Source organism: Triticum urartu, chromosome 2A (assembly GCF_056163025.1).
Source record: "Triticum urartu cultivar PI428250 chromosome 2A, HENAU_Tu73, whole genome shotgun sequence".
Lineage (NCBI taxonomy): Eukaryota > Viridiplantae > Streptophyta > Magnoliopsida > Poales > Poaceae > Triticum > Triticum urartu.
Genome location: NC_141874.1, coordinates 345999547 through 346143725, shown reverse-complemented (window position 1 = coordinate 346143725; position 144179 = coordinate 345999547).

Here is a 144179-nt window from a genome sequence, read left to right as displayed (position 1 = left end):
GTTATCTTTGCAAGTCTCTTCGAATTATCAGGTTGGTTTGGCCTACTAGATTGATCTTTCTTGCAATGGGAGAAGTGCTTAGCTTTGGGTTTAATCTTGCGGTGTCCTCTCCTAGTGACAGTAGGGGCAGCAAGGCACGTATTGTGTTGTTGCCATCGAGGATAACAAGATGGGGTTTTCTTCATATTGCATGAGTGTATCCCTCTACATCATGTCATCTTGCTTAAGGCGTTACTCTGTTTTTAACTTAATACTCTAGATGCATGCTGGATAGCGGTTGATGAGTGGAGTAACAGTAGTAGATGTAGGCAGGAGTCAGTCTACTTGTCTCGAACATGATGCCTATATACATGATCATACCTAGATATTCTCATAACTATGCTCAATTCTGTCAATTGCTCAATAGTAATTTGTTGACCCACCGTTGAATACTTATGCTCTCGAGAGAAGCCACTAGTGAAACCTATGGCCCCCGGGTCTATCTTTATCATATTGATCTCCTACTACTTAGTTATTTCCTTTGCTATTTCCTTTTCCTTTATTTTACTTTGCATCTTTATCATAAAAATACCAAAAATATTATCTTATCATATCTATCAGATCTCACTCTCGTAAGTGGCCTTATAGGGATTGACAACCCCTATTTGTGTTGGTTGCGAGGATTTATTTGTTTTGTGTAGGTACGAGGGACTCGCGCGTAGCCTCCTACTAGATTGATACCTTGGTTCTCAAAAACTGAGGGAAATACTTACGCTACTTTGCTGCATCATCCCTTCCTCTTCGGGGAAAACCAACGCAGTGCTCAAGAGGTTGCATAGCCCTTCACTTCACCCCCATTTGCACTAAGACTATAAATAGACCTCTCCCTCCTCCTTTCTAAGGTTAGCATTGGTTTAGCTCATATTTAGAGATAGAGCATTGCTCATCCACATCGGATCTACTCCACGAGAGAGACCGCGGCCTCTACGGAGAAGATACCTTTGGATTCAAGACCTCCTTGCAGAGAAGAACTTCAAGACCTCCTCACGGAGAAGACCGGTTACCCCCTCTATTGTTCATTGTTGACTTTGGATCTTGTATCTTCCTTTGTGTTCATGGATCTAGCGCATGTGTGATCATTCTTGTTGGTTCGAGTGTTCTCTTGTGTTCCCCTTGTGATTTCCCCTCGTTTCCCTCCTCATGTTCTTCGTGTTCATCACGGGAACCGCTCCTTTCGTGAAAGATCGACCCATAGGGTTCCTACCCTACATCAATGAGGTTGATCAAAATCAGAACTAGGTGCAACCACCAGCACCACAACCACCAGGTCGTCCACATGCAAATAATGGTAATGGTAGGGCTCCCCCTCAGGTACGAGATCATGACCATCTCCCTAAACTGAAATTGAATATTCCACCATTTGAGGGGAGATATATTCTTGATATATATATATTACTTGGGAGTTAGAAACTGAACAACGTTTTACATGGTTACAATATGCCGAGGAGAGACGTGTCCCTGCTGCTGTTTGTGCTTTCACTAGTTTTGCATGTGTTTGGTGGTCTGAACATTGTATATTATATCCTATTCCAGCTACTTGGGATGCTTTGAAAACCTCTATGCGTACTCGTTGGGTTCCACCATATTATCAATGTCAATTACTTCAAAAATTGCAGCGTTTAAGACAAGGAAAAAATTCTATAGAAGAATATTATCAGGAATTACAAACTGGCATGATTAGATGTGGTATTGTTGAGGAGAATGAAGCTATGCTTGCACGTTTTATGGGTGGATTAAATAGAGAGATTCAAACCATTCTAGAGTATAAGGAGTATACTAATATCACTTGTTTATTCCATCTTGCTTGTAAAGCTGAACGTGAAGTGCAGGATCGACAGGCATTGGCGCGAACTAACTTTTCTGCAGGTCGATATTCATCATGGACACCACGTGCATCCTCTACTTCCACTGCACCAGCACCTCCATCAGGTGCCACCTCCAGCCATGATACAACAAAGCAAGCACAACCACCACTATCTGCCAAGAGCACACCTGCTGGGCCTGCACATAGTTCTTCTTCTTCCATGGCATCAACAGGGCACACAAGTGATATTATTTGTTGTCATTGTAAGGGAAGAGGACATTTTGCGAGAGAATGCTAATCTCAGCGTGTGATGATTGTTACTGTGGATGGTGGTTATGAGTCCGCTAGTGACTACGATGAGGAAAACTTTGGCTCTTATTACACATGAAGAACACGGTGGAGATGATTCTGATCATGAGACGCAATAAATGGCTACGGAAGATGCTGACAGGTATGAATGTTTAGTTGCTCAACGTGTTTTGAGTGTGCAGGTTACACAAGCTGAGCAAAATCAGAGGCATAATTTGTTCCATACAAAGGGAGTTGTGAAGGAACGTTCTATTCGCGTCATCATAGATGGAGGGAGCTGCAATAATTTGGCTAGCATGGAGATGGTGGAGAAGCTATCTCTCACCACAAGACCACATCCACATCCTTACTACATCCAATGGTTCAACAACAGCGGCAAGGTTAAGGTAACATGTACTGTTCGTGTGCATTTTAGTATCTCTACATATGCTGATTATGTTGATTGTGATGTGGTACCTATGCAAGCATGTTCCTTATTACTTGGTAGACCATGGCAATTTGATAAAAATTTTGTACACCATGGTAGAAACAATCAATATACTCTTCTTCATAAGGATAAAAATATTACGTTGCTTCCTATGACTCCTGATTCCATTTTGAAATATGATATTAATAGAGCTAATAAAGCAAAACAGGAGAAAAATAAGAGTGAAAATCAGATTGTGGCAAAAGAATTTGAGAAACAAATGAAGCCTAATAATAAACCATCTTGTGTTGCTTCTGAAATTAAATTGAAAAGTGCATGTTTACTTGCCACCAAATCTGATATTGATGATCTAGATTTTAGCAAATCTGTTTGCTATATATGCTTTTGTGTGCAAAGAGGCATTATTTTCATTTGAGGACGTGCCTTCCTCTTTGTCTCCTGTTGTCACTAACATTTTGCAGGTGTTTGCTGACGTCTTTCCACAAGACCTGCCATCGGGATTACCACCTATTCAAGGGATAGAGCATCAAATTGACTTAATTCCCGGTGCATCATTACCCAACCGTGCACCATACCGTACCAATCTAGAGGAGACGAAAGAGATTATGCGTCAAGTACAAGAACTGCTCGACAAAGGTTATATGCGCGAATCCCTTAGTCCTTGTATTGTTCATATCATTTTAGTGCCAAAAAAGGATGGTATGTCACGTATTGCATTGATTGTAGAGGCATTAATAATAGTACTATTCGTTATTGATGCGGACATCCCAAGGCCATCCCCATGGACCCAACTACATCTTCTACAACACCTCTTGGACCCATGACACGAGCACATGCAAGAGCTCTTGAAACCGAGGTGACATATCTCCTCTGACATTTCCACTTTGATGCACATGAGACATGGCTACTACCTCATACAGACACTTTGTGCATTCTCAGGTATCATGGAGAAGCAAAGGAGTAAGGAGAAGAGGAAGAGGAAGATGGGCGTGAAGATGGAGACAACGGAGAAGAAGAAATGATGAAGAAGAAGCTACAGGCTCCGGACGACCGGTCAGGACCGGACGTCCGACAATCTCCAGGCTCCGAACGTCCGACCCAGAGCGGACGTCCGATGCCACCGCACCCAAGCCAAATCTACGGATTTCCGGAACCCAGCGGACGACCGACGCCCGGACGTCCGACCCCGACCGGACGTTCGACAAAACACCACCCGAGCCGAATCTACGGACGTCCGACAGGCACCGGATGCCCGGTCCCTCGCGAGCCTCCGGACGACCGGTGACTCCCAGACGTCCGACGCGTGTGTGTTGTTTTTGAGCTGGGCCGCAGCCCATGTACCCCTTAGCCCCCTCTTTTGCACTAATACTATATATAGACCTCCTATTCCTTCTAGCTAGGGTTAGCAAAGGATTAGCTCATATTTCGTGTGAGAGCTTTGCTCATCCACTTGGTTACCTTCTCCTCGGAGATTCAAGCCTCCTACAGAGAAGATCCCCCAAGCGGATTCAAGACCCCTCTTTAGGGAAGAACATCAAGACCTCCTCACGGAGAAGACCGTTACCCTTGTATCGTCCTTGATTTACCATGTACCGTGTGAACCCTATGTATTCGAGGATCTAGCACATGTGTAACTTATTCTTGTTGGTTTAGTGTTTCTCTTGCGTTTCCCCCGTGATTTCCCTCATTTCCCTCCTCGTGTTCTTCGTGTTCATCGCGGGATCCGCTCCTCTCGTGAAAGATCGGGCTATAGGGTTCCTACCCTACATCATGGAGGGGAGTATATATAGTCTAAGGGGCGAAGGGGTACATGGGCCTCGTCCCGGATGCACTGCAAGCAGGCAGGGATGGCCGGACGTCCGGGCGACGGGCCGGACGTCCGGGCGACGGGCCGGATGTCTGGGCGTTCGTGGAGGGCCGAATGTCCGGGCTGGAGGGGCCGGTTGTCTGGGCTGGTGGGGTTGGACTTGTTGCTCTCGGGTTCGGCGGTGTCCGGATTTCCGGGGCCGAGGCCGGATGTCCGGGACTTGGCAAGGCACCGGATGTCTGGGGTAGACGCCAGATGTCCGGGGCCTGTAGCACTTGGTGGCTGGGAGGCTGTTGTTGTAGGGGTTGTCTCCAGCGGCCGGATGTCCGGGTCCTGGAGCTGTCTCCTTCTTCCATCGTCACTTCCGCGCATTCTTGGCCTTGGTCCTTGGGTTCTCCATGGTCTCCTCGGGTGTACCTGAGTATGCACAAGGTCCGCGCTTGAAGTAGCATCCATGTCTTACATGCGGAAAGGGAAGATTCAGAAAGGAGCGAGTTCACCTTAGGTCTAAAGGCGTATGCTTGAGTGTACATGGGGATGATCGTAGGATGCTCCGCATCATCTCCCCTCCCTTGGGAAAGATCCAACCTCGGATCATGATCCTCATCACCATGGAAACGGTTGTTGTGGACGGAGTTGAAGACATTGCGCAATCCAAGGACTCCAAGGTGTCGCTGGAGTGGTATACATGTAAAAGGAGCAAACACAAACGACACTCAGAAATACAATGTATAGTGCACACAAAGTGTCTATCAAGGAAATATGAGTCCGTGCGGCAAGAATGTTCGTGACAAAACACATGAAGCTTAGCAAGATGATATGGAATGAGATGTAAAGCATTCATGGGAGCAAAATCATTCATTATGCACACAAATGTATTGTGAATGTGATCAATGCAACCACGGTGCAAAATGATGTCATAGAGAGATGGTTTATCAATAGCATGAATATGGCAATGGATGCTCAATATGAGTATGTGATCATGCAATTGATGATGGCAATATGATTATAATGTATATATGTGCCATCAAGGAAGATCACAACAAATTTGCTAAGAAAGTGCACAAGCTCATATATCATGGATGAAATGGAAATAGATGCAACACGACAATCATAATGTGAGTCAATCCATGCATAAGATGCAAATTTGTCATGTGTATGATATGTCCATCGAGCATGACATGTGTGAGAACAATCAACAAATAAGGAGGTGTTGTTGTACCAATGCTCGATGTCGTGGCATGAGTGGAGGTTCGAAGGTGCTTCCAATAAGTCCGAGCGCTCCTCAACTTGAAGGTCCATGGGTTCCATCTCCAATGTCGGTCCTCCATCCAATAGATATAACATGTAGACAAGAAGGAGGAAACAAGAATGAAAGAATGGCCCGTCCAATATGCTTATTGGAAGATGGCTCAAAGTGATGAGGACATGACTACTGTCGGTGTCAAAACCGGCGGATCTCGGGTAGGGGGTCCCGAACTATGCGTCCAGGCAGATGGTAACAGGAGGCAGGGGACACGATGTTTTACCCAGGTTCAGGCCCTCTTGATGGAGGTAAAACCCTACGTCCTGCTTGACTAATATTGATGATATGGGTAGTACAAGAGTAGATCTACCACGAGATCAGAGAGGCTAAACCATAGAAGCTAGCCTATGGTATGATTGTTGTTCGTCCTACGAACTAAAACCCTCCGGTTTATATAGACACCGGAGAGGGCTAGGGTTACACAGAGTCGGTTACAATTGTAGGAGATCTACATATCTGTATCGCCAAGCTTGCCTTCCACGCCAAGGAAAGTCCCTTCCGGACACGGGACGAAGTCTTCAATCTTGTATCTTCATAGTCCAGGAGTCCGGCCGAAGGTATAGTCCGGCTATCCGGACACCCCCTAATCCAGGACTCCCCTAGTAGCCCCCGAACCAGGCTTCAATGACGACGAGTCCGGCGCGCAAATTGTCTTCGGCATTGCAAGGCGGGTTCTCCTCCAAATTCTGTGTACCTATTGAATAATGTCCGGTTTCTTGTAAATGTAGCGCTCCTTGGCTTCTACGCCCAATAATGGCCGTCTTCCACGTGTCAAACGAATACGAAAAGTCAGGGTGTTTTTATATTTACACCCCTAGCCTTGTGAATGAGCCACCTATTTAAGGGGACGAGGATTTAGATCCAAACCACACCTTCTCCCCTCCGTGAGTATTCATCAGAGCGTATCCGACAGAGGTCCATTCTATCATGGTCGGCCGCCGTAGCTCCTCCTCTCGCCCTTCTAGCCCTCAGCCTGGAGATTGGGAGAGATGCTCCATCCCGCACAGCGAGATAGTGACGCTCCAGACCAAGGGATTTCTCCCCCCGGCCTATATGGTCCCGGTTCGAGCCGGACTTGCCACCTATAATGGCGGAGAGCAAGCGGAGAGCGCCCCCAATCCCTCCAAAAGAGAGCAGGTATGCCTTGTCCCTTACTTAATAAGAGGGCTCGGATTTCCAATTCATCCATTTCTCCGGGGGCACCTGGAGTTCTATGGCCTCCAGGTGCACAACCTCACGCCTGGCTCCATATTGCATATTGCGGGCTTCGTAGCCCTTTGCGAGCTGTTTTTGGGCTGCGAGGCTCATTTCACGCTGTGGAAAATGCTATTCTGTGTTGTGCCCCATTCTAATAAGGGGTCAATATATCAAGTGGGCAGAGCCGAAGGGTGGCGCCTCGCCGGGACCGGATATCTATCCGAAACCCCAAAGAAGGCGTCCGAGGACTGGCCTTCGGAATGGTTTTATATAGAGGACGTCCCGCTGCCGGATCCTGTCCGGATCGGCCTCCCTGAGTTCGACAGTGCTCCCCTAAAGAAGTGCCTAAGATGGCGTCCACGGAGCCCTCAGAGGGAAAGTGACAGGGATGTTCTTTACCTGATGGGCCGGATAAGATTGTTAGCTCATTCCGGACTAACCATGATCGGGGTCATGGCCGTATGCATCATGCGAGGGGTGCAGCCGCTTTAGTATAGAGGCCTCCCCATGTGGGACTTCAACGGGGAGGACGACGCCACCCGCCATGGCCGAAAGGGGCCAGATTCGGCTGCCGCTCTAATAAAGACCTTGTCCGCTTTGTACAAGGGAGAAGAGGAGGAATTTCTCCGCGTCAACCCACAGGGTGGATTTTCTATGTACAATCCCCCAAGTTGGGTAAGTGGACACTTTTACTTGCCCATCCGTTTTATATTCCCATCGCTAAATATTCAGTCTAACGAATTCAACGCAGGAACTGCGCTAGGCTATTAAGGAAATAAACTGCCCTCCTCCACAACCCGAGGATCTGGGACGATCCCTCGACCCGGCCTCTCAAGAGGATCCGGACTTATCTGTGGAGCTGATTGATGGGGTGTTTCATCAATTGAGCAAGGACAATGCCTTGGTGGCCATTACGGCCGATTACCCAGGGCTACTCCCAGCCTCACAGGTAACTGAGACCGAAGTCCCAGCACTTTGAGAAGGGATCTATCCTCGCGTGTTTTCAATTGCTGTATGACAACCGTGTTTTGCAGGGGAGGTCCTTGAGACGGGAGGCCGAGCGTGCGGCGACTAGCCAACGAGGGGTGGCAAGGCCCCGCGGGCTGAAAAGAAGTGCGGTCCGGACTGAGACGCCGACGCAAAGGTATAGCGCGCCATCTTATTCCCACGTGTTATTCCTTCGAGGCATATTAACGCTCGTGCTCTCTTCAGGACGAAGAAACCTCACCGGACTATATCCGGAGAGGTTGCCAATCGCGCCTCCACCAGCCAGGCTCCAAAGCCTGGTCCAGAAGCAGAGGCAAACACAGGGCACACACCGGACGCTCCTCCGACAGAGGATGCGGACAGGATGTCTGCCACCAATTCCAAGGTGGAGAGTGCCATGAACCACAGGCGTCACCGGACAGTTCTTCATGACGCTTGTTTCTCCCAAGAGGCATTGGATGCCTTCAATTCGGGAGATGTGTACCTCCGTGCCGCTCAAAATGGTCTAGCCAAAGCCACGGAGCAATATGTAAAAGACATACGGGTAAGAAAATTTTGGTAATCATATATATACCAGTAGCCCCCGAGACTTGAAACAGTTAGAATAACTGATTTAAGGATCATTTGTTATGCAGGTTCTTACAGAAAAGAATACCCTACCGTCCCAGGAGCTGGAAGAGTGCAAAGCCCAACTTGAGGCCGCACTAGCCGCGGCAGGGGAGCCCAAGGAGACTCCCTCTGGTAATATACGCTTCGAAAGATAAGTATTTTGCGAAGTGCGGCGTAGGTGCAAATCTGACAAATGAAATTGCAGATGGCGTCGGATTAAATCCGGAAAAGCAACAACTCCTACGCCAGCTGAAGGCTGGTGAGAGTGTGCTGACAAAGGTGAGGCAGGAGAAGAACGATCTCCAAGATGCCAACACCAAGCTGGGCGTTGAACCGAAGGATGTTCGTGCCCAGCTGTTGGACTCCATTAAGGAGAATCAGCGGCTTCGACGCGGCATATTTAGTAAGTGCTTAAACAAACTTTTGAAAAAAGAGTTCGGCGAGGAAGTCGACTAATAGAGTAATGTCTGTAGGTATGCTAACAGGTCGTCCTGCAGAGGAAATGCCCGGTTCTATAGGTGACCTTCTTCCCGAGCTCTCACAACTGCACGAGCGAGTTCGGGAGGTGATGCAAGGCGTCGCCCAGGCCTTGTGGCCATCCGTCTCCATGCCCGAAGGCCTTGGAGAGCTTGTGGAGAAGCTGAAGGGAGCGTGGCGGCGCTTCCGATTGTGGAAGATGTCGGCCTGCCATCAAGGCGCCAGAGAGGCCTGGGCCATGATGAAGACGTGGTACACGAAGGCTGACCCAAACCACATGGCCGAGGTCGGACCCGTGGGGCTCGATGGGAAGGAGACCCTGTGAGCTTAGTATACGGCCAAGTAGAATTGGCCGCAAAGTATTCCCAACAGGACTGTAAGCTAGACAGCCTGTTGGATGGTATCGAAGAGGAATACAATCAGTCAGATTGACTATGTAATTTTAATTGACATGTGTAATACCTTCTAGCCAGATTGTAGATCGTTTGTCATGGCCGACCTTTTCGCTTCAACCTCGGGACCTGACGGTCCGGAGTGTGTCCGAATACCCTTGCGGTTATATAAGAACCGGGGTATGCATGGAAACCAGGCGTAGGGGTCATTAGTGCTTGAACAGACAAGTGCCCAACTAGTTATGTTATATTACATGGTTAGTAAGAAACATCTTCCAGGGAGAATAGTTCTGTTAGGGGTTCCTTTCCCCGGGAGGCATGCCCTAAAGTGCATGTCCATTCTGCAAAAAGAGACGCAAGAAAAACATCTGGGGGCGTGTAGATAAATAAGTGAAAGAAAAGATCATCTTTAGTTCACCGACCGAATATTCCCTTAAGAACGCTATCTTTCGGCTTCACCCAGTCTGAGGTGCACATCCGGCTGACCCGGCAGTAACAATCGCAGAGGTGCTCCCTTTACCACCTAGCCAAACAATCAGGAACGTCGGGGTAAGCACAGGAGCCAGGCAACCCAGCTTGGCCAAAACTTAAGTCATATCGATGCATATAATGGTGAATAAAAGGTACATGCGGAAGTGTGACACATGTGTTGGGCATGAAGCCCGTATAAATAAGCTTCTATTTAAAGAAGCCCCCAGGTTTAATGAGCGCGGATAGCACATCACTTTATGAGCCTTTGAAGGCTATAAGAGAAAGAGAGGAGGAGGAGAGAAATGTAAGACAGAAAGTATATAAAAAATGGACAGAGGAAGGAGACGAACACAGAGTCCGGCGCTAGGCATAGAATCTTCGGAGAGGGGCTGCGTTCCATGGGTTCGGCTCGAGTCGGTTATCCGATGCATCTCGCAGGCGGTACGCTCCACCAGTCAGGACTTGGTCAATTATGAAGGGACCTCCCCACTTGGGCTTGAGTTTGTCCTTTTTCTTGTCCGGTAGGCGTAGAACTAATTCGCCAACGTTGTAATTTTTGGCCCGTACTTCTCTTCTTTGGTATCTTCAAGCCTGCTGCTGATAGAATGCAGAACGGGCTTTTGCCATGTCTCGCTCTTCCTCCAAGGCTACCAAACTGTCCTGCCGATCGAGCTCGGCTTCTCTTTCTTCATACATGCGCACTTGAGGTGAGTCATGAATTATGTCGCAGGGCAAAACTGCCTTTGCGCCGTACACCATGAAGAATGGTGTGTATCCGGCGGTGCGATTCGGCGTGGTCCGCAGCCCCTAGAGTACAGAGTCGAGCTCCTCTACCCAGTGCATATTAGATTCCTTAAGGGACTGCACTAATCGGGGTTTGATACCGCTCATGATAAGACCATTTGCACGTTCGACCTAGCCGTTAGTTTGTGGGTGATAGACGGAAGCATAATTGAGCTTGATGCCCATGTTTTTGCACCAGAGTTTTACCTCATCGGCCGTAAAGTTCGTGTCGTTATCACTGATGATGCTGTGGGGGACGCCGTAACGGTGTACAACCCCGGATATAAAGTCTATCACCGGTCCGGATTCGGCCGTCTTAACAGGCTTGGCTTCTATCCATTTGGTGAACTTATCCAACATGACCAGTAAGTATTTTTTTCTTGTGGGTTCCGCCTTTAAGGGGTCCAGCCATGTCAAGCCCCCAGACCGTCAAGGGCCAAGTGATGGGGATAGTTTAGAGGGCGGTGGGTGGCATATGGCTTTGGTTTGCAAAAAGCTGGCAACCGACGGATCGTTGACTAAGTCCTGGGCGTCTGCCCGGGCCGTCGGCCAATAAAAACCTGTACGGAAGGCCTTGCTTACAAGGGACCGAGCTGCAACGTGATGACCGCCGAGTCCGGCATGAATTTCAGCCAGGAGGTTCCGCCCTTCCTCTTCGGAGATGCACCTTTGAAGAACTCCGGTAGTGCTTTTCTTATAAATCTCTCCCTCATGGACTTTATAGGCTTTAGATCGCCGCACTATGCAGCATGCCTCATTTTGGTCCTCGGGGAGTTCCTGCCTAGTAAGGTAGGCGAGGAATGGTTCTGTCCACGGGGCGATGACGGCCATTATTGCGTGGGCTGAAGGTGTTATTTCATTGGCAGAGCCTCAAATTATGTCAGAGTGTTCGGTGTCGGGCAGTGCGGTTGGGTCCGGGCTGTTATTGTCGGGTTCCCCTTCCCGTACTATGGATGGCTTGAGCAGCTTTTCCAAGAAGATGTTGGTGGGGACTACATCGCGTTTTGCGCCGATGCGTGCCAGGACATCTGCCGCCTGATTATTTTCCCGGGCTATATGGTGAAATTCTAGCCCTTCGAACCGAGCTGACATTTTTAGGACAGCGTTGCGATAAGCTGCCATTTATGGATCGTTGGCATCAAAATCTCCATTTATTTGGGATATTGCGAGGTTCGAGTCCCTGCGCACCTCTAGGCGTTGAATGCCCATGGATACTGCCATCCGGAGACCATGTAAAAGGGCCTCATATTCGGCTGCATTGTTGGAGTCTGTGTACATTATCTGGGGTACATATTGAACTGTGTTTCCTGTGGGGGACGTCAAAACGACACCAGCCCCTAGACCGGCCAACATTTTGGAGCCGTCGAAGTGCATGACCCAGTTTGAATATGTGCCGTACTCTTTAGGGAGTTCGGCCTCCGTCCATTCTGCGAGGAAGTCGGCCAAAACTTGCGACTTGATAGCTCGCCGTGGCTTGTAAGTTATGTCGAACGGGAGGATCTCGATGGCCCATTTTGCAATCCGGCCCATCGCGTCGCGGTTGTTTATAATATCGTTAAGTGGCATTTCCGAGGCTACCGTTATTGAACACTCTTGAAAGTAGTGTCGCAGCTTTCGGGATGCCATAAATACCGCGTACGCAATCTATTGATAATGCGGGTACCGTGACTTGCACGGAGTAAGGACAGTGGACACGTAGTAGACTGGCTTTTGGAGGAGGAATTTGTGTCCATCCGTTTCTCGTTCGACGACGAGCACTGCGCTTACGACCTGATGGGTTGCTGCAATGTATAATAGCATTGGTTCGCCAATGTTTGGCGCAGCCAGGACTGGGTTTGTAGCCAAGATGGCTTTTATTTCGTCGAGTCCGGCCGTGGCTACATCCGTCCACTCGAAGTGTTCGGTGCACCGAAGGAGGCGGTAAAGGGGTAGGGCCTTTTAGCCCAAGCGGGAGATAAAAGCGGCTTAGAGCCGCCACGCATCCGGTTAATTTTTGTATTTTTTTGAGGTCCTTCGGGATATCCAATTGTGACAGAGCTCGGATCTTGGCTGGATTTTCTTCAATTCCTCTACCGGATACAATGAAGCCCAAGAGCTTTCTGCCTGGAACGCCGAAAACGCATTTTTCCCGGTTGAGCTTGATGTCGTATGTTCGGAGGTTATCGAATGTTAGCCTCAAGTCGTCTACTAGAGATTCGACATGTCTTGTTTTAATGACCACATCATCTACGTATGCCTCCACTGTTTTGCCGATCTGGTTTCCCAGACATGTCTGAATCATGCGCTGATATGTTGCGCCGGCGTTTTTGAGCCCAAAGGGCATTGTGTTGAAGCAAAATGGGCCGTATGGTGTAATGAATGCCGTTGCGGCTTGGTCTGACTCTGCCATCTTTATTTGATGGTAGTCGAAGTATGCATCGAGGAAACACAACGAATCGTGTCCTGCGGTAGCGTCGATAATTTGATCGATGCGGGGGAGAGGGAAGGGATCCTTTGGGCAAGCCTTGTTAAGGTCTTTAAAATCAACGCACAGGCGCCATGATTTGTCCTTCTTTGGTACCATCACCAGGTTTGCTAGCCAGTCTGGGTATTTTATATCTTTGATGAATCCGGCCTCCAATAGCTTGGCTAGTTCCTCTCCCATGGCCTATCTCTTAGGTTCGGAAAAACGCCGAAGAGCCTGTTTGACTGGCTTGAATCCTTTTAGGATATTTAAGCTGTGTTCGGCCAGCCTGCGTGGGATTCCTGGCATGTCTGAAGGGTGCCAGGCGAAAATGTCCCAGTTCTCTCGTAGGAACTCTCGCAGTGCGGCGTCTACATCAGGGTTTAACTGTGCCCCGATGGAAGCTGTTTTATTGGGGTCCGTTGGCTGGACCTGGAATTTGACTATTTCGTCCGCCGGTTTAAAGGAGGTGGACTTGGATCTTTTGTCGAGTATCACATCGTCCCTATTCACCGTGGAGCACAGCGCAGTCAGTTCCTCAGCCGCTAGAGCTTCGGATAGCGCCTCGAGGGCCAGTGCGGCTGTCTTGTTTTCGGCGTGGAGTGCTATGTCCAGATCACTAGCGAGAGTGATGATTCCGTTAGGCCCGAGCATCTTGGGCTTCATGTACCCTTAATGGGGTATTGCTTGGAAGACTGTAAACGCTTCCCGCCCTAGCAGAGCGTGATATCCGCTACTGAACGGGGCCACCTGGAATGTGACCTCTTCGGACCTGTAATTATCCGGCGTGCCGAACACCATATCTAGTGTGATTTTTCCTATACAGCGCGCTTCCCGATTGGGGATTATTCCTCTAAAGGTTGTGCTACTTCGCTCAATGCGGTTCCAGTCTATTTCCATTTTTTGAAGGGTTTCCTCATAAATGAGGTTCAATCTGCTGCCGCCATCCATGAGTACCGTGGTAAGACGAAAGCCGTCCACTATTGGACTGAGGACCAATGCGGCTGTTGCTCGGGCTATTCGGAATTTAGGTTCATCACTGGCGTTAAAAGTAATAGCCGTGTCACTCCATGGCTTTATTGTTGCTACTTGGTAGACTTCGGCAAGGCTGCGGAGTGTTCTTTTTCGCATATTATTTGATGCGAAAGTCTCGAAGACTGTTAATATCGTACTGGTGTCTCTGGGGTGGCTTTCTGTGGCTTCTAGAATTAGAAGATCTTCGCCAATTTTTGCCACCTGCCGGAGTATCCAACATGCTCTAAGGCTGTGGGTTGGTGTGGCGCTCTCTGCACTGTGAATTTTACAGGGTCGATTAAGCCGTCCTTCCAATACGGTTCCGTGCCCTGTAGAGGGCTTTTGCTTTTTGGTATTGAACCCCAGGTGTCTGGCGATGATGCACCCTTTTATTTCGGACTGGGTTTGTATTCAGGGCCGGATTGTCCCAAAATTTTATTTCGGTTTTCTAGGCGCTTTCCATCTCACAGTACTTTCGTACTATGGACGCCAAGTCAGCGAAGCGTGTAATATCACGGCGACTTATGACGTTGAGGATTCCCTTGTCCGTGCAATTATTGCAGAAGAATGAAATTGCGTCTTCCTCGCGGCAGTCCTTTATCATGTTCATAACCAGGAGGAATCTGGCCCAGTAATGATGTACTGCTTCTTCGGGCTCTTGCCTAATTTAGGATAGATCGCTTATGTACCGGTGGGTGGGTGGAATCAAATTCGAAACCTCACCCAATCTGAGACCCAGGGGCCAAGGAGTTTCCGAACTCAGAAGTTTGGATTCTTGGATGCTGTCCAATGAATCTAGCCCGTCGCCTAATTTTAAGTTCAGGTCTTGAGTGATGTCCTCCCCTCCGTAGGTATCCGACTTGGAGGGATAGGGAATCCGGACATAGCTAGTCCTTAAGATAGATGAAGGGTCGCCGCACTGTCCCTCTACCACGGCAACGTGATGGGTGACCTGGGGAGAGTTAATCTCTCTTAGATCAGGTTTAGGCCCAATCTGGTCGTAATCCGTAGCGACTCCCAGGGCGGCGATGTGATCCCAGAGCTCGTTTAGGGAAGAGATCTCCATGGGATCTAGATGCTCGGCTAATTCCGAGCTAACGCGAAGATTGCTTTCGATGACCCGAGAGGTCATCATCGGCGCAACAGCCGAACAGGCGGTCATAAGGAAACCACCTAGCCAGAGAGTTTGGCTGACAGGCAAAGCTCCCTTAGCAATGGTGCCGTCTTTAAAGACGGGATGAGGCATCCTTCTTGATGGCGACAGCACAGAGGAACTCTCAATGAAAGCACCAATGTCGGTGTCAAAACCGGAAGATCTAGGGTAGGGGGTCCCGAACTATGCGTCTAGGCGGATGGTAACAGGAGGCAGGGGACACGATGTTTTACCTAGGTTCGGGCCCTCTAGATGGAGGTAAAACCGTACGTCCTGCTTGATTAATATTGATGATATGGGTAGTACAAGAGTAGATCTACCACGAGATCAGAGAGGCTAAACCCTAGAAGCTAGCCTATGGTATGATTGTTGTTCGTCCTACGGACTAAAACCCTCCAGTTTATATAGACACCGGAGAGGGCTAGTGTTACAAAGAGTCGGTTACAATGGTAGGAGATCTACATATCCGTATCGCCAAGCTTGCCTTCCACGCCAAGGAAAGTCCATTCCGGACACGGGACGAAGTCTTCAATCTTGTATCTTCATAGTCCAGGAGCACGGCCGAAGGTATAGTCCGGCTATCCGGACACCCCCTAATCCAGGACTCCCTCAACTACCTTGGATACGACCAAAAATATTGCATACATGCATATTTGTCAGGTGATTTCTAGTGAAAACTATTCTATAATCTATTTATGTTATCCAGAACAAAAATACTTCACACACTTTTGTGTTTTGTCTAATTGCATGTCTATGGGACATTTGTACAATCCACATATGAAGATAAGGGAAAAGGAGAAGTTTAGGTTCTGTTCAAAAAGTCCTCTCATGTCACTTTTGGGCCAAGAGAAGATAGAGTCCAAGTCTCTCACGTTTTGGATTCAGATTCGGACCGCACAGACATACCTGACTCTATACCTAGCCATACCTTGGGCCGGGCCTAGCCATGCCCGACGCAAAAAACCCAGGCCCGAGCCCGGCCTGGCCCGGTCGTCGGTCCTGTTTTCTAGGCCCGAGCCCGGCCCAAACACATAAAAGCCCGTCGGGCTTCGGGCCGGCCCGGCCCGTCCTTCAAGAAAACACGAAAACGATGGGCCCGGGCCTGGCCCGGCCTTCAGGCTCAAAATCTAGGCCCGAGCCTGGCCCGGGAGCAGCGTCGGCCGGGCCAGGTCGGGCTTTTTCGGGCCGGGCTGCCCATGGCCAGGACTACCTGACTCAAAATGCCAACAACTTTTTCACACGGACTCCGAATTGGGTCATTCTTTTTTTATTGGAAAGTAGATTTCGTGCTCTTTCCAATTCAATTGGATTCACCTTCAAATTCGTCCGGAGCATTGAGGTATCGACGAAACAATCTGACGATGCAGCAGAATCCGAGTCAAACAAGAAGTCCAAAGGTGTTGCATCACCTCCACTTGGGCCCATGAGCCTTGTACAACCTAGGGTTGGTTTTAGGATTCCTCGGGATGTCCTCCCACCTCCTTGGCCACCACCCCTTGCTCCTATATAAGTAGATCCATCTAGTAGCTTTTTCCTTGGGATTTGTTTAGTTAAAAGTTAGCCATTGCAACTTCGTGTACTTCGTTTGTGTCCAACGACCAGACCAAGACCGCTTATAGATCCCCACCATTATTAATACTTCATATATATTTGCAATATTCAGATTGCTTTATCATATTCTTGCTCGTTCTTCGATTGCTTGCAGGAATAGACCTTCGTGGTCAGGCTGACCGTGCTTTCGGCATCATCAGTAACCTCATGAGATTAGTTTAGCGATTGCTAAGGCGCAACGTCTTGCACGTTTGTAGTCGGATCATCAAAGTCGACTCCATCAAATCGATAGTTATCATCTCATCGAAAGATCGGGACACCCTCGCCTCTATCAAGTGGTATCAGTTTTCAGGTTGCTCGGTGAGAATTTCCAGTTTTCATAGATTAGATTTATTTTCTTACCCCTATTGTCCAAGAAAAAGCCACAAAAAAGTTAGATCTATTCATCCTTTGTCCAAGCCAGTCTGAGCCTTTGCAATTTTATTTTCATTTCTTGCATAGTTGAATTATCGGTTGCATCGTCGTGTCGACTTGCTGGTCTTAGTGTCTAGTTCATTTAGAGTTTCGAGTTCTGTTGACATTAGTCACGTCGCCGCTGCATTGTTATCCCTTCCGCTGTCCACCACTTATCCATCAATTTCCACCACATGCTACCCATCGTTCACTGTCACAATCATAATTGAGATCGTTCACATCTTTGCTTGATCCAATCTGCATCTTATCTTGTTTGTTTTGGAAAGAGGGAGAGAGATAAAAAATGAGAGAAAAAAGTCAGAGAAAAAAGAGAAATAAAAAGAAAAAAGTGTGAGAAAAAAAGAGTAAAAAAACAAAATTTGGATCTATCTAAACTCAATCTCGTAGTTGAATTCGGATTGGAATCTGTTTTGTGCACTGTTCAGTAAAACAGGCATAACTCTCTCATACGAAGTCCATTTTGGCTCCGCAAGTACTCAAATGAAAGCTAGCGACGAGTCGCATCTAAATAGTTGTAGAATCTAGTTCAATATTTGGCACCTCCAAATCGGCTTTTAAATAGGTCTTTTTGCCCACGTACACATCTTATTCCAGTTTTTCAGGCCAGTTAGAGAATTTTTTGACTCCTCATATCAACTCGGAATTGAGTGATTCATTTTGCGTTTGAAAGCTTGAGTCAATACCATTCTTGAAAAAATTATCAAAAAATTGGCACAAACTTCTCCAGAGAAAAGTTGGAGAGGAAGTTGTTGATATATCCTGCTTGGCTGTTATTTGACATCATTATCTTTACGGCTATTGTGGTCTTCATTTATATTTTGCTGTCCAGAGCTACTTCATATCCTTTATTGATGCTAGTTGTGCTACGGCGTGACCTCATTAGTGTTCTAGGCTCGCGTCTCTAGTCCGGTTTAGCCTAGGACCAGCACAGTACCGTCGTTGAGCGTTTCTTCAACATTGCATCTCTGAATTGATTATTGCTAATCTTTTGCTACCATATACTTAAGCCTTCCAAGCTCCACATATTTCTACACCGTGTTTACGCACTTTCCCCTGGCAATCGCTTTACTCAATCTTCAGAGTTATTTGACACCTCTGGTTGCCGATCACCACCTGCTGCATGGTAAGAACTTGTAAGATATTGAGATTTGCTATACTGTGAGCGTTTTATCACCACTTCCAAGTAGTTCATAGGAACATTTTTTTGGATTCTGTTTCTTGTTTCTACTAATCATGACAGGATCCAGAGTCAATTCATGGGCTTTGTCGATCGTGGGAAACATGCCGCCACCTTTGCAAATACCACAATCGTCATAAGAGGTGCACAAACATCCAAATGCACATGACTAGGTTAATGTATCTATACCACCATTTAGTGGCCATTTTAGACCTGCTTTATATATTTGCTTCCCATAAATTTAATGAACATAAAAAGGTTAAGGTTGCGGTTGGTTCTTTCACTGGTTATGCTTTGGTTTGATGGAGTGAATATGTTCGGTTACACCCTGATTATATACCTACTACTTGGGATGATTTGAAACTTGCCATGCGACATAATTTCGTTCCCGCTTATTATACTCGCGACATGATTAAGAAGTTGCAACATTTAAAACAAGGTAGTGACACTATAACAAAATATTATGATGATTTACAAACTACCTTGTTGCATTCCTCTTTAGAAGAAAGTGTAGGTGATTTTATGGATAGATTTTGGGGAGAATTAAACCGTGATATTCAAGAGATATTCATTCATGAAGAGTGTTATCCTATGGACCATTTGTTTCGTCTTGCTTGCAAAGCTGAACAGGAATTAAAACGACGTGTTGCCCATGAGGAGAACAAGCGCACGGTGCACATTTGATGCGGAGCATCCTATGGACATTACCTTGCCAAGAGTCCGTTCGGCGAGTGACACGTGCGACATCTACTTCACATACACAAAGGTGAATCACATCATTTACACGTGCTCACTTGACCCCTTCGAGGATGGTATACTACTTGACACTTCTCCCGTGTGCATGCATAGGTATTGTCGGAATGCTACGGACAACGTGGAGGAGTGCAAGCGCCAAGGAACACCTAGACCATCCGCGAGGGAAGCATGAAAGCGAAGACGGAAGAAGAAGGAGATGCGGAGTCTACAGCGACCAGACGACCGGAAGCCACCGAACGTCCGACACTCTATAGCGCTCGGACGATCGACGTCCACCGGACGTCTGACGCGACCACGCCAGGACTAGCCAGGAGATCTACAGCAGTCGGATGACCGACAACCTCTGGACGTCCGATGAGACCCAGCACCCGGACGACCGGTGCCACAACACCCGAGAAGAATCAACGGACATCCGACGTGCGCCGGACGTCCGGACTGTCCTGAGCCTCCGGACTTCCGACCCCCACCGGTCGTCCAGTACCTGCCTGTGTGCAGCCACGGGCCTTTGGCCTTGTACCCCTCTCCCACTTACCCCTTTGTGGCTAAGACTATAAATAGACCACCTCCACCTCCTTTCTAAGGTTAGCAAAGGATTAGCTCATATTTCGTGTGAGAGCTTTGCTCATCCACTTGGTTACCTTCTCCTCGGAGATTCAAGCCTCCTACGGTGAAGATCCCCCAAGCGGATTCAAGACCCCTCTTTAGGGAAGAACATCAAGACCTCCTCACGGAGAAGACCGGTTACCGTGTATCGTCCATTTTGACTTCTGATCATGTATTTTCACCTTTGTACTCGAGGATCTAGCATATGTGTGACTTGTTGTTGTTAATTTGAGTTTTCCTCTTGTGTTTCCCTTGTGTTTTCCCTTGTTTCCCTCCTCGTGTTCTTCATGTTCGTCGCGGGATCCGCTCCTTTCATGAAAGATCGACCTATAGGGTTCCTACCCTACATCATCTTGGTATCGTGAGCCAAGTTGATCACGATTTCGGAGCCTGCCCTCTTCGTTTTCTAGCTTGATTTTGTTGTGTTCTTCCCCAATTTTGACAATCCCCACCAAAAATAGCCCCAATTTTTTTTGTGATTTGTTGGTTTGATGAAGTTTTGTTGGATTTGATCCGTAGATTTGCTTGGTTTCAAGAGGATCTAGCATCTCCCCAAGTTTCCCCATCTTTCATCCACTAAATCTCCTCATTTTTTACCCCAAAATCCCCAAATTCCGCCTAAAATCGCGTTCTGAAACTCGCATGTCGCGTTGACCCCGACCCCCGGACGACCGACGCTTTCCGGACGTCCGGAGCCCCTGGAACGACCGGATGTCCGACCTTTTTCGGACGACCGGAACCCCTAACCCGAGCCGAATTTACAGATTTTTGAGCCCGCCCGGACGTCCGGCCCCCGGACATCCGACCTTGTCCGGACCTCCATAACCTGTAGTTTTAGATTTTGCTGAAATTTTGTTTCGGCATAACTAATTCATCCGGAGTCCGATTTTCACATTCTTTAGCTCGTTGGAAAGCTCTTGACATCCTCCTTCCCACAAAAATACCACCAACATCTTTTGACTCCATCAAATTTTGTGAATTTTGGCATCTTTGCCTAGGGCTTCCACCACATCATGCGCTATACCACCACCGACTTCCGCAACCTAACCAATTTTGTTCCCCATCGCATTAGTGGTTGCTTGAGGAGTGATTTGAGTCTCCTAAGGTGTCTACGCTACTTAGGGACGGTTGCTTCTTCATCAATCACCACCACCACAATAACTTCCGCATAGTTTTGCCCACCTCACACTCCCGCCACCTTGATTTAACCCAATTTTGTTTGTGTTGTGAGTTGTGTCTCCTGAGGTGTTTCGGTTACTTAGGGACCGTGCTTCCAACTCCGACACCATGTATAGTCCACCACCTTACCCTCCATTTCCGCATTGCGTACTCCACAACCCATCATTGCATTTCTGCAATCCCTTTGAGCTTCTGCAACCACCACCGCATTCCCTCTACCACCATTTGACATTTGAGATTTTGAGTTTGCGGTTTTTCCGTTTCCTAAGGTGTTTCGGCTACTTAGGGACGAGTCTCCATCATCTTGGTATCTCCATCAAGATAACCGCCACTCATCATCGCCAAGGACGGTAACCTCCATATCATCTTGGTATTGTGGTATCCCTCCATTGTATATTCCCTTGCCATTGCATTGATAACCCCCTAGCCCATTTTGCAATCACTTGCCTATCGAGACTAGCCATATGAGTATTGCCGGCAACGTTACTTGTGCACATTAGTGATCTGCACCATACATTGCATACATACCATATCATATTGGTATCATATCATCCCTTGTGTCACAAGATTGTTCCCGTATATTCCCAATTGCTACCTTGGTTTGTCATTTCGCATCGTGGCCATATCGAAAAAAAGAATAAAGCTTTTAAGCAAAAGAAAAAGAGAGCAAAGAGCTTGTAAGCAATAGCCATAGCATCATACCACATTGTCATATCTGATCATCTTGGATCACACCACCAGAACATACATACATAGCATACTTGGGATAGAAAGATCATACATTTTGCATCTTATAGGTTGTGCACAAGTGTCATATCCGCCTATAGAGCAATCGTGCTGGCGTCTCTCTTGAGTTGTGCAACACGAGCATTTTCCATGGATTTCACATTTTGTGCTCATTCCTTAGTTGCACGACCCCATTTATCTATCCATGTGTGTGTTTCCGTGTACCACATATTGCTATTGGTCTACTTGTTACACTTGCGAATTTGTGAATCTCTTTCAACATTATTGACTCTTGCTAACATTTTGCATTAAATTTTTTGTGCCACTATCCTCACTGAGGTCCACCATAAGCCTTATTTGTGTAGGTGTGAGAAACCGACAAGAATGGTACAAATTGTGCTATTTCCTTGTTACATCATGGAGTGATCATTGATCCATCTTCAACTTCGGTCAAGGTACATTTGGTATCGTTCTTCTCTTTCTCACACTCATATTTGCTCGAGTCTTGTGATGGATAGGCAAGGCATTTCATCTTCGATCCACAACAACAACGACGAGTTCGATGCCACGAACAACTCCAACGATGCCAAGATGCAAGCTCAAATGGAGGAGATCAAAGCCCTCATCAAGTCGTACAAGCGATCTTCCTCATCTTCGAGAAGACGCTCAAGAGCACATGCCACCGAGCTACCATCTCCTGCAAGATCACATCGGCATCGACACCATCACCAACAAAGACGTGAAGGTCAAGAGCTCAACACCACCAACCGCTCAACGACTTCACCATCTCCCTTGGCATCTTCGCCAAGCGACTTCAAGGCATCTTCGCCTATGGACATACGACATCTTCGCCCACAAGCACATCAAGAGAAGCTCCCCAAGCTCAAGTCCGCGACTTCCACGAGCTACCACGACCTCGACATCCACCATGAGATTCCTTTCTATGGAACTCTAGAACCCGAGGAGTATCTCGAGTGGGAGCGTTTGATGGACGAATACCTCAAGCTGCATCAAGTTCCTCCCGAAGATCAAGTGAAGTGCGCCATAAGGAACTTCCATGACTACGCGTCCACATGGTGGCTTCACGCACCTTCGGAGACCCACAACATGAGTTGGCCCAATATGAAGAGAGCTTTGCGGGGAGAGTACGTGCCTCCAACCTACATGGAACAACTTCAACGCCAATTGGAGAACACCATCCAAGGATCCAAGTCCATCGACGAGTACTTCAAGGAGATGAAGATTGCCTTGCGACGAGCCGGCGTGGATGACCCCATTTCGATGAAGTTCCACTTTATGATGGGATTGCACAACAACATCTCCAAGACGATCTTCCTCGAGAACTACAAGTCCCTCGACGACAACTACATTGGCGCTCTCAAGGCGGAACAAGAACTCATGAAGGCCAAAGTTTCTCCACCCCAAGCTCACTTCGCGATGACCAAGCTCCATGAGAACAAGCATGAGGCTAGTACCACCACGATGTCCAAGCCCGACGAGCTCCAAGACGATGCTCCCAAGTTTGACTTCACCGCCATCCCTCTTTGTGGCATCGACAATGCCGAGTCTACCATGACTCTTTTTCAAGATGGTGCGGCGACGAGTACGACTACGGAGACCCTCAAGGACCAAGCTTTGGAGGCGACCGACAAGGTGGCGAGCAAGGATGATGCTTCCATCTTAGGAGGCAAGAGTGATGATGTGCCATCTTCGGCCTTCATCCACGATGACGACAATGAGATGGTTGAGCATGGGATTTTCCCTTCGACCACGGCGACATATGATGACTTGAGTGACCTGTGCCACCATATTGAGAGTGAGAGTGACTTCACCACTAGCCCCATATATGTGTTACCACAATTCCCATGTGAGGAGAGCCACAACCCCCACCACTTGAGTGAGATGGGTGACTCCACCGTATGTGAGTTTGAGCGCACCTATTTTGAGGGAGTGAGTGAACCACCACATAGAGAGAGTGACATAGTTGATAGGTCATGTGAGGCCACTTTCAACACTAACAACTTGACCTCTACCTCTATTGTGTCTTCTCATTTGGTGCTAGGTCACATCTATGATGATGCGCAGATGCGCGACGAGTTCGTCCTCCAAAGACGATGGCCATGGTGGAATATGATACACCCCCACATGGTTCCATCAAGATGATGATATTGACCACCATTTGGTCTTTCCCACCTCACCTACACCACTTGAGTTGAATGAAGAAGGTAACATAGGTGGACATTCTTGACATTGATTGCTTGCATGATGTTGATCAACCTATTACCATGCTTCATGCTAGTGCGATTTCCCCATGTGATGATTTACCCATTTATGATGAGTATGATGATTGCCATGTGGAGTCTATTAGTTTTGATGCAATGTTACATAGGATTTCTTGTGCTAATTCTCTCGGTCACATCATGTTTGCCAATCCGCTTGACTTGTCATATGCTATGCATGAGATCAATCATATGTCATATTTGCAATCTCTTCATAGTGACTATGCATATGCTATTAAAATAAACCCAATTTGCACATATGACATAGATGACAAGCCTATGGTTATTGGCATTCGTTTCTATTGTGATGATATTGACATGATACCTTTGCATCATTTATCTCATATGCCATGCCATAACCACCTAGCTTCGGATATGCATTCTTTTGGATGTTGTCCATTTTCCCCATATGATGTTTCCAATATTGCTCATGAGGAGACCCCCATAGTTTCCTCATACATTTTAGGAGATTTTGATCACTCTCATCCATTGCATGATCCTCATACTTATGTGCACAATATGCTCCCCATGAATAAACGTGCTATTGATGTGCCATATACTTGCATTCTCAATTTGTGTCCCCATCGTGTTATACACAATAACTATTCTTTGATGATGGATGACATGTTCTTATACCATGCATCAAATTTATTTGAGCGATGCTTATCTTGTACTAACTCACACGTGCACATACACATCATGATGGATGATGTGTACATTTACCACGCGCACAATTTCTTTGGTTGGTGTCTCTTTTGTGTAGGTACCCATGAATATATGTCAACCTCGCAATCCCACGAGTTGACAAAAGGAGCTCTAGAGAGAAATGATGACTTGGGATCCCACAGAGTGTCTTTCCCACCGCTCTCTTCGCGCAAAGACTTCGCACATTTCTTCTACATGGCCCTCACTTGGCTATGGGTTGTTGTCCATTATATATCCTTTGCCCATCTTGCCATGTTCACTTTGCATGATATGCTCATTCCTATGCTTTTGCCATGCATTTGTGACCCATGCTTTGCATTACAAATGATGATTGATTCTCATACTTGTATGTGTATTTGCAAGCTTGGTGGAGATATTGCTTGTTATTGCCATGTTTGCTTTGTGCCCCATGCCTATGATGATACTTTCATCTTGCTTTGTGTTCGTGCTTGCGATATGTCTTGTGCATTGCCTATGCCTATTATTTGCTCTCATGACATGATTGCCATGATTTACTCTGGAATGTTGCATCTTCGCACTACTACCTTGCACGACTTGACTACCATGATTGCTTGGCTTGTTGCATCACCGATGACTCAAATTTGCTCGCTTCATGCGGTTGATGACAACCATCCACACGCTTTGCACATGATTATTATTGCTTCTTGTCATATCTCTCCATATGTTTCCTCTCTCATGCTAGATGATTTTCCATGTATTGAGCGCAACCATGATTTTAATCTTGCTAATGATATTTCCCCCATAGCATTCTCACATATGTTTGGAGATTTTGACATATTCCTTGTGAAGCATGCTTGTCCTACCTCTTTGCACCATATACCTCGTGCCATGAATATTTCCATTGTTGCATCATATTATTCATACACTTGTGCTTCTAATGGTTATGTGCAAGAGAAGAGAACCATCATGATGGATGATGTGTTTATCTACCATGCGCATACATTCTTTGCTTTCTTTTGTGCATGTGTAGGATACCTGGACCTTGTGTCGACTTCCGCTTCACATGAGTTGACCATTCAAGCTCTTGAGAGTGAGCCTCATACATTCGACCATGACTCACTTCTCCAACACCTTTCCTACCACTTCGGCATTGTGAAGAATGCACAAGGACACGCCTTCAAGGTGACATCTTTCTTGAGCATGGATATTGCGGATCATACTACTTGTGTTGCTTGCACCATGAGGCTTATTGTTCATCTTGCACCACTTGATTGCACACATGTTAGAGACCTTGCTTCGATTTTTCATTTTCACTGCTCCATGCATCATGATATATATGCCTTGTGTGTTGCATCCAATTCTTGACTACTTGCTCCTCTCATATGTTTGGTTGCAACAATGTCATCGCTTCACATATGCCATGTGCCATCGATTGCTACATGCTTGCCTTGATTGCCTCACGCACGATGAACACTTGCTCTTTCTATTGTGTTGAGTGCCACACTATATTCACTACACCTTATGCACATTATGCTTGGATTGTCTTGCACTTGACCCATGTGTTTAGACACTTCATTTTATTTGGTGTTGTGAATGATTCTTATGCCTACCATAGACCTTTCATTGAGCAATTTGTGAATGTTTGCTATGAGCTTGAGGTAGATGCTTGTTCACTTGTCCAACATATTTGCATCACTACCTCACATTTACATGCTTGTCCCCATGATATCCTTGATTATGCTCAATTTATGTGCTGAGATGCCATGTCACAATCCTTTGTCAAACCATATGCTTTGCATGATGACGAGACTTGTTTGGTGAATCGCCTCTTGAATGCTTGGTTTTGCACTAATGCTAACCACATTTGTTTTTCCAAGTGTTTGTTGTCTTTGCTCATTTTGAAGGAATCATTAGATGGTGCGGCATTGGAGACTGACCACTTCAAGCTTGAAGATGATGACTACTTGGTGAACGTCCTGTTCTACACAGTGAAGCCATCTCTTTCCCATGATGATTTGGTTTTCGATCCGAGGTCGGATCTTTCCCAAGGGAGGGGAGATGATGCGGAGCATCCTATGGACATCACCATGCCAAGAGTCCATTCGGCGAGTGACGTGTGCGACATCTACTTCACATACACAAAGGTGAATCATCTCCTTTACACGTGCTCACTTGACCCCTTCGAGGATGGTATACTACTTGACACTTCTCCCGTGTGCATGCATAGGTATTGTCGGAATGCTACAGACAACATGGAGGAGTGCAAGCGCCAAGGAACACCTACACCATCCGCGAGGGAAGCGTGGAAGTGAAGACGGAAGAAGAAGGAGATGCGGAGTCTACAACGATCGGACGACCGGAAGCCACCCGACGTCTGACACTCTACAACGCCCGGACGTCCGACACGACCACGCCAGGACCAGCCAAGAGATCTACAGCGGCGGGACGACCGACAACCTCCGGACGTCCGACGAGTCCCACCACCCGGACGACCGGTGCCACAACACCTGAGAAGAATCAATGGACATCCGACGCGCGCCGGACGTCCGGACCGTCCTGAGCCACCGGACGTCCGACCCCCACCGGTCATCCAGTACCTGCCTGTGTGCAGCCACGGGCCTTTGGCCTTGTACCCCTCTCCCACTTACCCCTTCGTGGCAAAGACTATAAATAGACCACCTCCACCTCCTTTCTAAGGTTAGTAAAGGATTAGCTCATATTTCGTGTGAGAGCTTTGCTCATCAACTTGGTTACCTTCTCCTTGGAGATTTGAGCCTCCTATAGAGAAGATCCCCCAAGTGGATTCAAGACCCCTCTTTAGGGAAGAACATCAAGACCTCCTCACGGAGAAGATCGGTTACCGTGTATCGTCCGTTGTTGACTTTGGATCGTGTATTTTCCCCTTTGTAGTCGAGGATCTAGCACATGTGTCACTTGTGCTTGTTAGTTTGAGTGTTCCTCTTGTGTTTCCCTTGTGTTTTCCCTCGTGTTCTTCGTTTTCATCGCAGGATCCGCTCCTTTCGTGAAAGATCGGCCTATAGGGTTCCTACCCTACATCAACATTCCAAGAGTTGATATGATTGTTCCTTCAACTACTCGGCATACTATGACAACCACATCCATTGTTGTGAGGACTACATCACCTCCACCATGTGACACATCGCCCCCGAGAGTCGCTACATCATCTGAGTTGATCATAAGAGGTAATGAAAGAGGTACTGATCTTCCATCTCTACATGAGAATGATGAATGCCTTGTCAATTTGAATGCACCATCTGATGAGCTACCCACTACTTTGATCGTACCGCCTATTTTAGAGGACTATGTTGATAATTTGACTTTGCCATGTGATCAAACAACTGAAATACCAACAATTTTGAGTACACCCATTGAATTAACTGTTGATGCAAAAGAACCAATGTATAATCATTTTGATATGATCTCAAATCTTGGTGATGATTCTGTGTCCAATGACTTATTGCCTGTTTTCTTACTTAAGAATGTTGTCGCATGTAAATTTGATGCAAGAAAGATTTATTCATCAATGTTGGGATGGTTTAATGATGAATATTGTCAATCTTTTGATATGAATAAGAGCTTCACTTTTATGTCAAACTGAGTTGCAATATTTTCATGCCTTCTACTTATGATAATATTTTGACTTCATATTTTATGATCTATGAAAGTTACTCATGTATACATGTGTCATATGTGCAAAAATAAAGGGAAGAAAAAATGGATGACATATACATATACAACATGTACACCTTGTCTCTTTTGTTAGCCACATTTCAGATTAAGCAACGCCGAGGACGGCTTTGTTTCAAGAAGGGGAGGATGATGAGGACATGACTACCTTGGATACGACCAAAAATATTGCATACATGCATATTTGTCAGGTGATTTCTAGTGCAAACTATTCTATAATCTATTTATGTTATCCAGAACAAAAATACTTCACACACTTTTGTGTTTTGTCTAATTGCAGGTGTATGGGACATTTCTACAATAGACATATGAAGGTAAGGGAAAAGGGGAAGTTTAGGTTCTGTTCAAAAAGTCCTCTCACGTCACTTTTGGGCCAAGAGAAGATAGAGTCCAAGTCTCTCACGTTTTGGATTCAGATTTGGACTGCACAGACATGCCAGACTCAAAACGCAACAACATTTTCATACAGACTCTGAATTGGATGATTCTTTTTTTGTTGGAAAGTAGATTTCATGCTATTTCCAATCCAATTGGATTCACCTTCAAATTTTTCCGGATCATTGACATATCAACGAAACAATCTGACGCTGCAGCAGAATCTGAGACAAACAACAAGTCCAAAGGTGTTGCATCACCTCCACTTGGGCCCATGAGCCTTGTACGACCTAGGGTTGGTTTTAGGATGCCTTGGGATGTCCTCCCACCTCCTTGGCCACCACCCCTTGCTCCTATATAAGTAGATCCATCTAGTACCTTTTTCCTTGGGATTTGTTTAGTTAAAAGTTAGCCATTGCAACTTCGTGTACTTCGTTTGTGTCCAACGACCAGACCAAGACCGCTTACGGATCCCAACCATTATCAATTCTTCATATATATTCGCAATATTCAGATTGCTTTATCATATTCTTGCTCGTTCTTCGATTCTTGCAGGAATAGACCTTCGTGGTCAGGCTGACCGTGCTTCCGGCATCGTCAGTAACCTCAGGAGATTGGTTTAGCGATTGCTAAGGTGCAACGTCTTGCACGTTTGTAGTCGGATCCTCAAAGTCGACTCCATAAAATCGATAGTTATCATCTCATCGAAAGATCAGGACAGCCTCGCCTCTATCACAAAGGGAAGGAGGTCACCTTTAGAAATGTCTCAAGGATGTTGGAGTTGCGCATCTTGTATGACTTCACATAACCAATATGTCTCGTGATGGTACCACCTTGTTAATCCTTCAAAAGGAAAGAACATGAAAAACACTTGCAAAAACAAATGAGGTTAGCGGAAGTGCAAAACCTATCATTCAGGTGGAAAGGTACCCAACAAGTGTATGCATCATGTTCATCATAAGAAAGGACAAGGGGGCATTTCATAGTATGGAGGCATATGATGCGAGAACAACCAAATACAATAGGCTCAAGTAAACAAGCATGCATCACAAGTAATATGTCCAAGTCTTCGAGATCGATAAGCATAGATGCAACAATTGGAGGCAAGCGACAACGAACAAGCTGTATCATGTCAGAGGCATGAACATATATGTCATCAACCCAAGAAAGCGAGTAAGAATGGAACATGGGTGATGCGACAAAGCAATCAATCATAGTGATCAAGTCAAGCAAGCTAGTAGTGCAAAGATGCAACGTACTAGGAGTAATCATGGCAAGCATGTCATGTGTGCAAATGGTGGGCATACATAATGTACATGACATATCGCAAGTATGAAGGCAAGATATGAGAAAAATAGCATCAATAGCATGAGGCACATGATAAAAATGGCAATAGTAACAATGATCTCCACCAAGCATGCAAGTACACAGAGGAGTAGCATAATGGTGAATCATGGGTATATGCAAGCAAGGGTCATAATTGCATGGCAAAGACATAGAACCAAGCATAGCATGCAAAGTGAACACGATAAAATGGGCATAACGTAACAAGTGATATATAGCACAAAGCCATGTGAGAGACAAGTAGAATAGATGCGCGTAGTCGTTGCGCAAAGAGAATGGTGGGAAGGATAGTTCACGGGATCCCAAGTCATCTTTGCTCTTAAGAGCTCGTTTCGTCAACTCTTGGGATTGAGAGGTTGACGAGTATACCTGAGTATGTACACAAAACAAACCCAAAGGGAAAATTGTCTGTGCGTGGTAGATGTACACATCATCCATCATGATGCGCACGTGCAAGTGTTAGTTAGCACAAAATTGCCAATGCTCAAATAAATGAGATGCGTGATATAGAAACATGTCATCCATCATGATAGGTTTGTTGTTATGTATAGCATAATGGAGACTCAAATTGTGTAATGCATCATGGGAAATATGTAGAGCATTGTTATTCATGGAATGCATACGGTGCAAACAATTATGAGAACCATGCAAAGTATGGAATGCATCAAAATCTCCTAATATGTATGAGGAAACTATGGGGGTCTCCTCATGAGCATTAATGGAAACATCACATGGAGAATATTGACAACATCCAAAACAAAGCATATTTGGAACAATGTGACCATGGCATGGCATAATACATGAATTGCACAAATCATGTAAAGGAAGCATGGCAATATCATCACATGAAAAGCAAAAAGCCAATGACCATCATCTCGTCATCTATGCCATAAGTGCAAATGGGATTTATTTTAATGGGGCATGCATAGCTACTATGTTGAGATTGAAATGATGCAATATGGGAGATCTCACTCATAGCATATGACAAATTCAAAGGATTGTCAAACATGATGTAACCAAAAGAATTTTCACATGATACCCTATGGAGCATAGCATCACAGCTAGGCAAATCAACATGCTCATCATCATGTTCATCATAAATAGGCAAGTCATGACATGAAGAAATCGCACTAGCATGAAGCATGGGAATAGGTGGATCAACATCATGCAAGCAATCATTGGTGAGATAGTCCACTAGTGGGACAAGAGAAGCACCATCACCTATTTTACCTTTAGAGCATCGCTTGTTGTAGGTGAGGTGTCGAAGACCAAGTCGTGGTCATCTTCATCTTGATGGAACCATGTGGGGGTGCATCTTCTTCCACCATGGCCATCGTTGTCTCCATTGGAGGTATGGACTCGTCGAGGATAGGCGTGTCGTCATGTAGGAGACCTAGCACCAAGAATAAAACACACTAGGAGTAGAGGTTAACTCATTAGAAATCAATGTGGCCTCACATGCCATCTCAACTACCTCACTCACTAAGTGTTGTGGCTCACTCACTCCCTCTTGGATGATCACTCATATGGTTGGTGGAGTCACTCAAATGGCTCTCAACCTCACATAGGATGTGTGGCATGCTCTCAAGTGTGGGGCTACTGGTGGTCACACTCACCCTCTCATAGGAAATGCACTCAATGTCACATATGGTGGAGTCACTCATCTCACTCATGGGGTGGTGGCTCTCCTTACATGGCAATTGGGACATCTCATCATATGTGGGTGTCGGAGAGATGTAGGTGCAAATGTCTCCATGCTCAATCATGTTGTAGTCGTAGCCGTGGATGAAGGCCGAAGATGGCACATCATCACTCTCCTCTAAGACCAAAGGTAAGGTCTCATTTGCGGTCTCATAGCTTGACTCGGAGAATGAGTCCAATATGGGCGCCGTCTTCATGTTGTTGAAGAGGTTCATGCTCGTCGCCGTGGTTGAAGGGGATGGCCCTTGCTCGACCTTCTTGTTGTCGTCTTGTATGAGGCCCATATGATGTGGTACCTCATAGCTTGTATCCATGACCGAAGCGAAATTCCCATGCTCGGCCATCTTCCTTGAGGGGCTTACGAAGATGTAAGTGTCACCCTCGCTTTTAGGTGGTCGCCTTGGACTTGATGAAGTCAATGTAGGCATAGTCGAGGAAGTAGGCCAAGATGCCGTACGTCCAAAGGCGAAGATGCCTTGATAGCACTTGGTGAAGATGCCGAAGTGGTGGTGGCAGTAGTTGTAGCGTCCTCTTGGTGGTGCTTGTCTCACGGTCTTCTCTTGTGCTCATGAGGCTTGACCTTGGCATGAAGTAGGACTTATTGGGACTTGTGCATTTGCGCTTGGCGAGCATCTTCATGATGATGGTGTCATTGTCATGCTTGAGCACAATGGCGTTCGTCGTCGTCATGCACATGATGCTTGGAGGAGACTTGCCCTTCATGACGATGTGGATCACGAACGTGATGGTGGTCGCCATGGAGATGGACGTGGACGACTTGCGCTTGCATCATTTTTGCGCTCTGAAGACTTGTGTAGCGACCAGACCTCAAATGGTCCAATCTCTGTGCTCAGGTGTCATCCCTGGATCAGTAATGCTGAGACCACACGGTACTTGAAGGATTTATAACAGAGTAGCAATCACACACTTATTACATCGAGTGTCTCGAAAGAGAGCTTCTTACAATAAATATGGCTTAAGGCCATCTAATAACGATAACAACGGAAGGCTTGGAAGATAAGTGAGTCCATCAACTCCAACGGCATCACTGAGTATAGAACCACGACCTAAAGACACCTTAATCATCGTCTGAAAAGTCTGCAACATTAATGTTGCAGCCCTAAACGGGTCAGCACATAGAATATGCTGGCAAAGTAACACATAGAGAGTGATGAAAGAATAAGGCTATACCATATGCATATTTGGCTGGTGGAAAGCTCTATGGTTACAGTTTTGCGTAAAGCCAATTTTTCCCTACTGCAAAGGAATAAATTTTATTTAACTATCATGGTAGTTGTTAAACATTGAGAATGGTTGACAGCATTCTCAATCCCAATTAAGCATCATCATTAAACAAAACCCAACAAAATTAATTTTAGAATAACATGATGAGATTCACATGATAATCCAGGTGCTAGATACTCAAGATGTCCATAACCGGGGACACGGCTAACCATGATTAGTTTATACACTGTGGAGAGGTTTGCGCACTTTTCCCCACAAGACTCGATCGCCTCTGCTTGATTTCTCGCACTACATGGTGTTTGAGAAACGGATGACCGAGACATAGTCTTCTAGAAGCGCTAGCACCTTACGAATGGGTAGACCGTACCAACCTACATCCCCTACATCTGCTAGTCTACCACTGTAAGAGTTCGCACGACGTAGTCAACTATGCTAGAGCCCATAGTAGCTTGTGGCTGCACACGGAAGTTTCTAGCATGAATAATCTCATGATCCCTTTGAGCCTGGGTGGGGGTCCAAAAGAAAACAGGCAATCGCTGGAATACCCAGGTGCCTCAATCCACCCAGATGTGTATTTAAGTTGCCACCTTAGATAAACCAATAATTTAACAAATCTCACATCTGTCATGGATACACTCACCCAATCCACGTCTACGAGCATAGCATGGCGTAAAAAGCAACGTAGAAGTAACTCCCAAAGGTTTGATAATAAACAGGTAATAGGTTCTACCTCAAATATTTCCCAAACCCACAATTTAATTAGATCCTAATCATGCAATGTGTGAGGATTGATCTAATGCAATAAAACTGGGTAGTAGGAGGTATGATCAAAGTGTTACTTGCCTTGCTGATGATCCGCAAAACCTAGCGATTCAAAGTAGCAAGCGGCGCACTCCGGGTACTCTATCACAAACAAACAAGCATACAATAAGTACTCAACTAATGCACAGGTAAAACCCAAATAAGAGAACTAACCAGAAATTTCAACTTAAGAACTCCGGTTGGCAAAAAGAATCAAATCGAACGAAGCAGCGAAAGACAAACGGCAAAAGAAACAAGCTTCGTTTATTATTCTAGATCTAGGGCAATTTCTACAGTGGAAAAACTTGTTTGAGTTTTTTAAACGGAAAGAGGGTTTCGAGACGAAACTCCAGGTGCTTGAATCGTCTGATTCTGATAAACGAGTGAAAAGTTATACTAAAATGAACATCGGATCAGAGATCGTGATCAGAAAAAACGCGGATTTAATCCGAGAAAAAGAAAAACGACGAACGTTCGTTAAAACGAACGAACGGGAGAACGCTCGCTAAATAAATAAACCAGAAAAACCGATCTATTTTAAAAAAACAAACCTAAAAAAACCAAAAAAAACCGACAGAAAACCGATCGGTTTTCTAAAAAAACGGCGGCGGAAAAAAAAAATACCTCCGGCGGCGGTGCGGCGGCGGCGGGGCGGCGCGGCAGCGGCGGCGGGCTGTGGGGCGGCACGGCGAGGCAGCGGCGGCGGGTGGCGGTGGCGCGGGCTAGGGGCGGCGGCGGGCTAGGGTTTCGGTGGGGGGCGGTGGCGGCTGGGCCTCCCGGCTATATAAAGCCAGCCGGGCCGGGAGTCCAGGTCGGACACGGCCCGGTAAGTTGGTTGCGTTTTTTAGTTACGCTCGGAAAAAAACAAAAGGAATACTAAACGGACTCCAAAAATCCCGAAATAAATTTTCCCCGGCTTCTAAAATGAAGCCGCACAGGATGAACATTTATTTGGGGCCAAATGCAATTTTGAAAAACGCGCATTTTTCCTAAATTCAAATAAAATAGCAAATAAAACCAAAATAAAATCTTATTTGATTTTTTTATTAAATCCTCAATATTTCTTTATTTTGGGAAAGTCATTTTATTCCCTCTCTCATATTTTTGTAATAGAAATAATTGAAGATAAAATAAATAAAATCAAATGATCCTATTTTCAAAATTTGAGAAAAACTCAAATATGAAAATAACGAAATCCCCAACTCTCTCCGAGGGTCCTTGAGTTGCGTAAAATTTCTAGGATCAACCAAAATGCAATAAAATATGATATGGAATGATGATCTAGTGTATAACATTCCAAATTGAAATTTTGGGATGTTACAAACCTACCCCTCTTAAGATGAATCTCGCCCTCGAGATTCAGGTTGGCTAGAAAATAGGTGAGGGTGGTCCTTCAGCAAATCATCCTCTCGCTCCCAGGTGACTTCATCCTCTGTGTGGTGGCTCCACTGAACTTTGCAAAACTTGATAACCTTGCTGCGGGTGACTCGACTGGCATACTCTAAAATCTTAACTGGTTTCTCCTCATAGGTCAAATCACTGTCCAACTGAATTGCTTCGAGTGGCACTGTATCTCTCAGTGGTATGTCAGCCATTTCTGCGTGGAACTTCTTGAACTGGGAAACATGGAATACATCATGGACTCCTGACAATCCTTCGGGCAATTCCAACTTCTAGGCTACTTCTCCCATACGCTCCATAACTTTGCATGGGCCTACAAAACGTGGCGCTAATTTTCCCTTAACTCCAAAGCGCTTAACTCCTCGAAGTGGTGATACTCGAAGATATACTCGGTCTCCGACTTCGTAAACTGTCTCCTTGTGTTTTGAATCTGCATAACTCTTCTGCCTGGACTGGGCTACCTTGAGCCTATCGCAAATCAATTTTACTTTCTGTTCAGACTCCTTAATCAGATCCGGTCCAAACAACTGTCAGTCTCCAACTTCATCCCACGACAATGGGGTCATGCACCTCCTTCCGTACAAGGCTTCGAAAGGGGCCATCTTCAAACTGGATTGATAACTATTGTTGTAAGAGAACTCTGCATATGGCAAATTCTCATCCCAACTAGATCCATAATCTAGCGCACAAGCTCTTAGCATATCCTCCAAAATCTGATTGACTCTCTCGGTCTGTCCGTCTGTTTGCAGATGGAAAGCTGTACTAAACTCCAGTCTGGTACCCAAAGTTTCATGCAACTGATTCCAGAACTTTGAGGTGAATTGGGTTCCTCTGTCTGATACAATGCTCCTTGGAACTCCATGCAGACATACGATTCTGGTCATGTATATCTTTGCCAACTTTGCACTGGTATAGGTAGTCTTTACTGGAATGAAATGAGCTACCTTTGTCAAACGATTGACTACAACCCATATTGAGTCATAGCCTGAAAGAGTTCTGGATAAACCCGTAATAAAATCCATGCCTAACTTATCCCACTTCCATTCGGGTATCGGCAATGGCTGTAGCAATCTCGCTGGCTTCTGATGCTCTGCCTTTACTCTCTGGCATACATCACAAACTGCTACATATTCCGCAATATCCTTCTTCATTCCGGTCTAGCAGAAAGTATCGTTCAAATCCAAGTACATCTTGGTATTTCCTGGGTGAATCGAATATGGTGAATCATGGGCCTCTTGCAGAATTAACTTCCTGATTTCCGAATCATTAGGCACATAAACACGGTCTTCAAACCATAAGGTATCGTGCTCATCCTCACGAAATCCCTTAGTTTTTCCTTTGCTCATTTTCTCCTTAATAGAGGCAATCTCCTTGTCAGTCTTTTGAGCTTCTCTGATCTTATCCATCAATGTAGACTGAATCTCCAATGCTGCTACATAGCCTCTCGGAACTATCTCCAACCATAGCTCACGAAGATTCTCGGCTAACTCCCTTGGTAAATCTCCCGTCATTAAGGTGTTGACATGACTTTTACGGTCAACGCGTCAGCTACTACGTTAGACTTTCCGGGGTGATAATGCAATCTCATATCATAATATTTGATGAGCTCCAACCATCTCCTTTGCCTGAGGTTCAACTCCTTCTGCGTGAAAATATACTTCAAACTCTTGTGATCCGTGTACACCTCACAATGGTTTCCAATGAGAAAATGTCTCCATGTCTTCAATGCATGCACTACAGCTGCTAACTCCAAATCATGTGTAGCATAATTCAACTCATGAGGTTTGAGCTATCGTGAGGCATATGAAACAACTCTTCCTTCATGCATAAGCACTGCTCCAAGTCGTCGACGTGAAGCGTCGCAATACACCTCATAATCCTTGGTCTAATCTGGCAAAATCAACATAGGTGATGTAACCAAACATTTCTTCAACTCTTGGAAACTAGCCTCACATTCCTCAGTCCATATGAACTTGGTATCTTTCTTCAACAACTCCATCATAGGCTTCGCATTCTTTGAGAAATTCTCAATGAATCTCAGTAGTATCCTGCAAGTCCAAGAAAACTCAGGATCTCTCCAACTGTTGTTGGGGCTTCCCAATTTGTCACAGTGTCAACCTTAGTGGGATCTACTGCTATACCTTCTCCAGATATAACGTGTCCGAGAAATCCAACTTCCTTCAACCAAAACTCACATTTGCTAAATTTGGCATATAACTGATGTTCTCTGAGCTTTCCAAGAACCAAACACAAATGCTCCTTATGCTCCTCTTCATTCTTCGAGTAAACCAGGATATCATCAATGAACACTACGACGAACTTATCCAAAAACTCCATAAACACTTTGTTCATCATGTTCATAAAATATGCAGGTGCGTTAGTCAGACCAAATGACATAACGGTATACTCGTACAGCCCATACCTGGTGGTAAAAGTCATCTTAGGTATATCTTGTTCTCGAATCTTCAACTGGTGGTATCCTGATCGTAGATCGATCTTGGAAAATACCTTAGCTCCTTGCAATCGATCAAACAGATCATTGATCATCGGTAGTGGGTACTTTTTCTTGATGGTTACTTCATTCAATCCTCGATAATCAACAACCATCCTTAACGATCTATCCTTCTTCTCCACTAGAAGTACTGGCGATCCCTAAGGTGAAGAACTTGGGCGAATATATCCCTTATCCAGTAACTCCTTAATCTGCTTCTTAATCTCCACCAAATCCTTGGCGGGCATCCTATACAGTCTCTTTGATATTGGCCCTGTGCCTGGCAAAAGCTCAATCAAAAACTCAATATCTCTATCCGGTGGCATGCCTGGCAATTCTTCTGGAAATACATCCGGGAAATATTTCACCACTGGTACTTCCTCCTGCACAACTCCTGTTAAACAATTTACTTGAGTCCTCTTTGGCACATGCCGGGATACATACTTGATCCTTCTTCCTTCTGGGGTGGTGAGCAGAATTGACTTACTGGCACATTCAATATTTCCTTCATACTTTGTTAACCAATCCATGCCTAATATCACATCCAATCATTGAGATTCCAACACTATTAGGTCTGAGGGAAATACGTAGTTACCAATCCTTAATGGTAACCGATCACACCATAGTCTAGCCATATACTCTGCTCCAGGCGAGGTTACTAACATGGGTGATCTAAGGGCTTGGGTTGGTAGTTTATACTTATCCACAAATCCCCTTGATATTTATGAATGCGATGCACCAGTATCAAAAAGAACGAGTGCAGTAAATGACTTAACCAAAAACTTACCTATTACTGCATCCGGCTGCTCTTCAACCTCCTCCACGTTAACGTGGTTCACCTGTCCCCTGTTGAAAGGGTTCGGCTTCTTCCTAGAGCTTCCATTGCCATTTCCACTCTGGGATTCAGGACATTCATTGGCATAATATCCGATCTTCTGGCACATAAAGCAAGTGACTTGGCTCAGGTCTCTCTTGGCTGGGGTTGATGGGTTGGTGCGGTTCTGGCCGTTGCTTCCTCCATTCCCATTACCATTCTTGGTGCCATTGTGATTGTGCGAGCTACCTCCTCCATGGGTATGCTGAAAATGTCCTCCCGGTCTAGGGGTAAAACGTGGCTTCTGCTGAGGTCCTGAGTTGTACTTTCCTTGTCCATACTTCCTCTTGCGATTTCAATCTGCTGCGGCTTTCCTTCAATCATGAGAGCACGATCTACCAACTCCTGTTAGTTGTTGAAGGTTGCTACCATCAACTACATGCTCAACTCATCATTCAGTCCTTCCAGAAACTTCTCCTGCATAGCTGCATCCGTAGTAACGTCATCTGGGGCATAACATGGTAACTTACTAAAGTCCTGCACATACTGGCCAACTTTCCGTCCTCCTTGGCGCAAATTGTGAAACTCTCGCTTCTTCATGGCCATAGCTCCTGCTGAAACATGGGCAGTACGAAAAGCTTGCTGAAACTGGTCCCACGTGAAAGTGTCGACAGGGAAAGTGGCTGTGAAATTCTCCCACCATGATGCTGCAGGTCCTTCAAGATGATGTGCGGCAAACTTCACCTTTTTCGCATCTGTGCATCCTGCCGTGGTCAACTCTCTAGCTGTCTTACGGAGCCAATCATCTGCTACTATCGGCTCGGTGCTACTGGAAAACACTAGCGGATTCAGCCTAAGAAAACGGGCTAAGTGATCAACAGGTGGTGGTGGTGGTGGGTTGTTGTTGTTGTTGTTCCCCTGATTCTAATTCTGGACTAGCAACTGCATCAATGTGTTCTGCTGCTGGATCAACTGGGTGAGCTCCGGTGGGAAGGTAAATCCGGGGTCACGTCTCGGAGGCATCTGAGGGTTTAGGAAAAGATGAGATTTAAGAATAGAGGGGGTCTAAAGAGAAAACACTACCCATATGCACATGAGGCAAAAGCAAACCATTCACTTCATTCAATCAAACGAGGGCATACAATCGATCTAACTATCGCAAAAGTGCTTGGACTACTATATTTTACATGGTGGACTACTACTACTGTTGTGGTGGTCTACTAGAAATATTCTTCAGTTGCAGAATCCATGGTATCTCCTCCATCATCATCAACATAGTCATCATCGCTATCATCTGGATCTGAGTCGGCGTCGTCGATGATGATGTAGTCTTCTGGGCGAATCTCCTTGGGTTCTTCTTCTTCTTCTACTGGTGTAGGGCCTCCCATAAATATTCCGATCTTCTTGATCAGATCATCATTCTTCTCCACTAATACTTCGATTTCCTCTTCATAATCTTCACGTGTAGCCTTGAGTTCTTCCTCCAGTTCCTTGATTCTTGTCCTCGCCTTCTTCAGATCTATCATGTCGGTGCACATCTGGTTCTCCTGACGTCGAATGTGTTGGTTTAACTCCTGGATAAAAGCTGCAACTGATCTATCCTTCCTGGTGCGGATCATCTCCTAGTGCTCATCTTGGCGCCCACAAATCTGGTAGATAGTATCCTTGAGACCATTACGGTAAACTTCTCCAATGCGTCCCATGGCGATGTGAGCTGCCATGCTCTTTCCAAGACTCCAAGTTGGTGCATCAAAAGAAAACTCTATGGGCTCAGTGACTGGCATGAACGTCCTTCCTGGAACTTGAACTTGAATCATCCAGCGCTCTTCTTCAGGTAGAGTGGCATTGAAGGTCCCAGTGAAGCTTGGTACTCCTATGTTCGGGTATCTAGTGACTTCCTGCAAGTGACGTCCAAAGGGTGTATCTTCATCCGGTTGCGTGAACTTGTTCCTTGCATCCGCCATCCTAAAAGACTAGAAAAGATGAGAGGTCAGAATGAGAAGAGAGTGAGTAGTGATCTAGGTCTTTAGCTTAGTGGTCGTGTCCTACAGTCAGCGTGTGCTCTGATACCATCTTGTAGCAACCAGACCTCAAACAGTCCAATCTCTGTGCTCAGGTGTCATCCCTAGACCAGTAATGCTGACACCACACAGTACTTGAAGGATTTATAACAGAGTAGCAATCACACACTTATTACATTGAGTGTCTCGAAAGAGAGCTTATTACAATAAATATGGCTGAAGGCCATCTAATAACGATAACAACGGAAGGCTTGGAAGATAAGTGAGTCCATCAACTCCAACGGCATCACTGAGTATAGAACCATGACCTAAAGACACCTTAATCGTCGTCTGAAAAGTCTGCAACATTAACGTTGCAGCCCGAAACGGGTCAGCACATGGAATATGCTGGCAAAGTAACACATAGAGAGTGATGAAAGAATAAGGCTATACTATATGCATATTTGGCTGGTGGAAAGCTCTATGGTTACAGTTTTGTGTAAAGCCAATATTTCCCTACTGCAAAGGAATAAATTTTATTTTACTATCATGGTAGTTGTTAAACATTGAGAATGGTTGACAGCATTCTCAATCCCAATTAAGTATCATCATTAAACAAAACCCAACAAAATTAATTTTAGAGTAACATGATGTGATTCACATGATAATCCAGGTACTAGATACTCAAGATGTCCATAACCAGGGACACGGCTAACCATGATTAGTTTATACACTCTGCAGAGGTTTGCGCACTTTTCCCCACAAGACATGATCACCTCCGTTTGATTTCTCGCACTACATGGTGTTTGAGAAACGGATGACCGAGACATAGTCTTTAAGAAGCGCGAGCACCTTACGAACGGGTAGACCGTACCAACCTACATCCCCTACATCTGCTAGTCTGCCACTGTAAGAGTTCGCGCGACGTAGTCAACTCTGCTAGAGCACATAGTAGCTTGTGGCTGAAAACAGAGGTTTCTAGCATGAATAATGCCATGATCACTTTGAGCCTGGGTGGCGCCCAAAATAAAATAGGCAATCGCTGGAATACCCAGGTGCCTCAATCAACCCAGATGTGTATTTAAGTTGCCACCTTAGATAAACCAACAATTTAACAAATCTCACATCTGTCATGGATACACTCACCCAATCCACGTCTACGAGCATAGCATGGCGTAAAAAGCAACGTAGAAGTAACTCCCAAAGGTTTGATAATAAACAGGTAATAGGTTCTACCTCAAATATTTCCCAAACCCACAATTTAATTAGATCCTAATCATGCAATGTGTGAGGATTGATCTAATGCAATAAAACTGGGTAGTAGGAGGTATGATCAAAGTGTTACTTGCCTTGCTGATGATCCGCAAAACCTAGACATTCGAAGTAGCAAGCGGCGCACTCCAGGTACTCTATCACAAACAAACAAGCATACGATAAGTACTCAACTAATGCACAGGTAAAACCCAAATAAGAGAACTAACCAGAAAGTTCAACTTAAGAACTCCAGTTGGCAAAAAGAATCAAATCGAACGAAGCAGCGAAAGACAAACGGCAAAAGAAACAAGCTTCTTTTATTATTCTGGATCTAGGGCAATTTTTACAGTGGCAAAACTTGTTTGAGTTGGTTAAACGGAAAGAGGGTTTCGAGACGAAACTCCAGGCGCTTGAATCGCCTGATTTCGATAAACGAGCGAAAAGTTATACTAAAATGAACATCGGATCAGAGATCGCGATCAGAAAAATCACGGATTTAATCCGAGAAAAAGAAAAACGACGAACGTTCGTTTGTCGGCAACGTTACTTATGCACATTAGTGATCTACACCATACATTGCATACATACCATATCATATTGGTATCATATCATCCCTTGTGTCACAAGATTGTTCCCGTATATACCCAATTGCTATCTTGGTTTGTGCATTTCGCAATGTGGCCATATAAGAAAAAAGAAAAAAAGAATAAGCCTTTTAAGCAAAGAAAAAGAGTGAACAAACAGCTTGTAAGCAAGTGCCATAGCATCATACCACATTGCATAAGATTGTCATATCCGATCATCTTCGATCATACCACCGGAACATCATATACATAGCATACTTGGGATAGAAGTCGTTGCATTTTTTGTCTCCTATAGGTTGTGCACAAGTGTCGTATCCGCCTATTGAGCAATCGTGCTAGCATCTCTCTAGAGTTGTGCAACAAGAGCATTTTCCGTGGATTCTACATTCTGAGCTCATTCCTTGGTTGCACGACCCCATTTATCTATCTGTGTGTGTTTCTGTGTGCCACCCATATTGCTATTGGTCTACTTGTTTCACTTGCAAATTTGTGAATCTCTTTCAACATTATTGACTCTTGCTAACATTTTGCATCAAATTTTTGTGCCACTATCCTCACCGAGCTCCACCATAAGCCTTATTTGTGTAGGTTTGAGAAACCGACAAGAATTGGTACCAATTGTGTTATTTCCTTGTCCACATTGGAGTGATCATTGATCCACTTTCAACATAGGTCAAGGTACATTTGGTATAGTTCTTCTCCTTTCTCCACTCATATTTGCTCGAGTATTGTGACGGATAGGCAAGGCATTTCATCTCCGCTCTTCCACAACAACGACGGCATGAACAACTACATCACCAAAGCGTCAATCTTCGATCTACAACGGCAAATGCAAGGCGCACAATCAAGATTTCGAGAGCGCATTGAGAACCTCTCCATCGACATTCGTCACTCCGAAGCAAGGAAAGGGGACTACATTGACAACATGCTTTCCGCACAAAAGGAGGAGCAAGATGCAAGGATGGAGGATATTCGGACCTTGTTGATCAACCGTTCTTCCCCTTCATCATCCTCAAGGTGGCGATGTTCAAGTCACAAGTTGTAACATCCCAAATTTTTAATTTGGAATGTTATACACTAAATCATCATTGCATATCATATTTTATTGCATTCTGGTTGATCCTAAAAAATTTACGCAACTCAAGGACCCTCGGAGAGAGTTGGGGATTTCGTTATTTTCATATTTGAGTTTTTCTCAAATTTTGAAAATAGGATCATTTGATTTTATTTATTTTATCTTCAATTATTTCTATTACAAAAATATGATAGAGGGAATAAAATGACTTTCCAAAAATAAAGAAATATTGAGGATTTAATAAAAAAATCAAATAAGATTTTATTTTCGTTTTATTTGCTATTTTATTTGAACTTAGGAAAAATGCGCGTTTTTCAGAATTGCATTTAGGCCCCAAATAAATGTTCATCCTATGCGGCTTGATTTTAGAAGCCGGGGAAAATTTATTTCGGGATTTTTGGAGTCCGTTTAGTATTCCTTTTGTTTTTTTTCTGAGCGTAACTAAAAAAACGCAACCGACTTACCGGGCCGTGTCCGACCTGGACTACCGGCCCGGCCGGCTTGATATAGCCGGGAGGCCTAGCCGCCACCCCCCCCCACCGAAACCCTAGCCCACCGCCGCTGCCTCGCCGCCCCACCGACCGCTGCCGCCGCCGCGCCGCCTCGCCGCCGCCGCTGGACCGCCGCCGCCACTGCCGGATCCGCTGCCGGAGGTAGTGTTTTTTCCACTGCCGTTTTTTTAGAAAACCGATCGGTTTTCCGTCGGCTTTGTTCACTTTTTTAGGTTCGTTTTTTAAAATAGATCAGTTTTCCGGTTTATTTATTTAGCGAGCGTTCGCCCGTTCGTTCGTTTTAACGAACGTTCGTCGTTTTTCTTTTTCTCGGATTAAATCCGTGATTTTTCTGATCACGATCTCTGATCTGATGTTCGTTTTAGTATAACTTTTCGCTCGTTTATCGGAATGAGGCGATTCAAGCGCCTGGAGTTTTGTCTCGAAACCCTCTTTCCGTTTAACCAACTCAAACAAGTTTTTCCACTGTAAAAATTGCCCTAGATCCAAAATAATAAACGAAGCTTGTTTCTTTTGCCGTTTGTCTTTCGCTGCTTCGTTCGATTTGATTCTTTTTGCCAACCGGAGTTCTTAAGTTGAACTTTCTGGTTAGTTCTCTTATTTGGGTTTTACCTATGCATTAGTTTAGTACTTATTGCATGCTTGTTTGTTTGCGATAGAGTACCCGGAGTGCGCCGCTTGCTACTTCGAATCGCTAGGTTTTGCGGATCATCAGCAAGGCAAGTAACACTTTGATCATACCTCCTACTACCCAGCTTTATTGCATTAGATCAATCCTCACACATTGCATGATTAGGATCTAATTAAATTGTGGGTTTGGGAAGTATTTGAGGTAGAACAATTGGTACCAATTCTTGTCAGTTTCTCACACCTACACAAATAAGGCTTATGGTGGAGCTCGGTGAGGATAGTGGCACAAAAATTTGATGCAAAATGTTAGCAAATTCAATAATGTTGAAAGAGATTCACAAATTCGCAAGTGAAACAAGTAGACCAATAGCAATATGGGTGGCACACGGAAACACACACATATAGATAAATGGGGTCGTGCAACCAAGGAATGAGCTCAAAATGTAGAATCCACGGAAAATGCTCTTGTTGCACAACTCTAGAGAGATGCTAGCACGATTGCTCAATAGGCGGATATGACACTTGTGCACAACCTATAGGAGACAAAAAATGCAACGACTTCTATCCCAAGTATGCTATGTATATGATGTTCCGGTGGTATTATCGAAGATGATCGGATATGACAATCTTATGCAATGTGGTATGATGCTATGGCACTTGCTTACAAGCTCTTTGTTCACTCTTTTTCTTTGCTTAAAAGGCTTTTTCTTTTTTTTCGTATATGGCCACATTGCGAAATGCACAAACCAAGATAGCAATTGGGTATGTACGGGAACAATCTTGTGACACAAGGGATGATATGATACCAATATGATACGGTATGTATGCAATGTATGGTGTAGATCACTAATGTGCATAAGTAACGTTGCCGACAATACTCAAATGGCTAGTCTTGAGGGGCAAGTGACGCAAAATGGGCTAGGGGTTAACAATGCCATGGCTAGGGAATATACAATGGAGGGATACCACGATACCAAGATGGTATGGAGCTTACCGTCCTTGGCGATGATGAGTGGCGGTGATCTTGATGGAGATACCAAGATGATGGAGACTCGTTCTGATGTAGGGTAGGAACCCTAGTGGCCGATCTTTCATGAAAGGATCGGATCCCGCAAAGATCACGAGGAGGGAAACAAGGGGAAAATCACGAGGGGAACACAAGAGAACTCTCAAACCAACAAGAATGATCACACATGCGCTAGATCCATGAACACAAATGGAGATACAATATCGAAAGTCAACAACGGACGATACAAGAGGTAACCGGTCTTCTCCATGAGGAGGTCTTGAAGTTCTTCTCTGCAAGGAGGTCTTGAATCCAAAGGTATCTTCTCCGTAGAGGCCGCGGTCTCTCTCGTGGAGTAGATCCGATGTGGATGAGCAATGCTCTATCTCTAAATATGAGCCAAACCAATGCTGACCCTAACTAGGAGGTAGTGGAGGAGTATATATAGTCTAGGGAAACGAAGGAGTAAGTGAGGGGTACATGGGCTTTGTCCCACAACATTGGACACAACCAGGGGCCGGTCGTCCGACAGGTACCGGACGTCCGGTGGCTCGCGAGGGTGTGGTTGTCCGGTACTTGTCGGACGTCCGGCGTTTTGGCTCAGATGAGGTGGCGCCGGATTTCCGGGGGCGGTCGAACGTCCGGACGCTGGAGTGTGTCGGACGTTCGCTCATTTTGGCTCGGGTGTGGGATCGCCGGTCGTCCGGTCCGGGCCGGTCGTCCGGTGGGTCTTCAAGCGTCGGACGTCCGGTCCCGACCGGTCGTCCGATGGATGGAGCTTCTTCCGTGACCCTTCTTCTTGTTCCTCGTGCTTGGTGTCCTCGCCTTCTTATCCATGGGCTTCCTCTTGGTTGCTGTTCATGCATAGCACACATGTTTGAGGTAGTAGCCATGTCTCACTGATGGAAAGTGGTGGTTCGAAGAGGAGCGAGCTCACCTTGTGTCCAATGGTGCCTAGTTGAGCTCTCGTCTTATGTATCCTTGGGGCTTGGAGAGTAGTCAAAGTGTACATGGGGATGAACGTGGGATGCTCCGCATCATCTGCCCCCCCCTTGGGAAAGATCCGACCTCGAATCGTGATCCTCATCACCATGGAAACGGTTGTCGTGGATGGACTTGTAGTTGGATGGAGTTTACGGCATGGCGCAATCCAAGTACTCCAAGGTGTCTCCGATATGTGGTACATGCAAAATGAGAAAACATGAAGTACACTTGGAAATACAATGGTTAGCGCACACAAAGTGTCCATCAAGTAAACATGTGTCCGTGCGACAATATTGATCATGACAAGGTGCATGAAGCTTATTCAAAAGAGATGGAATGGTACGCAAAGCATTCATGGGAGCAAAAGCATTCATTGTGCACGCAAATGTGTTGTGAATACGATCAATGGAACCACGATGCAAAATGATGTCATAATGAGACGGTTTATCAATAGCATGAATATGGTAATGGATGCTCAATGTGATGTGATCATGCAATTGATGGTAGGGAATAAGATCATGATGTATGAATATGCCATCAAGGTATATCACAACAAATTTGCTAAGTAAATGCACAAGCTCATATATCATGGATGACATGGGAATACAAGATGCAACAAGGCAATCATAATGGGAGTCAATCCATGCATAAGATGCAAATTTGTCATGTGTGTAAGATGTCCAATGAGCATGACAAGTGTGAGCACAATCAACAAATATGGAGGTGTTGGTGTACCAATGCTCGATGTTGTGGAATGACTGGAGGTTCGAAGGTGCATCCAATAAGTCCGAGCACTCCGCAATGTGAAGGTCCATAGAGCCAATCTTCAATGTCGGTCCAACGTTTGCGAGATGTATCATGTAGACAACAAGAAGGAGACAATAATGAAAGAGTGACCCATCCAATATGCATATTTGAGGATGGCTCAAAGGGAAGGAGTTCACCATTGTGAGAATGTCAAAAATGTTGGTGTCGCATATCGTGTACTCCTTCACATGACCAAGTTGTCTCGTGATGGTACCACCTTGTGTGTGATGTCCCGAGACCGATGTCCCAGGTGTCTTCCCGTTATTCGCCGATGTTGCCATGTCATTCGCTTGCATGTTACATATTGTTATGTCATCATGTGCATTGCATCATCATGTTTTCAAAACTTGCATCCGTCCAGGTCTCCCCATTCTCTTCGTTGTCCGTTCTGAGCCCAACCACACTTGCACGCGCCTGCGGCATGTCCGAAATATTATTTTATAAGTGGCCGGAAAATGTTCTCGGAATGGGATGAAAGTTGGCATGCATTGTTGTTATAGTGTAGATAGGCCTCCTGCCAAGTTTCATCGCTTTCGGAGTCCGTTTGATGCCCCAACGGACAACTATAGCGGCAATAGTAGTCGGTCTTTCGTTGGATGTTTCGGTCGCCGAAACTATTGTCGGGCATCTCTCTTCTCTCTCTTTTCTGAGCCCATCGAACCCCTCACCTACGTGGACCGTTCCGAGACCAACCGGGTTATCGTTTCCCTCTTGTCAAACCACCTACTCGCTCTTTGCACAGTGCATCGACCCCTCGCCCATGTCCGAAACTGTCCCGAACCCGACCCGCTGTGTCGTTACCAACGGGTCCGGATCATCCCCAAACATCTACAAAACATCACCATGTTCTTATTCGGACTCCCGAGCCTATTTTTACTGGCCGTCCGATTTTGATTGGAGGGACGAGATAACCCCTAATCCAACCCACACCCACCTACTATAAATAACAGTGCAATCATCGGACCAATCCCTAATATCTAGGGATCCTCCTAGCCTCCACCACCATCTTCCTCGGGATCCATCCCGAGCTAACCACCCCTCCACCTGCTCGATCCAATCCATTGATCCACTTCCCATTTTCCCCATCCAACAACCTGCCCGAGTTCCAACCGTTTGCTCTCACCCCCTGGCGTCGTCGCTGCCGATGCTCCCAGCCACCTGGACCGCGCCCCATCTTCCTCGTTGGCCAGGACCAGCCTCGACCCTCTCTCTCTCTTTGTTCTCCTACTCACGTCGTTCCTCTCTCTCAATCTGAAGCCCTCTTTTGAACAGAGGACGTGTGTCGCCTCCACCAGCTCCGTCGGTCGCGCCACCGCACCGGAGAACGCCGCCACGCGTTCGGATCCGCTCGTCTCCGCCGCCTCCCATACTTCCGTCGCTACCGTTCCAGCGTCGTCCCGCCTCCGTGTGCTTCCTCGCGCTGGACCTCGCTCCCCTGCCATCCATCGCGCGGCCGACAACCAGCTCGCCGGAGCAGAGCTCCTCCTGCCGACGCCCACTGCCGTCTTCCCGGCGACCACCACGGCAAGCTCCGCCGCCTCCCTCGCTCCAGCTCCGCCGCGGCCTGTGTCTTCGCTAAGACTTGTCGCCGCCGCACCAAGTTCCTCTGCCTCCCCTGCACGAGCATGGGAGCGCGCCCGCTTCCTCCGACCACCAGAGCCTCTGACCAGCCTCGCCGCATGGACCTCCTCCCCCACCTGGCAGATCCGGCCTCTCCTGCCCGGTCGCCGCGCCGTTCGTCTTTGTCTAGCGCCGCCGCGCCATGGCGTCCTCTGCTCGATCACTTGCCTCGACTGTGTTGACTAGTTGCCTCGCCTCGTCCCGATGTCAAGCCCAGCGCCTCCCCAGCCCACTTGCGCAGCCTCCCCAGGCCCATGCCAGATCCGGCCTCCCGATCCGGCCCACTCCTACACTGAACCGGCCAAAGCCCATGGGTGAAGCCACCCCCAGCGCCCCCTTTTTCTGTTCATGTTGGACCTCTGCTTAGATTTGGCCCATATAGTGTTTTTTCCCTGTCTGATTTTTAGATATTATCCAGTGTTTTTCCTCTTTTGCACAAAACCCCCCAAGCTTCATGCATTTAATAACTCACAAACTGTGCATCGGATTAAAAAGATCTATACATGTAAAATGCTTAGTTTTTCATCTAGTTTCATAATATGTCTTTTTCATCCATGTTACAAATGTTTATACCGCTGTTTGCATATAATTTTCCTATTGCCATGTTAAAATGCTTTAATTCATAACTAATCAACCGTAGCTCGGATTTAAATAATCTTTATATGTAAATGGGGTAGAAAAATGCCTAGTTTAACATGGTGTACTTGCTTTGCATGTTTAACAACTTTAAAATATGCCTTAGGACAGAACAGTACCAAACCTGAAATATGCACATGAGGAGTTTCCGGACTTGTTGTTTGTTGCTTCCGGCCTCATTTAAACTTGCCTAGATAGATAGTTTTCTTATGCTTCACCCCTTGCAATGTGTAACAACATTTAATATTGATGAGTACATAACTAAGAGCGAACTAAATAAAAGGATGTGGTGTTTTGTCAATATGCATCTCGTTGCATATTGAGCTCCACTTAACTTGTAGTTTTGTTTGTGCACTTTGCCATGTCTAATTAAACCGGACATGCATCATACTTGGTTGTGCATCATGCCATGTTTATGCTTGATAGTTTTTTCATAGCCCTAGCTTAGCCTTTGCTTGCCCTTGCATGATCATCATGTCTTCATGTTTAAATTCAAATGAAATTTGAATTGGGGAATTTTCAAAGCCTCGGAATCCTTTTAAAAATGATCAAGATAAAATTGCTTCAAATAAGTCCAAGAAAATGTTCTTGTTATCCTCTGGAAATATTGGCAAGAGGTAAAATCCAAACCAATATTTTTGGTGTCTCAGAAACATTTATTTTGGGCATTTGAATTAAATCAATAACTATTTGAATTGGATTTATATCTACTATTAAATAAATATAGGTCCAATAATTCTGAAATATTTTATGGAGCTTTGGTTTAATTCTTTTAGCTTCTAAAAATATTTCCAGAAGCAACAAAATTGAATTGGTTTCAAAACCAAATTCAAAACAAACCTGCAAAATAGAAAACAGAACAGAATTAGAAAAAAACAAAGAGAGAGAGAGAGGAAAAACCCACCTGGCCTTACCTGCCAGCCCACCAGGGGCAGAGCCGTCTTCCACCTCGCGCCAGTCGGACGCCGAGCGTGTGCCCGACGCGCGCGCCCCCGTAGCTCGCCACCTCCTGCTTCCCGCCGACCGCCTGGAGATGGTCCCGAGCGCCACGCACTCCCCCTCGACCGCCTGCACCTCTCCTCTCTCCCCCTCCTCTGCTCTCTCCCGCAGCACCACCGAACGGAGCTCGCCGCCGCGCTCACTGCCACCACGGCCACAGCCATCCTTGAACCTCTCCGACACAACCCCGAGCTCCGAAACGATGTCGTAGTCCTCCCCGACGAGCCACACGACGCCGGACGCCCTGGAGCGCCCTCACCGACACCATTTTCGTCCTCTGCACCGACGGCTACCGTCGACCGATTCGTCGTCACCAAGTAGTCCCCGAGCCCGCTGGGATCACCGACGACCTCGCCGTGAGCTCCTCTACCAAACCCCCCCTTCCCCGTGCTCGATAACCTAGCATAGCCCCCATCTCTGTCGATGCTGAGACCTCACCGGCGCTGGTCATGTCACTGCCGTTGTTTTAGCTTGCCTCCGTCCAAGATGAGCACGTCACCGCGCTCAGGAAGCGACCAGGAGCCTAACGCACACGCTAACTTGCCCTCCCGTGCCCCACAGCGCCAACCCTGCACTCACCCAAACTCTGGCGCCGCCGCGAGCTCACTTCTGGCGAGCTCCGACCACCCCGCGATCTCCTACCTGCTCCGTTGGATGCGCGGGCGCACGGGCTACCTCCTGGTGCCTTTCTCCGCCGCTCCCGTGGCCTCCCGGTGTGTTTCCGCCGTGGCCAGAGGTCACCGACGACTAACTCCGGCGGGCTGACGTGTCCGGCTTATTTAGCCACTAACCACCCTGTTCAGTTTAACACTAGACACTGACATGTGGGCACTGCCACTGACAGAATTAGTTTAGGATTAATTTAATATCAAATAACCCTGTTTAACCTCCTGTGTCACTGACGTGCGGGTCCCAGCCGTCAGGTTTGACCTCGCTGGCGCCGTTGACCTCCTGACGACACTTTGACGTCAGGTTGACGCAATAAATCAGTTCTGGATTATTTCTATTTCCGAAATGATTTAGAAATTCCAGAAAATAGTATAAACTTCAAAAAATCATACAAATTAATCTATAACTCCAAATAAAATAATTTATATGTGAAAAATGATCAGAAAAATCCAATCTATCCATCTGTACTGGTTTCATGCATGTTAGAGCAACTTAACATTGCTGTTTAGATACATCTAGATAATTCACTTATATGAGTTCATATTTTGAGTTTGCATTTAAATCTTTGATTCAAATGAACTCAAAACACCCTGTTTATAGCTGCATTAGCCAAAACACACTCATCTTGCCATGTCACATTATGCATCATATTGTTGCATTGCATTGATGGTGTTTCCTCTCTATTGCCGGTGATGTTCCCCCTCGGTAGACATTGTTTTGATGTTGTTATCGTTGACACTGATGAACACTCAATGCTATCTTCAGAAGTTCCAGGCAAGCAAAACCCCCTTGTTCATTCCGATACAATCCCACTCTCTCGCTCCTGCTCTCTTTACTGCATTAGGACAACAATGATTCAACTGTTACATGCTGCGGTAGTTGAACCCCTTTCCTCTGCATGACCTGTCATTGCCACAGTAAATAGATGAAACCCACTAGCATGAGTAGGAGTTGTTTGAGCCCTGATGTGCCTACTCATTCATGTTTATTTGTCATGCCTGCTACTGCTTAGAGTTGAGTCAGGTCTGATTCATCGGGGATGAATCAGAGGTGTGTAAGCATGTCCTATTGTTGAGAGCTAAGTGTGTGAACACGATTTGGTAAAGGTAGCGGTGAGAGGCCATGTAGGAGTACATGGTGGGTTGTCTCATTGAAGCCGTCCTCAGGAACTGAGTTCTGTGTTTGTGATCCATGAAACAATTACTACCACGCATTGGGCCCGAAACCAATGGACCCTCTCGGCTTCTTGATCACCCTTGTCCTCTGTCCAGGAGTTGCAACTAGTTTTTGGTGTTTATAGGATATGTGTTGGCAGCCGTGCGTAGCGCTGACCCTAGGGGTGGGCTATGATGTGGTAGATACACCGTGGCCGGGCATGCCGGGCGCCCGTTTGCTGTCTCGGAACCGTGCACACATCGTCCGGGGCCGTATGTGGAAACCTCGGCCGGACTCCCTGTGGATGGAACCTGGATAGGCGATAAACCTGGACTAGAGACTTGAGTTTTTAGGTAGGCCGTGGCCGACACCCTCGTTGGGCTTCCGCTTGAAGGTTGCCGAGTACATGTCGTGTAAACGGCGGTAAGTGCTGAGAGCGTGTGTGAAGAAGTACACCACTACCGGGTTAGCATCATCTATTTGAATAGCCGTGTCCGCGGTAATGGACTTCTGGGTTGCCTATAACAGTTCATAGACAAGTGAAAGTGGATACTCTAAAACTCGCAAGATAAGTGTGAGTGCTATGGATGGCCTTCTCGTAGGGAGACGGGAGCGGATCCATAGTGGTGTATTGATATGGTGAGTATGTGGACTTGTGTGCGCCACCTCAAAAGAGTTGCTTGCAGTCGTAGTTCAGGTTAGCCACTGAGTCAAAGCTGGCTTGCTACAGTTAAACTCCACCACCCCCCCTTGTTGATACCGATGCATATGTAGTTAGCTCTGATGTAAGTCTTGCTGGGTACATTTGTACTCACGTTTGCCTATTTTATGTTTTGTAGAGAGACGTCAGTCTTGCTAGTAGTTCCGTGTGGACTTCAACATTTAGCTTGATACCTCAGCTATGATCTTGTGCCCTCGGTAGGATCTGGTAGATAGTTAGGCTCCTTATCCTTTTTCATTTGTAGATGTCTGTACTCAGACATGTTAAGCTTCCGCATGTGCTTGAATTGTATGCTATGATTGTTGGGTCATGAGACCCATGTTTGTAATATCTCGCTCCTCGGAGCCTAATGAATAAATACTTGAGTCCGGGAGTTATGTTGTGATGCCATGTTGTATTTACACACATCGAGCATATTGTGTGTATGATTGAAATGCTTGGTATGTGTGGGATCCGACAATCTAGTTGTTTATCCTTGGCAGCCTCTCTTATGGGGAAATCTAGTCTAGTGCTTCCATGAGCCATAGTAGTCCGCTACATCCCGGTTCACCGGAGTCCTGCTAGCTCAGCACTACTGCTCAGGACACTTGACTAGCCGGCATGTGTTTCACTTCGTTCCTGTGTCTGTCCCTTCGGGGGAATGTCACGCGGTGACATCCGGAGTCCTGCCTAGCCTGCTACAGCCCGAGTTCCCGGAGTCCTGTTAGCCCAGTGCTACAGCCCGGATTCACACGCTGCTGACCGACATGCTCGATGTGATTCATGTATGCCTGTCCCCATAGGTTAGTGCCGCTTGGGTTCACGACTAGCCATGTCGGCCCGGGTTCTCTGTCATATGGATGCTAGCGACACTATCATATACGTGAGCCAAAAGGCGCAAATGGTCCCCGGACATGGTAAGGCGACACCCGTGGGAATACCGTGCATGAGGCCGCAAAGTGATATGTTGGGATATCACAATATCTCTTATTTAATTAATGCATCTATATACTTGGTAAAGGGTGGAACGCTCGGTCGGGTGTTTTGTTCCACTCTTGCCACCCTAGTTTCCGTCATATCGGTGTTATGTTCCTTGATTTTGCGTTCCTTACACGGTTGGGTGTTATGGGGACCCCTTGATAGTTCGCTTGGAATAAGACTCCTCTAGCAAGGCCCAACCTTGCTTTTACATTTCCCTAACAACCTAAGCCTTTTACCCTTGGGTTTCCAGAGCCCGAGGGTCATATTTATTTTAACCCCCCTGGGCCAGTGCTCCTCTGAGTGTTGGTCCAACCTGTCAGCCGCCGGTGACCACCAGGGGCAACTTTGGGCTGGCCTACCGGAAGTTTGGACAATCCGGTGTGCCCTGAGAACGAGATATGTGCAGCTCCTATCGGGATTTGTCCGCACATCTGGGCGGCTTTGCTGGTCTTGTTTTACCATTGTCGAAATGTCTTATAACCGGGATTCCGAGACTGGTCGGGTCTTCCCGGGAGAAGGAATATCCTTCGTTGACCGTGAGAGCTTGTGATGGGATAAGTTGGGACACCCCTGTAGGGTTTTGAACTTTCGAAAGCCGTGCCCGCGGTTATGGGCAGATGGGAATTTGTTAATATCCGGTTGTAGAGAACTTGACACTTAACTTAAATAAAATGAATCAACCGCGTGTGTAACCGTGATGGTCTCTTTTCGGCGGAGTCCGGGAAGAGAACACGGTCTCGTGTCATGCTTGAACATAAGTAGCTTCAGGATCACTTATTGGTCATCATTAGCTTCTTGACCGTGCTTTGCTTCTCTTCTCGCTCTCATTTGCGTAAGTTAGCCACCATATATGCTTAGTGCTTGCCGCAGCTCCACCTCATTACCTTACCCTACCGATAAGCTTTAAGTCTTAATCTTGCAGGTGTGAGATTGCTGAGTCCTCATGACTCACAGATACTTCCAAACAGTTGCAGGTGCCGATGATACCAGTGTAGATGACGCATTTGAGCTCAAGTGGGAGCTCGATGAAGATCGTGTTCGTTGTGTTGTTTCGTTTCCAGTTGATCAGTAGTGGAGCCCAGTCGGGATGATCGGGGATCTAGCAATTGGGGTTGTCTTCTTTTATTTTGGTTCCGTAGTCGGACCTTGATTGTATTCTGGATGATGTATGTTTTACTTTTATTTGTGTTAAGTAGCGATTGTAAGCCAGCTCTTTATCCCTTTCTTATTCTGTACATGGGATTGTTTGAAGATTACCCCTCTTGCGACAAACCTACCATGCAGCTGTGCCTCTAAGTCATGCCCCGACACGTGGGAGATATAGACGCATTGTGGGTGTTACATTGTGAATCCTTCAAAACAAAACAACATGACAAACACTCGAAAAACAAATTAGGTTAGCGGTAGTGCAAAACCTATCATTCGTGTGGTAAGATACCCAACAAGTGTATGCATCATGCTCATCATAAGAAAGGACAAGGGAGAATTTCATAGTACGGAGACATATGATGTGAGAACAACCAAATAGAATAGGCGTAATCAAGCAAACTTGCATCACAAGTAAGGTGTCCAAGTCTCCACGATCAATAAGCATAGATGCAACAATTGGAGGCAAGCGACAATGAACAAAATATATCATGTGAGAGGCATTAACATATGCGTCATCAACCAAAGAAAGCAAGTAATAATAGAACATGGGTGATGCGACAAAGCAAGCAATCATAGCAATCAAGTGGTGTGAGCTAGTAGTGCCAAGATGCAACATACTAGAGGGAAACATAGCAAGCATGTCATGGGTGCAAATAATGTGCATGAATAATTCACATGACATAGCACAAGCATGAAAGGAGGATACGAGCAAAATAGCATCAATAGAATGGGGCACATGATAAACATGGCAAAAGAAACAAGGATCTCCACCGAGCATGCAAATACACATAGAAGTAGCATAATGGTGAATCATGGGTAGATGCAAGCAAGGGTCACAATTGCATGGCAAAGGCAGCATAGCATGCAAAGTGAACACGGGAAAATGAGCATGAAGCAACAAGCGGTATATAGCCCATAGCCGTGTGAGAGCCAAGTGAGAGATGCGCGTAGTCGTTGCGCGAAGAGAGCGGTGCGAAGGATAGTTCATGGGATCCCAAGTCATCTTTGCTCTCAAGAGCTCATTTCATCAACTCTTGGGATTGAGAGGTTGACAAGTATATGTGAGTACCTACACAAAACAAAGAGAAAGGGAAAATTGTGTGTGCGTGGTAGATGTACACATCATCCATCATGATGCGCACGTGCTTGTGTTGGTTAGCACAAAATATCTAATGCTCGAATAAATGAGATGCGTGATATAGAAACAAGTCATCCATCATGATAGGTTTGTTGTTATGTATAGCATAATGGAGACTCAAATTGTGTAATGTATCACAAGTGTCGGATGTGGGGCTCCGGCTAACCCTTAAGGTTCGAACACTGGGGTGCGTGCGAAGTCTTTCCCTCCTAACGATCTACGCTCTAGCTCGCTAAGATCTTGCGGACGAACTCGACGAACTCGCAACACAGAAAGACACAGGGTTTATACTGGTTCGGGCCACCGTTGTGGTGTAATGCCCTACTCCAGTGTGGTGGTGGTGGATTGCATCTTGGGCTGATGATGAACAATACAAGGGAAGAACAACCTCCGGAGGTTGAGGTATTCTTGTGCTTTCGGACTTGTGTGTCTCTCTGGACCTGATGATCCCTCTCCCACCCACTGTGATGGCTAGTCCTATTTATATAGGCCTTGGTCCTCTTCCCAAATATCGAGCGGGAAGGGAGCCAACAATGGCGGGCTAATTTGACGGGGAACAGCTAGTACGAGCCACCCTAACAAAAGTAGTCTTCGCCTGCACAAAGCTCTGGTGGTGACGCTGTCTTGGGCTCCACGATGACCTCCGTCTTGCAGTCCATGGTCTTGGTCTTGTTGCACCAAAATGGCAACCTTTTCCTAATGCCTCGGTACTCCGCGGCTACGCTAGCCTCCTTTGCACCAAAGGGGAAACAAGGACGATGCGCGCGCTGGCGTCCGCCTGGCGCCCGCCTGGTGTCGATCGTCATGGCTCACGTCACGAGAGCCTCATGAGGTTCTCTTCGCCTTGATATCTCCATTCCTCGTGAGCCTACCTAGCTAGGCCACTCCAGAGGAGGTCTTGCATCATCCGCCTCGCGAGGGTCTTCGATGCTTTGTTAGTGAAGATGGGTCGTACGGCCTGCTGGCTCAGCCATGCCGTGGGACGCAGGCATGCAAGTCTGGGAACCCCCGTTTCTAGAATGCCTACAGTAGCCCCCGGGCCCAAGGTGCGTGCGGGCTTGGCTTCGCGGCGAAGCCAAGGGTCAAGTTCAGAGCACCACGTGCCCCAAAAGCCTGCGGCTTCGGTTGACGCGTGGCAGTTGATCGGACGTGGGCGTCTCCGCTTCCCCATATTGCCTTGGCAACTGCTTGACCTGAAAAAAGGCTGGCGCGGGTGTCACTTGCCTTCATTACTCCTTCCTTGCCTCGCTCCAGATCCCCTTTCTTACTCTTCGCTGCTGCTACCTACAGATCTTCTCCGGCCTCGCTCTGCATCTGCCACCCATGGCGCCGCGCAAGGTTAAGACTTCCTCGGCCCCGGCTTGGTACGAGCCCGCTCTGGGATGCCCACTGTCACGGAGAAGAGCCTTGCCTCCGTGCGCCTGTTGACGGAGGGAGAGAGCAACGAGTGGGGAAGAGGGAGCTCCGGCTTGCCTCCGACGAGCCGGAGCCTGAAGGGAAAACCTTCTTTCTTCTTTTTGAGCAGCGTTGCCATCGGGTTGGTTCCTCCCTTCGCTGATTTCTTCTATGAAGTCCTCGACCACTATGGGCTGCAAGCGTTGCATCTCCATCCCAACTCTGTCCTCCTCCTGTCCATCTTTGCCTACTACTGTGAGCCGTACCTAGGCGTGATGCCGTCCGTGGCATTCTGGCGCCATTTCTTCTTCCTCCGCGTCAGTGAGGGTCACATCTCTGGGTGCGCCCACTTCGTTGCGTCCGGCAAGGCCAACTCGATCTCGAGCACCGGGAAGAGGGCCGACAACATTCGATCCAAATGGGTCATGGTAGACGGCAAGCTCGCCCATCCGCGCCTGGTGTTGCCGACGGAGGCACCCCGGCAAGGCAAGGAGTGGCCCAGGGCGGAGCTTGTCGACGAGCGAGCATCGTCAGTATTGGGGCAGATGATAACTGACCTGAAGCCGGGCAATGCGAGGGCGGCCAAGATAACTGGAGCGATGCTCCTGAGGGAGTTCTTGACGCTGCGGATTGCCCCACTCCAGGCACACGCGCGCCCCTTCTGGGAGCTTGAAGAAGGGGAAAACAAGGCCCGCCTGAGGCCGGGGGACCTGCCTGACGACGAACTAGACGCCGTGCTGCGTCTCATAGTCGGAGACAACCAGGAGTACCCGCCTAGCACCTTCATTCCCCTGTTCCAACATAGGGACCGGGAGGAATTCGTTGCATCCAGGCCGACTTTTGTTGTGCGCGGGCTGGTGCCGCCGGTGTTTTCGGGAGCTCCTTCGACATAGAAACCGGTGGAGGTGTCTTCTGGCGAGTCCCGCGGAGAGGGGGAAGAGAAGGCGGACTCGGAGGAGACCCCGGAAGAGGTGGAGGAGACCTCCTCTCCGAGCAAGGCCGAGATTCTCAGCGCCCTTCCTGATGATGCCGAGGCCGATGCCTACCAAGGAGGGAAGGAGCAACCCCTCGTCTCGACGAAGGGTAGGTCGTCGTTGGTGGACCGTGGTGCTGCCTCCACCCCAACACCTCCTGGGGCTGGATCCGGTTTTGCCTCCGCACCGCATGGCGCCACCGGGGCCCGAGCGCCTGCCCCTCAGGTCTCGATGCAGTCAGGTCTCAAGCTTCACAAGCGGAGGGTGGAGTACCTCGCGATGGACCAGTAGGTTTCTCGAGCTTCGCTTTATCCCTGCTAGTACTTGTTATTTCCTGACGCTTGCCTTTGGTTGATCAGGCCGATATCTTCAGCGAAGAGGAATAAGGAGGGTACGGCGGCTGTGCCTCCCTCCGCAGAGCAAGGAGGCAACATCGCCCATGTCTCCCCAGCCCGGTCGCCCTTGCGGGGCCAAGGGGGAACATCGCCGCGTGGAATCAGCCACCATAGCCCCGATGGATCCGGAAGTGCCGGTGCTTGGCGCGTCTCATGAGGTCCTAGCTGCTCCGGGCCTGCGGTCTCCCAAGCCCTGGTGATGGCGCCGCTTCCTCCTATTGTTGCACCTCCACTCCTTGGTTCTTCTGCTCTTGCTGCTGTATTGGAGCGTGCCCTTTCAGAGATGACCCAACTGCAGGCGGATCTCCTGAGCGCTAACCCGTGCCTGGTTGCCGGGCGTCTAGAGTTAACCTCCGGCTGGCTTCATTTTGACCTGGCGGTGCATGCGACGCTGGGCCAGGCTATTGCGGCTTCCGAGAGGGAGAAGCAAGGAGCCGTCTGTGCTGCAGCCGATCGTGAGGCGGCGCTGAAAAACGCCAAGGCCACCCGTGACCGCTCCCAGGTGCTGGAGGGCGAGTTGCAGAGCATGTGCGACAAGCACGCCGAAGAGGCACGCCGCCGCCAAGAAGAGGAGAAGGAGATGAAGGCCCGGGAGGAAGCCGTCAAGAACCGTGATGCTGAGCTGGCGGAGCTGGGAAGGAGCAGGCTATCGAGCGCAACCGGTTGGAAGAGCTGGAGCAGAAGATGGGGGTGAGGGAGGCCGATCTTGCCGGCAAGGCGTGAGTCCTGGCCGAAGACCGTGTGGCTTTCACCGATCTCGAGAAGAGATCTCGCAAGGTGCTGAGGACGCTCTACGAGCATGGCCCGGAGAAGCCGTTGAACACTGAAAAGGATGGCCCCGCCCAGCTGCTTCCTCTCGTGGTGAAGGTGCTTGAGGAGGTCGTCGAGGGCCTCGATCCCATGGCGGAGGGAGAAGCTCGCGTTCTGTCTTCAGCCGCATTGACTCGCGTCCTCAGCCATCTGCACCTCCGCGACCCCGACGCCCGCCTTGACGAGCTGCTAGAGCCTGTAGCTGAAGACCTCTGCGAAGCCGCCGCCGTAGCTGTTCAAGGTTAAGTGGAGGGTTTGCTGGGGAAGTTCCGCGGCTTTGTCTCCGATCCTCTGTCTAGTGATGCCGAGGATCCTACGGCTAGTGGTGAAGGTGAGAGCATCGTCGCCCACGGGCGAGCACCTTCCGCAGGCGATGGCGACATCCAGGGGTGACCCATTCTTCCCGTTTCATTCCTGCGACATATATCAGGCCTCGTGGAGGCGTTTAGACTTTTCATTTGGTATTGTGAGAACAATATGCTTGTAATATTTGCTTCGAGATTTCGTGTTTTCCTTCCTATTTGCTTTGTTCTGCGTTGGTAGAGCCCGGCCCCGCGCATACCTCAACTGCCATTGGGCCGACCGGAGACCAGGACGGTCCAAGGAGTGAGGGGCTACGTGAACAGTTAGGCTCCTGAGTCGCGATGCTCAGGAGTCCCCCTTGACGTGCGAACAACATATAGGGAGAGTTTGTGAGGATATATTAATGTTCTACGTCAGCAGAGCCCGGCCCCGCGCATACCTCAACCGCCGTTGGGCCGACCAGAGACCAGGACGGACCAAGGAGTGAGGGGCTACGTGATCAATTAGGCTCCTGAGTCGCGATGGTCAGGAGTCCCCCTTGACGTTCAAACAATTTCCATACCTGCCCTCGCAGAGGCCTCGGGAGGGGCGCGCGACGCCCAGGTCCGAGGGACCTGGTTGGGTGGCGTGCACTTGGGCGTGACCCGAGCGCAGCCCCTGTGCCTAGCCCCCTCACGTGACTCTCCTGAGGGGAGGCGTCGTGGTGAGGCTGGGCGCTGAGCTCTGGGCTCCCTGAGGATGGTACGACCGTGGAGTCGCCCTCAGTTGTTTATCACCAGCGCGGACTATAGTGCTTCCTCTTGTGCACGGGCATAGCCGCTCCTCGGCAGTGTTGACAGCCAGCGCGGAGCATGGAGTTTCCACTTGGGCGTGGGATGGGGGGCCCTCCGGGAGGAGCCCCCGGGGCGTGTACAACCCCGCCCTGACACGTGGCTTGCACGGCAGGGCTGCAAGGTGTATTTGGGCACTCGTGAGCCAGTGCGGGACTCACGAGGCCCTACCTCAAGGTTGGTTGCGCCTGGTCTTGAGTCTTGGTGACTGTATGTCCTTGCAAGGCGATTAGATGCAAGCACTCTACGTCCATAGATCCCGGCCCTCGAGCGAGCTCAGCTGCCGTTGGTATGCCAGATCGCGATGCCGTGGTCAAGGCCGGGGGGTGAGGGCTGGAGAGCCAGTAAGAGCTCCTAAGTCGCGATGCTCAGGAGCCCCCCTTTTAACGTGCAAGAAAATTGCATAGGGCGAATGGACCCGTGGCGGGCGCTGATCGAGCAGGTGATAGCAGTTGGCAGGCTAAGCATGAAGAGCAGATCGACTTGGATAAATGCAGGAAGATACATGCCATCGGTTCTGGCCCGAGCAGCGTGGGGATGATGCAGCCCGAGGGGCGCCCCCAACAATGTAAGCTAGAGACATAAGCATAAGGGATACATGCCACAGGGACGGCCCCACGTGGCCTGGAAATAATGCAGCCCGGGAGGCACTCCCAGCTTAAATGAACTTGGAAGATGTCACCTGGTTCTGTAGACGAAGTAGAGTCGGTGCAACTGAAGCCACGCGTTGAAGGAATGACTCCTCATGAGCCGCCGGGACCCTGAGCCTCGGGAGGCTCTGGGGGCTCCGGAGGTTCCCTGAAGACTATCCCCATCTTCTCCAAGACAGTGTGGATCCTGGCCTCCTGAGCCGCTAGCACTTGCCGCACGTTGCGCTGATAGGCTGACGCCACGCTCGGCAAGCCGAAGGGCATGTGAACATAGCTGTGTGGTGGACCCTCATAGCGGCCCGCACGTGATGGCCAAAAGCGTTCCTGAGATGCGGCCATGTTGAGCCCTGGGATGTCGATGCAGACATGCAGTTCAGCATCCTTGCCTGGATGGTGAGCCGCGCTCGGCGAGCGGCTGTCGCCGCGCATGGCTCTCACATCTTGTAGCTCTTGGGAGGTCTTGGTGATGAACTCCTGGGTGGTGGGCACTCTTTGCCCTGTGCTCTCCTGAGTAAAGCGTGTCGTGAAGCATGCTTCCAAGTGGTGCCCAAGCGCCTCCCTCGTGAGGTTGGCAAGGTCTGAGTCTCTCCATAAGAGAGCCCCTGAGCCCTGCCCGAGGAGGGCGCCGCGCGTGCTTTCCTATGCAGTGGAGGGAGGCACCCCTGGAGCGGGCGCTGATCCTGACGAGGCTCCTGACGCGATGCCATCTTCTTGGAGTCCTGCATGGCGCGACTGCTTCTTCTTGGGGGTGGTCTCCGGAGGGCCTTCACTTCTGCTGTCAGGGTTGTCGATTGCTGCGGCTTGGAAGGCGCGCTCAAGGGAGCACACCGCATCACTTTCTTCACATGGGACCGTGATGATTCCCCTGCTTCCTGGCATCTTGAGGATGTTGTAGCCATGGTGAGTGACTGCCATGAACTTGAACAGGGCTGGATACCCGAGGATGGCATTGCACGGCAGGCGGATGTGCGCGATGTCGAAGTCGATGAGCTCGGTGCGGTAGTTCTTGCGCTCCCCGAAGGTGACAGGCAGGCGGACTTGCCCTATCGGTGTGGTGGAACCGTCAGTAACTCCTGAGAAAGGCTTGGTTGGCTGAAGCTACTCATAGGGCACTTGGAGGTTGTCGAACGTGTCGACGGATAGGATGTTGAGCCCTGCGCCACCGTTGATGAGAGTCTTGGTGACTTGCACATTGCTGATGACTGGGGAGCACAGCATCGGGAGTGTGCCAGCGGTGGCTGCACACTTGAGCTGGTCGGCCGAGTTGAAGGTGATGGCGCATTGGGACCACCTGAGTGGGCGTGTGGCCTCGATCTTGGGGAGCGCCGCGTTCACTTCATGAGTGGACTGTTTGAAGATGCGCTGAGAGGCTGGGGCCTGAGCACCGCCCAAGATGCAAGGGATGGCACGCGGCTCCTGGAAGCCCCTAGCCCCCTCGTCCTGGTGGTGGTCGTCGTTCCTTCTTGGCGGCGGCAACGGGGGAACACCGGCATTGCCCTGGGGGCGATCCTCATGAGGCCAGTCCCTCCAGGCGCCCTCACGAGGCTGGTCCTGCCAGCGGTCCTCACGAGGCCGGTCGTGCCACTCCTGGCGCGGGCCACGGTCATCCCAACGTCCGCCTCCGCGTCCTCCTACGCGGCCGTAGCCCCAGTCCTTGTGCTCGGGGCGTCGACCGAAGCGTCCTTCCCATATGGGTCTGAGCTCTTGACAGTCGTTGTTGTTGTGGGTGTTCAGGTTGTGGAAGGCGGAGAACGGACGGCCGTTCTTGGATGACTCGGGCTGATCGCTGCCTCGCTTCGTGTCAGGCTCCGCTGCGAGCACCACTGCCTCTTTGCGCTTCACGTCCTTGGCTTTGGCCTTCTTCTCCTCCATTCCTGCAGGTGGCAGCTCAAGGAGGGAGAGGCGCCCCTCCTCAGCTCTTGCGCACTTGGTCGCCAGGTTGAACAGCTCCTGAGATGTGCAAAGCTCCTCATGGATAGCCAGCTCTTCCTTCATCTTGACGTCATGGACGCCGTCTGAGAACGCGGAGATGATGGCTTCATCCGTGAGCTTGGGGATCTTGAGGCGGGTGTTGTTAAAGCGCTGGATGTACTTCTGAAGGGTCTCTCCTGGCTGTTGCTTGATGCGGCATAGATCACCCGCGGCCGGTGGGCGGTCACGAGTGCCCTGGAAGTTAGCGATGAAGCGGTCGCTTATCTCGTCCTAGGAGGAGATCGAGCCGTGCTGCAGGTTCAGGAGCCAGGATTGGGCCCCACCCTTGAGAGCCATGGGAAACCAGTTCACCATGACTTTTTCATCGCCGTTGGCCACTTCAATGCTCAACTCATAGAGTTGCAGGAACTCTGGAGGGTCGGCGGTGCCGTCGTATCAAGGAGGTAGATCCGGCTTGAACTTCCCTGGCCAGGCAACGCTACGCAGCTCAGTGGTGAAGGCGCGGCAGCCGGCCGTGGTTGCAAAGGCCCGCTTCGGAGGTGGATCTAGGTCTTGACGAGGTCCGCGTAGCGCCACTGCAGGCGACACGCGGTCTTGATGAGGTGGCGCGGGTAGCACCGGTGCAACTTCTCGTGGCCCCAGGATTTCTTGGCAGCTTCTTGCTTCACGCGCGGGCGCCTGGCACGGTGGATCATGCCGCGGAGGTGCGCGCCTTGGTGCCAAGGCACCATCTTGGGGTCGAGGCGGTGGAGGCACGCCATGAGCCCTGTCGCCCGCGGCTGGTTGAGGTGGAGGCAGAGAGTGGGATGGCACCAGAGAGCCCCCTGTGGCACGGACGAGCTCGGTGACGCGGTCGAGCCACTCCTCGTAGAGGTCGTCGACGGGGTGGTAACGCAGGAGCTTGTTCGCCGTGATGAGCGCGGCCCATGCCTCCATGGGAGCGCGATGCGCGTGGGACGAAGAACCAGCTGGGGTGAGTGATGGAGTAGCGGTGCGGCCGTCCTGCCACACCGAAGAATGCTGCGAGGACGCTTGATGCTCGTTTCCCGTTGGGCTGGTGGCAGCATTGGCGGCGGGGGACGGAGAACGACGAGGCGGCCTGTTGACAGGAGTCGTCTGAGCGACGCGGGCGGCGAGGGCAGCTCAGCGCTCAGCTCGAGCATGGCGAGCGTCCGCCATGGAGACGACGGAGCGACGGAGCGACAGAAAGGAAGCTACGGCGCACCCCTACCTGGCGTGCCAAATGTCGGATGTGGGGCTCCGGCTAGCCCTTAAGGTTTGAACACTGGGGTGCGCGCGAAGTCTTACCCTCCTACCGATCTACGCTCTAGCTCGCTAAGATCTTGCGGACGAACTCGACGAATTCGCAACACAGAAAGACACGGGGTTTATACTGGTTCGGGCCACCGTTGTGGTGTAATACCCTACTCCAGTGTGGTGGTGGTGGATTGCCTCTTGGGCTGATGATGAACAATACAAGGGAAGAAGAGCCTCTGGAGGTTGAGGTGTTCTTGTGCTTTCGGACTTGTGTGTCTCTATGGACCTGATGATCCCTCTCCCACCCACTATGGTGGCTAGTCCTATTTACAAAGGCCCTGGTCCTCTTCCCAAATATCGAGCGGGAAGGGACCCAACAACGGCGGGCTAATTTGAAGGGGGACAGCTAGTACGAGCAACCCTGGCAAAAGTAGTCTTCGTCTGCACAAAGCTCTGGTGGTGATGCTGTCTTGGGCTCCACGATGACCTCCGTCTTGCAGTCCATGGTCTTGGTCTTCTTGCACCGAAATGTCAACCTTTCCCTGATGCCTCGGTACTCCGCGGCTGCGCTTTCCTCCTTTGCACCAAAGGGGAAACAAGGACGCTGCGCGCACTGGTGCCCGCCTGGCGCCCGCCTGGTGTCGATCTTCATGGCTCTCGTCACTTGAGCCTCATGAGGTTCGCCTCGCCTTGATATCTCCGTTTCGCGTGAGCCTGCCTAGCTAGGCCACTCCAGAGGAGGTCTTGTGTCGTCCGCCTCGCGAGGCTTGGCCCCTCGCGAGGGTATTGGATGCTTTGTTGGTGAAGATAGGCCGTATGGCATGCTGACTCAACCACGCCGTGGGCCGCAGGCAGGCAAGTCTGGGGACCCCCATTCCCAGAATGCCAACAACAAGAAATATGTAGAGCACTGTTATTCATGGAGTGCATATGGTGAAAGCAATTATGGGAATCATGCAAAGTATGTAATGCATCAAAATCTCCTAATATGTATGAGGAAGCTATGAGGGTCTCCTCATGAGCATTAATGGAAACATCACACGGAGAATATTGACAACATCCAAAACAATGCATATTTGGAACATTGTGATCATGGCACGGCATAGTAGATGAATTGCACAAATCATGTAAAGGAAACATGGCAATATCATCACATGAAAAACGAAAGACAATGAATGTCATCTTGTCATCTATGCCATAATTTCAAATGGGATTTATTTTAATGGGGCATGCATAGCTACTATGTTGAGATTGAAATGATACAATATGGGATATCTCACTCATAGCATATGAAAAGTTCAAAGGATTATCAAACATTACGTGACCAATAGAATTTTCACATGATATCCTATGAAGCATAGCATCACAACTAGGCAAATCAACATGCTCATCATCATATTCATCATAGATTGGTAAGTCATGACATGAAGAATTCGCACTAGCATGAAGCATGGGAATAGGTGGATCAACATCATGCAAGCAATCATTGGTGAGATAGTCCACTAGTGGGACAAGAGAAGCACCATCACCTATGTTACCTTTGGAGCATCGCTCATGTGTTGTAGGTGATGTGTCGAAGACCGAGTCGTTGTCATCTTCATCTTGATGGAACCATGTGGGGGTTGATTCGTCATCCACCATGGCCATCGTTGTCTCCATTGGAGGTATGGACTCGTCGAGGATAGGCATGTCATCATGTAGGAGACCTAGCACCAAAGAAGAAAACACACTCGGATTAGAGGTTAAGTCGTAAGAAATCATAGTGGCCTCACATGCCGTTTCAACTACCTCACTCACTAAGTGTTGTGGCTCACTCACTCCCTCTTCGATGCTCTCACTCATATGGTTGGTGGAGTCACTGATACATCTCCGTTGTATCTATAATTTTTGATTGTTCCATGCCAACATTCTACAACTTTCATATACTTTTGGCAACTTTTTATACTATTTTTGGGACTAATATATTGATCCAGTGCCCATTTCCAGTTCCTGTTTGTTGCATGTTTTTTGTTTCGCAAAATATCCATATCAAACGGAGTCCAGACGGGATAAAAATTGACGAAGATTTTTTTTGGAATATATATGATTTTTGGGAATAAAAATCCACGTGAGACGGTGCCCGAGGTGGCCACGAGGTAGGGGGGCGCGCCTGCCCCCCTGGGCACGCCCCTGACCCTCGTGGGCCACCCGTAAGGCGGTTGATTCCCTTCTTTCGCCGCAAGAAAGCTAATTTCAGGATAGAGATCGTGTTAAAATTTCAGCCCAATCGGAGTCACAAATCTCCGGGAATATAAGAAACGGTGAAAGGGAAGAATCTGAGAACGGAGAAACAGAGAGAGACAGAGAGACAGATCCAATCTCGGAGGGGATCTCGCCCCTCCCATGCCATGGAGGCCATGGACCAGAGGGGAAACCCTTCTCCCATCTAGGGAGAAGGTCAAGGAAGAAGAAGAAGGAGGGGGGCTCTCTCCCCCTCGCTTCCGGTGGCGCCGGAACGCTGCCGGGGGCCATCATCATCACCGTGATCTACACCAACACCTCCGCCATCTTCACCAACATCTCCATCACCTTCCCCCCATCTATCAAAAGCGGCCCACTCTCCCTCAACCTGATGTACCCTCTACTTGAACATGGTGCTTTATACTTCATATTATTATCCAATGATGTGTTGCCATACTTTGATATCTGAGTAGATTTTCGTTATCCTATCGGTGGTTGATGAATTGATGATTGATTTAATTTGCTTGTGGTTATGTTGTTGTCCTTTGGTTCCCATCATATGATTGCGTGCGTGGATCACACCCTAGGGTTAGTTGTATGTTGATAGGACTATGTATTGGAGGGCAAGAGTGACCGAAGCTTCAACCTAGCATAGAAATTGATGCATACGGGATTGAAGGGGGACCAATATATCTTAATGCTATGGTTGGGTTTTACCTTAATGAACATTAGTAGTTGCAGATGCTTGCTGATAGTTCCAATCATAAGTGCATAGAATTCCATGTCAGGGATGACATGCTAGCAGTGGCTTCTCCCACATAATACTTGCTATCGGTCTAGTAAAGTAGTCAATTGCTTAGGGGCAATTTCACAACTACTACCACCACTTTTCCACACTCTCTATATTTACTTTATTGTTTCTTTATCTAAACAGCCCCTACCATTTATTTACTTGCTCTTTATTATCTTCCAAACCTATCCAACAACACCTACAAAGTACTTCTAGTTTCATACTTGTTCTAGGTAAAGCGAACGTCAAGCGTGCGTAGAGTTGTATTGGTGGTCGATAGAACCTAAGGGAATATTTGTTCTACCTTTATCTCCTCGTTGGGTTGGACAATCTTACTTATCGAAAACTGTTGCAATCTTCTATACTTGTGGGTTATCAAGACCTTTTTCTGGCGCCGTTGCCGGGGAGCAATAGCGTGGGGTGAATATTCTCGTGTGTGCTTATTTGCTTTATCACTAAGTAATTTTTATTTGTTGTTCTTAGTTGTTCTCTATCTTTAATTATGGATATGGAACACGAAATACCAAAAAAATTAGGTGTACTTGCTACTCATGGAGATGGGGAACCTCCTAAAACCCTCGACGCTAGTTATGTGAAAAATATTATGTACTACTTTAATAATCCTGAGAAAACCCCATTCAATTATGTAATGGGAGTAACGTTGTATCAACGTGAATACTTTAGGGATTACCTCTTGACACAAAAAGGGAAACTATTATGGGATCAAATTCATATATTGAATTGGTATGCAAGGCAACTATGCTTGAGATATGACTATACTTGTTTCTCTAAGGTGAAGGCTCCACACCTTCCCTTTTCATGTGAATTTAATGATAATGAAACCTTAGCTTCTTATGCTAATGGTATATATGATTACTATGAGGTGGAACAAATAGAAGAATTTGTTGCTTTTAAGGGTGCTTACGAAATTGAATCTTTGTTTGAAAAGCATGAAGCTTATGATGATGATGTTTATAGGCCTGAAAATTTAGCTATCTTAAAATATTGCTATGATAATTATGAATATAATTCCTATATTAATGCGCTTATTGAGAAAGTCTCCGCTGTTCAATAAGAGACTAATATTTTGCAGGAGTCTATGGAAGAAGAAATTGATGAAACTGTGAGCTCATTGGATGAAAAAGATGAGGAGGAGAGCGAAGAACAAAAGGAGGAAGAGCGGATTAGCTACCCATGCCCACCTTATAATGAGAGTAATTCTTCAACTCATACATTGTTTAATTTCCCTTCATGCTTACCGAAAGATGATTCCTATGATGATTGTTATGATCCTGTTGATTCTCTTGAAATATCCCTTTTTGATGATGCTTGCTATGCTTGTGGCCAAGATGCCAATATGAATTATGCTTATGGAGATGAACTTGCTATAGTTCCTTATGTTAATCATGAAATTGTTGCTATTGCACCCCCGCATGATAGTCCTATTATCTTTTTGAATTCTCCCAACTACACTATATCGGAGAAGTTTGCCCTTATAAAGGATTACATTGATGGGTTGCGTTTTACTATTACACATGATAATTTTGATGAATATAATGTGCATGTGCTTGATGCTTCTACTTGCAATTATTATGAGAGAGAAACTATATCTCCACCTCTCTATGTTTCCAATATGATAAAATTGCAAGAAACTGTTTATACTATGCATTGGCCTTTACTATATGTGCATGAATTGTTCTTTTATGACATGCCGATGCATAGGAAGAGAGTTAGACTTCTTCATTACTTGATATATGTTGCTTTGTGCTCACTACTAAATGCCAAATCATTGCTAATTAAAATTGGCTTTGATATACCTTGGGATCCGGGTGGATTAACTACTTGAGCACTTTATGCCTAGCTTAATGGCTTTAAAGAAAGCGCTGCTAGGGAGACAACCCGGAAGTTTTAGGGAGTCATTTATTTCTTTTGTGTGCTTTTATAAGGTTTATAAATAAAAATAATGTGCCAAGGTTTGCCTTTAGGATGTTTACATTTGCTTGATGGTTTGTACGGTGCATGACAGAAACTTTGGCTATAGTGCGCGATTTTAAATTTTTAGTTGGAACATCAAATGGTTCTGATTCTTTTTGCACTGTCTTTCTATACAAATTGTTTATTTTTCTAATTTTGGTAGAATTTTTCAAGTATCATAATTATGGTGAATGTTCAGATTATTACAGACTATTCTGTTTTAGACAGATTCTGTTTTTGATGCATAGTTTGCTTGTTTTGATGAAACTATCAATTTATATTAGTGGATTAAGTCATGAAAAGGTTATATTACAGTAGACACTATGAAAAAACAAAATATGAATTGGTTTGCAACAGTACTTAGAGTAGTGATTTGCTTTATTATACTAACAGATCTTACCGAGTTTTCTGTAGAAGTTTTGTGTGGATGAAGTGTTCGATGATCGAGAAGGTCTCGATGTGAGAAGAAGGAAGAGAGGAAAGAGATCAAGCTTGGGGATGCCCGATGCACCCCAAGTAAATATTCAAGGAGACTCAAGCGTCTAACCTCGCGGATGCCCCGGAAGGCAGCCCCTCTTTCTTCAACAAGTATCGGTATGTTTTCGGATTCATTTCGTTCATGCGATATGTGCAATCTTGGAGCGTCTTTTGCATTTAGTTTTCATTTTTCTTTTATGCACCATGCTGGTATGAGATAGTCCTTGGTTGATTTATAGAATGCCCTATGCACTTCACTTATATCTTTTGAGTATGGCTTTATAGAATGCTTCATGTGCTTCACTTATATCATTTGAAGTTTGGATTGCCTGCTTCTCTTTACATAGAAAACCACCATTTGTAGAATGCTCTTTTGCTTCACTTATATTTGTTAGAGCGTGGGCATATCTTTTGTACAAATAATTAAACTCTCTTGCTTCACATATATCTATTTAGAGAGATGACAGGAATTGGTCATTCACATGGTTAGTCATAAAATCCTACATAAAACTTGTAGATCACTGAATATGATATGTTTGATTCCTTGCAATAGTTTTGCGATATAAAGATGGTAATATTAGAGTCATGCTAGTGGGTAGTTCTGGATTGTAGAAATACTTGTGTTGAGGTTTGTGATTCCCGTAGCATGCACGTATGGTGAACCGTTATGTAACGAAGTTGGAGCATGAGGTGTGGCGGTCAGGGACGAGCGATGGTGTTTTCCTACCTATCTATCCCCCTAGGAGCATGCGCATAGTACTTTGTTTCAATGACTAATAGATTTTTGCAATAAGTATGTGAGTTCTTTATGACTAATGTTGAGTCCATCGATTATACGCACTCTCACCCTTCCATCATTGCTAGCCTCTCTAGTACCACACAACTTTCTCCGGTACCATAAACCCACCATATACCTTCCTCAAAACAGCCACCATACCTACCTATCATGGCATTTCCATAGCCATTCCGAGATATATTGCCATGCAACTTTCATCATCATCATATACCTGACTTAAGCATTCATTGTCATATTGCTTTGCATGATCGTAAGATAGCTAGCATGATGTTTTCATGGCTTGTCCGTTTTTTGATGTCATTGCCACGCTAGATCATTGCACATCCCAGTACACCGCCGGAGGCATTCATATAGAGTCATATCCTTGTTCTAGATATCGAGTTGTAATATTGAGTTGTAAGTAAATAAAAGTGTGATCACCATCATTATTAGAACATTATCCCATGTGAGGTTATCAAAATAAAAGTGGCCAAAGAAGCCCCAAAAGAGAGAGAGAGAGGCCAAAGAAGCCTAAAAAAGAAAGAAAAAAGAAAAAAAGAAAAAAGAGAGAAAAAGAGAGAAGGGGCAATGTTACTATCCTTTTACCACACTTGTGCTTCAAAGTAGCACCATGTTCTTCATATAGAGAGTCTCTTGAGTTATCACTTTCATATACTAGTGGGAATTTTCATTATAGAACTTGGCTTGTATATTCCAACGATGGGCTTCCTCAAATGCCCTAGGTCTTCATGAGCAAGCAGGTTGGATGCACACCCACTTAGTTTCAGTTTGAGCTTTCATATACTTATAGCTCTAGTGCATCCATTGCATGGCAATCCCTACTCACTCACATTGATATCTATTGATGGGCATCTCCATAGACCGTTGATACGCCTAGTTGATGTGAGACTATCTTCTCCTTTTTGTCTTCTCCACAACCACCATTCTATTCCACCTATAGTGCTGCGTCCATGGCTCATGGTCATGTATTGCGTGAAAGTTGAAAAGGTTTGAGAACGTCAAAAGTGTGAAAAAATTGCTTGGCTTGTCATCGGGGTTGTGCATGATGTGAGTATTTTGTGTGGTGAAGATGGAGCATAGCCAGACTATATGATTTTGTAGGGATAACTTTCTTTGGCCAGGTTATTTTGAAAAGACATGATTGCTTTATTAGTAGGCTTGATGTATTATTGTTTTTATGTCAAATGATAGACTATTGCTTTGAATCACTTGTGTCTTAATATTCATGCCATGATTAGACATATGATCAAGATTATGCTAGGTAGCATTCCACATCAAAAATTATCTTTTTTATCATTTACCTACTCGAGGACGAGTAGGAATTAAGCTTGGGGATGCTGATACGTCTCCGTCGTATCTATAATTTTTGATTGTTGCATGCCAATATTCTACAACTTTCATATACTTTTGGCAACTTTTTATACTATTTTTGGGACTAACATATTGATCCAGTGCCCAGTGCCAGTTCCTGTTTGTTGCATGTTTTTTGTTTCGCAGAATATCCATATCAAACGGAGTCCAAACGGGATAAAAATTGACGGAGATTTTTTTTGGAATATATATGATTTTTGGGAAGAAAAATCCACACGAGACGGTGCCCGAGGTGGCGACGAGGTAGGGGGCGCGCCTGCCCCCCCTGGGCGCGCCCCTGACCCTCATGGGCCGCCCATAAGGCGGTTGATGCCCTTCTTTCGCCACAAGAAAGCTAATTTCTGGATAGAGATCACGTTAAAATTTCACCCAATCGGAGTTACGGATCTTCGGGAATATAAGAAACGGTGAAAGGGAAGAATCTGAGAACGCAGAAACAGAGAGAGACAAAGAGATAGATCCAATCTCGGAGGGGCTCTCGCCCCTCCCACGCCATGGAGGCCATGGACCAGAGGGGAAACCCTTCTCCCATGTAGGGAGAAGGTCAAGGAAGAAGAAGAAGGGGGGGCTCTCTCCCCCTCGCTTCCGGTGGCGCCGGAACGCCGCCGGGGGCCATCATCATCACCGCGATCTACACCAACACCTCCGCCATCTTCACCAACATATCCATGACCTTCCCCCCATATATCTACAGCGGTCCACTCTCCCGCAACCCGCTATACCCTCTACTTGAACATGGTGCTTTATACTTCATATTATTATCCAATGATGTGTTGCCATCCTATGATGTCTGAGTAGATTTTTGTTGTCCTATCGGTGGTTGATGAATTGCTATGATTAATTTAATTTGCTTGTGGTTATGTTGCTGTCCTTTGGTGCCCATCATATGATTGCGTGCATGGATAACACCCTAGGGTTAGTTGTATGTTGATTGGACTATGTATTGGAGGGCAAGAGTGACAGAAGCTTCAACCTAGCATAGAAATTGATGCACACGAGATTGGAGGGGGACCAATATATCTTAATGCTATGGTTGGGTTTTACCTTAATTGTCACATCCCTAGTTCTGGTATGACCTAGGCTAGCCTTCTTGTGAGCATCATGTTTGAAATGGGGATTTGTGAAAGTCTCAGAAATCATTTCTGGAAATGACCTAGATAAAAATTGCTCCAAAAAGGTCCAAGAAAATGTTCATGTTTCTCACTTAAAATATTGGTCAGAGGTAAAATTCAAACCAATATTATTAGGAGCTCATAGATATTTATTTTGGCCTTTTGGAATTAATGCAATACTTATTTGCATTGGATATATATATGTTATATATATTATATATGTCCAATAATTCTGATTTTTATGTGAGGGGCTCTGGAATATTTCAACTAGCTCCTACAATAAATTTCAGAAGAAAATAAATTGATTTAGTATTTTACTAAATCAAAAAAAATTACAGAAATTGAAAAGGAAAACAAAAAGGGGAAAACCTTACCTGGACTTACCTGGGCCACTTGCTGGCCTGGCTCTGCGCCGGCCCAGCCAACTGGCCCGTGCCAGTCGTCCCTCTCCTCTCACCAGGAGGACAGGGGCGTGTGCCCGTTGCACGCACGCACGCGTCCAGCCACCTCCTGCCTATCTGCCTCACTCCCCCATCGCCCTGGACGCCCTGGACGATGCCACGCGCCGCCCCGCGCCTCTCTCTCTATCTCTCTCTCTCTCTCTCTCTCTCTCTCGTGGCCTCCCCTCCTCTCCCTCGCTCTCTCACGCGAATGGCCGAGCACTACCGTCACCACCGTTCACTGTAGCCGCAGCCACCGCCTCCCCCTCGCCCTCTCTCCGTGTCTGCAAGCTCCGCCGCGACATCCTCTATGTCCTCGACGAGCCAAGCAACTGGGGACGCCCCGCGGAGGCGTCACCGCCGTCTTCTTCACCTCCGGCCGCCCGAGATCGCCGGCGCCGCTCCGCCAACTCCAGAGCCTACCCCAAGCCGCTGGGCATCCCTTCCGAACCAACGTGAGTTCCTGCATGTCCTGCCCCTAACCCCGTGGCTTGCCGCTCGCCGTAGCTTTGTTCCCCGCCATGGTCGTAGCTCTTCGCCGCCGTCGCGCTAGCCGCTGCAGCTCGCAACCACGCGCGTTACCGTGCTCCTAGTGATGCCAGGAGGCCGTCGAGGCACTCCGCAGCCCCTGCCGTGCCCCGTAGCTCGATCTCGCCCGAACCCGCGCGCCGGCCGCCGCCTTGAGCTTCGCTCCGGCGAGCTCCGGCCACCCCAGCTCCTCCTACCTGCTCCGCTGGATGCGCGAGAGCCCGGGCTACGCCCCGGTGCCCTTAGTCGCCGCCCCCATGGCCTGTAACGCGGACGCCGCCGCGTCCAGTGGTCGCCGGCGTTAACCTTGCCGGCCCGACGTGCGGGCCCGACCTTCCAGGTGATTAGGTTAAGCTAATCACCACTTAGTTAACCTTGAGACACTGACTATGGGCCCCAGCGCCACTAATTGTAGTTAGATTAGTAAAAAACATGTTAACTAACTGAGTCACTGACGTGTGGACCCCACACGTCAAGTTTGACCTGGTTAGCCGCGGTTGACTCACTGACATCATGCCACTATCATGCTGATGCAGTTATTCATTTTCTGGTTTTAATTAAATCAGGAAAATCCAAAAAATGATATAAACTTCTAAAATTCATAGAAATTCAACCGTAGCTCAGATTGATATAAGTTATCTATGAAAAATGATCAGAAAAATTCAATCTATCCATCTGTACCATTTTCATGCATGACAAACCAACCTATACATGTTGTATATATGAAAACACACTTATGGAATATAAAGGGACTTAATTTAGAGTTGCATTTGAACCTTTGGTTCAAATGGACCTCTTCCAAGTTGAATGCTAAATGCATTAGCTCAAAAAAACATCACATGTTCATGCATCATATTGTTGCATATGATTGTGTATTGATTGTCGACACCGTTCCTTCTCGATAGGTCCTGCTCCGGAGAGTGCTCCAGAGTACCTATCTGAGGAGCAGTGCCCCCCTGTTGATCTACCAGGCAAGCAAACCCCCTTGTTCATTACGATACAATCCTACCCTCTCGCTCCTGCTCTCTTTTGTTGCATTAGGACTACAACGATTCAACTTCTACTTTATGCTGCGGTAGTTGAACCCATTCCTCTGCATGACCTGTCATTGCCACAGTAAATAGTTAAAACCCACTAGCATGTGTAGGAGTTGATTGAGCCATCTTGTGTTCCTACCATGCCATGCCTGCTATTGCTTAGAGTTGTGTCAGGTCTGATTCATCAGGAATGAATTGGAGTGTTACGATAGGTTCTGGTGTTGAGAGTTAAGCGTGTGAACACGATTTCGTAAAGGTAGCGGTGAGAGGCCATGTAGGAGTACATGGTGGGTTGTCTCATTGGGACCGTCCTTAAGAACTGAGTTCTGTGTAAGTTCTCCAATGACTAGTTACTACCACACATTGGGCTCCGGGCGCTCCAAGCTCTCTCGACTTATTAGCCAACTTGATCTCTGTCCAGGAGTTGCAAATAGTTTCTGGTGTTTGTAGGTAGTGTTAGTAGTCTACCAAGTGGCACCCGGCCAGGTGGGCTTGGGACAGACTAGGCACAGTGGCACGGTGTACCAAGTGGCACCCGGATGGTGGGCTTGGGAACCCTACTCACATCGTTTGGGGCTGTGAGCAACACCCCGACCGGATCTCCTTGCGGATGGAATCCCAATAGGCAACAAACCTGGATGAGAGACTTGTGTGGTTAGTCAGGTCGTGGCCGACACCCTCGCCAGGCTTCCGCTTGAAGGTTGCCGAGGTACATGACATGTACATGGTGGTAAGTGGTGAGAGCGTGTGTGAAGAAGTACACCCCTGCAGGGTTACCATGATCTATTCGAATACCCGGGTCCGCGGTTATGGACTTCTTGGATGCTTACGTGGTACATAGACAACTTAAAGTGGATACTCTAAAATGTAGCTGCAACTGAACCCCAGATTGCCTCCTTGATACTAATGCATGTATGATAGGATCTGATGTAAGTCTTGTTGAGTACCTTTGTACTCACGTTTGCTTTATTTATGTTTTGCAGATGAGACAGATGTCTCACTAGTAGTTCCGCTTGGACTTCGACGAGTAGCTTGTTACCTCAGCTACGATCTTGTACCCTTGGGAGGGTCTTGTAGATAGTCAGGCTTCTCAGCCTTTTTCTTTTGTAGATGTCTGTACTCAGGCATGTAATGCTTCTGTTGCTTGTATGCTTTGAATGATGGGTCATGAGACCCTTGTTTGAATTAAATGCTATGTGGCTATTTGGGCCTTTATCTATATGAGTTTGCGTTATGTTGTGATGCCATGTTGTACAGCACATACTTGCATGTTATGCGTACGTGTAACGTGTATTCCTATGTGTGGGATCTGACAACCTAGTAGGCTATCCTTGGTAGCCTCTCTTATGGGGAAATGTAGTCTAGTGCTTCCACCGAGCCATGGTAGTCCGCTACAGCCCGGTTTACCGGAGTCCTGCTAGCCCAGCACTACTGCTCCGAAACACTTAGACTGGCAGGCATGTGATTCACTTCGTTCCTGTGTCTGTCCCTTCGAGGAAATGTCACGCAGTGACTTCCGGAGTCCTGCTAGCCTGCTACAGCCTGGATTCCTGGAGTCCTGTTAGCCCAGTTGCTACAGCCCGGATTCACACGCTGATGACCAACATGCTCGATGTTGTTTCATGTATGCCTGTTCCCGTAAGTTAGTACCACTTTGGGTTCATGACTAGTCATGTCGGCCCGGGTTCTCTGTCATATGGACACTAGCGACACTATCATATACATGAGCCAAAAGGCGCCAACGGTCCCGGGCCAGGTAAGGCGACACCCGTGGGAATACCGTGCGTGAGGCCGCAAAGTGATATGATGTGTTACATGCTAGATCGGTGTGACTTAGAATCGGGGTCCTGACATTAATGAACATTAGTAGTTGCGGATGCTTGCTAATAGTTCCAATCATAAGTGCATAGAATTCCAAGTCAGGGATGACATGCTAGCAGTGGCCTCTCCCACATAATACTTGTTATCGGTCTAGTAAAGTAGTCAATTGCTTAGGGGCAATTTCACAACTCCCACCACCACTTTTCCACACTCGCTATATCTACTTGTTTCTTTATCTAAGCAGCCCCTAATTTTTATTTACTTTCTCTTTATTATCTTGCAAACCTATCCAACAACACCTACAAAGTACTTCTAGTTTCATACTTGTTCTAGGTAAAGCGAACGTCAAGCGTGCGTAGAGTTGTATCGGTGGTCGATAGAACCTGAGGGAATATTTGTTATACCTTTAGCTCCTCGTTGGGTTTGACACTCTTACTTATCGAAAACTGTTGCGATCCCCTATACTTTTGGGTTATCAGTCACTCAAATGGCTCTCAACCTCACATAGGCTGTGTGGCATGCTCTCAAGTCTGGGGCTAGTGGTGGTCACACTCATCCTCTCATAGGAAATGCTCTCAATGTCATGTGTGGTGGAGTCACTCATGTCACTCATGGGGTGGTGGCTCTCCTTAGATGGAAATTGGGGCATCTCGTCACATGTGGGTGTCGGAGAGATGTTGGTGCAAATGTCTCCATGCTCTATCATGTCATGGTTGTAGCCGTGGATGAAGGCCGAAGATGGCACATCATCACTCTCCTCTAAGACCAAAGATAAGGTCTCATGTGCGGTCTCATAGCTTGACTCGGAGTATGAGTACAATATGGGCGCCGTCTTCATGTTGTTGAAGAGGTTCATGCTCGTCTCCGTGGTCGAAGGGAATGGCCCTAGCTCGACCTTCTTGCTTGGGGGGCTTTCGAAGATGGAAGTGTCGCCCTCGCTCATAGGTGGTCGCCTTGTACTTGATGATGTCGATGTAGGCAAACTCACGGGAAGTAGGCGAAGATACCGTACGTCCAAAGGTGAAGATGCCTTGATAGCACTTGGCGAAGATGCTGAAGTGGTTGGTGTAGTTGTAGCTCCGTCTTGGTGGTGCTTGTCTCGCGGTCTTCTCTTGTTCTCTTGAGGCTTGGCCTTGGCGTGAAGTAGAGCTTGTTGGGACTTGTACATTTGCGCTTGGCGAGCATCTTCACAATGATGGTGTCTTTGTCACACTTGAGCTTGTAGTAGATGTCGTTCGTCGTCGTCGTGCACATGTTGCTTGGAGGTGACTTGTCCTTCATGACAAGGTGGATCACGAACGTGACGGTGGTCGCCATGGAGATGTGGACGTGGACGAATTGCGCTTGCATTATTTTTGCGCTCCGAAGACTTGTGACTTGAACGTCGCCGCCTTGAGGACGGTGAAGGGGAAGAACGGTTGATCAAGGTCCGAACTCCTCCATCCTTGCATCTTGATCCTCCTTTTGTGCGGAAAGCTTGTTGTCGATGTAGTCCCTTTTCCTTTCTTCGGAGTGATGAATGTCGATGGAGAGGTTCTCGATGCGCTCTCGCAATCTTGATTGTGCGCCTTGTATTTGTCGTCGTAGATCGAAGATTGACGCTTTGGTGATGAAGTTGTTCACGCCATCGTTGTTGTGGAAGACCGGAGATGAAATGTCTTGCCTATCCGTCACTCCAAGAGAAAATTGCGAGTGGTAGAAAGAGAAGAACGAATACCAAATGTGCCTTGACCGAAGTTGAAAGTGGATCAATGATCACTCCAATGTGGACAAGGAAATAGCACAATTGGTACCAATTCTTGTTGGTTCTCACACCTACACAAGTAAGGCTTATGGTGGAGCTCGGTGATGATAGTGGCACAAAAAATTTGATGCAAAATGTTAGCAAGAGTCAATAATGTTGAAAGAGATTCACAAATTCACAAGTGAAACAAGTAGACTAATAGCAATATGTGGCACACGGAAACACACACACACGAATAGATAAATGGGGTCGTGCAACCAAGGATGAGCACAAAATGTGGAATCCACGGAAAACGCTCGTGTTGCACAACTCAAGAGAGACGCTAGCATGATTTCTCAATAGGCGGATACGACACTTGTGCATAACCTATGATATGCAAAATGTATCAACTTCTATCCCAAGTATGCTATATATGTATGATGTCCCGGTGCTATGATCCAAGATGATCAGATATGACAATCTGGTATGATGCTATGGCTATTGCTTAAAAGCTTCTTTGCTCTTTCTCTTTTGCTTAAAAGCTTAATCTCTTTTTTGTTTTGTTTTTGTATGGCCACTTTTGCACAGTGCACAAACCAAGATAGCAATTGCATATAAGGGGGAGCAAACTTGTGGCACAAAGGATGATATGATACCAAGATGATACCGATATGGTATGGTATGTATGCAATGGGAGGTGTAGATCACTAATGTGCACAAGTAACGTTGCCAGCAATACTCAAATGGCTAGTCTCGATAGGCAAGTGACCCAAAATGGGCTAGGGGTTATCAATGCAATGGCAAGGGAATATACAATGGAGGGATACCACGATACCAAGATGATATGGAGGTTACCGTCCGTGTCGATGGTGAGTGGCGGTGATCTTGATGAAGATACCATGATGATGGAGAATCGTCCCTAAGTAGCTGAAACACCTTAGGAAACGGAAAAACCGCGAACTCAAAATCTCAAACGTCAAATGGTGGTAGCGGGAATGCGGTGGTGGTTGCGGAAACTCAATGGGATTGCGGAAATGCAATGGTGGGTTGTGGATTGCACAATGCAGAAATGGATGGTAAGGTGGTGGACTATACACGATGTCGGAGTTGGAAGCACGGTCCCTAAGTAGCCGAAACACCGTAGGAGACACAACTCACAACACAAACAAAATTGGGTTAAGTCGGGGTGGTGGAAGTGTATGGTGGGCAAGCCTATGCAGAAGTTATGGTGGTGATGTTGGTTGATGAAGAAGCAACCGTCCCTAAGTATCCTAGAGACCTTAGGAGACTCAAATCACTCCTCAAGCAACCACTAATGCGATGGGAACAAAAATGGTTTGGTTGCGGAAGTCGGTGGTGGTGTAGCGGATGATGTGGTGGAAGCCCTAGGCAAAGATGCCAAAATTCACAAAATTTGATGGAGTCAAAAGATGCTGGTGGTATTTTTTTGGGAAGGGGGATGTCAAGATCTTTTCAACGAGCTAAAGTACGCCAAAATCGGACTCCATATGAATTAGTTATGGCCAAAAAATCAGCCAAAATCTGAAACTACAGGTTACGGACGTCCGGGAAAGGACGGATGTCCGGGGGCCGGACGTCTGGGCGGGCTCGGAAATCGTAAATTTGGCTCGGGTTAGGGGTTCCGGTCGTCCGGAAAAGTTCGTGCGTCCGGTCGTTCCAGGGGCTCCGTACGTCCGTAAAAGGTCGGTCGTCCGGTGAGTCGGGGTCAATGCGAAATTTCAGATCCGGGACACAATTTTGGGCGAAATTTGGGGATTTCGGGGTCAAAATAGAAGAGAACACTCAAACCAACAAGAATGATCACACATGCGCAAGATCCATGAACAAAAAGGGAGATACAAGATCCAAAGTCAACAACGGACGATACAAGAGGTAACCGGTCTTCTCCGTGAGGAGGTCTTGAAGTTCTTCTCCGCAAGGAGGTCTTGAATCCAAAGGGATCTTCTCCGTAGAGGCCGCGGTCTCTCTCGTGGAGTAGATCGGATGTGGATGAGCAATGCTCTATCTCTAAATATGAGCTAAACCAATACTGACCCTAACTAGGAGGTGGTGGAGGAGTATATATAGTCTAGGGAAACGAAGGGGTAAGTGAGGGGTACATGTGCTTCGGCCCACAACACTGAACATAGCCAGGGGCCGGTCGTCCGACAGGTACCGGACGTCCGGTGGCTCGCGAGGCTCCGATCGTCCGGGACTTGTCGGACGTCCGGCATTTTGGCTCGGATGAGGTGGCGCCGGATTTCCAGGGGCGATCGGACATCCGGACGCTGGAGTGTGTCGGGCATCCGCTCATTTTGGCTTGGGTGCAGGATCGCCAGGCGTCCGGTGGGTCTTCAGGCGCCGGACGTCTGATCCCGACCGGTCGTCCGGTGGCTGGAGCTTCTTCCATGGCCCTTCTTCTTGTTCCTCGCGCTCGGCGTCCTCGCCTTCTCGTCTGTGGGCTTCCTCTTGGTTCCTGGTCATGCATAGCACACATGTTTGAGGTAGTAGCCATGTCTCACGTATGGAAAGTGATGGTTCGAAGAGGAGCGAGTTCATCTTGTGTCCAATGGTGCCTAGTTGAGGTCTCGTCTTATGTATCCTTATGGCTTGGAGAGTAGTCGGAGTGTACATGGGGATGAACGTGGGTTGCTCCGCGTCACGTCCATAAGTAGCCGAAACACCTTAGGAAACGAAAAAACCGTGAACTCAAAATTTCAAATGTCAAATGGTGCTATCGGGATGCGGTGGTGGTTGCGGAAGATCAATGGGATGGCGGGAATGCAATGATGGGTTTTGCGAGTACGCTATGCGGAAGTGTAGGGTAAGGTGGTGGACTATACACGGTGTTGGAGTTGGTAGCACGGTCCCTAAGTAGCCTAAACACCTTAGGAGACACAACTCACAACACAAACAAAATTGGGTTAGGTCGGGGTGGCGGGAGTGTATGATTGCTAAGCCTATGCGGAAGTGGTGGTGGTGGTTTATGAAGAAGCAACCATCCCTAAGTATCCTAGACACCTTAGGAGACTCAAATCACTCCTCAAGCAACCACTAATGCGATGGGGAACAAAATTGGTTAGGATGCGGAAGTCGGTGGTGGTGTAGCGGATGATGTGGTGGAAGCCCTAGGCAAAGATGCCAAAATTCACAAAATTTTATTGATTCAAATGGTGATGGTATTATTTTTGTGTTAAGGGGGATGTCAAGAGCTTTTCAACGATCTAAAGAACGTCAAAAATGGACTCCGGATTAATTAGTTATGGACAAAACGGTGAAACGGGGATGGCTGAAATGTTAGGGGCCGGACATCCGGGCTCGGGGCCAGAAATCCGGGACCTGATGTCCAGAACCGTGCAGAGTTGGCGCTCCAGGAGCTGGATGTCCGGCTTGGGGCCCAGATGTCCAGCCCGATGGCCCGGATGTCCGGCCCGACGATTTCAGATCTCGTTTGGTGTGAAAATTTTCGAATTGGGGGCGGAAATTGATGATTTTAGGGGCAAAATTGGAGAGATTTCGTGGATGAAAAGTGGGGAAACTTGGGAATATGCTAGATCCACTCGAAACCAAGCAAATCCATGGATCAAATCCAACAAAACTTCATCAAACCAACAAATCACAAAAAAATTGGGGGATATTTTTGGTGGGGATTTTCGAAATTGGGGAAGAACACAACAAAATTAGGCTAGAAAACTATGAGGGGAGGCTCCAAAATCGTGATCAATGTGGCTCTAGATACCAAGATGATGTAGGGTGGAACCCTATATGGCCGATCTTTCATGAAAGGAGCGGATCCCGTGATGAACACGAAGAACACGAGGAGGGAAACAAGGGGAAAATCACAAGGGGAACACAAGAGAACACTCAAATCAACAAGTATGATCACACATGCGCTAGATCCATGAACACAAAGGGAGATACAAGATCCAAAGTCAACAACGGACAATACACGAGGTAACCGGTCTTCTCCGCGAGGAGGTCTTGAATCCACGAGGGGATCTTCTCCACAAGGAGGTCTTGGATCCAAAGGGATCTTCTCCGATGAGGGGCCGCGGTCTCTCTCGTGGGGTAGATCCGATGTGGATAAGCAATGCTCTATCCCTAAGTATGAGCTAAACCAATGCTAACCCTAAAACGTAGGTGGAGGGGGAGTATATATAGTCTAAGGGGCAAACGGGTACATGGGCCTCGGCCCGGATGCACTGCACGCACGCAGGTAAGGCCAGACGTCTGGGCGACGGGCCGGATGTCCGGGCGTTCGCGGAGGGCTAGATGTCCGGGCTGGAGGGGCCGGATGTCCGGGCTGGCGGGGTTGGACTTGTTGCTCTCAGGTTCGGTGGTGTCCGGATTTCTAGGGCCGAGGCCGGATGTCCGGGACTTGGTGAGGCGCCGGATGTCCGAGGTAGACGGCGGATGTCTGGGGCCTGTAGCACTTGGCAGCTGGGAGGCTGTTGCTGTAGGGGTCGTCTCCAGCTGCGAGATGTCCGGGCCTGGGGCCGGATGTCCGGGTCCTCGAGCTGTCTCCTTCTTCTTCTGTCATCGCTTCCGCGCACGCTTGGCCTTGGTCCTCGGGTTCTCCATGGTCTCCTCGGGTGTACTTGAGTATGCACAAGGTCCGCGCTTGAAGTAGTATCCATGTCTTACATGCGGAAAGGGAAGATTCAGAAAGGAGCGAGTTCACCTTAGGTCCAAAGTCGTATGCTTCAGTGTATATGGGGATGATCGTAGGATGCTCCGCATCAATAATTTTTCTACGTTCATCAAAATTAGTGAAGCAAATATGTTATTTATGTCAAACTCCCATCCAATATATAAAGCAGGTCTAAAACGGCCATTAAATGGTGGTATCAAAACATTAACCTGATCATGTGCATTTGGATGATTGTGCACCTCTCGTGACAGTTGTGGTATTTGCATAGGTGATGGCACGTCTCCCACGATCGACAAACCCCATGAATTGACTCTAGATCCTGTCATGATTAGTAGAAACAAGAAACAAAATCCAAAAATAATGTTCCGATGAACTACTAGGATGTGATGGTAAAACGCTCACAGTATAGCAAATCAATGTCTTACAAGTTCTTACCATGCAGCAGATGGTGACCGGCAACCAACGGTGTCAAATAACTCCAAGAGTTGGGTAAAGCGATTGCCGGTTGAATGTATGTATGCATGATGTAGAAATATGTGGAGATAGGTTGGCTTTATATATGTGAGCAAAATGCTACAACCACGTTAATTAATGCAAGCTGAAAATTCGTTCAAAGTGGTCGAGTGCTGGTCCTAAGCTAGACTGTACTAGAGACGCGAGCCTAAGAAACAAATGAAATTCACGCGTGATACCTACAAGAACTCAAGTTGCAAGAAAAAATGAGGAGTGACGCAACAACCAGCATATACTGGCACCAGTATGTGTCAAGGCTCTATAGAAGTGACTTGGCAAACTAGTACCACTAGTATACAATAGATATACCTTCAAATATGTGTGGCCTTTTTTTTCCTCAAGGCAACACTCCAACCACTCAAAACAGACCAACACTTTCTCTCCTTTTTTTTCTCTGATGCAGAGCATCCTATGGACATCACCATGTCAAGAATCCGTTTGGCGAGTGACACGTGCGACATCTACTTGGCATACCCAAAGGTGAATCATCTCCTTCACACGTGCTCACTTGACCCCTTCGAGGATGGTATACTACTTGACAACCCTCTCGTGTGCATGCATTGTTGGGGAACGTAGTAATTTCAAAAAAATTCCAATGCACACGCAAGATCATGGTGATGCATAGCAACAAGAGGGGAGAGTGTAATTTATGTACCCTCGTAGACCGACAGTGGAAGCGTTATGAGAACGCGGTTGATGTAGTCGTATGTCTTCACGGCCCGACCGATCAAGCACCGAAACTACGGCACCTCCGAGTTCTAGAACACGTTCAACTTGATGACGATCCCCGGACTCCGATCTAGCAAAGTGTCAGGGAAGAGTTCCGTCAGCACGACGGCGTGGTGACGGTCTTGATGTTCTACTGTCGCAGGGCTTCGCCTAAGCACTACTACAATATTATCGAGGACTATGGTGGAGGGGGGCACCGCACACGGCTAAGAGAACGATCTTGAAGATCAACTTGTGTGTCTAGAGGTGCCCCTGCCCCCGTATATAAAGGAGCAAGGGGGGGTGCGGCCGGCCCTAGGAGGAGGCGCACCGGAGGAGTCCTACTCCTACTGGGAGTAGGACTCCCCCCTTTCCCTAGTTGGATTAGGACATGGGGGGATGGAGGAGAGGGAAGAAAGGAAAGGGGGGCGTCGCCCCCCCCCCTCCTTGTCCAATTCGGACTTGGGGGGAAGGGGCGCGCGGAAGCCCCTAGGCCTCCTCTCCTCTTCCTCCACTAGGCCCATTAAGGCCCATTAGGTTATCGGAGGGTTCCGGTAACCTCCCGGTACTCCTGGTAAAATGCTGATTTCACCCGGAACACTTCCGATGTCCAAACATAGGCTTCCAATATATCAATCTTTATGTCTCGACCATTTCGAGACTCCTCGTCATGTCCGTGATCATACCCGGGACTGCGAACAAACTTCGGTACATCAAAATATATAAACTCATAATGAAAAAGTCATCGTAACGTTTAAGCGTGCGGACCCTACGGGTTCGAGAACAATGTAGACATGACCGAGACACGTCTCCGGTCAATAACCAATAGCGGAACCTGGATGCTCATATTGGCTCCTACATATTCTACGAAGATCTTTATCGGTCAGACCGCATAACAACATACGTTGTTCCCTTTATCATCGGTATGTTACTTGCCCGAGATTCGATCGTTGGTATCTCAATACCTAGTTCAATCTCGTTACCGGCAAGTCTCTTTACTCGTTTCGTAATACATCATCTCGCAACTAACTCATTAGTTGTAATGCTTGCAAGGCTTATGTGATGTGCATTACCGAGAGGTCCCAGAGATACCTCTCCGACAATCGGAGTGACAAATCCTAATCTCGAAATACGCCAACCCAACATGTACCTTTGGAGACACCTGTAGAGCTCCTTTATAATTACCGAGTTACGTTGTGACGTTTGGTAGCATACAAAGTGTTCCTCCGGCAAACCGGAGTTGCATAATATCATAGTTATAGGAACATGTATAAGTCATGAAGAGAGCTATAGCAACATACTAAACGATCGGGTGCTAAGCTAATGGAATGGGTCATGTCAATCACATCATTCTACTAATGATGTGATCCCGTTAATAAAATGACAAAACATGTCTATGGTTAGGAAATATAACCATCTTCGATTAACGAGCTAGTCAAGTAGAGGCACACTAGTGACGTTTAGTTTGTCTATGTATTCACACAAGTATTATGTTTCCGGATAATACAATTCTAGCATGAATAATAAACATTTATCATGATATAAGGAAATAAATAATAACTTTATTATTGCATCTAGGGCATATTTCCTTCATGCATATGTATTGTCGGAACACTACGGACGACGAGGAGGAGTCTAAGCGCCAAGGAACAACTACACCATCCGCGAGGGAAGCATGGAAGCGACGACGGAAGAAGACGGAGACAACTCCCAGGACCCGGACATCTGGCCCTAGGCCGGACATCCGGCCCCTGAAGATATCAACAACAGCAGCAGCCCTGCAGCCGATATGCTACAGGCCCCGGACATCCGGCGTTAGCCCCAGACATCCGGCCTCGCCCTCGGAAATCTGGACAAGCCATTCCAGAGAGCACCATGACCAGCTCCGTCAGCCCGGACATCCGGCCTGCCAGCCCGGACATCTGGCTCCCCGTGAAGCCCCGGACATCCGGCCCTCCCTGCCTGCGTGCGGTGCTTCTGGGCTGAGGCCCATGTACCCATTCCCACAAAAATACTACCATCACCATTTTACTCCATCAAAATTTTGGAACTTTGGCATATTTGCCTAGGGCTTCCACCACAACCTCCCCATAACCACCACCGACTTCCGCAACCTAACCAATTTTGTTCCTTATAGCATTTGTGGTTGCTTGTGTAGTGATTCGAGTCTCCTAAGGCATTTAGGCTACTTAGGGACGATTGCTTCTTCATCAACCACCACCACCACCATAACTTCCGCATAGGCTTGACCACCTTACACTTCCGCCACCCCAACTTAACCCAATTTTGTTTGTGTTGTGAGTTGTGTCTCCTAAGGTGTTTAGGCTACTTAGGGACCGTGCTTCCAACTCCGACACCGTGTATAGTCCACCACCTTACCCTCCACTTCCGCATTGCGTCTCATAACCCATCATTTCCATTACGCAATTCCATTGAGCTTCTGCAACCACCACCGCATCCCGCTACCACCATTTGACATTTGACATTTGAGATTTTGAGTTCGTGGTTTTTCCGTTTCCTTAGGTTTTTCGGCTACTTAGGGACGAGTTTCCATCATCTTGGTATCTACATCAAGAACACCGCCACTCATCATCGCAACCTCCATATCATCTTGGTATCATGGTATCCCTCCATTGTATATTCCCTTGCCATTGCATTGATAACCCCTAGCCCATTTTGCATCACTTGCCTATCGAGACTAGCCTTTGAGTATTGCCGGCAATGTTACTTCTGCACATTAGTGATCTACACCATACGTTGCATACATACCATATCATATTGGTATCATATCATCCCTTGTGTCACAAGATTGTTCCCGTATATACCCAATTAGTTTCTTGGTTTGTGAATTTCGCAAAGTGGCCATATACAAAAAAGAATAAAGCTTTTAAGCAAAAGACAAAGAGCAAAGAAGCTTGTAAGCAAGTGCCATAGCATCATAGCACATTGCATATAAGATCACCTTGAGAGGAACATCTGGAAACATACATACATATCATACTTGGGATAGAAGTCATTGCATTTTTTCTCCTATAGGTTGTGCACAAGCGTCGTATCCGCCTATTGAGCAATCGTGCTAGCATCTCTCTTGAGTTGTGCAACACGAGCGTTTTCCGTGGAATCCACATTTTCTGCTCATTCCTTGGTTGCACGACCTCATTTATCTATCCGTGTGTGCGTTTCCATGTGCCACATATTACTATTGGTCTACATGTTTCACTTCCGAATTTGTGAATCTCTTTCAACATTATTGACTCTTGCTAACATTTTACATTAAATTTTTGTGCCACTATCCTCACCGAGCTACTCCATAAGCTTTAGTTTGTAGGTGTGAGTGAACAAGTCCGGTACCAATTCCACTATTCTTTCATCTCCCATTGAGTGAAACGGGATACATCCTCATCTTTGGGAAAAGCTAACTTGGTATTGTTTATCTCATTTCCTACTCACCTCTACTCAAGTCTTGTGATGGATAGGCAAGGCATTTCATCTTTGGTCTACAACAACAACGACAAGTTCGATGCCACGAACAACTCCACCGACGCCAAGATGCAAGCTCAAATAGAGGAGGTCAAAGCCCTCATCAAGTCCTACAAGCGACCTTCCTCATCTTCGAGAAGACGCTCAAGATCACATGTCTTCGAGCTACCATCTCCGGCAAAATCACATCTGCATCGATACCATCACCAACAAGGACGCGAAGGTCAAGAGCTCAACTATAACAACCGCTCAACGGCTTCACCATCTCCCTTGGCATCTTCTCCAAGCGACTTCAAGGCATCTTCGCCTACAGACATACGGCATCTTCACCCACAAGCACTTGAAGAGAAGCTCCCCAAGCTCAAGTCTGCGACTTCCACAAGCTACTATCACCTCGAAATCGCCCATGCGATTCCTTTCTATGGGACTCAAGAACCCAAGGAGTATCTCGAGTGGGAGCGCCTAATGGACGACTACCTTGAGCTACATCAAGTTCCTCCCAAAGATCAAGTAAGTGCACCTGTAGCGACCAGAACTCAAACAGTCTGATCTCTGTGCTCCGGTGTCATCCCTGGATCAGTAATGCTGACACCACACAGTACTCGGAGGATTTATAGCAGAGTAGCAATCACACACTTATTACATCGAATGTCTCAAAAGAGAACTTATTACAATAAATATGGCTTAAGTCCATCTAATAACGATAACAGCGGAAGGCTTGGAAGATAAGTGAGTCCATCAACTCCAACGGCATCACTGTGTATAGAACCACGACCTAAAAACTCCTTAATCGTCGTCTGAAAAGTCTGCAACATTAACGTTGCAGCCCGAAAACGGGTCAGCACATGGAATATGCTGGCAAGGTAACACATACAGAGTAATGGAATGAAACAGCTATACTATATGCATATTTGGCTGGTGGAAAGCTATATGGTTACAGTTTTGCGTAAAGCCAACTTTTCCCTACTTCAAAGGAATAAAATTATAATTACTATCAAGGTGGTTGTTAAACATTGAGAATGGTTGACAGCATTCTCAATCCCAATTAAGCATCATCATTAAACATAACCCAACAAAATTAATTTTAGAGTAACATGTTGAGATTCACATGATAATCCAAGTACTAGATACTCAAGATGTGTTCTGCTGCTGGATCAACTGGGTGAGCTCCGGTGGAAAGGAAAATCCGGGGTCACGTCTCGGAGGCATCTGAGGGTTTAGAAAAGATGAGATATAAGAATAGAGAGTGTCTAAAGAGAAAACACTACCCATATGCACATGAGGCAAAAGCAAACAATTCACTTCAATCAATCAACCAAAGGCATACAATCGATCTAACTATCACAAAAGTGCTCGGACTACTATATTTACATGGTGGACTACTACTACTGGTGAGGTGGTCTATTAGAAATATTCTACAGTTGTTGACTCCATAATATCTGCTCCAGCTTCATCAACATAGTCATCATCGCTACTATCTGCTTCCGAGTCGGTGCTGTCGATGATGATGTAGTCTTCCGGGCTAATCTCCTTGGGTTCTTCGTCTTCCTCTACTGGCGTCGGGCCTCCCATAAATATTCCAATCTTCTTTGTTAGGTCGGCATTCTTATCCACCAATACTTCAATTTCCTCTTCATAATCTTCACGTGTAGCCTTGAGTTCTTCCTCCAGTGCCTTTATTCTGGTCATAGCCTTCTTCAGATCTATCATGTCGGCGCACATCTTGTTCTCCTGTCGTGTAATGTGCTGGTTTAACTCTTGGATAAAAGCTGCGATTGATCTATCATTCCTGGTGCTGATCATCTCCCAGTGTTCATCTCGGCGCCCACAAATCTGGTAGATAGTATCCCTGAGATCCTTGCGGTAGACTTCTCCAATGCGTCCCATGGTGATGTGAGCTTCCATGCTCTTTCCTAGACTCCAAGTTGGTGCATCAAAAGAAAATTCTATGGGCTCAGTGACTGGCATGAACGTCCTTCCTGGAACTTGAACTTGAATCATCCAGCGCTCTTCTTCAGGTAAAGTGGCGTTGTAGGTTCCCGTGAAGCTTGGTACTCCTATGTTCAGGTATCTAGTGACTTCCTTCAAGTGGCGTCTAAAGGGTGCATCTTCATCCGGTTGCGTAAACTTTTTCCTTGCATCCGCCATCCTAAAGAATAGAAAAGATGAGATGTCAGAAGAGAAGAGAGTGAGTAGTGATCTAGGTCTTTAGCTTAGTGGTCGTGTCCTACAGTCAGCATGTGCTCTGATACCATCTCTGTAGCGACCAGACCTCAAAAAGTCTGATCTCTGTGCTCCGGTGTCATCCCTGGATCAGTAATGCTGACACCACACAGTACTCAGAGGATTTATAGCAGAGTAGCAATCACACACTTATTACATCGAATGTCTCAAAGGAGAACTTATTACAATAAATATGGCTTAAGGCCATCTAATAACGAACAGCGGAAGGCTTGGAAGATAAGTGAGTCCATCAACTCCAACGGCATCACTGAGTATAGAACCACGACCTAAAAACTCCTTAATCGTCGTCTAAAAAGTCTGCAACATTAACGTTGCAGCCCGAAAACGGGTCAGCACATGGAATATGCTGGCAAGGTAACACATAGAGAGTAATGGAATGAAACAGCTATACTATATGCATATTTGGCTGGTGGAAAGCTCTATGGTTACAGTTTTGCGTAAAGCCAATTTTTCCCTACTTCAAAGGAATAAAATTATAATTAGTATCAAGGTGGTTGTTAAACATTGAGAATGGTTGACAGCATTCTCAATCCCAATTAAGCATCATCATTAAACATAACCCAACAAAATTAATTTTAGAGTAACATGTTGAGATTCACATGATAATCCAAGTACTAGATACTCAAGATGTCCATAACCGGGGACACGCCTAACCATGATTAGTTTGTTACACTCTGCAGAGGTTTGCGCACTTTTCCCCACAAGACTCGATCGCCTCCGTTTGTTTTCTCGCACTACATGGTGTTTGAGAAGACGGATGACCGAGACATAGTCTTTCAGAAGCGCTAGCACCTTACGATCGGGTAGACAGTACCACCTACATCCCCTACATCTGCTAGTCTACCACTGTAAGAGTTCGCACAACTTAGTCAACTATGCTAGAGCCCATAATAGCTTGTGGCTGCACACGGAAGTTTCTAGTATGAATAGTCTCATGATCCCTTTGAGCCTGGGTGGCGGTCCAAAAGAAAACAGGCAAGTCCTTGAATACCCAGGTGCCTCCATCCACCCAGATGTGTGTTTAAGTTGCCACCTTAGATAAACCATTAATTATCAATCTCACATCTGTCATGGATATCACTCACCCAATCCACGTCTACTAGCATAGCATGGCATAATAAGCAAACGTAGAAGTAACTCCCAAAGGTTTGATAATAAACAGGTAATAGGTACTACCTCATCTACTTCCCATCCCACAATTTAATTAGATCCTAATCATGCAGTGTGTGAGGATTGATCTAATGCAATAAAACTGGGTAGTAGAAAAGGTATGATCAAAGTGTTACTTGCCTTGCTGATGATCCGGGAAACCTAGCGATTCAAAGTAACAGGAGGCGCACTCCGGATACTCTATCGCAGACAAACAAACAAGCATACAATAAGTACTCAACTAATGCACATGTAAAACTCAAATAAGAGATCTAACCAGAAGGTTCAACTTAAGAACTCCGGTTGGCAAAAAGAATCAAATCGAACGAAGCAACGAAAGTCAAACGGCGGAAGAAAACAACTTCGTTCTAGTAATCTGGATCTAGGGCAAATTTTACAGTAGCAAAATCTTGTTTAAGTTGGTTAAACGGATAGAGGGTTTCGAGACGAAACTCTAGGCGCTTGAATCGCCTGATTCCGATAAACGAGCGAAAAGTTAAACTAAAACGAAAATCGGATCACGAATCGCGATCAGAAAAATCACGGATTTAATCCGAGAAAAAGAAAAACGACGAACGCTCGCTAAAATAAATAAACCAGAAAAACCGATCTATTTAAAAAAACGAATCTATTAAACAACGAAAACCGACAAAAACCGATCAGTTTTTTTTTAAACCGAAGGCATGAAAAACGAGGCGCGGCGGCGGCGGCGTCCGGCGACGGCGACGCGGGCGGCGCAGGCGGGTGGAGGCGGCGGCGCGGGCGGCGGGTAGCGGCGGCGGCGGCGCGGGTGGGCGGCGGCGGCGGCGGCGGCGGGACCGTGCGGCGGCTAAGGTTGGGGCTGGGGCGGTTACGATTCCCTGGGGCTGGGCCTCGGCTTATAAAGCCTAGTCGGGCCAGAGTCTTAGTCGGACACGGCCCGTTAGGTAGGTTCGTTTTTTTAAAAAAAATTGTTTCCGCTCGGAAAAAAATAAAAAGAAATACTAAACGGACTCCAAAAATCCCGAAATAAATTTTCCCGAGCTTCTAAAATCAAGCCCGACAAAGTGAACATTTATTTGGGGCCTAAATGAAATTTTGACAAACGCACATTTTTCCTAAATTTAAATAAAACACCGAAAAACTCCGAAATAAAATCTTGTTTGAATTTATTATTAAATCCTCAATATTTCTCTATTTTGGGAAAGTCATTTTATTCCCTCTCTCATATTTTTGTAATAGAAATAATTGATGATAAAATAAATAAAACCAAATGATCCTATTCTCAAAATTTGAGAAAACTCAAATATGAAAATAACGAAATCCCCAACTCTCTCCATGGGTCCTTGAGTTGCGTAGAATTTTCTAGGATCAACCAAAATGCAAAAAAAAATATGATATGCAATGATGATCTAATGTATAACATTCCAAATTGAAAATTTGGGAGGTTACAAACCTACCCCCTTAAGATGAATCTCGCCCTCGAGATTCGGGTTGGCTAGAAAATAGGTGAGGGTGGTCTTTGAGCAAATCTTCCTCTCGCTTCCAGGTGGCTTCATCCTCTGTGTGGTGGCTCCAGTGAACTTTGCAAAACTTGATAACCTTGTTGCGGGTAACTTGGCTGGCAAACTCGAGGATCTTTACTGGTTTCTCCTCGTAGGTCAAATCGTTATCCAACTGAGTAGTTTCCAAAGGCACTGTATCTCTCAACGGTACGTCAGCCATCTCCGCGTGACACTTCTTTAACTGAGAAACGTGGAACACATCATGTACTCCTGACAATCCTTCGGGCAATTCCAACTTGTAGGCCACTTCTCCCATACGTTCCAAAACTCGATATGGTCCTACAAATCGTGGCGCTAACTTCCCATTAACTCCAAAACGCTTTGTTCCCCGAAGTGGAGATACTCGAAGATAAGCTCTATCTCTGACTTCGTAAACTGTCTCCTTGCATTTAGAATTTGCATAACTCTTCTGTCTGGACTGGGCTATCTTGAGCCTATCGCGAATCAATTTCACCTTCTGTTCAGACTCTTTAATCAAGTCAGGTCCAAATAACCAGCGGTCTCCGACTTCGTCCCAGGACAGCGGTGTCCTGCACCTCCTTCCGTACAAATCTTCGAAAGGGGCCATCTTTAAACTAGTTTGGTAACTGTTGTTGTAAGAGAACTCTGCATATGGCAAATTATCGTCCCAACTAGATCCATAATCTAGCGCACAAGCTCTCAGCATATCCTCCAAAATCTGATTTACTCTCTCGGTCTGTCCATCTGTCTGTGGATGAAAAGCTGTACTGAATTCTAGCCTGGTACCCAAAGTTTCGTGCAACTGCTTCCAGAACTTTGAGGTAAACTGGGTTCCTCTATCTGATACGATACTCCTCGGAACTCCATGCAGACATACTATTCTGGTCATGTATATCTTTGCCAACTTAGCACTGGTGTAAGTGGTCTTTACTGGGATGAAATGAGTTACTTTCGTCAATCGATCAACTACAACCCAAATTGAGTCATAGCCTGAACGAGTCCTAGGCAATCCCGTGATAAAATCCATGCCTAACTTATCCCACTTCCATTCGGGTATCGGCAATGGTTGTAACAATCCTGCTGGCTTCTGATGCTCTGCCTTTACTCTTTGGCATACATCACAAACTGCTACATACTCCGCAATATCCTTCTTCATTCCCGTCCACCAGAAAATATCCTTCAAATCCAAATACATCTTGGTATTTCCTGGATGAATTGAATACGGTGAATCGTGTGCCTCTTGCAAAATCAACTTCCTGATCTCTGGGTTATTGGGCACGTAAACACGGTCTTCAAACCATAGGGTATCGTGCTCATCCTCACGAAATCCTTTAGCTTTTCCTTTGCTCAGTTTCTCCTTTATAGCGGCAATCTCTTTGTCAGTTTTCTGAGCTTCTCTGATTCTATCCATCAAAGTTGACTGAATCTCTAGTGCTGCTACATATCCTCTCGGAACTATTTCCACACATAGTTCACGAAGATTTTCTGCTAACTCCTTGGGTATCCCTCCCATCATTAACGTATTGACATGGCTCTTACGGCTTAATGCGTCAGCTACTACATTAGCCTTTCCGGGGTGATAGTGCAATTTCATATCATATTATTTGATAAGCTCCAACCATCTCCTTTGTCTGAGATTCAACTCCTTCTGTGTGAAAATGTACTTCAAACTCTTATGATCCATGTACACTTCACAACGGTTTCCAATAAGGAAATGTCTCCATGTCTTCAATGCATGCACTACGGCTGCTAACTCCAAATCATGCGTGGCATAATTCAACTCATGGGGCTTCAGTTGTCTTGAGGCATATGAAACAATTCTCCCTTCCTGCATAAGCACTGCTCCAAGTCCTCGACGTGAAGCATCACAATACACCTCATAATCTTTCGTCTGGTCTGGCAAAATCAACACTGGTGAGGTAACCAAGCATTTCTTCAACTCCTGAAAACTAGCCTCACACTCCTCCGTCCATATGAACTTGGTATCTTTCTTCAACAACTCCGTCATAGGCTTCGCAATCTTTGAGAAATTCTCAATAAACCTCCGATAGTATCTTGCGAGTCCAAGAAAACTCCGGATCTCTCCAACTGTTGTTGGGGCTTCCCACTTGGTCACGGTTTCAACTTTAGCGGGATCTACTGCTATACCTTCTCTGGATATAACGTGTCCGAGGAATCCTACTTCCTTCAACCAAAACTCACATTTGCTGAACTTGGCATATAATTGGTGTTCTCTGAGCTTTCCAAGTACCAAACGCAAATGCTCCTTATGCTCCTCTTCATTCTTCGAATATACTAGGATATCATCAATGAACACTACGATGAACTTATCCAAAAACTCCATAAACACTTTGTTCATCATGTTCATAAAATAGGTAGGCGCGTTAGTCAGACCAAATGACATAATGGTATACTCATACAGCCCATACCTGGTGGTAAAAGCTGTCTTCGGAATATCCTGTTCTCGAATCTTCAACTGGTGGTATCGTGATCGCAAATCGATCTTGGAAAATACTTTAGCTCCTTGCAATCGATCAAACAGATCGTTGATCATTGGTAGTGGGTACTTGTTCTTGATCGTTACTTCGTTCAATCCTCGATAATCAACAACCATCCTTAACGATCCATCCTTCTTCTCCACTAGAAGTACTGGCGATCCCCAAGGCGAAGACCTTGGGCGAATATATGCCTTATCCAGTAACTCCTTAATCTGCTTCTTAATTTCCACCAAATCCTTTGCTGGCATCCTATATGGTCTCTTTGATATTGGCCCACTGCCTAGCAATAGCTCAATCAAAAACTCAATATCTCTATCTGGTGGCATGCCTGGCAACTCTTCTCGAAATACATCAGGGAAATCCCTTACCACTGGTACTTCCTCCTGCACAACTCCTGTTAGGCAATTTACTTGGGTTCTCTTTGGCACATGCCAGGATACATACTTGATCCTTCTCCCTTCTGGTTAACCTGGGCGATCAAGAAAAGGACTTCTCCCCACCGGCGTATTCGGCTAGGACTCTTGTTAACCTGGGCCTCTGGTGCATTATATAAACCAGGGCCAGGCTAGTCGATAGATCATATATACATACAATCATACCATAGGCTAGCTTCTAGGGTTTAGCCTCTATGATCTCGTGGTAGATCAACTCTTGTACTACCCATATCATCAATATTAATCAAGCAGGACGTAGGGTTTTACCTCCATCAAGAGGGCCCGAACCTGGGTAAAACTTCGTGTCCCCTGCCTCCTGCTACCATCGATCCTAGACGCACAGTTCGGGACCCCCTACCCGAGATCCACCGGTTTTGACACCGAAATTGGTGCTTTCATTGAGAGTTCCGCTGTGTGATCAACAAAAGGATCGATGGCTCGCCTGCAGATCAACTACGACTTCGGCATCCTCGTTACCAGCTCGACTAGTCACCTTGGTTCGACCAAGAACTGCGCCCCGTGTTCGGATCACCATGTTCGGACGAGGGCCTTCATCAACACCAACTCCGATCTCTATCAAGATCATGGAGGAATCGTCCATGGAGCTCGGGGGCTCAACGTCAACATTGCCCTCGGGCAACTGTGCTGTTTTTTCGGACAGCGAACGTGTATCCGCCTCCACCGCCTCCTCGAGCGTCGCTTTAATGATCGCTTTGGTGGAATTGTGCAGAATCGAGTCTACAACAACCATGGAAAATTTCGTCGAGTTCCGATGGAGGAATCTCTGGCAATCTATGATATACCGGAGCCCTGTCAACTCTGGACAGAAATCTGGACGAGTTTAGGGCGTGGTGTCCAGCTTCTAGCTCGGACGTCCTTTGAAAGATCCAACTGTTGATCGGCTGCGGAATTCCTATATATAGCACCTCTCAAAATTTCAGCTCGATCCGACCGTCCAAACTCTGATAACCTTCCGATTAGTGCATCACTTTTCGGATCTGTTTTCTGCGCAAAAACGAATCCGACCCGAGTTCCTCTTTTTTATGAACAGGATTTCGGACATCCCTTTTGAAGGAAGTTTTGTATGGGGTATTGTGTTTTGTTCCCGAACACATCCCACTAACTTTAAGATCTTTTGAACATGATCTTCAACATCATGTTGGTGTCAAACCAGTCCGGCAATATTGCTCCATGGCTGCCGACCTGCGCTAGACACGTCGTCACTTTGTTGAGCCGAGCTCAACTTCTTCGGATCATCATCTCGGCAAGCCGAACAAGAGTCCGGCATCGTGAAGGATAAATCATCACCAACATCGCCACCCCACGGATTACACGGAGCGGGCATACCGGCATCACCGCACGGTCACTTCATCAAGCCGGCATCGACCACGTCACGACCTGCATCGGCAGGGCCGCACTATTGCTTCTTCAAGCTGGTGTCCATCACGCCAACCTACTTCGACTCATCGGCTGACATCGAGGCTTCGCCATCTCTTCATCAACCTACTCCGGTAATGGGTGTGCGGATCGAGTCCCAATTTAGGGAATCACCTTCCTTCGGATTGCTACAACAAATAAACCAGGTGCTATTAATCCTAGTATTTTTTGCTTGTTTGGGTTCAATTTTTTCCAAGGAATTATTACTCTGGTTTGTCCATCATATGTACACAGGTCTATCAAATGGTGGCCGCATTAACGACGGTCGCATGGTGGTCCGGTCAATCTCCGTACATAGTCCGGCGAATGCCGCATCCGGAACTCGGACCGACCTGTGAATTCAGGCTTTGCCACGCCTTTACCGCATCACGCCGACGCCCTGCATCGACATTGACTTCGGCACCGGGCCATATTTCTTTTATTACTCACTTTGCATAAATTATTTATTATGCAACATTTTTTTTAATTATCATTATTACTATTATCTCCGGTTTGCACTATTTTTTGTGCACAGGAAAACGATCCGGGGACTTTGGCGTCACTCTGCCGGTCTGCACTGACTGTGCTATGTCACCACTTCATCGTGTCGAGCTCTCCGCTCCGCCACCTCGGGACCAACTTGGGGGATGGAACCTTGCCCCGCATCAAGCTCGGACCGCGTCATCAATACCGAACACATTAACCAGCTAAGTCGCTTTCATGCTCAAAGCTTTAATTTCTAACTTGTGTTCGGTTCGACCAAGCATTATACTTTTTTGGAAAAAGTTGCTTGTAAAATTTTTTCATTGTCCAAACTTTGTTTGTGACACACAAATTCAAGGACCCAATTCACTTGGGGGTTTCCTTTATGAAGCTTTTCCTCTTGCATGTGATTATACTTGTACGGCTTCGTTCCTTGTTCGTGTATTATGCCACAATATGCACCATATTGACTTAAGCGATTTGCAAGCTGGGTTGCCTCACTCCTGTGTTTACCCCTACGTTCCTGATTGTTCGGCTAGGGAGTAAAGGGAGCACCTCTGTGATTGTCACGATCGGGTCGCCCGAGCCAGACCTCAGACTGGGTGAAGCCGAAATCTAGCGCTCTTATAGTTTTCAATGATGGTCGGCACACAACGGAACTCATGAGTACAAAAAATCTATTGCACAAGTCTCATAATAACAATGAGCACCGAAGAAAGGTATCGGTGGGGGTACTATTTTCTTCAAAGATGCTTCTTACACTTCATGGTAATATAGCATAAGTTCCCTGAGCGCGCTTTGTCTGTTACAGCCTTATGGACTGATTGCCTGGTTATTGGAAACACCGTCGATATTCTCGACCGATGGAGTACATAACACTTTTCGGTCCTTGACCGAAGAGGGAGAAGCTGACGGTCGGTTAGGACGCGTTTAAAGTTTGGTTGAACATAGATATGATATAAGTACTTCGGTACATGCAATCATTCTTCTACCCAAGTCACTTGGGGGCTCGTAAGTTTACTTGAGCCATTTTATAATAAGTGTTCTTCTTCTTAGTCATTGCAAAGTTTTATTATTATTATTTATCACTCCTTTTTTTGACACGAGTGTGCGGTCACTAGCCAGGGAGCCTAATTTCTCTCTTAAAGCCGCTAGAGTTTAGTTTGCTAAACTGGCCTGATGAGAAGTACTCCGCCCTCGGGATAGGAGGTTGAAGCCGTAGGCTGACCCGCTCGAAGTCTTGAGATAGGATGTATCATGTTAAAGCACAACAGAAGCACTTCTTTTTTCTAAGACCAACTTTCGGATTGGCACCGAACACTTGATATTGTTCGGACGTCATGTTTTTACTAATGTTTCTTGGTTTTCCAAGATTTTTGGCACTTTTAAACTATTTGTGCTTTTCCAGCATTAGTCTCGCAGTGCAACGCCGGACACCCTTAGGGATTCGGCAAAAACATTCTCAGATATTGCTATATATGCATCGGTTTCGAATTGTGTCTTCGGTCAATAGTTGGGTTGCCCGGCTCCTGCACTTGCTTCCTATGTTCCGTTTTGTTCAGCTAGGCGTGCAAAGGGAGAACCACTGCGATTGTGCTTCCAGCTCACATGGTTAAGCACCTCAGTGGAGAAAGCCGAAAACTGACTTTCACAATAAGCATAAACTGGTCAGCGATCCGATGACTATGTTAAATGATGGGCCATTCATAACATTGGCCGAAGTGTTTATGGCTTGACCCCGACTGTCACCGAACATTACCGGGGGCTATTAACTAGCCTCCCAAACTAAATCCTCAATATTTTGCTCTTACATTAGAGCTGAGGTTTAATGATCATGCTTAGCATGACAACCCAAAGAAAGGAACCGATAGCGGGACTATTTTCTTTGGAAGACATTTCTTCTGTTAAACAGTAATATAACTCTCTGCGTACCTTTGTTTATAAAACCGTATGGCCAGATTGCCTTGTTTGTTGTAAATCTTTGCCCTCATAAAGGCTTTATAAAGTAGGACAAACACTCCTCGGCTACTAGCCGAGGAGGTGGAAGCCGATGGTCGGTCAACAAAGTTTTGTACAATGCGGATCCGAGCATTAATGACGTAAAGTACTTGGATACATAAGAGTCATTACACATAATTTGTGATTTTACTATGGATATTGATCCTTAATTCGGCCACCCGTGCCCGCATTAAGGCTCGGGGGCTACTGGGCTTCGGGCTTATTATTTACAAATATTAAAGGGGCACATTGATCCCCTGATCGGGTGTTACCACCCGACCAGTGTCTCGGGGGCTACTGCATTGCTTGTCCAATGCAGAAAATTTTATGTGCAATATAGTTTCCGAGTAGATTTTGATCCTCAGGTTGGTCGGCCGCACCCAACCTGAGTCTCAAGGACTGAGCACGCCGCTTTTAGTATCCCGAAGTATTCTGCCGAGCTTGGACTTGATCCTCAGGCCGATTTTGCAAATCAACCCGAGTCTCAGCAGCTACTGGGATCAGCGGTCTTACGTCATCCTTCAGGTGCATCTCGGGTTTTAGACCGATACACACCTTGAGGGCTACTGGCTATATATCTCGGCAGAGAATAAATTGCACCAATAAAAAATATTAACAAAAATCGGCCCACATTCGGGGTGGTGCACCACCTCGGAAGCAGTCCGGCATAAAGCTCGGGCGTTAGTGGCTGGCTCCATAGAGGGCATTTCCGGCATTAAGCTCGGCTAAACTCCTTCAAACTTCTTTGAACCAAGGTGATTTACGACACCTCGGATACAGTCCGGCGTTGGAGCTCGGATACATAGTCCGGCGTTGGAGCTCGGATACAGTCCGGCGTTGGAGCTCGGATACATAGTACGGCGTTGGAGCCCGGATACGTTCCGGCGTTATAGCTGGGAAGCGGTCCGGCGTTGGTGCTCGGCTGCAAAAGATACGTCAAGTGCAGTCCGGTGTTGGAGCTCGGACGCAAGAGGACGCTGCCGCCCGGGAACAATTTCAAACCCGAGGTGTGGCATAAAAATAACAAGGCATTAATAAAGGCCAGAAACTTAAAGGGGCTCCTCGGATACCCGATGTATAAACTTGTCGAATTCATTTCGGCGATCCTCAAGATCGAAGATGAGAAGATTTGTTGAACCAGTTTTCAAGACCAACGACCGAAGATGAAGAACAGTTCGGAAGAATCGAGGAGCGTCCCTAAGTTGAAGACCGGTTCAGGGGGCTACTGACGGTGTCCTGGACTAGGGGGTACTCAACATGTCATCTCCCGATCTGATAGATTGGGCCGAGGACCCCCATGGCCGTATACTCATGGGCCAGTTCAGACAACTGCCACATACAAGGAAGATTCCACAAGACTTGGCGATCAAGACAAGGACTTCTCCCCACCGGCGTATTCGGCTAGGACTCTTGTTAACCTGGGCCTCTGGTGCATTATATAAACCAGGGCCAGGCTAGTCGATAGATCATATATACATACAATCATACCATAGGCTAGCTTCTAGGGTTTAGCCTCTACGATCTCGTGGTAGATCAACTCTTGTACTACCCATATCATCAATATTAATCAAGCAGGACATAGGGTTTTACCTCCATCAAGAGGGCCCGAACCTGGGTAAAACTTCGTGTTCCCTGCCTCCTGTTACCATCGATCCTAGACGCACAGTTCGGGACCCCCTACCCGAGATCCGCCGATTTTGACACCGACAGTAACCGATCACACCATAGACTAGCCACATACTCTGCTCCTGGCGAGGTTACTAACATGGGTGACCTAAGGGCTTGGGTTGGTAGGTTATACTTATCCCCAAATCCCCTTGAGATGTATGAATGCGATGCACCAGTATCAAAAAGAACGAGTGCGGTAAATGACTTAACCAAAAACTTACCTATTACTGCATCGGGCTGAGCTTCAACCTCCTCCACGCTAACGTGGTTCACCTATCCCCTATTGAAAGGGTTCGGCTTCTTCCCAGAACTTCCATTACCATTTTGGCCTTCAGGACATTCATTGGCATAATGTCCTGACTTCGAACACTTATAGCAAGTGACTTGGCTCAAGTCCTTCTTGGCTGGGGTTGATGGGTTGGTGCGGTTCTGGCCGTTGCTTCCTCCATTGCCATTACCATTCTTAGTGCCATTGTGATTGTGCGAGCTACCTCCCCCATGGGTATGCTGAAAATGTCCTCCCGGTCTAGGGGTAAAACGTGGCTTCTGCTGAGCTCTTGAATTGTACTTTCCTTGTCCATACTTCCTCTTGCGATTCTCAATTTGCTGCTGCTTCCCTTCAATCATAAGAGCACGATCTACCAACTCCTGGTAGTTGTTGAAGGTGGCTACCATCAACTGCATGCTCAACTCATCATTCAGTCCTTCCAGAAACTTCTCCTGCTTAGCTGCATCTGTAGCGACGTCATCTGGGGCATAACGGGCTAACATACTAAATTCCTCCACATACTGGCCAACTGTCCTTCCTCGGCGCAAGTTGCGAAACTCACGCTTCTTCATGGCCATAGCTCCTGCTGAAACATGGGCAGTACGGAAAGCCTGCTGAAACTGGTCAGTGTCGACTGGGAAGGTGGCTGTGAAATTCTCCCACCATGATGCTGCGGGTCCTTCTAACTGATGTGCGGCAAACTTCACCTTCTCCGCATATGTGCATCCTGCTGTGGTCAACTCCCTAGCTGTCTTGCGTAGCCAATCATCTGCTACTATCGGCTCGGTGCTACTGGAAAACACCGGCGGATTCAGCCTAAGAAAACGGGCTAAGTGGTCAACAGGTAGTGGTGGTGGTGGTGGTGGGTTGTTGTTTTTCCCCTGATTATGATTCTGGACTAGCAACTTCATCAATGTGTTCTGCTGCTGGATCAACTAGGTCAGCTCCGGTGGAAAGGCAAATCCGGGGTCACGTCTCGGAGGCATCTCAGGGTTTAGAGAAGATGAGATATAAGAATAGAGAGGGTCTAAAGAGAAAACACTACCCATATGCACATGAGGCAAAAGCAAACAATTCACTTCAATCAATCAACCAAAGGCATACAATCGATCTAACTATCGCAAAAGTGCTCGGACTACTATATTTACATGGTGGACTACTACTACTGGTGAGGTGGTCTATTAGAAATATTCTATGGTTGTTGACTCCATAATATCTGCTCCAGCTTCATCAACATAGTCATCATCGCTACTATCTTCTTCCGAGTCGGTGCTGTCGATGATGATGTAGTCTTCCGGGCTAATCTCCTTGGGTTCTTCGTCTTCCTCTACTGGCGTCGGGCCTCCCATAAATATTCCAATCTTCTTTGTTAGGTCGGCATTCTTATCCACCAATACTTCAATTTCCTCTTCATAATCTTCACGTGTAGCCTTGAGTTCTTCCTCCAGTTCCTTGATTCTGGTCTTAGCCTTCTTCAGAGCTATCATTTCGGCGCACATCTAGTTCTCCTGTCGTGTAATGTGCTGGTTTAACTCTTGGATAAAAGCTGGAATTGATCTATCATTCCTGGTGCTGATCATCTCCCAGTGTTCATCTCGGCGCCCACAAATCTAGTAGATAGTATCCCTGAGATCCTTGCGGTAGACTTCTCCAATGCGTCCCATGGTGATGTGAGCTGCCATGCTCTTTCCTAGACTCCAAGTTGGTGCATCAAAAGAAAATTCTATGGGCTCAGTGACTGGCATGAACGTCCTTCCTGGAACTTGAACTTGAATCATCCAGCGCTCTTCTTCAGGTAAAGTGGCGTTGTAGGTTCCCGTGAAGCTTGGTACTCCTATGTTCAGGTATCTAGTGACTTCCTTCAAGTGGCGTCCAAAGGGTGCATCTTCATCCGGTTGCGTAAACTTGTTCCTTGCATCTGCCATCCTAAAGAATAGAAAAGATGAGAGGTCAGAAGAGAAGAGAGTGAGTAGTGATCTAGGTATTTAGCTTAGTGGTCGTGTCCTATCAACTCCAACGACATCACTGAGTATAGAACCACGACCTAAAAACTCCTTAATCGTCGTCTAAAAAGTCTGCAACACTAACGTTGCAGCCCGAAAACGGGTCAGCACATGGAATATGCTGGCAAGGTAACACATAGAGAGTAATGGAATGAAACAGCTATACTATATGCATATTTGGCTGGTGGAAAGCTCTATGGTTACAGTTTTGCGTAAAGCCAATTTTTCCCTACTTCAAAGGAATAAAATTATAATTAGTATCAAGGTGGTTGTTAAACATTGAGAATGGTTGACAGCATTCTCAATCCCAATTAAGCATCATCATTAAACATAACCCAACAAAATTAATTTTAGAGTAACATGTTGAGATTCACATGATAATCCAAGTACTAGATACTCAAGATGTCCATAACCGGGGACACGCCTAACCATGATTAGTTTGTTACACTCTGTAGAGGTTTGCGCACTTTTCCCCACAAGACTCGATCGCCTCCGTTTGTTTTCTCGCACTACATGGTGTTTGAGAAGACGGATGACCGAGACATAGTCTTTCAGAAGCGCTAGCACCTTACGATCGGGTAGACAGTACCACCTACATCCCCTACATCTTCTAGTCTACCACTGTAAGAGTTCGCACAACTTAGTCAACTATGCTAGAGCCCATAATAGCTTGTGGCTGCACACGGAAGTTTCTAGTATGAATAGTCTCATGATCCCTTTGAGCCTGGGTGGCGGTCCAAAAGAAAACAGGCAAGTCCTTGAATACCCAGGTGCCTCAATCCACCCAGATGTGTGTTTAAGTTGCCACCTTAGATAAACCATTAATTATCAATCTCACATCTGTCATGGATATCACTCACCCAATCCACGTCTACTAGCATAGCATGGCATAATAAGCAAACGTAGAAGTAACTCCCAAAGGTTTGATAATAAACAGGTAATAGGTACTACCTCATCTACTTCCCATCCCACAATTTAATTAGATCCTAATCATGCAGTGTGTGAGGATTGATCTAATGCAATAAAACTGGGTAGTAGAAAAGGTATGATCAAAGTGTTACTTGCCTTGCTGATGATCCGGGAAACCTAGCGATTCAAAGTAACAGGAGGCGCACTCCGGATACTCTATCGCAGACAAACAAACAAGCATACAATAAGTACTCAACTAATGCACATGTAAAACTCAAATAAGAGATCTAACCAGAAGGTTCAACTTAAGAACTCCGGTTGGCAAAAAGAATCAAATCGAACGAAGCAACGAAAGTCAAACGGCGGAAGAAAACAACTTCGTTCTAGTAATCTGGATCTAGGGCAAATTTTATAGTAGCAAAATCTTGTTTAAGTTGGTTAAACGGATAGAGGGTTTCAAGACGAAACTCTAGGCGCTTGAATCGCCTGATTCCGATAAACGAGCGAAAAGTTAAACTAAAACGAAAATCGGATCAGGAATCGCGATCAGAAAAATCACAGATTTAATCCGAGAAAAAGAAAAACGACGAACGCTCGCTAAAATAAATAAACCGGAAAAACCGATCTATTTAAAAAACGAATCTATTAAACAACGAAAACCGACAAAAACCGATCAGTTTTTTTTTAAACCGAAGGCATGAAAAACGAGGCGCGGCGGCGGCGGCGTCCGACGACGGCGACGCGGGCGGCGCAGGCGGGTGGAGGCGGCGGCGCGGGCGGGTGGAGGCGGCGGCGCGGGCGGCGGGTAGCGGCGGCGGCGGCGCGGGTGGGCGGCGGCGGCGGCGCGGGCGGGCGGCGGCGGCGGCGGCGGCGGGACCGGGCGGCGGCTAAGGTTGGGGCTGGGGCGGCTACGATTCCCTGGGGCTGGGCCTCGGCTTATAAAGCCTAGTCGGGCCAGAGTCTTAGTCAGACACGGCCCGTTAGGTAGGTTCGTTTTTAAAAAAAAATTGTTTCCGCTCGGAAAAAAATAAAAAGAAATACTAAACGGACTCCAAAAATCCCGAAATAAATTTTCCCGAGCTTCTAAAATCAAGCCCGACAAAGTGAACATTTATTTGGGGCCTAAATGAAATTTTGACAAACGCACATTTTTCCTAAATTTAAATAAAACACCGAAAAACTCCGAAATAAAATCTTGTTTGAATTTATTATTAAATCCTCAATATTTCTCTATTTTGGGAAAGTCGTTTTATTCCCTCTCTCATATTTTTGTAATAGAAATAATTGATGATAAAATAAATAAAACCAAATGATTCTATTCTCAAAATTTGAGAAAACTCAAATATGAAAATAACGAAATCCCCAACTCTCTCCATGGGTCCTTGAGTTGCGTAGAATTTTCTAGGATCAACCAAAATGCAAAAAAAATATGATATGCAATGATGATCTAATGTATAACATTCCAAATTGAAAATTTGGGAGGTTACAGACCTACCCCCTTAAGATGAATCTCGCCCTCGAGATTCGGGTTGGCTAGAAAATAGGTGAGGGTGGTCTTTGAGCAAATCTTCCTCTCGCTTCCAGGTGGCTTCATCCTCTGTGTGGTGGCTCCAGTGAACTTTGCAAAACTTGATAACCTTGTTGCGGGTAACTTGGCTGGCAAACTCGAGGATCTTTACTGGTTTCTCCTCGTAGGTCAAATCGTTATCCAACTGAGTAGTTTCCAAAGGCACTGTATCTCTCAACGGTACGTCAGCCATCTCCGCGTGACACTTCTTTAACTGAGAAACGTGGAACACATCATGTACTCCTGACAATCCTTCGGGCAATTCCAACTTGTAGGCCACTTCTCCCATACGTTCCAAAACTCGATATGGTCCTACAAATCGTGGCGCTAACTTCCCATTAACTCCAAAACGCTTTGTTCCCCGAAGTGGAGATACTCGAAGATAAGCTCTATCTCTGACTTCGTAAACTGTCTCCTTGCATTTAGAATTTGCATAACTCTTCTGTCTGGACTGGGCTATCTTGAGCCTATCGCGAATCAATTTCACCTTCTGTTCAGACTCTTTAATCAAGTCAGGTCCAAATAACCGGCGGTCTCCGACTTCGTCCCACGACAGCGGTGTCCTGCACCTCCTTCCGTACAAATCTTCGAAAGGGGCCATCTTTAAACTAGTTTGGTAACTGTTGTTGTAAGAGAACTCTGCATATGGCAAATTATCGTCCCAACTAGATCCATAATCTAGCGCACAAGCTCTCAGCATATCCTCCAAAATCTGATTTACTCTCTCGGTCTGTCCATCTGTCTGTGGATGAAAAGCTGTACTGAATTCTAGCCTGGTACCCAAAGTTTCATGCAACTGCTTCCAGAACTTTGAGGTAAACTGGGTTCCTCTATCTGATACGATACTCCTCGGAACTCCATCCAGACATACTATTCTGGTCATGTATATCTTTGCCAACTTAGCACTGGTGTAAGTGGTCTTTACTGGGATGAAATGAGTTACTTTTGTCAATCGATCAACTACAACCCAAATTGAGTCATAGCCTGAACGAGTCCTAGGCAATCCCGTGATAAAATCCATGCCTAACTTATCCCACTTCCATTCGGGTATCGGCAATGGTTGTAACAATCCTGCTGGCTTCTGATGCTCTGCCTTTACTCTTTGGCATACATCACAAACTGCTACATACTCCGCAATATCCTTCTTCATTCCCGTCCACCAGAAAATATCCTTCAAATCCAAATACATCTTGGTATTTCCTGGATGAATTGAATATGGTGAATCGTGTGCCTCTTGCAAAATCAACTTCCTGATCTCTGGGTTATTGGGCACGTAAACACGGTCTTCAAACCATAGGGTATCATGCTCATCCTCACGAAATCCTTTAGCTTTTCCTTTGCTCAGTTTCTCCTTTATAGCGGCAATCTCTTTGTCAGTTTTCTGAGCTTCTCTGATTCTATCCATCAAAGTTGACTGAATCTCTAGTGCTGCTACATATCCTCTCGGAACTATTTCCACACATAGTTCACGAAGATTTTCTGCTAACTCCTTGGGTATCCCTCCCATCATTAACGTATTGACATGGCTCTTACGGCTTAATGCGTCAGCTACTACATTAGCCTTTCCGGGGTGATAGTGCAATTTCATATCATAATATTTGATAAGCTCCAACCATCTCCTTTGTCTAAGATTCAACTCCTTCTGTGTGAAAATGTACTTCAAACTCTTATGATCCGTGTACACCTCACAACGGTTTCCAATAAGGAAATGTCTCCATGTCTTCAATGCATGCACTACGGCTGCTAACTCCAAATCATGCGTGGCATAATTCAACTCATGGGGCTTCAGTTGTCTTGAGGCATATGAAACAATTCTCCCTTCCTGCATAAGCACTGCTCCAAGTCCTCGACGTGAAGCATCACAATACACCTCATAATCTTTGGTCTGGTCTGGCAAAATCAACACTGGTGAGGTAACCAAGCATTTCTTCAACTCCTGAAAACTAGCCTCACACTCCTCCGTCCATATGAACTTGGTATCTTTCTTCAACAACTCCGTCATAGGCTTCGCAATCTTTGAGAAATTCTCAATAAACCTCCGATAGTATCCTGCGAGTCCAAGAAAACTCCGGATCTCTCCAACTGTTGTTGGGGCTTCCCACTTGGTCACGGTTTCAACTTTAGCGGGATCTACTGCTATACCTTCTCTGGATATAACGTGTCCGAGGAATCCTACTTCCTTCAACCAAAACTCACATTTGCTGAACTTGGCATATAATTGGTGTTCTCTGAGCTTTCCAAGTACCAAACACAAATGCTCCTTATGCTCCTCTTCATTCTTCGAATATACTAGGATATCATCAATGAACACTACGATGAACTTATCCAAAAACTCCATAAACACTTTGTTCATCATGTTCATAAAATAGGTAGGCGCGTTAGTCAGACCAAATGACATAATGGTATACTCATACAGCCCATACCTGGTGGTAAAAGCTGTCTTCAGAATATCCTGTTCTCGAATCTTCAACTGGTGGTATCGTGATCGCAAATCGATCTTGGAAAATACTTTAGCTCCTTGCAATCGATCAAACAGATCGTTGATCATTGGTAGTGGGTACTTGTTCTTGATCGTTACTTCGTTCAATCCTCGATAATCAACAACCATCCTTAACGATCCATCCTTCTTCTCCACTAGAAGTACTGGCGATCCCCAAGGCGAAGAACTTGGGCGAATATATGCCTTATCCAGTAACTCCTTAATCTGCTTCTTAATTTCCACCAAATCCTTTGCTGGCATCCTATATGGTCTCTTTGATATTGGCCCACTGCCTAGCAATAGCTCAATCAAAAACTCAATATCTCTATCTGGTGGCATGCCTGGCAACTCTTCTCGAAATACATCAGGGAAATCCCTTACCACTGGTACTTCCTCCTGCACAACTCCTGTTAGGCAATTTACTTGGGTTCTCTTTGGCACATGCTAGGATACATACTTGATCCTTCTCCCTTCTGGTTAACCTGGGCGATCAAGACAAGGACTTCTCCCCACCGGCGTATTCGGCTAGGACTCTTGTTAACCTGGGCCTCTGGTGCATTATATAAACCAAGGCCAGGCTAGTCGATAGATCATATATACATACAATCATACCATAGGCTAGCTTCTAGGGTTTAGCCTCTATGATCTCGTGGTAGATCAACTCTTGTACTACCCATATCATCAATATTAATCAAGCAGGACGTAGGGTTTTACCTCCATCAAGAGGGCCCGAACCTGGGTAAAACTTCGTGTCCCCTGCCTCCTGCTACCATCGATCCTAGACGCATAGTTCGGGACCCCCTACCCGAGATCCACCGGTTTTGACACTGAAATTGGTGCTTTCATTGAGAGTTCCACTGTGTGATCAACAAAAGGATCGATGGCTCGCCTGCAGATCAACTACGACTTCGGCATCCTCGTTACCAGCTCGACTAGTCACCTTGGTTCGACCAAGAACTGCGCCCCCTGTTCGGATCACCATGTTCGGACGAGGGCCTTCATCAACACCAACTCCGATCTCTATCAAGATCATGGAGGAATCGTCCATGGAGCTCGGGGGCTCAACGTCAACATTGCCCTCGGGCAACTGTGCTGTTTTTTCGGACAGCGAACGTGTATCCGCCTCCACCGCCTCCTCGAGCGTCGCTTTAATGATCGCTTTGGTGGAATTGTGCAGAATCGAGTCTACAACAACCATGGAAAATTTCGTCGAGTTCCGATGGAGGAATCTCTGGCAATCTATGATATACCGGAGCCCTGTCAACTCTGGACAGAAATCTGGACGAGTTTAGGGCGTGGTGTCCAGCTTCTAGCTCGGACGTCCTTTGAAAGATCCAACCGTTGATCGGCTGCGGAATTCCTATATATAGCACCTCTCAAAATTTCAGCTCGATCCGACCGTCCAAACTCTGATAACCTTCCGATTAGTGCATCACTTTTCGGATCTGTTTTCCTTGCAAAAACGAATCCGACCCGAGTTCGTCCTTTTTATGAACAGGATTTCGGACATCCCTTTTGAAGGAAGTTTTGTATGGGGTATTGTGTTTTGTTCCCGAACACATCCCACTAACTTTAAGATGTTTTGAACATGATCTTCAACATCATGCTGGTGTCAAACCAGTCCGGCAATATTGCTCCACGGCTGCCGACCTGCGCTAGACACGTCGTCACTTTGTTGAGCCGAGCTCAACTTCTTCGGATCATCATCTCGGCAAGCCGAACAAGAGTCCGGCATCGTGAAGGATAAATCATCACCAACATCGCCACCCCACGGATTACACGGAGCGGGCATACCGGCATCACCGCACGGTCACTTCATCAAGCCGGCATCGACCACGTCACGACCTGCATCGGCAGGGCCGCACTATTGCTTCTTCAAGCTGGTGTCCATCACGCCGACCTACTTCGACTCATTGGCTGACATCGAGGCTTTGCCATCTCTTCATCAACCTACTCCGGTAATGGGTGTGCAGATCGAGTCCCAATTTAGGGAATCACCTTCCTTCGGATTGCTACAACAAATAAACCAGGTGCTATTAATCCTAGTATTTTTTGCTTGTTTGGGTTCAATTTTTTCCAAGGAATTATTACTCTGGTTTGTCCATCATATGTACACAGGTCTATCAAATGGTGGCCGCATTAACGACGGTCGCATGGTGGTCCGGTCAATCTCCGTACATAGTCCGGCGAATGCCGCATCCGGAACTCGGACCGACCTGTGAATTCAGGCTTTGCCACGCCTTTACCGCATCACGCCGACGCCCTGCATCGACATTGACTTCGGCACCGGGCCATATTTCTTTTATTACTCACTTTGCATAAATTATTTATTATGCAACATTTTTTTAATTATCATTATTACTATTATCTCCGGTTTGCACTATTTTTTGTGCACAGGAAAACGATCAAGGGACTTCGGCGTCACTCTGCCGGTCTGCACTGACTGTGCTATGTCACCACTTCATCGTGTCGACCTCTCCGCTCCGCCACCTCGGGACCAGCTTGGGGGATGGAACCTTGCCCCGCATCAAGCTCGGACCGCGTCATCAATACCGAACACATTAACCAGCTAAGTCGCTTTCATGCTCAAAGCTTTAATTTCTAACTTGTGTTCGGTTCGACCAAGCATTATACTTTTTTGGAAAAAGTTGCTTGTAAAATTTTTTCGTTGTCCAAACTTTGTTTGTGACACACAAATTCAAGGACCCAATTCACTTGGGGGTTTCCTTTATGAAGCTTTTCCTCTTGCATGTGATTATACTTGTACGGCTTCGTTCCTTGTTTGTGTATTATGCCACAATATGCACCATATTGACTTAAGCGATTTGCAAGCTGGGTTGCCTCACTCCTGTGTTTACCCCTACGTTCCTGATTGTTCGGCTAGGGAGTAAAGGGAGCACCTCTGTGATTGTCATGATCGGGTCGCCCGAGCCAGACCTCAGACTGGGTGAAGCCGAAATCTAGCGCTCTTATAGTTTTCAATGATGGTCGGCACACAACGGAACTCATGAGTACAAAAAATCTATTGCACAAGTCTCATAATAACAATGAGCACCGAAGAAAGGTATCGGTGGGGGTACTATTTTCTTCAAAGATGCTTCTTACACTTCATGGTAATATAGCATAAGTTCCCTGAGCGCGCTTTGTCTGTTACAGCCTTATGGACTGATTGCCTGGTTATTGGAAACACCGTCGATATTCTCGACCGATGGAGTACATAACACTTTTCGGTCCTTGACCAAAGAGGGAGAAGCTGACGGTCGGTTAAGACGCGTTTAAAGTTTGGTTGAACATAGATATGATATAAGTACTTCGGTACATGCAAACATTCTTCTACCCAAGTCACTTGGGGGCTCGTAAGTTTACTTGAGCCGTTTTATAATAAGTGTTCTTCTTCTTAGTCATTGCAAAGTTTTATTATTATTATTTATCACTCCTTTTTTTGACACGAGTGTGCGGTCACTAGCCAGGGAGCCTAATTTCTCTCTTAAAGCCGCTAGAGTTTAGTTTGCTAAACTGGCCTGATGAGAAGTACTCCGCCCTCGGGATAGGAGGTTGAAGCCGTAGGCTGACCCGCTCGAAGTCTTGAGATAGGATGTATCATGTTAAAGCACGACAGAAGCACTTGTTTTTTCTAAGACCAACTTTCGGATTGGCACCGAACACTTGATATTGTTCGGACGTCATGTTTTTACTAATGTTTCTTGGTTTTCCAAGCTTTTTGGCACTTTTAAACTATTTGTGCTTTTCCAGCATTAGTCTCGTAGTGCAACGCCGGACACCCTTAGGGATTCGGCAAAAACATTCTCAGATATTGCTATATATGCATCGGTTTCGAATTGTGTCTTCGGTCAATAGTTGGGTTGCCCGGCTCCTGCACTTGCTTCCTATGTTCCGTTTTGTTCAGCTAGGCGTGCAAAGGGAGAACCACTGCGATTGTGCTTCCAGCTCACATGGTTAAGCACCTCAGTGGAGAAAGCCGAAAACTGACTTTCACAATAAGCGTAAACTGGTCAGCGATCCGATGACTATGTTAAATGATGGGCCATTCATAACATTGGCCGAAGTGTTTATGGCTTGACCCCGACTGTCGCCGAACATTACCGGGTGCTATTAACTAGCCTCCCAAACTAAATCCTCAATATTTTGCTCTTACATTAGAGCTGAGGTTTAATGATCATGCTTAGCATGACAACCCAAAGAAAGGAACCGATAGCGGGACTATTTTGTTTGGAAGACATTTCTTCTGTTAAACAGTAATATAACTCTCTGCATACCTTTGTTTATAAAACCGTATGGCCAGATTGCCTTGTTTGTTGTAAATCTTTGCCCTCATAAAGGCTTTATAAACTAGGACAAACACTCCTTGGCTACTAGCCGAGGAGGTGGAAGCCGATGGTCGGTCAACAAAGTTTTGTACAATGCGGATCCGAGCATTAATGACGTAAAGTACTTGGATACATAAGAGTCATTACACATAATTTGTGATTTTACTATGGATATTGATCCTTAATTCGGCCACCCGTGCCCGCATTAAGGCTCGGGGGCTACTGGGCTTCGGGCTTATTATTTACAAATATTAAAGGGGCACATTGATCCCCTGATCGGGTGTTACCACCCGACCAGTGTCTCGGGGGCTACTGCATTGCTTGTCCAATGCAGAAAATTTTATGTGCAATATAGTTTCCGAGTAGATTTTGATCCTCAGGTTGGTCGGCCGCACCCAACCTGAGTCTCAAGGACTGAGCACGCCGCTTTTAGTATCCCAAAGTATTCTGCCGAGCTTGGACTTGATCCTCAGGCCGATTTTGCAAATCAACCCGAGTCTCAGCAGCTACTGGGATCAGCGGTCTTACGTCATCCTTCAGGTGCATCACGGGTTTTAGACCGATAGACACCTTGAGGGCTACTGGCTATATATCTCGGCAGAGAATAAATTGCACCAATAAAAAATATTAACAAAAATCGGCCCACATTCGGGGTGGTGCACCACCTCGGAAGCAGTCCGGCGTAAAGCTCGGGCATTAGTGGCTGGCTCCATAGAGGGCATTTCCGGCATTAAGCTCGGCTAAACTCCTTCAAACTTCTTTGAACCAAGGTGATTTACGACACCTCGGATACAGTCCGGCGTTGGAGCTCGGATACATAGTCCGGCGTTGGAGCTCGGATACAGTCCGGCGTTGGAGCTCGGATACATAGTACGGCGTTGGAGCCCGGATACGTTCCAGCGTTATAGCTGGGAAGCGGTCCGGCGTTGGTGCTCGGCTGCAAAAGATACGTCGAGTGCAGTCCGGTGTTGGAGCTCGGACGCAAGAGGACGCTGCCGCCCGGGAACAATTTCAAACCCGAGGTGTGGCATAAAAATAACAAGGCATTAATAAAGGCCGGAAACTTAAAGGGGCTCCTCGGATACCCGATGTATAAACTTGTCGAATTCATTTCGGCGATCCTCAAGATCGAAGATGAGAAGATTTGTTGAACCAGTTTTCAAGACCAACGACCGAAGATGAAGAATAGTTCGGAAGAATCGAGGAGCGTCCCTAAGTTGAAGACCGGTTCAGGGGGCTACTGACGGTGTCCTGGACTAGGGGGTACTCAACATGTCATCTCCCGATCTGATAGATTGGGCCGAGGACCCCCATGGCCGTATACTCATGGGCCAGTTCGGACAACTGCCACATACAAGGAAGATTCCACAAGACTTGGCGATCAAGACAAGGACTTCTCCCCACCGGCGTATTCGGCTAGGACTCTTGTTAACCTGGGCCTCTGGTGCATTATATAAACCAGGGCCAGGCTAGTCGATAGATCATATATACATACAATCATACCATAGGCTAGCTTCTAGGGTTTAGCCTCTACGATCTCGTGGTAGATCAACTCTTGTACTACCCATATCATCAATATTAATCAAGTAGGACATAGGGTTTTACCTCCATCAAGAGGGCCCGAACCTGGGTAAAACTTCGTGTCCCCTGCCTCCTGTTACCATCGATCCTAGACGCACAGTTCGGGACCCCCTACCGAGATCCGCCGATTTTGACACCGATAGTAACCGATCACACCATAGACTAGCCACATACTCTGCTCCTGGCGAGGTTACTAACATGGGTGACCTAAGGGCTTGGGTTGGTAGGTTATACTTATCCACAAATCCCCTTGAGATGTATGAATGCGATGCACCAGTATCAAAAAGAACGAGTGCGGTAAATGACTTAACCAAAAACTTACCTATTACTGCATCGGGCTAAGCTTCAACCTCCTCCACGCTAACGTGGTTCACCTATCCCCTATTGAAAGGGTTCGGCTTCTTCCCAGAACTTCCATTACCATTTTGGCCTTCAGGACATTCATTGGCATAATGTCCTGACTTCGAACACTTATAGCAAGTGACTTGGCTCAAGTCCTTCTTGGCTGGGGTTGATGGGTTGGTGCGGTTCTGGCCGTTGCTTCCTCCATTGCCATTACCATTCTTAGTGCCATTGTGATTGTGCGAGCTACCTCCCCCATGGGTATGCTGAAAATGTCCTCCCGGTCTAGGGGTAAAACGTGGCTTCTGCTGAGCTCTTGAATTGTACTTTCCTTGTCCATACTTCCTCTTGCGATTCTCAATTTGCTGCTGCTTCCCTTCAATCATAAGAGCACGATCTACCAACTCCTGGTAGTTGTTGAAGGTGGCTACCATCAACTGCATGCTCAACTCATCATTCAGTCCTTCCAGAAACTTCTCCTGCTTAGCTGCATCTGTAGCGACGTCATCTGGGGCATAACGGGCTAACTTACTAAATTCCTCCACATACTGGCCAACTGTCCGTCCTCCTTGGCGCAAGTTGCGAAACTCACGCTTCTTCATGGCCATAGCTCCTGCTGAAACATGGGTAGTACGGAAAGCCTGCTGAAACTGGTCAGTGTCGACTGGGAAGGTGGCTGTGAAATTCTCCCACCATGATGCTGCGGGTCCTTCTAACTGATGTGCGGCAAACTTCACCTTCTCCGCATCTGTGCATCCTGCTGTGGTCAACTCCCTAGCTGTCTTGCGTAGCCAATCATCTGCTACTATCGGCTCGGTGCTACTGGAAAACACCGGCGGATTCAGCCTAAGAAAACGGGCTAAGTGGTCAACAGGTGGTGGTGGTGGTGGGTTGTTGTTGTTCCCCTGATTATGATTCTGGACTAGCAACTGCATCAATGTGTTCTGCTGCTGGATCAACTAGGTCAGCTCCGGTGGAAAGGCAAATCCGGGGTCACGTCTCGGAGGCATGTCAGGGTTTAGAGAAGATGAGATATAAGAATAGAGAGGGTCTAAAGAGAAAACACTACCCATATGCACATGAGGCAAAAGCAAACAATTCACTTCAATCAATCAACCAAAGGCATACGATCGATCTAACTATCGCAAAAGTGCTCGGACTACTATATTTACATGGTGGACTACTACTACTGGTGAGGTGGTCTATTAGAAATATTCTACGGTTGTTGACTCCATAATATCTGCTCCAGCTTCATCAACATAGTCATCATCGCTACTATCTGCTTCCGAGTCGGTGCTGTCGATGATGATGTAGTCTTCCGGGCTAATCTCCTTGGGTTCTTCGTCTTCCTCTACTGGCGTCAGGCCTCCCATAAATATTCCAATCTTCTTTGTTAGGTCGGCATTCTTATCCACCAATACTTCAATTTCCTCTTCATAATCTTCACGTGTAGCCTTGAGTTCTTCCTCCAGTTCCTTGATTCTGGTCTTAGCCTTCTTCAGAGCTATCATTTCGGTGCACAACTGGTTCTCCTGTCGTCGAATGTGCTGGTTTAACTCTTGGATAAAAGCTGCAATTGATCTATCATTCCTGGTGCTGATCATCTCCCAGTGTTCATCTCGGCGCCCACAAATCTGGTAGATAGTATCCCTGAGATCCTTGCGGTAGACTTCTCCAATGCGTCCCATGGTGATGTGAGCTACCATGCTCTTTCCTAGACTCCAAGTTGGTGCATCAAAAGAAAATTCTATGGGCTCAGTGACTGGCATGAACGTCCTTCCTGGAACTTGAAATTGAATCATCCAGCGCTCTTCTTCAGGTAAAGTGGCGTTGTAGGTTCCCGTGAAGCTTGGTACTCCTATGTTCAGGTATCTAGTGACTTCCTTCAAGTGGCGTCCAAAGGGTGCATCTTCATCCGGTTGCGTAAACTTGTTCCTTGCATCCGCCATCCTAAAGAATAGAAAAGATGAGAGGTCAGAAGAGAAGAGAGAGAGTAGTGATCTAGGTATTTAGCTTAGTGGTCGTGTCCTACAGTCAGCGTGTGCTCTGATACCATCTCTGTAGCGATCAGACCTCAAACAGTCTGATCTCTGTGCTCCGGTGTCATCCCTGGATCAGTAATGCTGACACCACACAGTACTCGTAGGATTTATAGCAGAGTAGCAATCACACACTTATTACATCGAATGTCTCAAAAGAGAACTTATTACAATAAATATGGCTTAAGGCCATCTAATAACGATAACAGCGGAAGGCTTGGAAGATAAGTGAGTCCATCAACTCCAACGGCATCACTGAGTATAGAACTACGACCTAAAAATTCCTTAATCGTCGTCTGAAAAGTCTGCAACATTAACGTTGCAGCCCAAAAACGGGTCAGCACATGGAATATGCTGGCAAGGTAACACATAGATAGTAATGGAATGAAACAGCTATACTATATGCTTATTTTGCTGGTGGAAAGCTCTATGGTTACAGTTTTGCGTAAAGCCAATTTTTCCCTACTTCAAAGGAATAAAATTATAGTTACTATCAAGGTGGTTGTTAAACATTGAGAATGGTTGACATCATTCTCAATACCAATTAAGCATCATCATTAAACATAACCCAACAAAATTAATTTTAGAGTAACATGTTGAGATTCACATGATAATCCAAGTACTAGATACTCAAGATGTCCATAACCGGGGACACGGCTAACCATGATTAGTTTGTTACACTCTGCAGAGGTTTGCGCACTTTTCCCCACAAGACTCGATCGCCTCCGTTTGTTTTCTCGCACTACATGGTGTTTGAGAAGACGGATGACCGAGACATAGTCTTTCAGAAGCGCTAGCACCTTACGATCGGGTAGACCGTACCACCTACATCCCCTACATCTGCTAGTCTACCACTGTAAGAGTTCGCACAACTTAGGCAACTATGCTAGAGCCCATAATAGCTTGTGGCTGCACACGGAAGTTTCTAGTATGAATAGTCTCATGATCCCTTTGAGCCTGGGTGGCGGTCCAAAAGAAAACAGGCGAGTCCTGGAATACCCAGGTGCCTCGATCCACCCAGATGTGTGTTTAAGTTGCCACCTTAGATAAACCATTAATTATCAATCTCACATCTGTCATGGATATCACTCACCCAATCCACGTCTACTAGCATAGCATGGCATAATAAGCAAACGTAGAAGTAACTCCCAAAGGTATGATAATAAACAGGTAATAGGTACTACCTCATCTACTTCCCATCCCACAATTTAATTAGATCCTAATCATGAAGTGTGTGAGGATTGATCTAATGCAATAAAACTTGGTAGTAAAAAAGGTATGATCAAAGTGTTACTTGCCTTGCTGATGATCAGGGAAACCTAGCGATTCGAAGTAATAGGTGGCGCACTCCGGATACTCTATCACAGACAAACAAACAAGCATACAATAAGTACTCAACTAATGCACAGGTAAAACTCAAATAAGAGATCTAACCAGAAGGTTCAACTTAAGAACTCCGGTTGGCAAAAAGAATCAAATCGAACGAAGCAATGAAAGTCAAACGGCGGAAGAAAACAACTTCGTTCTAGTAATCTTGATCTAGGGCAAATTTTACAGTAGCAAAATCTTGTTTAAGTTGGTTAAACGGATATAGGGTTTCGAGACGAAACTCTAGGCGCTTGAATCGCCTGATTCCGATAAACGAGCGAAAAGTTAAACTAAAACGAAAATCGCATCAGGAATCGCGATCAGAAAAATCGCGGATTTAATCCGAGAAAAAGAAAAACGACGAACGCTCGCTAAAATAAATAAACCGAAAAAACCGATCTATTTAAAAAAACCGAATCCATTAGACCGACGAAAACAACGATGAAAACTGAAGGCACGAAAAACGAGGCGCATCGGCGAACCTCGGCGGCGGTGTCCGGCGATGGCGGCGTGGGGCGGGGCGGCGGCGGGCAGCGGCGGCGGCGGCGCGGGCGGGTGGCGGCGACGGCGCGGGCGGCGGGCGGCGGCGCGGGCGGGCGGGCGGCGGCGGCGGCGGGACCGGGCGGCGGCGGCGCGGGCAGGACCGGGCGGCGGCTAGGGTTGGGGCTGGGGCGGCTAGGGTTCCCCGGGGCTGGGCCTCGGCTTATAAAGCCTAGTCGGGCCAGAGTCCTAGTCGGACACGGCCCATTAGGTCGGTTCGTTTTTTTAAAAAAATATATTTTCGCTCGGAAAAAAATAAAAAGAAATACTAAACGGACTCCAAAAATCCCAAAATAAATTTTCCCGGGCTTCTAAAATCAAGCCCGACAAAGTGAACATTTATTTGGGGCCTAAATGCAATTTTGAAAAACGCACATTTTTCCTAAATTCAAATAAAACACCGAAAAACTCCGAAATAAAATCTTGTTTGATTTTATTATTAAATCCTCAATATTTCTCTATTTTGAGAATGTCATTTTATTCCCTCTCTCATATTTTTGTAATAGAAATAATTGATGATAAAATAAATAAAACCAAATGATCCTATTCTCAAAATTTGAGAAAACTCAAATATGAAAATAACGAAATCCCCAACTCTCTCCATGGGTCCTTGAGTTGCGTAGAATTTTCTAGGATCAACCAAAATGCAAAAATAAAATATGATATGCAATGATGATCTAATGTATAACATCCCAAATTGAAAATTTGGGATGTTACAGCACCACAATGGACTACGCGTCCACATGGTGGCTTCACGCACCTTCGGAGACCTACGACATGAGTTGGCCCGAGATGAAGAGAGCTATGCAGCGAGAGTTCGTGCCTCCAACCTACACGGAACAACTTCAACGCCAATTGGAGAACACCATCCAAGGATCCAAGTCCATCGACGAGTACTTCAAGGAGATGAAGATTGCCTTGCGACGAGCCAGCGTGGACGACCCCATTTCGATGAAGTTCCACTTCATGATGGGATTGCACAATGACATCTCCATGACTCTCTTCCTCGAGAACTACAAGTCCCTCAACGACTACTACATTGGTGCTCTCAAGGCGGAACAAGAACTCATGAAGGCCAAAGCTTCTCGACCCCAAGCTCACTTCGCGACTACTAAGCTCCAAGAGATGAGCATGAGGCTAGTACCACCAAGATGTCCAAGTGCGACGAGCTCCAAGACGACGCTCCCAAGTTCAACTTCACCGCCATCCCTCTTTGTGGCATTGATGATGCCGAGTCTACTTCGACTCTTTTTCAAGATGGTGCGGCGACGACTACGACTACGGAGACCATCAAGGACCAAGCTTTGGAGGCGAGCTACATGGTGACGAGCAAGGATGATGCTTCCATCTTAGGAGGCGAGAGTAATGATGTGCCATCTTCGGCCTTCATCCACAGCAACGACGACGAGATGGTTGAGCATGGGATTTTCCCTTCGACCACGGTGACGTATGATGACTTGAGTGATGTAGGGTAGGAACCCTAACCGGCCGATCTTTCATGAAAGGAGCTGATCCCGCGATGAACACAAAGAACACAAGGAGGGAAACGAGGGTAAACACGGGGAAAACACAAGAGAGACACTCAAACCAACAATAATGATCACACGAGTGCTAGATCCTCGAAACACGATAGGCGATACAAGATCCAAACTCAACAACGGATGGTACAACGGTAGCCGATCTTCTCCGTGAGGAGGTCTTGAGGTTCTTTCCGTAAAGGAGTCTTGAATCCGCTTGGGAGATTTTCTCCGTAGGAGGCACAATCTCCGAGGAGAAGGTAACCAAGTGGATGAGCAAAGCTCTCACACAAAATATGAGCTAATCCTTTGCTAACCCTAGTACGGAGCTAAGGGACAAGTATATATAGTCCAAGGGGTAAGTTGGGGGATACATGGGGTGAAACCCTTCAAATGCGCACAGGCAGTGCGGTTGTACCGGTCATGGGAGTGGTTGTACCACTGGGAGCTCAGGTACTGGTTCCTGCAGGCGTTTCCGGATGTGCTCAGCGGTTGAACCGGTGTTTGGGGCGGTTGTATCGGTTAGGTGGTTGTTGTAGGGATAAAGCGGTGCTGTAACGGCCTTGCACCTCTTAATGTCACAAGCTTGACGGGTAGTTGACCAATGGTCGAGCGGTTGTACCGCCCGGGCGGTAGTTGGGCGGTGCATGGGCGGTTGCTCCGGGACTTCTGAGCTGGGAAGATGTTCTTCATGCCCTTGAGGTCCATCTTGCATCGTGACTTCTCCTTGGTTGTTTACATGGTACCGAAGCACACAAAGCATCTCCGTTTGAGGTAGTAGCCATGTCTCAAGTGGGTCAAAGGGAAATTCAACAAGGAGAGAGTTAACCTCATTCTCAATGGCTCTCGCACGGGCTCTTGTCATTGGTCCAAGTGGCGTCGTGGGAGATGTAGGTAGGTCCATGGGGATGACCTTGGGAAGCTCTGCATCATCTCCCCTCCCTTGGGAAAGATCTGACCTCGGATCAAAATCTTCATCACCATGGTAGGACGAGAGGTTCTTGACATTGAAGATGTCGCTCACGTGGTACTTGTGCGCGGGAGGTCGATCTTGTAAGCGTTGTTGTTGTAGCGTGCAAGCACCTTGAAGGGTCCATCCGCTCGAGGTAGAAGCTTGGACTTGTGTTCGTTAGGGAAGCGGTCTTTGCGAAGGTGTAGCCACACAAGGTCACCAATGTCGAATACCATGGGTTGCTTGTTGATGTTGAGCTTGTTCGCAAGTCGTTGTACTTGGCGCTCGATGGTTTGCCTTGTATCTTCATGCACCTTCTTGAGATGGTTTACACATGCACTTGCGTCCATATGGCTGCGCTCTTTTAGTGGTAGAGGGAGAATATCCACTGGTGACAATGGGTGATGCGGAGCATCCCAAGGTCATCCCCATGGACCCAACTACATCTCCTACGACACCACTCGGACCCATGACACGAGCACGCGCAAGAGCTCTTGAAACCGAGGTGACATCTCTCCTCTCACATTTCCACTTTGATGCACATGAGACATGGCTACTACCTCATATGGACACATTGTGCATACTCAGGTATCAAGGAGAAGCTAAGGAGCAAGGAGAAGAAGAAGAGGATGATGGACGTGAAGACGGAGATGAAGAAGAAGGGCTGCACGAAAAGTCCCAGTCACCGTACGTCCGGTCCAGACCGGACGACCGGCGCCCCTGCACCCAAGGCAAACGAGCACACGTCCGGCCCTGACCGAACGGTTGGCACGACCGCACCCGAGGCAACCTCAGCGGAAGTTCGAAGCTACCGGACGTCCGGCACCCCCATCACAGAATGGATCCAGCGGACGTCCGGAGGAGACCGGACGACCGGCCACTCATGAGACACCGGACGACCGGCCCCCAGCGGACGTCCGGTACCTGGTTGTGTCCAGTTTCGAACCCGAGGCCCATGTACACCTAATTTCACCCCATTTACACTTAGACTATATATAGACCTTCTATTCCTCCTAGCTAGGGTTAGCATTGGTTTAGCTCATTTTAGAGATAGAGCATTGCTCATCCACATCGGATCTACTCCTCGAGATAGACCGCAGCCTCTTCGGAGAAGATCCCTTTGGATTCAAGACCTCCTCGCGGAGAAGAACATCAAGACTTCCTCACGGAGAAGACCGACTACCCTTGTATCATTCCTAGTTGATCGTGTACCATGTGAACTCTTATGTATCCGAGGATCTACGACATGTGTGACTATCTTGTGTTGGTTTAGTGATTCTCCTGTGTTTTCCCTTGTGTTTCCCCTCGTTTCCCCTTTGTGTTCTTCATGTTCATCACGGGATCCGCTCCTTTCATGAAAGATCAGGCGATTAGGGTTCTACCCTACATCATCTTGGTATCATGAGCCACGTTGATCATGATTTCGGAGCCTCCCCATTGTGTTTCTGGCCTAGTTTTTGTTATATTTCATCCTAATTCGAAATTCCCCACAAAAATAGCCCCAATTTTTTTTGTGATTTTTTGGTGTGTTGAAATTTTGTTGGTTTTGATCCGTGGATTTTCTTTGTTTTGAGTGGATCTAGCTTTTCCCCTTGCCTCCACCATTTCCATCCACGAAATCGCCCGGAATCGACGAATTCACATCATCCACATCGCCCACGTGCAGTTCTTCCCGTGCCCGAACAGTGCCCAGGCACCGAACGTCCGCTAGCCACCAGACGTCCGACGACCGGACGACCGCTCCACTACCGGACTTCCGGATTTCCCTGACGGAACTGATTTTTTTTTCAGTTTTAGTCACCACCACCGACCCACATTTCCGCATACTCACTCCCACAACCCATACACCATCCCCACTTCCGCATACCACCACCATTGCTTACCCGTTTCGATCTCCGACACGTGTTGCCACTTCGAGCTTTGAGAATTTGAGTTGGGGTTCCGTATCCTTTTATGTTTCGGCTATCTAGGTACGGTTCGACATCAACATCACCGCCGCTCATCTTCGCCACGAACGCGTCATCAACAACGACCACCTCGACTACATCTTGGTATTCGGTCCACCATTTTGACACCATACCGTAAGCAAGAATGGTAACCTTGTCTTGGTATGGTGATACATCATTCTTGCCATTACATTGATAGCCATCATAGCCTTACTCCTTTGCGTTGCTTACCCATCGAGACTAGCCATTGAGTATTGCCGGCAACGAGACTTGTGCACATTAGTGATCATACTTCCCATAGCATTCATATATCATTGTTGCATATCTTGGTATCATCTCTTGTGTCACAAGGTTGTCACCGCATACACAATTTCTATCTTGGTTCGTCAAGCATTGCATGAGAAAAGATCTCCAACAACAAAGAGCCAAACAAGCTTTTAAGCAAAAAGGAAAGATAAGCAAAGAGCTTTTAAGCAAGAACCTGATGAGGAAATCAATACCATTGTTACACCCACAGCTCCTGCTTCTATACATACTGGACCAATTACTAGAGCTCGCACACGCCAATTGAATTATCAGGTACTTTCGTTTCTTGGTAACGATTCTAATGTTCATGAGAGTATGATGCTGCCTAAATTGGATACATTTGTTTTGCTTACAAATGAAGGTCCTAGCTTGGACAAGAAAGATGAACCTTGGAGCAACTTCAAGCATGGAGATGATGGTATGCACAAGGGGAACAAGAATGGAGTTACAAGTGATGATTCCAGGACTTTGAAGCCACCATAATGAGTGCATGAAGCCTTGGACAAAATATACAAGATGCCACTTCATAAATTTCGTCCAGAGGCTATTCTAGGTGCTGCGTCGCCTTATTTTTGGGCCAGGCCCATGTAATATCGAAATACTTGATTATAGGCTATTTTTAGAGTCCGTATGTGTGGGGAAACAGGAGTTAGGGTTGGTTTCGGACCCCTCCTCCAAGGGCCACGAAATTCCCCCTCTCTCCTCCATATATACAGCCCTTAGGGCATCGTTTAGACTTTGGGTTTTGTTTAGATTAAAATTTCGGCATACCTGCAACTTCGCGTACTTCGTTTGCGTTCAACGACCAGACCAAGGCGTCATAGAACCCCACCTTGATCAATAAAGCTTTCATCTTATATTCGTAATATCCAGATTGCAATCTCAGTTTCTTGCTTGTTCTTCGTTTGCTCGCAGGAAACAGACCCTCGTGGTTAGGTTGATCATGCTCCGGCGTGGTCAATAACCCCTCGGAAGTTGGTTTAGCGATTGCTCAGGAGCGACGTCTCGCACGTTCATAGTCGGATCATCAAGGTCGACTCCCACAGAAAATGATAGCTACCATCTCATCGAAACATCGGGACGCCTTCGCCTCTATCAAGTGGTATCAGATTTCCAGGTTTCTCGGTGAGATTTTACAGTTTTTTGTAGTTTAGATTGAGTTTGTTCTTCATACATATAGTCCACGAAAAAGCCAAAAAAATAGGGTTAGTTCATCCTATCCGAACCAATCTGAGCCTTAGCATAATCTGTATTTGCTTTGTTGAATTTGCGGTTGCATCGTCGTGTCAAGTTGCTGGTCTTAGCGTCTAGTCCTTTAGAGTTTCGAGTTCTATTCATAGGTTGTCACGTCGCCGCTGCCATATATCACCACCGCATCATCATCATCGCTGCTGCCATATACCACCACCGCACCAACTTCATCGCTGCTGCCATATACCACCACCACATATTCACCGCCAATCCGAGTCCATATACGCCACCAAATATCAGTCGCCATCACGCCAGTCCGAGTCCACCTGCAACGTATATCCGCCACTAGTCCGAGATTCCACCAGATTCATCTCCGCCACCAGTCCGAGATTCCACCAGATTCATCTCCGCCACCAGTACGAGATTCCACCAGATTCATCTCCGCCACCAGTCCTAGTCCGAGTCTAGTAATTGTTGTTTTGTTTTTGTTTTCCAGATCACACGATACTTCGAGTCGTGACAGAGTAGGACTCCCCAACTTTCGAGGCATCCACAGAAGAAAAATATTTCCAAACTAAAAACAATTAGTCTGGAAAATTCTGGCTAGGCAGTTCTTAGGACATTTGTAGCCTTTTTCGGAAAAAAAATTGTTGTGGAGCAAAAAAAAGTGATTAAAAAGTGAAAAAAAAGAAAAAAAATCAGAGTGTGCTCCTCCCTTGTTTACGTGCAGCGCCGTGATTTTGTTAGTGTTCTAGGCTCGCGTCTCTAGTACGGTCTACCCTAGGACTAGCACAGTTTCGTCGTTGAGCATTTATTCAACTTTGCATATCTGAATTGATTATTGTTGACACCTTTTGCTACCATATTATAAGCCTTCCCACCTCCACATACATCTACGTCGTGCGTTTAACTCTCCCTTGTAATCGCTCTATCCAAGCTTTGAGAGTTTTGACTACAACGGTTGCCGATCACCGCCTGCTGCTGGGTAAGAACTGGTAAGAATTTGTGATGTAGGGTAGGAACCCTACGGGTCGATCTTTCATGATACGAGCAGATCCTGCGATGAAGACGAAGAACACGAGGTGGGAAACGAGGGGAAATCACAGGGGGAACACAAGAGAAACACTAAACCAACAAGAACAAGTTACACATGTGCTAGATCCTCGAATACATAGGGTTCACACGGTACATGATCAACCAAGGACGATACAAGGGTAACAGTCTTCTCCGTGAGGAGGTCTTGATGTTCTTCCCTAAAGAGGGGTCTTGAATCCTCTTGGGGGATCTTCTCCGTAGGAGGCTCGAATCTCCGAGGAGAAGGTAACCAAGTGGATGAGCAAAGCTCTCACACGAAATATGAGCTAATCCTTTGCTAACCCTAGCTAGAAGGAATAGGAGGTCTATATATAGTCTCAGTGCAAAAGAGGGGCGAAGGGGTGCATGGGCTGCAGCCCAACTCAAAAACAACACACAGGCGTCGGACGTCCGGGAGTCATCGGTCGTCCGGAGGCTCGCGAGGGTCCGGACATCCGGAGTCTGTCGGACGTCCGTAGATTCGGCTCGGGTGGTCTTCTGTTGAACCTCCAGTCGGGGTCGGACGTCTGGGCGTCGGTCATCCGCTGGGTTCCGGAAATACGTAGATTTGGCTTGGGTGTGGTGGCATCGGACGTCCGTTCTGGGTCGGACGTCCGGAGCCTGCAGATCGTCGGACGTCCGGTCCTGGCCGGTTGTCCGGAGCCTGTAGCTTCCTCTTCATCACTTCTTCTTCTCCGTCGTCACGTCCACCTTCCTCTTCCTCTTCTCCTTAGCTTCTCCATGATACCTGAGCATGCACAAAGTGTCCGTATGAGGTAGTGGCCATGTCTCATGTGCATCATATTGGAATTGTGAGAGGAGAGATGACACCTCGTTTCAAGAGCTCTTGCACGTGCTCGTGTCATGGGTCCAAGAGGTGTCATAGGAGATGTAGTTGGGTCCATGGGAATGGCCTTGGGATGATCCGCATCATCTCCCCTCCCTTGGGGAAGATCCGTCCTCGGATCAAATTCTTCATCACCATGGAAGGGAGAAAGATCTTTGATGTTGAAGATGTCGCTCATGTTGTACTTGTCGTGTGGGTGGTCGATCATGTAAGCATTGTTGTTGTATCGTGCGAGCACCTTGAAGGTTCCATCTGCTCGGGGTCGAAGCTTGGACTTGTGTTCTTTGGGAGAACGGTCATTGTGAAGGTGTAGCCACACGAGATCGCCAATGTTGGCGCTCGATGGTGTTCATTGTATCTTCATGCACCTTCTTGAGAGGTGTCGCTCTTGCACTAGCTCCAAATTGATGCGCTCTTGGAGTGGTAGAGGGAGAATGTCCAATGGTGACAAAGGGTTGAAGCCGTAGACGACCTCGAAGGGGGACTTGCCAGTTGTTGAGTGTCTTGCTCGGTTGTAGGCGAACTCGGCGATAGGTAGGCACTCCTCCCACTCCTTTATGTTCTTCTTGATGAGTACCCGATGTAGAGCGGAGAGTGTGTGGTTGGTAACTTCCGTTTGGTCGTCGGTTTGTGGATGATATGCCGTAGAGAAAAGTAGCTTGATTCCTAGCTTGGCGCATAGGGTCTTCCAAAAGTAGCTAAGGAACTTGACGTCGCGGTCCGAGACGATAGTCTTTGGCACTCCATGTAGATGCAATATGTCCCTACAAAATAGATTAGCAACATGTGAAGCATCGTCTATCTTGTTGCAAGGAATGAAATGTGCCATTTTTGAGAAACGGTCCACAACGACAAATACCGAATCCTTCCCATTTCGAGTCCTACGCAAACCAAGTACAAATTCCATGCTAATGTCTTCCCGTTGTTGGTATGGAATTGGTAGAGGCATATAAAAGCCATGAGATTGAGCTTTGGACTTAGCTTTGTGACATGTAGAGCAACACTTGGTGAAGCGATTGACTTCGCGAAACATCTTTGGCCAAAAGTAGTTCTTCGAGAGCGTGGCGAACATCTTGTCTCGTCCAAAGTGTCCCATTAAGCCTCCTCCATGAGATTCCTGCAAAAGCAACAAACGAAGAGAAGACTCGGGGATGCAAAGTTTGTTAGCTCTCATAAGATATCCATCTTCGATGTAATAGCGTTCCCAACAAGTGTGCGACAAACACTTGGCATAAGGAGTAGCAAAAGTGGGATCATGCTCATACAAGTCTTTGATATGCTCAAAGCCAATGACATCCATGTCAAGTTGAGTAACGAGCATGCATATGCAGGATAGGGCATCCGCCACAATGTTTTCCTTTACCTTAATGTACTTGATGACATAAGAAAAAGACTCAATAAATTCACTCCATTTAGCATGACGCTTGTTCAACTTGGTTTGGCCCTTAAGATACTTGAGCATTTCATGATCGGTATGAATGATAAACTTGTGAGGGCAAAGATAGTGTTCCCATTCATGCAAAACACGGACTAAAGCATATAGCTCTTTATCATAGATGGGGTAATTGAGTTGCGCGCCAGAGAGTTTCTCATAAAGTAAGCTATGGGGCGCTTCTCTTGCGTTAACAAACCTCCTATGCCATTACCACTAGCATCGCAATGAATCTCAAAGGGTTTGTCAAAGTTGGGTAATGCAAGCACGGGAGCATGAGTAAGCAAATTCTTAAGCTCATTGAAAGTGGTATCTTGGGATGGTCCCCAAACAAAAGGCGTGTTTGCTCAAAGCATGCAAAGGCGAAGCAATGGTGCTAAAATCCTTCACAAAGCGACGATAGAAACCCGCAAGGCCAAGAAAGCTACGCACTTGTTGCAAAATTGGTTGGTTGTGGCCAAGTCTTAATAGCATTGATCTTGGACTCATCTACATGAACACCCTTAGAAGAAACAACAAAACACAAGAAAACGAGCTTGTCAACGCCAAAAAGGCATTTCTCCATATTAGCATAGAGTTGCTCTTTTCGAAGAGTTTGCAAAACGGTTCGAACATGGGTGAGATGATCTTTAAGAGATTTGTTATAAACAAGGATATCATCGAAGTAGACCACAACAAACACACCAATGTAAGGGCGAAAGACATGATTCATAAGATGCATAAAAGTAGCCGGTGCTTCCGATAGACCCATAGGCATGACTAACCATTCATATAAGCCAAACTTGGTTTTGAAAGCGGTTTCCCATTCATCACCCTCTTGTATGCGAAATTGATAGTAACCACTCTTGAGATACTTTTTAGAAAAGATAGTGGTACCTCTAAGTTCATCAAGCATATCGTCAAGGCATGGAAAGGGATACCTATAGCGAACGGTGATAGCATTGATAGGTCTACAATCGGAGCACATGCGAAAGCTACCATCTTGTTTTGGCACAAGAATGACCGGGACGGCACAAGGGCTCAAACTTTCACGCACATGTCCATGGTCTATGAGATGCTTTACTTGCCTTTGTATTTCTTTGGTTTCTTCGGGGTTGACGCGGTAGGGAGCTTTGTTCGGAAGCGGTGCTCAATGCCTCGTAGTGGAGGTAGTCCCGGAGGTAGCTCATCAGGGAAAACATCGTGAAATTACTGCAAAAGATAAGACAACACTAGAGGAAGAGTGTGAGAAGTGTTAGTTTGTGGTTCATTGTCCTTGCACACAAGGACGTAGTGTAGGACACTAGATGGGTTCTCACACACTCCTCTTATCTCACTTTTGGTGGAAAATAGAACTAGGTTCTTCTTGTCGCTCATCGTGGAGGTGTCCGATTTGGGCTTGTGGTGCTCACTCTCTTTTTGGTGGCTCGCTCTCTCACTATGATCTCCACGATGGGTGGCTTGCTTGTCGGCGATCACTTGACTTGGCGACATTGGACGGAGGACGTACTCCTTGCCCTTCATCTTGAAGATGTAGTGGTTCGTTCGGCCGTTGTGGATGACTCCTCTATCAAATTGCCATGGGCGTCCAAGGAGAAGATGGCAAACGGTCATTGGAATGACGTCGCACTCCAAGGTGTCTTCGTAGGCGCCAATTTTGAACGAGACTTGTACTCGATGCTCGACTTGGATGGTTCCGGAGTCGCTAAGCCATTGCACTTTGTATGGACGTGGATGCTTCATCTTGGGCAATTGGAGCTTGGAGCAAAGTTCTTCACTTGCGAGATTATGACAACTCCCTACATCGATGATGACCTTGACGGATCGTCCATTGATGCCGTCCTTGGTGTGGAATATGTGACATTGCTGGTCTTCTTCTTGGTGATGTTGGAGAGTCAAGACCTTGGAGACAACAAGAGCGGGACTTGAATCTTCATCGCAAAAGACTTGTTCCTCTTCATCGTTCACTTGACGGTGCATGGCGACTTGCTCGATGGCATCCATTTCTTCGTCACTCATTGAGTTATAAGTGCCGTCGTCGTTGAGGATCATGGTCCACTTGCTGGTGCACTCATAGGACTTGTGGCCTCGGCCTCCGCATGTGAAGCATTTGAAGGAACTTGTCTTGACGGTCTCATCGGTTGAAGTGGATGATGATGAAGCTCTCGGCTTGAAGTTGCTCGTAGTAGGAGGATGACTTGGAGTTGCCGAAGCTTTCTTGGAACTCGACTTGTCGACGTTGCTTGTAGAAAGCTTGGTAGATGGTGTTGGAGTCGTTGAAGCTTGGTTGTTGGAGAAACCGTACGTCTTGGAAGAGAACTTGGCATACTTGAAATCATCTTGCACTTGGCATTCTGCTTTGGTAGCTTGATGCACTAGCTCGATGCAGTTCTAGTACGGTTGGAAGTCGGCGATCTTCTTGATAGGATGGTTGAGTCCATTCAAGAAAGTGCCATAGTTTGCTCATCATCTTTCGTGACATTGTCTCTTATCATTGCAATCTCCATCTCCTTGTAGTACTCTTCAACGGTCTTGGTTCCTTGCTTGAGTAGTTGGAGTTTCTTGAAGAGGTCGCGGTTGTAGTAGGTGGGCACAAAGCATGCTCTCATGACATCCCGCATTTGCGCCCAAGTAGTGATGGGTGGTTCACCTATTGCCTCTCGGCGCTCTATGACTTGTTCCCACCAAATGAGGACATAGTCTTGGAATTCAAGGGATGCCATCACGGTCTTCTTCTCTTCTTCATAGTTGTGCAAACGGAAGATTTTGTCGACCTTCAATGCCCATGAAAGGTACTCTTAGGGATCGGTGCTTCCGTTTAACTTGGGCATGGTGAACTTGAGCTTGCCATAGCGTTGCTCTTCATTGTGTTGGGGTCAGGGATCATGATGCCCGTGTTGTAGATGATTGTCAAACTCGTGTCACTCTTGGTGAGTAGGGTTGTCAACCTCATGTTGCTCTTGTCGTGGAGGATGTCCATTGTTTGCATGGTCTTGCTGAACTTGATGTTCTTGGCGAACTTGTGGAGGAGCTTGTCGAGCTCGAGGAGGAGCTCGAGGAACTTAATGATGCACGCGAGCTTGAGATCTCCGTTCTTGAATTTCTTCGTGACATGCTTCTTCTTGTTCTCGAGCTTGTCGGCCTCGGTTGGCTACGGGTCTACTTGAATCTTGGAGGGCTTGTTGCGCCGCAAGTGCTTGAGCTTCACGGAGTTGTTCTTCTTGGCGTTGTGCCTCGACATCTTGTGAAACTTGGTGTAGACGTGCTCGCTCTTCCTCTTCATGTTGGCGTTGTCGTTGCCGTTCTCGTGCTAGCGCAAAGGCCTCTTGAGTTTGACGTTGTCGGCGCTCTTGAGAGTCAGTGTCACGTAGGGGATTGAGGCTTGCTTGACGATCGTTGCGCGCGGCACGGCGTAGTGTGTTCGATGTCGGTGTACTTGAGCAGGAGAGGGTGAAGTCGGACTGTCGACTTGAGCGAGTCCTTCTTGATGAATATGAAGTGGAAGAAGAGTGGTTGATCAACAAAGCGCGAGTTTCATCCATCCTTGCATCATTCTCTTGCTTTGTGATTGTCGAGCTTGTGGTCGAAGTAGTCCCTTGTACGTTTCTCGGAGAGTCGCAAGTTGGCGGCGAGGTTGTCGATGCGTTCACTCATGGCTTGTTGCTCTTGATGCAAAGCACGTTGTGCACCAAAGAGGTGACTCTTGGTGACGTAGGAGTTCATGTCGTCGTCGTGCTCAATGAAGAGTGGGTTGGTAGAAGTACTTGGCCTATCCATCATTCCAAGACAAATGTGAGTGGTAGAAAGACAAGAACGAATACCAAATGTACCTTGACCGAAGTTGAAAGTGGATCGTTGATCACTCCAATATAGGATAAGGAAATAGCACAATTGGTACTAGCTCTTGTCGATTTCTCTCACCTACACAAGTAAAAGCTTATGGTGGAGCTTGGTTAGGATCGTGGCACAAAATTTGATGCAATTGTAAGTGAGCTTCAATAATGTTGGAAAAGATTCGCAAGATGCAATGTAACAAGTAGACCAAGCATATAAGGCACACGGAAACACACACACAAAAAGATAAGGGGGTTGGGCAACCAAGGATGAGCCAAAATGTGGAATCGACAAAAATGCTCTTGTTGCACAACACTAGAGAGACGCTAGCACGATTGCACAATAGGCGGATACAAGAACTTGTGCACAACCTACTTAGCAAAAATGCAACGACTTCAATCCCAAGTATGCTCTATGCAAGTTGTTTCTAAGATATGATCCAAGATGATCGAGTATGACAATCTTAATGTTGTATGATGCTATGGTTCTTGCTTAAAACCTCTTTGCTTAAAAGCTTGTTTGGCTCTTTGATGTTGGAGCTCTTTTCTCATGCAATGCTTGACGAACCAAGATAGCAATTGTGTATGCGATGACAACTTTGTGACACAAGAGATGATACCAATATATGCAACAATGATGTATGTATGCTATGGGAAGTATGATCACTATTGTGCACAAGTCTCGTTGCCGGCAATACTCAACGGCTAGTCTCGATGGGTAAGCAACGCAAAGGAGTAACGCTATGATGGCTATCAAGTAATGGCAAGAGTGATATGTCCAATACCAAGATGAGGTTACAGTTCTTTGGTTCCACGTCCGTAAGCAAGACCGGAGGACGGTGATCCAATCACGAGTATCAAGATGTAGTCGAGGTGGTCGTTGTTGATGACGCGTCCATGGCGAAGATGAGCGACGGTGACGTCAGTGTCGAACCGTACCTAGATAGCTGAAACACAAAAGGATACGGAACCGCAACTCAAATTCTCAAAGCTCAAAGTGGTAACACTTGTCGGACTGTGAAATGGTCCAAATGGTGGTGGTACGTGGAAGTGGTGATGGTGTGTTGGTGGTGGGAGTGCGTATGCGGAAATGTGGGGCGGTGGTGGTGACTATACTGAAAAAATTCAGTTTCGTCAAGGTCGGTCGGATGTCCGGGCTGGGCCGGTCGTCCGGTCATTGGACGTCTGGTGCCTGGGCGAAAATCGGGCACGGGGTGAACCGCTAGGGTTTGAGGTGGGGAAGGAGGAAATGGTGAAATCCGGAGGATTTTGTGGATGGAAAGTGTGGGGAAAGGGGGGAAAAGCTAGATCCACTCAAAACAAAGCAAATCCATGGATCCGAACCAACAAAATCTGAACACACTAATCAATCACAAAAAAAATTGGGGCTATTTTTGTGGGGAATTTTTGAATTAGGACGAAAAACAACAAAACAAGGCTAGCAACACAACAGGGAGGCTCCGAAATCATGATCAACGTGGCTCATGATATCAAGATGTTGTAGGGTAGGAACCGTAGGGGCCGGTCTTTCACGATAGGAGCGGATCGCGCGATGAACACGAAGAACACGAGGTGCGAAATGAGGGGAAATCATGAGGGAAACAGAAGGGAAACACTAAACCAAAAAGAACAAGTTACACATGTGCTAGATCCTCGAATACATGGGGTTCACACGGTACACGATCAACCAAGGACGATACAAGGGTAACGGTCTTCTCCGTGAGGAGGTCTTGATGTTCTTCCCTAAAGAGGGGTCTTGAATCCACTTGGGGGATCTTCTCCGTAGGAGGCTCGAATCTCCGAGGAGAAGGTAACCAAGTGGATGAGCAAAGCTCTCACACGAAATATGAGCTAATCCTTTGCTAACCCTAGCTAGAAGGAATAGGAGGTCTATATATAGTCTTAGTGCAAAAGAGGGGGCGAAGGGGTACATGGGCTGCAGCCCAACTCGAAAACAGCACATATGCATCGGACGTCCGAGAGTCACCGGTCGTCCGGCCGCTCGCGGGGGTCCGGACGTTCGGTGCCTATCGGACGTCCGTAGATTCGGCTTGGGTGGTCTTCTGTCGGATGTCCGGCCGGGGTCGGACGTCTGGGCGTGGATCGTCCGCTGGGTTCCGGAAATCCGTAGATTTGGCTAGGGTGCGGTGGCGTCGGACGTCCGGTCTGGGTCGGATGTCCGGAGCCTAGAGATCGTCGGACGTCCGGTCCTGGCCGGTCGCCCGGAGCGTGTAGCTTCCTCTTCATCACTTCTTCTTCTCCATCATCACGTCCACCTTCCTCTTCCTCTTCTCCTTGCTCTTTAGCTTCTCCATGATACCTAAGCATGCACAAAGTGTCCGTATGAGGTAGTAGCCATGTCGCATGTGTATCAAAGTGGAATTGTGAGAGAAGAGATGTCACCTCGGTTTCAAGAGATCATGCACGTGCTCGTGTCATGGGTCCAAGAGGTGTCGTAGGAGATGTAGTTGGGTCCATGGGGATGGCCTTGGGATGCTCCGCATCAATTCGAGATTCGCTTGACGTATTTGTGACACCCACCTCCACCATTTTCTAGTAGTTTGTAGGATCATATTCTTTTGTGTTTCTATTGCTGCTAACCATGGCAGGATCACAAACAGACGAGACTGACTGGGAGAACATGACAAACAAAGAGTTACATGATAAGTTTCAGCAAATGATGACTGGACAGGTGGAACATGTGCTAAATAGATTTGAAGAGGCCATGGAGAAGATAGATGGCATTGAGAAGGCGTTCGAAACAAAGCTCGATAACAAGTTTAATAAATTGCTCGCGTGTCTTCCACCGCCCGCTGCACCTGTCGCACCTCTACAACAACAACAACATCGTCTTCCAAATCAAGTGGGACGAGCACAACGCATTCCCATTGAGCCTGGTCAAACTTCTGGTGTTGCTGTACCTACTGTTGGTGCTTCTGTAGCTCCTGCTGCTACTGCAGAGGTGGAGGACCATTACGAGGATGAGGTTGATCAAATTCAGAACTACGTGCAACCACCAGCACCACCACCACCACCAGGTCGTCCTCATGCATATCATCGCAACGGTAGGGCTGCACCACCACCTGAGGTACGAGATCATGACCATCTTCCCAAACTGAAATTGAATATTCCACCATTTGAGGGTAGATATGTTCCTGATATATATCTTACTTGGGAGTCAGAAAATGAACAACGTTTTACATGTTTACAATATCCTGAGGAGAGACGTGTTCCTGCTGCTGTTTGTGCTTTCACTAGTTTTGCATGTGTTTGGTGGTCTGAACATTGTAGATTATATCCCATTCCAGCTACTTGGGCTGCTTTGAAAGCTGCTATGCGTACTCGTTGGGTTCCACCTTATTATCAACGTGAATTACTTCGAAAATTGCAGCGCTTAAGAGAAGGAAAAAATTCTGTAGAAGGATATTATCAGGAATTACAAACTGGCATGACTAGATGTCGTATTGTTGAGGAGAATGAAGCTATGCTTGCACGTTTTATGGGTGGATTAAATAGAGAGATTCAGACCATTCTAAAGTATAAGGAGTATACTAATATCACTCATTTATTCCATCTTGCTTGTAAAGTTGAACGTGAAGTGCATGATCGATAGGCAGTGGCGCGAACTAACTTTTCTGTAGGTCGATCTTCATCATGGACACCACATGCATCCTCTACTTCCACTGCACCAGCACCTCCATCCGGTGCCACCTCAAGCCGTGATACAAGAAAGCAGGCACAGCCACCACTATCTGCCAAGAGCACACCTGTCGGGCCTGCACAGAGCTCTTCTTCCATGGCATCAACGGAGCACACAAGTGATATTATTTGTCGTCATTGTAAGGGAAGAGGACATTTTGCGAGAGAATGCAAATCTCAGCATGTGATGATTGTTACTAAGGATGGTGGGCATGAGTCCGCTAGTGACTATGATGAGGAGACTTTGGCTCTTATTACACATGAAGAACACGGTGGAGATGATTCTGATCATGAGACGCAATACATGGCTGCTGAAGATGCTGACAGGTATGAATGTTTAGTTGCTCAACGTGTTTTGAGTGTGCAGGTTACACAAGCTGAGCAAAATCAGAGGCATAATTTGTTCCATACAAAGGGAGTTGTGAAGGAATGTTATGTTCATGTCATCATAGATGGAGGGAGCTGCAACAACTTGGCTAGCATGGAGATGGTGGAGAAGCTATCTCTCACCACAAGACCACATCCACATCTTTACTATATCCAATGGTTCAACAACAGCGGCAAGGTTAAGGTAACATGTACTGTTCGTGTGCATTTTAGTATCTCTACATATGCTGATTATGTTGATTGTGATGTGGTACCTATGCAAGCATGTTCCTTATTACTTGGTAGACCATGGCATTTTGATAAAAATTCTATACACCATGGTAGAAACAATTAGTATACTCTTGTTCATAAGGACAAAAAAATATTACTTTGCTTCCTATGACTCCTGATTCCATTTTGAAAGATGATATTAATAGAGCTAATAAAGCAAAATAGGAGCAAAATAAGAGTGAAAATCAGATTGTGGCAAAATAATTTGAGCAACAAATGCAGCCTAATAATAAACCATCTAGTGTTGCTTGTGAAATTAAATTGAAAAGTGCATGTTTACTTGCCACCAAATCTGATATTGATGATCTAGATTTTAGCAAATCTGTTTGCTATGCTTTTGTATGCAGAGAGGCATTATTTTCATTTGAGGACGTGCCTTCCTCTTTGCCTCCCACTGTCACTAATATTTTGCAGGAGTTCGCTGACATCTTTCCACAAGACGTGCCACCGAGATTACCACCTATTTGAGGGATTGAGCATAAAATTGACTTAATTCCCGGTGCATCATTACCCAACCGTGCACCATATCGTACCAATCCAGAGGAGACGAAGAAGATTATGCGTCAAGTACAAGAGCTGCTCGACAAAGGTTATATACGCGAATCCCTTAGTCCTTTTGATGTTCCTACCATTTTAGTGCCGATAAGGATGGTACGTCGCGTATGTGCGTTGATTGTAGAGGTATTAATAATATTACTATTCGTTATTGTCATCCTATTCGTAGGCTAGATGATATGTGATAAAGGCGAGGGTGTCCCGCTCTTTTGATGAGATGCTAACTATCGATTTGGTGGAGACGACTTTGAAGATCCGACTACAAACGTGCACGACGTTGCGCCTTAGCAATCGCTAAACCAATCTCCTGAGGTTACTGAAGATGCCGGAAGTACGGTCAGCCTGACCACGAAGGTCTATTCCTGCAAGCAATCGAAGAACGAGCAAAAATATGATAAAGCAATCTGAATATTGCGAATATATATATGAAGTATTGATAATGGTGGGCATCCGTAAGCGGTCTTAGTCTGGTCGTTGGACACAAACGAAGTACATGAAGTTGCAATGGCTAACTTTTAACTAAACAAACCCCATGTAAAGAGCTACTAGATGGATCTACTTATATAGCATCAAGGGGTGGCGGCCAAGGAGGTGGAAGGACGTCCAAGGCAACCTAAAACTAACCCTAGGTCGTACAAGGCTCATGGGCCCAATGGAGGTGATGCAACACCTTTGGGCTTGTAGTGTGACTCGGATTCTGCTGCAATGTCAGATTGTTTCGTCCATAACTCAACGCTCCAAACGAATTTGAAGGTGAATCCAATTGTGTTGGAAAGAGCACAAAATCTACTTTCAAACAAAATAATAATCACCCAATTCAGAGTCCGTATGAAAACGTTGTTGGCGTTTTGAGTCAAGTATGTCTGTGCAGTCCGAATCTAAATGCAGAACGTGAGAGACTTTGATGTAGGGTGGAACCCTAATCGGCCGATCTTTCATGAAAGGAGCGGATCCCACGAAGAACACGAGGAACACGAGGGGAAAAATAGGGAAAACATAAGTGGAAACACAAGAGGAAACACTAAACCAATACGAATAAGTCACACATCTGCTAGATCCTCGAGTACATAAGGAAAGATACATGATCCACGGACAACTAAGGACGATACAAGGGTAGCCGGTCTTCTCCGTGAGGAGGTCTTGAGTTCTTCCCTAAAAGGGGTCTTGAATCCTCTTGTGGGATCTTCTCCGGTGGAGGCTCGAATCTCCAAGGAGAAGGTATCCAAGTGGATGAGCAAAGCTCTCACACAAAATATGAGCTAATCCTTTGCTAACCCTAGAAAGTTGGACCAAGTGGAGTATATATAGTGTTAATGCAAAAGAGGGGGTTGAAGGTGTGATGTAGGGTGGAACCCTAGATGGTCGATCTTTCACGAAAGGAGCGGATCCCGCGAAGAACATGAAGACCACGAGAGGAATCACAAGAGGAAACACGAGGGGAAACCCGAGGAAATCACTCAAACCAACAACAACAATCACACATGTGCTAGATCCTCGAAACACAAAGATATACACGATCCAAATCCAACAAGGGACAATACAAAGGGTAGCCGGTTCTTCTCCTTGAGGAGGTCTTGAGTCCACAAGGGGATCTTCCCATAAAGGGGTCTTGAATCCAAGGTGGATCTTCTCCGAAGAGGGGCTGCAGTCTCTCTCAAGGAGTAGATCCAATATGGATGAGCGAAGCTCTATCTCACAAATGAGCTAACACAACGCTAACCCTAACTTGGAGGAGATGAAAGAGTATATATAGTCTAGGGACACGAAGGGGTAAGTGGGGGATACATGGGCCTCGGGCCCGATCTCTGTGCATAGACAGGCGCCGGTCGTCCGACAGGTACTGGACGTCTGGTGGCTCGCGATGGTCCGGTCGTCCAATACTTGTCGGGCGTCTGGCGTTTCGGCTCGGTTGAGGTGGCGCCGGATTTCCGGGAGTGGTCGGATGTCCGGACGCTGGAGTGTATCAGACGTCCGGGACTTGTCGGACATCCGCTTATTTGGCTCGGGTGCAGGATCGCCTGTTGTCCGGTCCGGGCTAGTCGTCCGGTGGGTCTTCACACGTCAGACATCCGGTCCCGGCCGGTCGACCGGTGGCTGGAGCTTCTTACGTAGCCCTTCTTCTTGTTCCTCGCGGTTGGTGTCCTTCCCTTCTGGTCCATGGGCTTCCTTTTGGTTCCTGGACATGCATAGGACACAAGTTTGAGGTAGTAGCCATGTATCACATGTGGAAAGTGAAAGTTCGGAGAGGGGCGGGTTCACCTTGTGTCCAATGGTGTATAGTCGAGGTCTCCTCTTATGTATCCTTGGGGCTTGGAGAGTAGTCGGAGTGTACATGGGGATGAACGTGGGATGCTCCGCATCATCTCCCCCCCTTGGGAAAGATCCAACCTCGGATCGTGATCCTCATCACCATGGAAACAGTTGTCGTGGATGGACTTGTAGTTGGACGGAGTTGAAGGCATGGCGCAATCCAAGTATGCCAAGGTGTCTCCGATAAGGGGTACATGCAAAATGAGCAAACACGAAGTACACTTCGAAATACAATGGTTAGCGCAGACAAAGTGTCCATCAAGTAAACATGTGTCCGTGCGACAATATTGATCATGACAAGGTGCATGAAGCTTATCCAAAAGAGATGGAATTGTATGCAAAGCATTCATGAGAGCAAAAACATTCATTGCGCACACAAATGTGTTGTGAATATGATCAATGCAACCACGGTGCAAAATGATGTCATAATGAGACGGTTTATCAATAGCATGAATATGGTAATGTATGCTCAATGTGATGTGATCACGCAATTGATGGTAGGCAATAAGATCATGATGTATGAATATGCCATCAAGGTATATCACAACAAATTTGCTAAGGAAATGCACAAGCTCATATATCATGGATGACATGGGAATATAAAATGCAACAAGGCAATCATAATGGGAGTTAATCCATGCATAAGATGCAAATTTGTCATGTGTGTAAGATGTCCAATGAGCATCACAAGTGTGAGCAAAATCAACAAATATGGAGGTGTTGGTGCGCCAATCTTCAATGTCGGTCCTCCATCCAATAGGTGCAACATGTAGACAAGAAGAAGGAGACAACAATGAAAGAATGGCCCATCCAATATGCGTATTTGAGGATGGCTCAAAGGGAAGGAGTTCACCTTTAGGAGATTCTCGCAAATGTTGGTGTTGCACATCGTGTATGCCTTCACATGACCAAATTGACTCATGACGGTATCGCCTTGTGAATCCTGCAAAATGAAAGAACATGACAATCGCTTGTAAATACAAATGAGGTTTGCGGAAGTGCAAAACCTATCATTCGTGTGGTAAGATACCCAACAAGTGTATGCATCATGCTTATCATAAGAAAGGACAAGGGAGCATTTCATAGTATGGAGGCCTATGATGTGAGAACAACCAAATACAATAGGCGCAATCAAGCAAGCATGCATCACAAGTAATGTGTCCAAGTCTCCAAGATCAATAATCATAGATGTATCAATTAACAAAATATATCATGTGAGAGGCATGAACATATACATCATCAACCCAAGAAAGCAAGTAATAATGGAACATGGGTGATGCGACAAAGCAAGCAATCATAGCAATCAAGTGGTGTGAGCTAGTAGTGCAAAGATGCAACATACTAGAGGGAATCATAGCAAGCATGTCATAGGGGCAAATAGTGTGCGTGAATAATTCACATGACATAGCACAAGCATGAAAGGAGGATATGAGCAAAATAGCATCAATAGCATGAGGCACATGATAAACATGGCAATAGCAACAAGGATCTCCACCAAGCATGCAAATACACATAGGAGTAGCATAATGGTGAATCATGGGTAGATGCAAGCAAGGGTCACAATTGCATGGCAAAGGCATAGAAGCAAGCATAGCATGCAAAGTGAACACGGTAAAATGAGTGTGAAGCGATAAGTGGTATATAGCCCATAGCCGTGTGAGAACCAAGTGAGAGAGGTGCGCGCAGTCGTTGCGGAAAGAGAGCGGTGGGAAGGATATTTCACGGGATCCCAAGTCATCTTTGCTCTCAAGAGCTCGTTTCGTCAACTCATGGGATTGAGTGGTTGACGAGTATACGTGAGTACCTACACAAAACAAAGACAAAGGGAAAATTGTGTGTGCATGGTATACGTACACATCATCCATCATGATGCGCACATGCAAGTGTTGGTTAGCACAAAATAGCCAATGCTCAAATAAATGAGATGCATGATATAGAAACATGTCATCCATCATGATTGGTTTGTTGTTATGTATAGCATAATGGAGACTTAAATTGTGTAATGCATGACAAGAAATATGTAGAGCATTGTTATTCGTGGAATGCATACGGTGCAAGCAATTATGAGAATCATGGAAGGTATGGAATGCATCAAAATCTCCTAATATGTATGAGGAAACTATGGGCGTCTCCTCATGAGCATTAATGGAAACATCACACGGAGAATATTGACAACATCCAAAACAAAGCATATTTGGTACATTGTGATCATGGCATGGCATAGTAGATGAATTGCGCAAATCATGTAAAGGAAGCATGGCAATGTCATCACATGAAAAACAAAAGCCAATGACCATCATCTCGTCATCTATGCCATAAGTGCAAATGGGATTTATTGTAATGGGGCATGCATAGTCACTATGTTGAGATTTAAATGATGCAATATGTGATATCTCACTCATAGCATATGACAAGTCCAATGGATTGTCAAACATGATGTGACCAATAGAATTTTCACATGATATGCTATGGAGCATAGCATCACAACTAGGCAAATCAACATGCTCATCATCATATTCATCATAAATTGGTAAGTCATGGCATGAATAATTTGCACTAGCATGAAGCATGTGAATAGGTGGATCAACATCATGCAAGCAATCATTCGTGAAATAGTCCACTAGTGGGACAAGAGAAGCACCATCACCTATGTTACATTGGGAGCATCGCTCACGTGTTGTAGGTGAGGTGTAGAAGACCAAGTCGTGGTCATCTTCATCTTGATGGAACCATGTGAGGGGTGCATCTTCTTCCACCATGGCCATCGTTGTCTCCATTGGAGATATGGACTCGTCGAGGATAGGCATGTCGTCATGTAGGAGACCTAGCACCAAAGAAGAAAACACACCCGGAGTAGAGGTGAAGTCGTTAGAAATCATATTGGCCTCACGTGTCGTGTCAACTACCTCACTCACTAAGTGTGGTGGCTCACTCACTCCCTCTTGGATGCTCTCAAGTGTGGGTCTAGTGGTGGTCACACTCATCCTCTCATAGGAAATGCACTCAATGTCACAAATGGTGGAGTCACTCATATCACTCATGGTGGGGTGGCTCTCCTCACATGGCAATTGGGGCATCTCGTCATATGTGGGTGTCGGAGAGATGTAGGTGCAAATGTCTCCCTGCTCAATCATGTCGTAGTCGTACCCATGGATGAAGGCCGAAGATGGCACATCATCACTCTCCTCTAAGACGAAGGATAAGGTCTCACGTGTGATCTCGTAGCTTGACTCGGAGTATGAGTCCAATATGGGTGCCATCTTCATGTTGTTGAAGAGGTTCGTGCTCATCGCCGTGGTTGAAGGGGATGGCCCTTGCTCGACCGTCTTGTCGCGGTCTTGTTGTTGGAGGCCCATATGATGTGGCACCTCGTAGCTAGTCTCCATGACCGAAGGGAATGTCCCATGCTCGGCCATCTTCCTTGAGGGGCTTCCGAAGATGGAAGTGTCGCCCTCGCTCGTAGGTGGTTGCCTTGTTGGTGAAGATTTCGATGTAGGCGAACTCACAGGAAGTAGGCGAAGATGTCGTACGTCCAAAGGTGAAGATGTCTTGATAGCACTTGGCGAAGATGCCGAAGTGGTTGGTGTTGTTGTAGCTTCATCTTGGTGGTGCTCGTCTCGTAGTCTTCTCTTGTGCTCATGAAGTTTGGCCTTGGCATGAAGTAGGGCTTGTTGGGACTTGTGCATTTGTGCTTGGTGAGAATTTTCATGATGATGGTGTCGTTGTCGTGCTTGAGCTCGATGGTGTTTGTCGTTGTCGTGCACATGATGCTTGGAGGTGACTTCCCCTTCATGACGATGTGGATCCCGAACGTGATGGTGGTCGCTATGGAGATGTGGACATGTACGACTTGCGCTTGCGTCGCTTGGGCACTCTGAAGATGATTGACTTTCTCGCCGCCGCCTTGAGGATGATGAAGGGGAAGAACGTTTGGCCAACAAAGTCCAAATCTCCTCCATCCTTGCATCTTACTTGATAGAGGCGAGGGTCCCGATCTTTTGATGAGTTGATAACTATCGATTTGGTGGAGACAACTTTGACGATCCGACTACAAAAGTGCATGACGTTGCGCCTTAGCAATCACTAAATCAATCTCTTGAGGTTACTGACGATGCCGGAAGCATGATCAGCCTGACCACGAAGATCTATTCTGTAGCGACCAGACCTCAACCAGTCTGATCTCTGTGCTCCGGTGTCATCACTGGATCAGTAATGCTGACACCACACAGCACTCAGAGGATTTATAACAGAGTAGCAATCACACACTTATTACATCGAGTGTCTCAAACGAGAACTTATTACAATAAATATGGCTTAAGGCCATCTAATAACGATAACAGCGGAAGGCTTGGAAGATAAGTGAGTCCATCAACTCCAACGGCATCACTGAGTATAGAACCACGACCTAAAAACTCATCAATCATCGTCTGAAAAGTCTGCAACATTAACGTTGCAGCCCGAAACGGG